General features: G+C 33.7%; 4 protein-coding genes across 10 annotated transcripts; 2 read left to right on the top strand and 2 right to left on the bottom strand.

Moving 5' to 3' along the window:
- Positions 1–6858: 6858 nt before the first annotated feature.
- On the bottom strand, positions 6859–17753 carry LOC143227128 (cysteine and glycine-rich protein 3-like). The gene is made up of 5 exons (XM_076458637.1): positions 17621–17753; positions 14159–14287; positions 12503–12647; positions 10794–10906; positions 6859–7078 (listed from the first exon to the last, which is right to left on the bottom strand). The coding sequence occupies exons 2-3, from the start codon at positions 14253–14255 to the stop codon at positions 12520–12522; spliced, it is 225 nt and encodes a 74-aa protein (XP_076314752.1). The 5' UTR covers positions 14256–14287; positions 17621–17753; the 3' UTR covers positions 6859–7078; positions 10794–10906; positions 12503–12519.
- A 3255-nt stretch (positions 17754–21008) lies between these two features.
- LOC143225387 (chromatin remodeling regulator CECR2-like) lies at positions 21009–54775 on the top strand. 3 transcript variants are annotated; one of them, XM_076454689.1, is made up of 15 exons: positions 21009–21145; positions 23465–23553; positions 29462–29556; positions 30433–30616; positions 33404–33531; positions 34147–34227; positions 34719–34866; positions 35994–36083; positions 39986–40136; positions 40498–40657; positions 43340–43383; positions 45418–45509; positions 46655–46781; positions 49037–49111; positions 51992–54775. In XM_076454689.1, the coding sequence occupies exons 1-15, from the start codon at positions 21130–21132 to the stop codon at positions 52009–52011; spliced, it is 1500 nt and encodes a 499-aa protein (XP_076310804.1). In that variant the 5' UTR covers positions 21009–21129; the 3' UTR covers positions 52012–54775. The 3 variants fall into 3 exon arrangements, with proteins under 3 accessions (XP_076310804.1, XP_076310806.1, XP_076310805.1); XM_076454690.1 differs by having other exon boundaries at positions 21051–21190; XM_076454691.1 differs by lacking the exons at positions 46655–46781; positions 49037–49111; positions 51992–54775 and adding an exon at positions 43721–43786.
- A 4049-nt stretch (positions 54776–58824) lies between these two features.
- On the top strand, positions 58825–82927 carry LOC143225385 (caspase-1-like). 5 transcript variants are annotated; one of them, XM_076454682.1, is made up of 9 exons: positions 59096–59307; positions 62058–62190; positions 62822–63219; positions 73776–73993; positions 75819–75956; positions 76892–77050; positions 78503–78646; positions 81038–81152; positions 82439–82927. In XM_076454682.1, the coding sequence occupies exons 2-9, from the start codon at positions 62185–62187 to the stop codon at positions 82662–82664; spliced, it is 1404 nt and encodes a 467-aa protein (XP_076310797.1). In that variant the 5' UTR covers positions 59096–59307; positions 62058–62184; the 3' UTR covers positions 82665–82927. The 5 variants fall into 5 exon arrangements, with proteins under 5 accessions (XP_076310798.1, XP_076310801.1, XP_076310799.1 ...); XM_076454683.1 differs by lacking the exons at positions 59096–59307; positions 62058–62190 and adding an exon at positions 58825–58972; XM_076454686.1 differs by lacking the exons at positions 59096–59307; positions 62058–62190 and adding an exon at positions 58870–58935.
- A 2136-nt stretch (positions 82928–85063) lies between these two features.
- On the bottom strand, positions 85064–97516 carry LOC143225386 (juvenile hormone acid O-methyltransferase-like). Its single transcript, XM_076454687.1, has 5 exons — positions 97147–97516; positions 94460–94750; positions 93159–93366; positions 88406–88553; positions 85064–85392 (listed from the first exon to the last, which is right to left on the bottom strand). The coding sequence occupies exons 2-5, from the start codon at positions 94744–94746 to the stop codon at positions 85208–85210; spliced, it is 828 nt and encodes a 275-aa protein (XP_076310802.1). The 5' UTR covers positions 94747–94750; positions 97147–97516; the 3' UTR covers positions 85064–85207.
- Positions 97517–101825: the final 4309 nt, after the last annotated feature.

Raw genomic sequence — 101825 nt, 5'->3', positions numbered from 1 at the left:
AAGTGGTTGAACATGAATGCGATCAGTTTCAGGAAAAATGTACTTTTCATTGCATAGCATATCAATTACCGATCAGATCAGTTGATGCCTTGATAAATCTGAATATATTCAAAAAGTGTAGGTGTTTTCTTATAACAACGGCACATCGTACTATCTGCTGAGTCCACCAAGGGGAATCGAACTATTGATTTTAGCGTTGTAACTCCATAGCCTTACCGCTGTACTAACAGGGGACTATTTAAAAAGAGAAAATGTCATATCACGGAATGTCATCATGTTATTCATGTAATTTTATATCTTGCTTATCAAGATTTAGGGTCAAGTAGTCATCGTAACGTAACAGCGTATATATAAGGTGAAAATTTTAACCATGGAAACTTCTTAGAGCTGATTATGTTGCTCTCAAAAGATGCTGCTGCTGCAGTAATTCTGCCATCAAAATTATTTTTCGGTGTTTAAGCAGGATGTAAGCTAGTATTTTCTCAAAACAGTGTAACTTAACGCAAAAGGCTTCAGTGAAAAAGTATTTCATAATTGTGTTTCAATACATAAATGGCACAACATCAACAATACGGTGGTCAGTATTCGCTTTTTTACATCTAAGTAAGACGACTTCAAACGCACACTTTTACGCAATAGAAATGTAATGAAGAAATTCTGTTTCATTATCATTCGACGGTGCTTCTACAATGAGAAGTGATATATTTGATTTGAAATGACTTATTAAAAATGAAGTCCCGGGACATACATTTACATGGCGTTTTATGGATTTACTAAACCTCGTTCTGGTTGACTGTTTTTTGGTTATTGTCACTGCTTTTACATTTTCTCCATTTTTCAAGCTACAGCTCTTTTTTGTTTGTTTTTTGTCGTTGTATTTGTTTTTGAAATCTTCTATGAATGTTGACATACGCGATATTGAAAAAGGGTGACTTTGGGATGGAAAAGTTCAGAAGAATCATCTTACCGGGAACAGTAAGGTAGGAGAGTTATATGAGATTTGTAATAAATATAGTTGTTTAGTACGATGATATATCTGCAAATTGACTGTATTTATGTTTCAGAGAAGTTTTGATTCAAGGCAAAAGATTTGTGAGTAATTAGCCTTCACAGGTGATTTCTATAGTGTTTCATAGCTGTTTTACAGAGGTAGAAAAAATAATTTGTCTTGTGAATTGGATTCTAAAGTAATTGAACCAACCTATGTGGACTTTTGACGAAACAATGTGAGAATTATTTAAAGCTTTTAAACGTTTCACAGTTTAACAGAGATAAGAAGAATAATTTGTCTTATCACAGGGTGTTCTAAAGTAACTGAACCCACCTTTGTGGAGCTTTACAAAAAAGAAGACAATTATTCAAAGACCGAGAGATGAGAGAGGTAACCCACGGGGTAACGTAACTGAATTATTCACAGATATCAGTAGAGAAAAATAATTCGTCTTGTAAATTCTATTATAATATAATAGTTTGTTTCTTTGTTTATTTTTTAATTTCGCGCAAAGCTACTCTAAGGCTATCTACGCTAGCTATCCCTAATTTAGCCGTGTAAAACTAGAGGGAAGGCAGCTAGTCATCACCACCTACCGCCAACTCTTGGGCTACTCTCTTACCAGCGAATAGTGGGATCGACCATAACATTATAACGCCCCCACGACTGAAAGGGCGAACATGTTTCGTGCTACCGGGTAATATAATTGAATCAACCTGAGTAGACTTTGACAAAAAAGAAAAATTATTTAGTTTTAGATATAGCTGTGATATCCTGTAGTGTAAAGAATTTTTCTACATAAGTTTGACTTATTTTGAATATATTATTTTAAAACAAATGGATTGTTTGCTGTCCGTTTATTGTTCAGATTTATAGCGAGCAATTCATAGACACCTACTATAGAAGAATCCTCACCCACATATACATAATTCCTGACAAATGTTAAGAAAATATACAGACAACTGAGTGTTTATAAGACATTTCAAGTCGCAATATTTCTTTTTTTTTAAATAAAGGAATTCTAAGTTATTGCTTAAATTTTCATTTAATATTGATTTCACCCAGTTATGGATATTTTAGTTTGATCCACTTGAAATATCTGAAAATAACAGGTAAAACTAGTAACCTTTCAGGGTTTTAACACGAATGCTCATATTTATGTTAAGAATTTATTTGGACTGTCACCACGTTTTTTTATGCACAAGTTGTCGGGTCAACTACTTAAGCCTTCTACAGGTGCGAGACGTTTAGTAAATGACAGGATGTAATGGAACAATTCGAATCAGAAATCGCTTAGCAACAACTAAAAACAAGAACGTGTCAAAAGTATCTTTGCAACAATAAACTTGAAGCCTAATACGCTAAAATAAAATAATAATACAAAGTCAAGAACACATAGCAAGCTATATTATTATTGTGGTTTGTTAGCATAATACTTGTTGTTGTTGTTTTTGAATTAAGCACAAAGCTACACAATGGGCTATCTGTACTCTGCCCACCACGGGTATCGAAACCCGGATTTTAGCGTTGTAAGTCCGCAGACATACCGCTGAGCCACTGGGGGGCAGCATAATACTAAAAAGATATAATTTACAATACAAATAAATAAATGAAGTTAATCTTCAACAACAATTAAAATTAGGTTACTTTTGTAACAGTGTTATATTCAAGGCATGGTTTGATTTCTTTATTGTAAGGTAATCAGCAAGCATGATTGTTTGTTTATTTGAAGGTAAACACAAAGCTACGCAATGGGGTATCTGCCCACCATGGGTATCGAAACTCAGTTTTTAGGGTTGTTAACCAAGAGACTAAGGGACAGTAAGCATGAAGAAGAATCCATGAACATGACTAATGCTGTAGTAGGACCACAATCATGGGCTGCTATTGCAATGGTTTCTTTAGTTTGTCTCCTTTTGGTATTACAGAACTAATTTGTATAATTTTAGTCAACGTCATGGTTTTCCTCCCTAGCGTGTAATACTGTGGCTGAAGTTTCCACAGAAGGATGTGCGATGTTTCTTTCATGTTATTTCATCCTAACATTAACAGAACGTTTGATCTCTCCGATGTATTATCTTTGACATCCACAGGACACGTTGTAGACAACTTTTGTTGTCTATGAAGTGTAATGTTGCAACTTAATTTTAGTTAAGATATTGTCTAGGTTAGTCTGGTTCTTGAACACAGTTTAAATGTCAAACGTATTCTTCTTCTTTTTTTTAAACCATATCTTGGAAAATAAGATATGACCATCCAATATGTATTTTCCTGTTCAATGAGGCTTTGATTATCTATTTTTTTACCATTTGTTTGATATAGTTATTGTTAATAAAAGCCTGTTGTAGAAGTTAGTTCTTACGTTCTCGTTACTGCATATTCCACATACTCTAGGTGTTAAGGTTTCAGTCATAATGTTTCTAACATTGCGGTGTGGTAGAAGTTAAGATAGTTGTTTATATGGGTTGCTTTTCGTTGATTATATGCTCGTATAGATAAAATCTTAACATGTGGAATACGTAATAACTAACTTTTACAACAGCCCTTTATTAACAAAAACACATTGTAAAGTATGAATTGTATAATGAACATCACTTAATGTCAAAGCTATCGTTTTTATGTGCGCAGCATGACAAAAACTTGTTGTTTGGTATACCATTAATTTACCTTGTAAATGATCGAAAACTTCGATCTTGTGTTTGAGGAAATAGTTCACATTTGTAATTATTTTCTTATGTCTTTCTTGAGGAAAGGGGTGAGAATTTCTGTTTCTTTCTTCTTGATTATCATTGAGCACATGTCATTTTGAAGTGCAATATAATTTTTTTCTTTTCAAAAACAATCCTACTTCTGAGATCAGTGTTTAAATACTTTTCATTGTTGAATGAGATTTGTTTAATTATTTTGTAAAAACGTAATGAAAAGTATTTTATTTCTTCGACAACACGTTTCACACTTACATGATTTCACTAACTAATTACAGGCCTAACTTCACAAATAATGCCAAACAGTCACCTACTTCCTTATATCCTCATCCTACCATACTTCATTGGAAACACAGACTCTGAATTGCAATATGCTACTAACTTAGTAATCAATCAAAACTATCGTCTAATGTAAGTTTCATATTGTTCAAGTGAAACGACTCCTTGTATTTTCAGGAAAATGCTAGGTGTTATGTATACCCAGCGGTTATTACGCCAAAACACCACTAATATTCCTATAGGCCTAATAACGCCATCTTTGTTAAAAGCACGAAGTCCATAAAAGTAATTACAGTGCACTTAATTACATACTTCATAAGATATTAGTATTAGGCTTAATACATTTTTAATACTACAGTCTTTGTTTAGTTCTTTAGGAGTTGTTTTTTCACGAACAAGACAAGTTTAGAGTAGTATTTCAACCACATTATGTCCACCATATCCACTGCCGATAACGAGTTCCGTAAATTATATAATAGGCCTAATATTAATGTTTTATGATGAGAATAATTAATTGTAATATTTTTGCTAGTTTAGAAAAGCCATTCACATCTTAAAAAATGTTGATGTAACAAATGGGTTATATAAACAGTGTTTCGACCACTATTATGTTTGTTAAATCCCAGGTGGCTAAATGTGCTGTTTATTGAAAACGAAAGGTGTCGTCAGAAATAAATATGACAAACATAATGTGGGTGGAATACAATTATAAACTCTTCGTCTTGAAAAACTTTAAGAGAATGGACAAAATATGTTGAATTTATAAATATAATAGGCTTAACACTAATGTCTTGTGGCAAGTATAATTAGTTAGCCTATCATCATAAGATAGGACAACACTAAAACAATGTGATGTGAACTGTATACGATAATGGAAAGATAAAAGAAACTTTGTATATCCGTCTGAGTCAGCCTGCTACAGAAGTCAGTAAAACCATGATATCATTAAAACAGTGACTTAATTTAAATGAAAAGTACACCAGTCTTTCAACCAAAATATACAGGATCAAATTTCTGTTATTAACATCACAGAAACGATCATTTTAAAGACCTCCTAAATAAAGGATATAAACCATTTTGTGATTAGTATCAAGTTAATAGAAATACAAAAAACCCACCACAGAATTAATGATTAAAAGTCCCGGTTTAAATGCTGCAAGCTGGCAAAGCAATAGAAACAAATAGGCCGGAAGTTTGCTTAAAAATTACATAATCTACAGATATCTTTTTTTTTCCTACATCTATCTTGACGTGTTTGTTTCTGTTTCAAAATCACACTTCACATCTTCCCTTTGTCTTCCATAAGTCACCATCCATTAGGGCTTATGTTAATAACAAAACTCATCAGTTCAACCAAACACAAAATATTTTTAAACACTGTTGATGTATATATACAGTGTACTTTAAAAAACACAGTTTAAACTTCCAAAACTGGACAACTAATAGGAATGAGTAATACACCAAGTGCAGTTTACGTGATTTTTGTTACAAACTTTAGCCATATAGGTGATTTATGATGAGACTTGGGTGGTCATCTATGACACTGATTGACATCCAATCGCCACAAGTACCTGACTGTCTATGTATTTAAGGGAAAAGTTTACTGTACAATGCAACAGAAGTCCGGATTAAGTGCCACAGAACCTTTTATTGTGAGCCATGGTCTGGTCGTCAATGGATATTAAAAAGACTTAAACTTTATAACAATTATTAGATGTTTTTGAGTAAGTCCGGCATAGACAGTGTTTAAGGAAATGTACATACCATAAAAACTATCATACATATTTTAACACAATAACCTACAGCCATACTTTTCGATGACTTGTTTGTTTGTTTGTTAGTTTTGGAATTTCGCACAAAGCTACTCGAGGGCTATCTGTGCTAGCCGTCCCTAATTTAGCAGTGTAAGACTAGAGGGAAGGCAGCTAGTCATCACCACCCACCGCCAACTCTTGGGCTACTCTTTTACCAACGAATAGTGGGATTGACCGTCACATTATACACCCCCACGGCTGGGAGGGCGAGCATGTTTAGCGCGACGCGGGCGCGAACCCGCGACCCTCGGATTACGAGTCGCACGCCTTACGCGCTCGGCCATGCCGGGCCATTTCGATGACTATAGTGACCTATATGGTTTGGGTACTGAGTACACTAAATACAGTTATCTATACTGAAATAAATAAAAACGACTCGAAATATATTTTAATAGAGATATTTTCAATTTATAATCTATAGAATGATTAAAATTATGATATCTGCGAACCACACATAAGTATCACTTTATTTTTTATATATTTACCATTTTCTTATACTGGCAGCCATTCTAAAAGCAGCGTACTGAATGCAACAAGGCACATATGAGTTTTTTTTACAATGTCTGATATACTGAATTTAAGCAAAAATTTTCTGTATTTCAAAACAGTACCAGTCTAGTATCCAACCTATACACCATTGTACATTCATGTACAAGACAAAACGTTACAAAAAACAATAGTATTGAACTAATCCAGTAGTGGTTCATTTGGAATAAAATTGTTTGTTTGTTTTAGGAATTTCGCACAAAGCTACTCGAGGGCTATCTGCGATAGCCGTCCCTAATTTAGCAGTGTAAGACTAGAGGGAAGGCAGCTAGTCATCACCACCCACCGCCAACTCTTGGGCTACTCTTTTACCAACGAATAGTGGGATTGACCGTCACATTATACACCCCCACGGCTGGGAGGGCGAGCATGTTTAGCCGCGACCCTCAGATTACGAGTCGCACGCCTTACGCGCTTAGCCATGCCAGGCCTGAAAATAAATAAAACATACACAATCTCATAAAATCCACATTCAGTGAGCTGGAATTTATTAATTACAACCAAACATCATTAATATCACAGGAACCACATTTTGAACATGGCTTTTACTTCATTTCAACACGGAAGTAATTTTTAAAATAAAAAATCAAATGAAATAATTTATTGTCTTAAGTTTATAGGATAAACATTTTTATTCCAAGTTTAAAGCTTAACAAAACTGTCATATAATATTTTTTTGTTATGTAATTTCGTTGAAAATCATTTTGGCTTGGTCGTTTTCATGTTGAAATTTGGGAGAAGACCTATAAAAAAGAATTTTTTTTAATAAAAGAAGTGAATTATAGTCGGTGTTGTTTTATTTCTCCTAACTAAGAGATACCAAAGTTACCGGTATACACGTGAATCACATATTAACAGCTGTAACAAAGATATTTGTATCTCTCACTATCATTTGAAACATTTTTGGCTTTATTTATAATCCAATATAGATGTTACAACATAAGTGTTATCTAATGTTGTTAGTAGTGTGAGTTGAAACGTTATTAACAAACCATTATATCCTAGCTCTCTGTAAACGATACTTCATTATCCGTGAAACATACATAAATACATGTTGATGACTGGAAGTTGATTTATAACTACCAACAATTCACTTGTACTTGGGCTACAAAGCGAGACTAGTACCTAGCACCAGCAGTAGGGCTTGCACTCGGTTAAAAATAACCGATTAATAATCGGTTAAGACTTGTTACTGCTTAACCGTTAATCGATCTCGATAATCGCAAATAATCGGCTCAGCTTGTTTGTATGAGCGATAATGGCAGATCGAGTCACTCGATGGTAAAAAAATTTTTATTGCCCTGCGTTACGTACATAATTATATATTTCTTTCTCGAAGTATTTTCTGGCATTTTATGTGGCATTTTAGTTTACATTGGGAGCATTTGGTGTGCAGTATACCAATTATATCATAAAATATTATTGATAGGGGAAAACTTCGAAAACTACGCTGTTGCTACGTCGTGATTAATTATTCTATTATTTACGTCATAATTACTTCTTTCATAATTATTTCTTTTATAATATTATGGCATTATATTATTAAATATACTCAAGGAATGTTCTAAATTGATAAAAATGGTTGTCACCTTCTGAAAGCATTGTAAAAATGACTTTGAAGTGGGGTTCCAAAGGGGATTATTTTCAGTAAAAGTCGTAAAAATGTGTGAATCAGATAACGTAGATATATTCTTGCGCAAGTAATTCGGCTCGGGTTTAACCGATAAACTTTTATGATATTGCGCATTGTCACCAAATTTTGAACAGACGGAACTAAATAAATAGCGTTTACCACTGAACTATATTTTTTTACCACAAAAATGGGGAAAGGTTCTAAAAAAAGGAAATCTAATGTTTGGGAACACTTCGATAAAAATACTGCTGGTGCTAAATGTAAAATATGTACTAAAGAGTTAAAATGTATTGGTGGGTCAACTTCTTCTTTGTTTTACCATCTACGTGTGATGCATGGTATTGACCCTAACACTGAGGGCACTGTTCAACGACCATTGGATGCTTTCATCAAGAAACCTGACATTGATGAAGAGATTGCGAGGTTAGCTAGTCTGGATGGGCTGAGCTTTAAACAGATTGCATCTAGTCACTTTATACAAGAAAGCCTCAAGAAAAAGAAATATGATAAACCTGTACCAACCAGTGTTTCAGGCGTGAAAAAAATAGTAGTAAATTATGCTTTACAGAATAAGCAAGAATTACGCAGTTATTTTCAAACCCAGGTTGAGTCTGGTGCTAGATATTCCTTGACCCTTGATGAATATACGTCAATTTAAAACAGACGCTACATCAATATCAATGTTCATAGTGATGAAAAGCACTGGTCTCTAGGATTAACAAAAATCTGTGGATCTTTAACAAGTGATAGAACAATAGAAATTGTGTCCAGGAAACTTGAAGATTTTGGTCTCAGACTCAACCATCATATTGTCGGATGTACAACAGATGGGGCTTCAGTCATGGTCAAATTTGGAAATGATATTAGCCCCTTTCACCAGCAATGTGTCGCACACACTATACACTTGGCAGTTTGTGATGTATTATATGCAAAAAGGAAGGAGGTCAAGAAACATGAGGGTGAGAAAGAAGATGAGAATTTAGAAGCTGCAAGTGACAATGAAACAGAGAGTGATAATGAAGATGGTGAAAGCTGTTTTACTTTTGAACAAATAAAGGATATTGATGATTCAGATGGTAAGATTCACGAAAATTTTCAACAAGTGATTGACAAAGTCAGAAAAATATGCAAACTCTTTAGAAAGTCACTATTGAAAAACGAAAAATTGCAGGACTTCATTAAAGGTGAATTTGGAAAAGAACTGAAATTGTCTCTTGATTGTAAAACAAGATGAGACAGTATGTTGATAATGATAGAAAGATTTGTGAAGGTTAAAGCTTGCATACCCAAAGCTCTGAGAGTTATTGGGTTAGTTAAAACTATCACTGATGATGAGTGGAAAACATTAGACAACCTTGTTGATGCTCTGAAACCTGTCCAAATCGTGCTGAAAAATCTTTGCTCTGAAGCAAACAACTTGCTAAAAGCTGAAAATTCAGTTCATTTTTTATTGTCTAAACTCAAAAGCCAAGAAAATCTCGTAGCTGAACAATTGTATAAGCATCTTTTAGACAGATACACTGCCAGGCGACAAAGGGATGCTGTTTCACTTCTTTGTTACCTTCACAACCCTGGGTTAATAAGTCAATCAGGATGTGACTTCGTTTATTGCACAAAAGGAAATATAAAAAAAATTGGAGAGCATACATTTGAAAGATTGCATAACATGCAGGAGAAAAAGGCAGAGGATAAAGACCAGTCAGTTAAGCCTGAAAATGAAGCTAAAAATGAAGAGGACTCAGCTGTCTCACTTTATAAGGAATATATGGAGGCTATGAACACTTTCGACAAGGGACTGGAGGGAGTTGATTCAAAAAAGATAACTATGAAAGATGAGCTGAAATCATATAAAGCAACTGGGACAAGAAGTGAGAATGTCCTTAAGTTATACCATGACATGAAAAGTATACAAGCCACAAGCGTTCAGGCAGAAAGAAGTTTTTCTGCAGCAGGTCTTTTTATTACGAAGATAAGATCAAGTCTCTCCGATGAAACTGTCAATACTTTGTGTTTCCTAAAGGATCTGTTCAAGAATAAATATTGATTTATTGAGTACTGACATGAATCGACACTAAATAGTTTAAGTTTTTTAACAAGTTCTTTTTTAAAAAACTACAAAATTTATTAAATTTAAAACTTGTCAATATGTTGTAAATCTGTAATCCTGTTAATAGTTGGACTTGAAAGTTAGAACTCTTCTTTTGTTCGTTTACTACATGGTCAATATTCATGGGTATTTTTTTGCATCTTTGTAATTTTTGTTTGGTGATATACAGTAAATTTTAATAAAATTCTTATGTTGTAGCTTTGATATATTTATAACACATGCCCATTTTGACTTAAAAATAGTCATGAGCCATTGTTATTATGTCCACAATAACAGCTGATGCAGTAAAAGTCAGAAAAATGTAAACCAGAAAAATTACACCACGATATACTGTAACTGCACTGATTGTTAATGACTTTTTAGATTGTCGACATCCTGAGCTTTACTTTGATATATTATACTTTTCTGTGGGGCATATCTTTCCAGACTTATGATGCAAAACGTGATCCATTACAAGAATCGTAACGGCCGTTTATAAATAATATTGAGAGGTAACAATTAATCGATTATGAAAATTTTTTTCCGATTATTAATCGATTATGACTTTACCGATTATGTGCAAGCCCTAACCAGCAGTTACCCAATGACTTTATCTTCTTTCCTGTCCCATTCCTGGTAGCTCAGCGGTAAGTGTGAAGGTTTATAATGTTAACAACAGCTTGTGCAGCTTTACACTTAACAACAATATATACCGTATTACTTCGAATTTAATACTCACATTTTTACGAACTGAAAACTAGGGTGCGTCTAAAATCTCAGGTATTATTTTTCACTCTTCGAAAGTCTCGAAAACATCATTTTCCTCGAACAACAATAATTTCCGAAATAATCCTGCATAAACAAACAAATTGGACTATATTTTAAAAAGAACTAAGAAAGACTAAAAAAACATGTACAAAACGACAAATTTGCCAATGTCAACGCCTCTAGCGGAGTAGTTGCATATCACCGTCTTCAGTCTTTGTCTGACTTTCCTGTTGTTCATACGGTATTTCATTGGGTTTTTATTTTTATTGCGTCTTTTTATCCGTGAAAAGAGTTTTACGTACGATGTCGAATTTAAAAGAAAAGTTATTTTGTGCGCCGAACAGACTGGGAATCGTGCAGCCGGTAAAAAGTATACAATGACTGAGGCAAATGTACACAGTTGGCATGGTATGAAAACCAAGTTGTTTTCTTGGAAGAAAAGTACAAAGTCATTTTCTGGACCAAGAAAAGGAAGACATCTTGAAATTGATGTTGTCGTTTTAATGTATTTCAGAGAGTAGTGAAATAAAGGAGTGTCTGAAATGAGAAATGTCTTAATGTTAAAAAACAAAAGAATGTTCAGGAAATAGTGGTATTTCTTTCAATGCAAGTCGTGGCTGGTGTGAGAAGTTTATGAAAAGAGATTTATTATTACAGCGAAGGACAGCATTTAATCAAAAACTGAAGTCACATTTTGAAGATGGAACGCAAGCACACGGTTTAACAGGTCACTGGTCTGTGTTCTTCAGGTACGATCCATATTAAACGATACAAGATTTAAATATCGTTACAAAGACACACAGATGTGGTAGAAACGATGTCCTTGTTGTAAGCAACCAGATGTTAAAATCTGTAACCGCCTGGTACCCTAACAACAACATAACTTCTGTAACACACACTTTGTACGATATTTTGTATTAAGATACAGAAGATGTTTATGTTGGTTGATACAATGTGTTTAGTATACGTAGTAGTTGTGCAGTTCGACCATAAAGCGTTATGTGGTTGATGTATAGGGAAATAATGATAAAGCCATGTTCATAAAGGTATCTAGTTTATGTTTAGCAGTGACGTTACCTGTCTCGTAGTTACATTTGTTGGCCATCAAAAATCAGCCTCATGGTACCAGTCTCAAAAAGACACCGTTCCTAATTACGCCCACCAAACAGATAGTTCCTCAGCTACTACATGTGAACAAAGAATGTTACTCGTCTGTAAACACACCTTGGACATTCCTACCTAGATGACCCTAAACTAGAGATTGAGACACATGACAAGTTTTAATCAATCAGTATAGAAATTAGGGTAATTTGTTTGTTACACCAGTTTCTATTATCGTGAACATATACTAGATACTTCAATTCAATAACTCTTTATACATATCAAAATCACTCTATTTTTTCGTTCTGATTATAAATAACATTTCACGTAGACTTTTGATAGGTTTCAGAGTCCATCTCAAGTGTTGTTTTCTGGTACTAAAATAACTTACAGACAGTGATTTATAACAGAGAAACTAAGAGTGCAAAATTCTTTTTTTTTACATACATTTGATTTAAAAATCATTATTTTAAATAACTAAAAGGAATCTGAAAAACAACATATTTAGTCAAAAATGTTTCTAATCCCTAACCCTAGTAATATTTTTATCAATATCACATTTTAACAAGTTGTACACACCAAAGTTTTGATGAAAGTCAAATTTCTGGAACTCCGCTACGAAAACCGGTTACAACAAGCTTGTAGTAGCAGTGCTTACAATAAATTTCATTTTCATGTGTCCTCATGTTTGACGGATCAAGTTGTCTTTTGCAACTTTCGATTGCTTGAAAATTGAACAGAGAGGAATTAAGTTAATAAAACAAAACAAAAATAAAACTAGTGAATAAAGAAGGAAAATTCAACCTAAAGCTCAATCAAATCCAGACAATAAATGTCGTAATTTAGTTTCCACGCACGGTTTTAAACAGTATCTACTTTAAATATTATGGTTAATTTTACCAACGATGTATTATCGTCTTTTATAGCGCAAGGAAAAATCAGTTTTGAGATTTTTAACGGTTGTTTACTTCTAACACTAAAACAGTTTATTTAAATAAGTGATTAACGTTACAACCTTATTCTCACCAATACAAACAAAGAGTACTAAAACGAACCTATAATTTTTAAATTCCTTATTTTGTGAATTTCAGACAACCACCCTTCCTCACCCATGTACAACGGAGGCAGGGTTATTCCCCAATACTTACATTGGTTACCGTATATTTGTTTTTTACTTTTCTCTTACTTATCCCATCTCGGGTTTCAGTCCAGAAAAATATTTGTACCACAGATACTGTATTTCATTGTTTAACCATCAGGGATAGTTCCTGCTTTTATGGTGTAATGTATCATAATGTCACACACATACATGAACATAAAATATATTAAACCCGATGTTAGTTTTATTACTCCTGTGTGTTACAAGACCAATACATATCTGAATTTTAAGTTGCACAATTTACATGTTAAAATATATACCACCGTTTCTACCAGTTTTTAATTGTTGGATATATTTATTGGCTGCCATACAAAGCCACATAACTTGCCATCAGTGCTACGCTCAGCACTGGTTTCGAAACCCAATTTTTAGAGTCATAAGCTGAGCCACTGCGGACATAATTATCAGAAACTTAAAGAATGGTCATAGTGTTTTTAAATCACTGGTAACCTCCAATGAATTTACATTATATATCAAAAGCTGTTGTCTCTCCGTAATATTTCTCTGACATAATGGATAACAGAAAACGATTTTGTTATATTCGTAAACAAGCTAACAAACAGCTACAAATCTTAAGTCTTCACATAATATTGTACCATAGGTTTAAAATTGTTGTGTGAAATATTTACTGCTAGTAGTAAATATAGCACTACGAAAGGTTAAATACAAAGATCCTACCTGCGCTTTGCCCACCACGGGTATTAAAACCCGATACTTAACATTTTAAGCCTGCATACGTTATCGACGGTGCTAAGTGTTCAGTAGTTTATAAGTGTTATTTGTACAAATAACTTATGTTTAAAATATCTGTTCACCAGTTTTGTTTTGCCCACAAGTTATTGTGATGTATGTTTTGTACATTTCATAATAATATCCCCTTTTCATGAAGAAAGAATAGGTGAGATACATTACACGATTCCATTATCCGATAACGTACGTCACAGCTGTGTGCTGTTGAACTGTGGGTCACATACTGGATTTTTTCGCTTTCACTTCTTGAATTGCTTTGTCTTTATGGTCTATGTAAGTCAAATGCTCAGTAGGTGATCCAGTAAGAAAACAAAATAAATACTTACCACATGTGTAGCACGTGTCATGCCACTGCATGTTATTTGCCATTTTAAACTCGTTGAAGTAAACGAGTTCTCCACAGCGGGGACACTTAGAAGGCATGGGTATACCGCTGATGTCACTGGAGTATAAACCTGACAATAAATAAATATAGTTTATTTGATGTTAGATTTAACTTTATAACAATGTGATTAATAACGGATGAAACGCCTTAGGTATTCAGAAATGAAGAAAGCTTGACTGAGTATGTAACTTAGATAATTCTAAGAAATAGAATTTAATCCACCATATGTAAGAATCAAATTATGATGACAAGGTTAAATAGTGCCAATTTTATAAATTAGAATCGTAATATAAACAGTGTTGTAACCACTTTGTTATATTGTAGCCGGCTTGAAAAACTCTGAATTGAGCGAAACACGTCATCCATAATAGGTGTGGCGAATACCGTGTGGTTGGAATAATATTACAATACATTCTTCCAATTCTTGAAAATCCGTAACGGACAAGATAAAGAATTTAGTGTTTAAAAATGTAAAAAGCCTAATACTAATATTTTAATACATAATAATATTGTAATACTCTTTCGCCAGCTTGTAGAAGTCGTACATCGTAATAAAATATTCACGTTTTAAAAAACGTCATCATTTAGCTTCATATTTAACTTTAAATCTTTTATATTAACTTATTTCAACTAGATTACTAGAACAAAAATAGCAGGCAACTATGAAAAGCTGGAGTTGGTTACACATCACTTACGACTCCTGTAAGATTGTTTTACCTAAATGTAATATACAACAACTAATATTACTTCAGGTAATTCGATTTCAAGAATAATTCCTTTAACTTTCCACCATTTTCAGCTGATTTACAATCCAAAAATTAGATGTAATATTTGTAAAATGACACATTTTACGTAACTTATTTGGAACTGAACTTATAACATTATGTTTAAAAAATGCAAAATTACTAATGTTGATGTTTCTCGGGTATCAAATACTTAACAGTAATCACTTTTACTTCGAACTTAATCGACAAAATGTACACAGTTTCCTAATGACTTTTTCTTTCTTTTGTTTAAACAAAAGATTTAAATTTGTTTGATTGTTGACGGATGGCCTGGAGGACTGGCTGTCAGTGCTATAGGCTCATAGATGGATGGCCTAGTCGAAAGAGACATAGTTAACACCAACCACTTCCAACTCTTGGGATACACTATCAGCAGATAATGGACTGGTCATAACATCATAACACCCGCATGACTGAATGGGAGAGCATGTCCAGTGATCATTTCTGCGACCCGCAGTCTTTAAGTCGAACGCTTTAAAAACAAGACAGTACAAGAATGTAGATATCCATTTACGAATGTATCACTAATATCTTGCAAATGTATGAGTACTTTAACTTTATATCATCCTTACCCCAATACCTTGATGGTCACGCCAGGTGGATTACATTATCCCATAAATAGATTCTGTTAAATTTCATTCACATCTTTTGTTACTTGGTATAAAAGGTCCTTCATTATGTTGATGAAATATATGAAAGAAGTTAACTTTATATAATTTCTTCGTCTCAGAATTTCATATACAACTGTCACAAATTCTCCAAGTTTATTTTTGCCGATGGTACCAATGTGAAAATCCACCTATGTTATCTCTCAGCTTTTTAAATATTTTCACCAAATTCGCTTAGCTTTTTCACGATTGCCAGCTTAAGGACTGTTATCAGATGGCCTGTTATTACTTGGTGATTAGAGAACTGAACTCCCAATCAGCGAATCGCGAGTTTGCGTCTCTGTACCGCCAAACATGCTCGCCCTTTCAGTCGTAAGGACGAAATTAAGTGACGGTCAATCCCATCAGTAAAAGAGTTGGCAATAGGTGATAATGACAAGTTGTCTTCCATCTAGTCTTTTATTGCTAAATTAGGGACTACTAACGCAGATAGCTCTTGTGTAGTTTTGCGTGAAATTTAAAACAAAGTAAACCAATCAAACTGTTGCCAGTATCATTTTACAGATATTTTTGAAACGCTTTTTATATATATCGCACTAGAAATTTAAACATTTGTAAGCTAATTACTATAACTTTGTTGTATAACCTCGTATTCAGAATCAGAATAAAAAAACAATAACTTGAGCACTTTGGGAAAATGGACTTCTCTTCGTTCAAATAAAAATAAGAGGGAATCTTCAATTGCCGCATCTTATAAATTAATTTAATCTAATCCTGCCAAAAAGAATTTAAATTTGAGGACTGGCTGGTAGAGGTTAGATGAGTAATAAAATCGAATCTGATATACGCGCCCCCCACGCTTGGTATTTCTGACGCACAGAAATATAGCAAATAAAAAAGAAAATATGGTCTTATACGTTAATTCACAATCATCCTGCATAAAATTATTCCTATTGCAGTGGCTATTAATGATTCCCTCTTGTTTGTACAAGATGTTGAAAACTTCATGGTTGAATTTCTTTAGTTCATTATTATTACATTTTACAATAAAAGGATGGTTTTGGACCATCCTGTAGTTTGGCAATGACGTAATTTCGTCTCAAATATTTATGTCAGTAGTTCACCCCGGTCGCACCAAACATGCTAGCCCTCCCAGCCGTGGGGGCGTTATAATGTTACGGTCAATGCCACTATTTGTTGGTAAAAGAGTAGCCCACGAGTTGGCGGTAGGTGGTGATGACTAGCTGCCTTCCCTCTAGTCTTACACTGCTAAATTAGGGACGGCTAGCGCAGATAGCCCTAGAGCAGCTTTGCGTGAAATTCAAAACAAACGATACCCTGGTAAGGGGGTAAGACGATGAAAAAGGTTAAGAACCACTGATCTAAGCTCAAGAAAGTTACATAAACTGAACTTAGGACGAGTCTTCTAAAGTTGTAAGTAGTTTAGGCCTAAGCTATATTTGTTGCTTAAACGAAATAGGTACAATTTATCGCGACAAAACTTATGGATGTGGAATTATAACTAATGTTATTGTAAGTAATTTGATTGTCCAGAAAGTTAATGACAGATTATTACGTGTAATAAAGTTAGGATTCCAAAATTTAGTCTTATAATTATACAATGGTTAAGTCTAGGGTAATGTTACACGAACTTAATTAATATAGCATTAAAAACGAAAATATGTATTAATAAAACATTAAAGACGTTTTGATCAAACACCTTTCGTCAGCTTAAGTCTTGAAATTTAAGGGTGTTTTTCAATGTCAGTTAGATTATTGTTATAAAAACATTTTTTTTTACAATCTACAAAGAACTAATTAATGTTCACTTTCAATAAAAAGCAATGCGTTTATAATGAAACAGAAAACATTGCAATCAATATAGCTAATTATATATATATTACTATGTTAGGCCTAACTGCACTAAAATTTCCCGATGGTAAATAAATGTTTACTGTATTTTGATAAACTATTAATAACTTTGGACTTTAATAAAGTTTCAAACCTCACCAATAATAAAAATTTCACTTCTAGAAATTTTAACTCAGTTATGTTTAAAAATTTTAACATAAAATTCATGTACGTCAGGCTATATTTGCCGACATTGGTATTCTGAATGCGTTCGAATATTCGTAAGTTGATGTACAGTAATTCTTGAACACCGCGTTCGTGCAATTCGATTTCAGTTCTGAAACATGCTCATTTTATAGCAGTTTAAAAATGTCCTTATGCGGAAATTATGTTATTAATATTTGTATAATCATAGCCAAATTTGAATATTTTCCATGATTAATTTTTTGAAACGATGTTTAATTTGTAAAACAAAAATAACAAAAATATTTCATGTACATTAATTAACGTTTAATCTTCACATATTCTGGTTTTTGTATGAGTATGAAGCAAGTACTATTTTAAAATGTTGCTAAAAGAAAAATATGTCACAGGTGTAAGTAAAAAATAACATGAACAGTATGATTGCACACAAATTCGTGGGTTCAGCTTCTCGTGACATTACAATTTTATTTTTCTATAGAATAGCTTAAATACCCGTTGTTGTTTTTTTCGAGTTGAGTGAGATATTGGTTGAACTGGCAGTATGACTGAAAGCACTATCTTGGTTAACCAACACGCTGTTGGTCTTATTTCCAGAAAAATATACAACTTGATCATGTTGCGCACTGTTGCCATTAGCTTTTGTATTCGTGGATTCTCGCATGTTATTTCATTTTAATTATCACGGTTGAGGTACGAAGTGTTAGATTTTTTGTTTTGTTTTTTTCTGGGTAGTTCTGGCACCTAGTTGGATTTAGATTCCTTTCTCATCCCAACGTCGTTAAGAACAAGGAGCATTTCCGTTTTGGAAATTCTAAACATTCAATTTAAACACACCTTTATGATCTGACTGTATGAATAATAATAACTTTTCATAATAGACTTTAAGTGGCATCACAGTATTTATGAAATGTCAAATTGTATATCTGATAACACTGTTTCATTGCAAGTTTATATGAACTATAACTGTCACATCATTTGCTGATGAGTATGGTCAAATGGCCCGGCTTGGCCAAGCATGTTAAGGCATGCGACTCGTAATCTGAGGGTCGCGGGTTCGCATCCCTATCACGCCAAACATGCTCGCCTTTTCAGCCGTGGGGCGTTATAATGTGACAGTCAATCCCACTATTCGTTGTTAAAGAGTAGCCCAAGAGTTGGCGGTGGGTGGTGATGACTAGCTGCCTTCCCTCTAGTCTTACGCTACTAAATTAGGGACGGTTAGCACAGATAGCCCTCGAGTAGCTTTGTGCGAAATTCGAAAACGAACAAACGAGTATGGTTAAAATCCTTTTAGGATATTGCATTCAACCTTTGTATTACTTGTAAAGTTATGACTGTATTTTTTCGTTTAAGAGTTGCTGAAAGTTAGTTTTTGTCTTTAAAGTGACGTTTTACAACACTCTTTGAGCCATTTTGATAATTGAAATGTAGTTATATATATATATATACAAATTAACGAATTCTATTTTATTTCTAGGATACAATAAAGAACCATTAAGCTAATTTAAGTCATCGAATTATTTACTACCACTTTACTCAGAACTAACATGGGCTCCATTTTCCAATACCCAAACATGAATTTTATTTAAAGATGTGACATGTCTCTGCACCCAATTCAAGCATGGCCAGTTTTGGCATCAGAAAACTATAGAACTGTTTATATCACTGCTTGAGACCTGCAAAAAGGAATCTTAGTACTGAACTAAATCCCATTCAAGAAGGTTTAAATACACATTAATAATTCACAATAATCCCAAATTCTACTTTCCTCGCTAAAAATTGAGTAAAAGACAAAAATCTCAAAGCTATCTATATCGCTGTTTGAGACTTGAAAATAGTATCTTTATATCAAATTATACAAATTTGGTCTAAACCAAGCTATGTATGTGACAAAGACCCTTGAAAGTATCTGTTTATTTAACCTTTGACCTCCAAAGTGACCAAAAATGGGCACATCCCATACTTTAGTATGTACATCTGTGGGACCTGTGGAAAATACATTTGTATCAAATACAATATAAATTGGCCGAAATACGGAAAAATAATTGTCAAAAAACATTAAACTTTTGTTTGTTTTGTGGCATTTTGACCGTCCTACGAATAAAAATGGGCAAGTCCACCATTTTTGTCAATTTGTAAGACGTACAACAAAATATCTTTGTACCAAATCTAATATAAATTGGCCATTATATGGCCAAGTAATTACCTCAAAACCCGAAATAATATCTGAGCATCTTAAAGAGATTCAAAATGTCAAATCCAACTTTTTATACCATTGTGTTGAGCACATGAAAATGTATCTGCTCATTTTCATATTGGTTACTATAAGTATGACCACATAGGAGCCTAAAATTTACATTTTTGGATTGTCTGACTTTTGATCTAATAACATCTTAAAAAAGGTATAAATAAATAATAAAAAAACTGTCTGGGAGCATTGGACCAACGTAAAACCCTACCGAGTTTAAAGTCACTCCGCAGAGAAATGAAGAAATGGTGGTCGATTGAAAAGTATTTGGAAGAGTAATAAAGAAAGAAAGATTAATAAACGATAGAAAAACAGCAAGTTCAAGGTTGTAGCTTCTATCACTCACTGGCCCGGCATGGCCAAGCGCGTAAGGCGCGCCACTCGTAATCCGAGGGTCGCGTGTTCGCGCCCGCGTCGCGCTAAACATGCTCGCCCTCCCAGCCGTGGGGGCGTTATAATGTGACGGTCAATCCCACTTTTCGTTGGTAAAAGAGTAGCCCAAGAGTTGGCGGTGGGTGGTGATGACTAGCTGCCTTCCTTCTAGTCTTACACTGCTAAATTAGGGACGGCTAGCACAGATAGCCCTCGAGTAGCTTTGTGCGAAATTCCAAAACAAACAAACAAACAAATCTATCACTCACATATGATATTATTGCCTTCAATGGTGCTAAAAAATATAAACTGGATTTATGGATTATAAACCGCTAAATACAACTTATACAGCTCAACATTATCCTCCCAGGTCTGTTTCCTTTCCAAAGATTTTCATTAGGTTGTTTAATGTGTTGGGACGAAACTACACTCACACACACACCTAAATATCTAGATGCAGACCAATTCCCTGTAGGCAGATTCCACACTGTTAATCTGAATTATTTTAGAATGTACAAGACAGATACATTTAAGTTGGTTAAAAATTAAATATGACGTGTGTATTTCTATTTTAATTATTATCATTATTGTTGATTTTCTTAAATGGACTTCTGCCATTTTCAATTTTATTGAATTCGTTACATATACCATTGTATGAAGATTATTTCGTATTGTCAATTCAACCTATTTTTCATCTGAAAGAAATACTTCGTTCTTATCTTGACAGGTTGAAACTACTTATTAAATAAAGTAATTTAGAGGGCGCTTTTGTATATTTTGTGAAGGAAGATAAAAAAATAAACGATTCGTAAGTGCTTTCGCCTTTAGGACTAGTTAATATTTAATGGATGTTCGCCGAAGTAAGTGTATCAAGCATTGATGATTTAAATAATTGAAGATGGGAGGTATATATATATATATTTGTTTTGCTAGTTATTTAGTAACTAAAATTTAGGCCTAGCAAAGTAGTATTAAAAGTTTGTTACGTTATTATTATAATTAACTAATTTTTGGCCGCGAGTAACTTGGTTAGTAGGTACCAGTTACTTTTAACTAAAATTTGTACTTTTTAACTTTACTTTTAGAACTTTTGGGTTTTAGTTCATTTTATTTCATAGTTGTACCTTGTGAATGCCAATCTGTCAGCCATATTCCTTGTTGATTGTCTAATGGAGTAGTAGTATTAATTCCCAACTTTTTTGCTCGTGTAGGTTCATTGGTTTAATTTTAAGGCTGTTCTTGTACACCCATTTTTGAGAAGTAAAAGCTTAAATACACCCATCATTTTTCAGAAACTGTAGTTTCCATCTTTAAATTTGTAAAGTGCAGGCCTGTACTAACAGCTGATTATGGCAAGTTAAACCATAATCCTGTTTTCTTGTTTGGGAAGTAATACTGTCTGTACTGGAGACTAGTATGTCTTTTCCAAATCTTAAACTTGTCCCATTGATCTTCCAGTCAATCTTGAAAACTTCAATGAAATCCCCTTCTCTTCATTTCTCAAGATAAAGCAATATATCTTATCCTGATGAAATAATCTTTTGAACTCAGAAATCATCATCCACTGAACCATTTATAAGGAGTCAGTATCATTTAATAAGTAGGAAGACTAAAACTGTACACAGTATTATGAGTGAGGGATTACTACTGATCTGTATATATAAATTAACTCTGTCATTCTACAATCAGTGTTTTTATAAATACACATTAACAGTCTGTTAGCTTTGCTATTAGTAACAAAGCACAACCCCCAGTGGTCAAGATCCTTTTTTCTTTGGTTGTGCTGTTGAATCATTTTTATCTGTGTCACATATGTGATTCAAATTATGATACCCTTGGTGAATGTTTTTGTGATTACATGATTAAAAGTCATTTGCTGTCAAATATTTGTATTAAGAAGCTGATCTAAGTTTCTGTAGTACTCAAACCTTTTAAGTACAGTTAGAAAAACCAAAGATTGTGTTATTTGTGTGTTAGTGGTACACGGATTTCTCACAGGTTAGGTTTAGAACTGACTTGGATGCTGCATGCTGTAGGACCAACTAAAACATGAACTAAATTGGAATGTTGTAATTTTGAGAAAGTACATTACTTCTTAGAGGTACCAGAGAGAATTAGCTACTCTTGTTATGAATGATGCACAACAAACATGGAACATACAGTGCAATGTATTAAATAATTATAAGAGATGTTTTTTTAATATTATGGGTACAAAGAATCATGAGCATCATGAAATAACCTGCAAAGTTTATTCTCTTGGCTGTGTTTGCTGGGAATATTAATTGGTAGTGTATTATACGGGAACATAGAGTGATTGTAAACAACTGTTCTTAACATGTATGATGAGATGTAATGGATGTCACAGTATGTATCACAACAGATGTGTTAGATGTTATAGTATGTATCACAACAGATGTGTTAGATGTTACAGTATGTATGACAAGAGATGCAATAGACATTGCAGTATAGATGTTACGGTAAACTGTATAAAAACCACCTCGGTCTGAGGTACTTGGGATGTAGGGTTGTTCAAGTTTTCAGCATGTTGTTAACTTTCTGTATCTGTCATGGCCCACCTACGACATTTGATTCAGTCCGTCAAACTATGTATGTTATGGTAATTTAACGTACAAAAGTGTATTAAACTAAAGACCTTTATTCTTGTATATTTTTAGGACCTTTATTTATGCTATCTGTATTAAGCACATGATATATATAACCTACTTTTAAAAAAAAATTATAGTTAAAAGTTTTCATTTGTAAATATGCTTCACATCATATGACAAGTACACGTTGTAGTCTGAATAACTGTCCAGAGAAGTGAGAGCACAGATTTGGCTTTGATCATTGATAAGTAATGGAATTCCCTGTATGTAACTTAATGACATGCATTGAATGACTTAGTTTAGTAATTCTTGTAAACATTAGAAAGTTTTTATTTGGTGCTATTAGCTCTTTTGTTCAACTTCAACTTATTGTACAGTAAAATCTTTAAATGTTTTGATATATATTTGAGAGGATTTAAATGGTAAACTTGTGTAATGGTAAATTATTGCCATATTGAGAAGGCAAGATGCAGAGAAGATATTTGATTTCTAGTAACCAGTGCACCCATTTTCTTGTTAGAAATTTGTGTAAGTAGACTGATGTGTTGTATCCATGAATACTGCATCTTTCAGATATTCAGAGCTGGTGGGAAGTCCCTAGTGTAGCCCATTTCTGTCATGGATTTCGTGCAGCATTCAGTTTATTTCCTTTTGAAATTGAGGTAAGAAATGTATCCAAAACAAATCCTTCAGAGTTAGGTTCTTACTAATTAATGAAAGAAGAAGGTGGAGTCAAATTAGTTTCATGTGCACAGATTTAATTTGTGAAACAGCAAGTGTGAGTGTCTTAGCAACAACCTAATCTGTGTTAGATTCCAGAGTTAGTTCCAGAGAATTTGCTATCAGATGCTAGTGATTGCAGTATGTAATTCAATATGAGAGCTGTTTCACAACTTCATTTTCATCTGTAACAAAAATACATGACAGAAGCACTCAGTACATCATACAGGTATCAAATACTTTTATTGTTTTCTTGAACATACACACAATACGTTTTCTACCCTGTACTATTAAATTAGTTTATACTAAACATGGCTCAGTGGTTAGTATGCTAGACTATAGACCTATTTGTCCATTACTTGAGACCTTTCATGACTAAAATAAAAATTGAATTACAATGTTTAGGTCTATTTTTGTAAGTGTCACAGTTGAATTCCATTACATTGTGAGACAAAACTTTGAACTAACTGTCTTCCCTCCAGTATATCAGTTGAATGTTAGGGATTGGTAGCACAGACTGCCTTTTAGTAGCTATGTGCAAATATCAGTCTTTTGCTAGGACATTGGTAAGTCTATGGATTTACAACATTAAAATTAGGTGTTCAGTTCCTTTTGATGAACATAACAGATGGCCAGATGTGGCTTTGCTATAAGAAAAACGCTCGTGCGACCATCAAAAACCAAACAAACAGTTACAATGAAATCCTTCTTAAAGACAAAAAATGACTGTAAATAGTTTCATAAATCTGTTAACAAAATATGCAGCTACACGACAGTTCTTCTGGTTAATTTCTTCTCAAAATTAGGAATTATCACAGTAGGTACAAATATTATATTTCATATGTCACTCACTATACTCATGAGTTGTACATAGGCATGCATAAAGAACTATTGTCTTTAAAACTTCAAAGTGCATGCTACAAGGATTTATGCATTTTGATAATAAAGTTGTGTATTAACCCTGATGAAAGTGGATTTTTGGTTAAAATCAAAAACTTCTTTTACATATATATCTGGAATATAAACGTTTTTTCTTAACTTTTTATCAAAATCTATAAAAGGCTGTTGGACTTAAATAGTGGTAATGGATTAGAGTTTGAACTTACTGGTCCAATTTAACATAAAGGACACCATGTATATTATATAATAATTCACTGATGACCACAAGAAGAAAGCCACCAGCTATCTGACTTGGTCTCATGGTGTTTAATGACCACAAGAAGTAAGCAAACTACCACCTATCAAACCCCTTGGTGTGGATTCCTGTACATGGTGAGGGGACCTCCTAGAGAAGGTTCTCTACTTTCAGTTTACCTCCTCTGCAATCTAAACATCCACCCATGTGTTTGCTGTGTGTGGTGACCCATGAAGGGGAGTAGAGGATCCTTGTGGTTAAGGGGTCCAACCCTAAGACACCACTTTGGCCTTGAATTCCTGTAGATGAGCAGCCTTAAGGTGGACCCCCTTGGGTCAGTTGGCTGGACTGCTTGGGCTAGGGTCAACCAAGTACCAGTGTTGGATGTTCTCAACACATGTTGTGGACACTGTATCTGATGCTGGTGTTTGGGTATAGTGCTCACAAAACCCTGGCATTACTGCAGTGTCCTTGTTTGGCATTGTAGTGTGTCCCCTTGAAAGGCTCCATGGTGGATGGGGTCAGTGGGCACTGAAACTGTCTTTATTATGGATTACCTTTTATCAAATTTAAAAAATAGTGAAAAACAGACCATAGGTAAACAACCACATCTTGCAGATTCTGAGCAACAATCTTCAATATCTTTAACACCTGTTGTACCTCATTTTCAGACAAACCTTTAGGGCAGATATCTCCCTTTTTCATTCAGAAGGGACTAGCGGGACTTGCTGGCTCTCCAAAGACAGTAAAGAAGCTTGCTCTGGTGACATTGGTGAAAACATTCACATCTCAACACAGTGAACTCCTCTTACATTCAAAGGTGATTGGGAATGTACTTGTTGAGGTTATGCTTCATTCTGCTTTAAATTCATAACAAGGAGTTATTGTTGAGAGGGATTTGAAGAACAACCCTGAGTTGGAAATTCTTGCTGGTTTCTCCACCCAAGGAGTTTCTGCAGTGAGGTGTATCTCCACTTGTAAAGATGGAATTATGATGCTGACCAATGTCCTTGTTTTGACACTTGCATCACCAGATCCACCTGTCACCATCAAGGCAGGTTATCTTAATTGCAGGGTACAGCCATACATTCCAAACCTTCTCACATGTTTCTAGTGTTAGCGGTTCAGTCATTCGAAGACTTCATGTCATGGTTTCCTGACTTGTTCTCATTGCAGTGACAAGGACCATAATGCCTATGAGTGTGAAACAGACCCTCATTGTGTGAAATGCAATGGCTCTCACATGTCCTACTTTCATTCTTCCCCAAAATGGTTGGAAGAAAAAGAGGTGCAGTGTTTGAAAACAATTCATAACATTACTTATCCTGAGGCTTGAAAGTTGCTGTTTACCACTTCATCTTTTCTACAGGAACTTGGAGTTCTTCAGGGCAATGTTTTGAGTGTCACACTTTTCAGTATAAGGATTAATGCCATCACTGAACAATTCCCTCTTCCTGTTGTAAACGGGCTCTATGTTAACGACTTTCATATCTCATGTCAGTCGTTGAACATGAGGTATATTAAGCAGCAGCTACAGACTGCCCTCAATCATCTATTGAAGTGGACCACAACAAACAGCTTTAATTTCTTTCTCTCTCTGAAACTGTTTGCATGCACTTTTGCCACCAACAGGGTATTCACCCTGATCCTGAACTCCGTATTGGCTAAGTTGTGCTGCCTGTGGTCCCTGAGACAAAGTTCTTGGGGCTTATCTTTGACCTAAACTGACCTTTATACTACACATCAAGCAGCTATGGGTTAAATGTACAAGAGAACTGAACATTCTCCGTATCTTTTCTTCCATCACTTGGGGAGCAGATCGATGTTCTATGCTAAAGATATATTGTGCTCTTGTTCATTCGAAACTCTACTGTTGCTGGTCTGTTGCTCTGCCAGACCCTTGGCCTCAATGATACTGGATCCCATTCATCATCAAGGCCTTCGGCTTTGCACTGGGGCTTTCTGCACTTCCCCAGTTCGGAGCTTATATATAGAGTATCGTGAACCTCCTTTGCACCTCTGCCATTTGCAACTGTCTTTACCATATGTTTCAAAACTTTGTTCCTTACCAAAGCATCCTACTTGAGGTTGTTTTTTGCTTCCTTGGTGAGCCATACTTTTTCAGAATAGACATTCTGCCATTGCTCCTTTTGACCTTTGTATCCAGACGCAGTTGGATAAATTGGGTCTCTCCTTGGTTAACATTGCTGTATCCACTGGTCAGCTCATCCCTTCATGGTTCTTATAGTCTCCAAATGTTACCTATCTTTAAGTCATCTGAGAAAAGCAGACACTCCTGATTGAAAATACTGTCTGTTATTTGCTGAACATCTTTCAAACCATCCTTCCATTCCTATTTATACAAATGGTTCAAAATCAGGTGACTGTGGGCTCTGCCATGGTTTGTTGTGGTTGTGTGCAGAATCCCTTCTTCGGTTTCTGTGTTCACTGCTGAACTGTACACCATTTCACTTGCTCTGGATCACATAGAAGCTCAGCAGTACTCAAATTGCACTATATATACTGATTCACTTAGTTCTCCACTGGCCTTGGAATTGCCTAGTGTTAGTTCACACCCTGTTCTCGCTGATATTCAAAACCGAATGGCCTATTTTTCTTTAACATCTACTTCTATCCAGATTTTCTGGATACTGGGCCATGTAGGTATTCATGGGAACAAGCTTGCCAATACTGCAGCTAAATCTATCTGCTCTGTCACTTTCACTGCTGTGCTTGTTCCATACATGGACTATGGTCCTGTATTTAAGGCTCAGCTCTGTGCCAGTTTGCAGTAGACTTGGAGTGAGTAACGCGAAAACAAGCTTTTCCGAATAAAACCCTCTATTGGACTTTGGCCGTCTTGCTACCTTAAGGATCAGAAAGAGAAAATTGTTCTAACTAGGCTACGCATTGGTCTCAGTTTTTTAACTTATCATTTTCTTTTATGTGGGACTGATGCACCAATGTGTTAGCTGTGTAACACTCAGGTCACAGTAAGCCACATTTTACTCTCTTGGCATTGTTAAGACTCAACAGTGGCACCATTTTAAATATGTTCTGTCCCAAGGTTTATCTGTAACATTAGGCAGTGTTATTGGTTATGGTGACACTGTCTACCTTGGAAATGTTTTTAGTTTTTTAAAGGCAATTAATCTTTTTAATATTTTAGGTTTTTTAAATTTGTATACTGGACCTTTTTAATGTGATTCCCTTTTAAGAATCAAAGTACATCTAGTTCAATTTGAAATTAGAAAATGGCTGTAACATAAAAAAACACAAAACCAGGACTGGAAAGGCCAACTTCAGGTGACTAATGCTGCTATTTGAACTACCTGCTAGTGAGTTATAATTAAAAGTTTGTTACAAGTCTTTTAAAACTTTTATTACTTTACTTTCTGAAAAGCCCCTCACTGGTACAGTGGTAAGTCTACTGATTTACAATGCTAAAATCAGGGGTTCAATTCCCCTCGGTAGACTCAGCATATAGCCCAATGTGGGTTTGCTGTAAGAAAACACACACACACACACACACATACACACACACACACACACACACTTTCTGAAAATGGCCATAACATCAAATAACTCAGAACCAGGACTAAAAAGGCAAACTTCAGGTGACTAATGGTGGTTTTTGAACTTACCTGTTAGTCTTCCTGGCAAGTTATGATAATTACAGTTATGCCACAGAAAGTCCTTTACAACTTGTATTGCTTTAGATGTAAAAATTGGTTTTAATGCTATTTGTTTTTTTTTTAAGCTTTTTGTTTTACCTTAATTTCTTTTTATGAATTTTACTAATTTTACTTTACTTTTAACTTTTTAATGGATGTTTAGAGCAGATAGTCTAGTTGCTTTGTGCCATAAAACAACCGACCAAGCTATCAGACTTGGTCTCATGGTGTTTAACGACCACAAGAAGTAAGCAAGCTACTAGCTATCAGATTTGGTCTCATGGTGTTTAATGATCACAAGAAGTAACCAAGCTACTAACTATCAGACTTGGTCTCATGGTGTTTAATGATCACAAGAAGTAAGCAAGCTACTAGCTATCAGTCTTGGTCTCATGGTGTTTAACGACCACAAGAAGTAAGCAAGCTACTAGCTATCAGACTTGGTCTCATGGTGTTTAATGATCACAAGAAGTAAGCAAGCTACTAGCTATCAGACTTGGTCTCATGGTGTTTAATGATCACAAGAAGTAAGCAAGCTACTAACTATCAGACTTGGTCTCATGGTGTTTAATGATCACAAGAAGTAAGCAAGCTACTAGCTATCAGACTTGGTCTCATGGTGTTTAATGATCACAAGAAGTAAGCAAGCTACTAACTATCAGACTTGGTCTCATGGTGTTTAATGATCACAAGAAGTAAGCAAGCTACTAGCTATCAGACTTGGTCTCATGGTGTTTAATGATCACAAGAAGTAAGCAAGCTACTAACTATCAGACTTGGTTTCATGGTGTTTAATGATCACAAGAAGTAAGGAAGCTACCCCATTGGTGTAAAGATAGCCGGATCTAGGTTGTCTGTACTTCATAGAAACTGTTTCATACAGTACAGTATCCTTCCCATCAACTAACATTGTTTGCTAAAGAACAGTAAAGTTTATTTTTGTTTTTCTGTGTAAAGTTAACTTGTCTCTTAGGCTTTATAATACTAATTTATGAATTCTAAGAAGTGGTGTTAATTTGTTTTAACAATTTTGTGTTCAAGGAACTAGAACAGGCATTCCTATTGGGTGAAGATGGCTTTCTACAGGACCTGCTTATCAAATTGTTACAGGCTTATTATCAAACAGATGACATAAGGTGAGTCCTCTGAATAGGAGTTTATTATAAAAATTAATATTTTGTTGAAGGAGTAGGGTGCTTGATTGTCATATTGAGTAGTATCAGCCATATGGTTTCACTTGTAAAAGAATGTTTACCCACAATGAAGTGAAATCTCTAATGATTCATACTGGTGAGAGTTGGCAAATATATAAATATAATTCAAAACATTGTAGCTGTTTTCAAATGAACAGTTACTGCCTTAGTCTCTGTGTGTATTTGTTGAAAAATAAACAAAGATGGTCTTAGTTTAAGTATTTGATAAATGTACTAAAGATATTTATATTTTGTCAAGAACAAAATTCTTAGTCCTAGACCAGCACTAGTTTGAACTTGATAGTTATTTTCTTCACATGAACTGTATCTAATCTGATAGCAGAGAAAGATATTACCATTTTACTCAGTTACCTTCTTAAGCCTCATCAAGCTTTGTTGTTGTAATGTTATATTGTATAATTGTTCTTTTACAAATCTCACCTGTTGAATCCATGTTTATACCTAGAAGTTAAAGAAAGTACTACTTGTGTTGTGTTAAATAATTCTCATTGTTTAAATTGGATTTTTCTATTACCATACAGTTAGTCAGGAGCCTTTATGCAAAACCTCATTTTATACAACAATACTAAACTTGATATTGTGTAAGTCACTATTTCACATATGTCTTGCAACAATACTAAACTTGTTATTGTGTAAGTCACTATTTTATATATCTCTTGCAACAATACTAAACTTTATTGTGTAAGTCACTATTTTATGCATCTGTTGCAACAATATTAAAGAAGAAACCGATTAATGTTTTATAAGAAAAATGTTTAAGTGTTATCACTTATTCAGTATTTTGTAATATCATTTTAGCCTTCAGAATTGGGAGCAACAGTTAAGAAACCTTTTTCAACAAAAATGGGTAGTGGAAAAAGGACAGTCTCATCCATTTCCTCATATGTCATTTGATTCACTGTCTCTTCGAACAAAAGTAGAGATTGTTCATGCTTTGTGTGAATATTGTTTAGATGTTGAAGATGTGACAGATGCATTGAAGGTATGTAGTTTTGTTTTGCTACAAAAACAAATGTAGTATGGAACTGTAAATTACAGCTGTTTTTTTAGAATAGAGTTTATACAGTAGTTTTGAATCCTGGTGACTGTTTAATAGTACATGTACCTTTGTTGTGACTTTGGATAATGGTGTGAAATGAGACTAATAAATGTAGATTCTAAATATGTCTACAGATATCGTATACCTAATCTCTATACAACATAGAAGCACTAAAGCTGTTTAATGGTGACAACAAAAAGCAAGGTGGCCTTCCAAACTGTTGCAGGTTCCTCGAAGTTTTTTTAATATTCTGTTGGTGACTTGAGGACTAGTATTGTAGAGTCAGATGGTTCAACAGTCACTGATAAGAAGAACAATACAACAACTATAAAACAGTTGTAACTGAGTTAAGGTAGTGGATGGTTTCATAGTGTATGGTTTGAAGTTGAATTTAGATTGTCTAGCAGATGTCACTGACTGGTAATTTGATGAGTAGCAAATTAATGATGAGGATGAAGTCACAGCAGAGTTAAACCTGCTGACTGGTGATGTATAGAAATGGATGATGAAAACGGACCTGAACCTGTTCAGTGCCGTAGATGAGATAACTCGTCCAAGCCGATCGGTAACACAGTGCCACGGACGAGTTAATTCGTTCTCAATAATACCTAATTTAAACGCTAGATGTTAGCACCATACATGCATTTGACCTACTTACAAATTGTTTCACTTTCAATCCAAAATGGCATCATGAAAAAAGTTACAAAATGAAGAAGCATAGGAGCTGCTGTAGTAGCTGAAATTCTTGGCAGTCAACAGGTTAAACTACTTGAAGTAACATATTTTGTCCTGGTTTGGCTTCTATAATTTACCTCCTACCTTTTAAAAGGTGAATGTGATTACAGAAACAGAGAGAGAGATCTGAAGACCCAAAAAGTATATTGGCAAATAAGGAAAGTATATTTCAAACTTTAGCAAGGAAATGTGCACTTATTCATGAGAAATCTCTTAACTATATTATGTAACGGGAGCAGTGTCTACTGATTCTGTAGAGATTGTAGCCAGTATGGGTTTATCCAAATAAAATGGAAGTCTGGAGCATTCTGGACTTTACATCATTATCTTGACATATTCTGTGACCAAGCAATTTCAGTCATTAAAGTATTACTTGTTTGTTTGACATGTTTTTGGACATTGAACTTGTTTGTTTAGATATCTTTATCACTTCAGTGATTAAACTTGTTTGTTTGTACTTCCAGTTTCATCTTTGTCTATGTAAAGTTTTCTGTTTGTTTTTTATAAAATGCCAGTGAGGTGAAATTAGTATTACTACAGAAAGATTTGGAGAGAATTATTGCATACATCAGTCGTACATTGACAATATGTAGTTGCTAATACTCAGAGACAAAAAATTTCTTGCAACTGTAAAAAATGTCTTTGGAGTGTTAGATGAACCAAGGAAACTATGGTTGCACAGTGGATCAAAACATTGTAGCAATACAACTTCACTATACAGCATTGTCCATGACTATTGATGAGAGCTCATGTGTTTAATGAATATCCACATTATAGACAAATTATAGCTGTAGAGGTCATGGACTTCAAATGACTAATGACAGTAATCACTTTCTGCTGGTCATTAATAATTACTAAGTGTGGCCAGAGGTTATCCCTTAGTTTATGCTTTAGTGCAATTCTTCTCTAGTTTATGATCTGTTTTTGTTTTTATATAGAATGATACAAGAAATTTAACAGTTACCATAACTGCAAGATTGAAATGCCAAAAGGAAGTCGCACCTTTAACTTCCACAAAAGCTGAAAGGATTTGGTGCTCCTAGTCTGTTATCTGGGAATTTCAGTCTAATTATTTTATGTAGTTACTTCAGCTTATGTGACTATTAGAGTTGGATCAGTAACTGTGAAAGGATTGGATGATCCTTACTTTATGAACTAATGAGTCAAACTTCATATTGGAAACATTGCTGACCTTTGTTCCTGTACCAGCTTGAGTAAGCCTGAAATTTGCAATGAATATAGTATCCCTTACTTTCTAAGTTTCTGAGTAGTTTCGTTCACTTGATTATAGTCATCGGTTGAGCCTTACAATCACGGGCCATGACTCTATCTGATTGAGAGCTTTTGTGGAGAATTTCAGAGATGGTATTAGTAGGTGTTTATAGGTGTTAGTAGGAGCAGAGTTTTCTTGTATGTAACTTTCAGTTATATTTACATAAAGATCATATCTTCAGGTCAGAAATGTTTGTACAGTGTTTACAACAAAGAAGTTGTCTTTCAAATAGCATGACCCTTTTACTGCCATTATGAGATAAAGGAGGAAAATATACACTCCATTTAACCCAAAAATATGCTATGTCCATTTACTGGGGAATAATTTTTGATAGTGAAATTATTTCAGTGCTTTGTACTAGTTGTGTTATTACATTAAAATAACAGACTTATATGTGAAGACTGTTTATATCACTAGATACTGAAGCTTTTAATTAAATGTATTTAATGTGTAGGTAACCCTAACTTGGATTATTAGTTGTACAGTTTTCACATTAAAATAAGGATAAAATTTTGTTGTTGGTGTATATGGTATCTTATGAAAGATTTAGTAATCCAGTGATTAAAGGGAAGAACTGTAATTACTAATATTATTCTTATTCATAATTTCTCTCTGCATGCCAGTTATTGCTCTCATACTTTTGTTCTGTGATGTATGTGTATGAGATTATTGTTTACAAATTAGCACAAGTATGGCTTGTTAATTTTTTAAATGTCTTACAGGGTCAGGGGCTAGAAGCTGATCATTTACGTGCACAGTCTTTAGGTCATGATGGTGAAGGAAATGAATATTGGTATTTTTATGGCACTAGGCTGTACAAAGAAACAAAAGCCTTTAAGAAAAAATCCCAGTAAGTTTTCAGTAATGTGTTTTCTGTAAAACACTTACAGCTGCTCGTTAGAGAGTGGTCATATATGCAATATATTTTTTTACACAAAATGTATGAACTCGTAAAAATTGGGAACTGTTTAAAAATCAAATTTAATATACAGCTTGCATACAACTATATTGTGGTGTTGATTAAAAACTTCAACATTTGAAAATATAACAAGTGAGGTAGAGGAACTTGATTAATGAAATACAGCTTATTAACATGTAATCAAAATATTAAAAGAAATTAAGTTATAAGTAAAACATTTTTTTTTAAATTATGAACATCAATTTTGTTTTTTGTAAAACATTTACATTGTAGGAAAAAATGTTTTGATTTATGAAAATAGGTACTACACCACAACTAAGCTGTATTTAAAAAAGGAAAATAAATGAAACATAATATTTCAAATTGAGGTGACAGATCTCAGCATTCACTGCTCTTAATAATTACTATCATATAATGTTTTGAACAAACAGCTTCTGCTAATTTTTTGCACAGTGATTGTATGTATTTTAAATATGTAACAGTTGGCTGTTCTATACCTTATTTTCTCTAGCTGTAATACTAGTTTATGTATTTTTCTTTCTCCAGAAAAAGTGAAGGTTTCAAGGAGATTGCAACTGGTACTAAACATAGATCTAAAAAGAAACAGAATGAAACAGGGACTGAGAGGTGAGGGTTACAAAGTATTGTATGTGTTATCAGTTGTTTTTAATTTACTTTTGACCTATAATAATTTATCTGTTTAAACCTGTGAAATGACAGTGAAATAATGTATCTGTTTACAGCTGTAGAATGACAGCAAAATAATTGAGTTATCATATACTTTCTCTTATTCAGTTTGCATTACATTAATATAAATGTAATATAAATACCTGGGTGGATAGGGTTTATATGAATTATACCTAAATATTTTTGAATTTCCAAAATGTAATGAGGTTAATAGATCCTGATTATTTCTGTTTTTACCTGAAATGTAGTTTAAGTAGGTAACTCAGTGAAATTGTGTGTTTTATGGAAATACCCACTCCAAACACTTTAATATGTGAAAAATTTAATCAAATATTTTTTCTTTCATTTTTTAATGGTAAAAGTTTATTTACAGAGTTTTGATGTTTTGTTTTTGATACTGACAGTATTTGCTTTGAAATATCCCCACCTAGTTCATGGTCATTAGTTTGCTGCACACAAAGTGAGTGGCAAAATTTAGCAAACAAGTTTAAGAGAAGCAAATTAAAGGAAGAAAAGAATCTTGCAAAGAAACTCATAACAGACTTCCTTCCTGTGTTAGAAAAACTTGAAGCTGAAAAGGTAAGTAGTAGAAGAGAAGTTGTGTTGTAACTGTATAGTGAAAAAAGGATTTGGACTATTTTATAAATTTGAAAGTTTTCTTGATCATAAATAATATTTATATCAAAATTACACATCCATTGTTTTATTTATTATGTGTCATGTCTTGCAAGGCATGAAGAGCTGGTGCTTTTGATTTCTGACTTCAGGTAGCACAAGAAGATGAGAAAGCCACATTCATTTGGCAACTGAACAGGATGCCAATTAACTATGATCTGACATGGGTAGACTGTACCGAGTAGAGTAAAGTGTCTTTCTCCAGGAGAGGAAGTCCTAAGTGTGAACCCACACTGTCCCCCTTTCTATATGCAGTGTTGAATAAAGTTTTAAATTTTATTTTTTGATGGTGATTATTGAACTAGTATGATAAATTTCACCACCACTACAGAGTTTCAAGTTATGATTCTGTTGAGCCAGAGAAAACTTAATTTATAAAGGTGACACCAATTTTCTCTGACTGATTTTTCTCACACTGGGTACACTTAACCAAATTACCTAAAACTTAGGGTGAACTTTCAGAATAGTGTCTTAATTTCCACTTAAGAAATTCATATATAATTTGATTTAGTATTTCTATTAACTTCTAAGTCATGAAATTTCTGTGGCATTTTGAAACCTTAAAATTGTTTCTTTCATCAGCTTATGTAACTGTTAAATTGTAAAAAACACATGCTGGTAGTGTATAATATGTGACAAACGTTTTCAATAAACACACTCGGTTCACTTTATTGAATTAGATTGTGTTTTCATAAACCTGTAATTATAACACTAAACTTTGTACCTTACAAATAATTGATAATTCAGAGAAGCCTGGAGAAATATAAGCCTTATCACAGATTAACTACTTGGGTATAAATGAAATATTTCCATTAGAATCTGTGTTTAAATGGTCACTGTGCATTGTGTTAAGACAAATGTATATAAATATGGAATAGAAAACAAACAGTTAGTTATTATTATATACAAAATCACTTCTGCTGAGTGCTTTAAGTTTAATTGATCATGTGAAGAAAGTATTTGTTTCAAATAGAAAGTTTATTATTGTGTAAGATATTTTAGGGTTTGGTTAATTATTTTATTCTTCTTAGGAAAAGACACTGAGAAAACGGTTGCTTGAAATGGCTCCTAGACGTGTCTCTTCAAGAATTGAGAAGAAACGGCACCAACAAGAAGAGGAGGTATTTTAATTTTTATAGTACAAGTACAGTTAAATAATTATTATATACCAGTTGTTGTTGTTTTTAATTCTGTGATAGCTGTGTCCCCAAACTGTAAGGACCTTGCATTGCTATTATTATATTTTGTTCCAAAAATAAAACTGGTGAATGAAATTGTTCAAAATTTGACACAAACTTTTTTGAAAATATTTAATTTTGATTTGTTTGTAATATTTCTAATAAAAATTTGTCTTTTAACATAATTATTTGTACTTGGACACTGAATAGGTCACCTGCAATGTGATTTTGTTCCATTGAAATATTGCATAATATCTAGAACCTCCTAAATGAATATTGTGTTGTATAATATTAACACACACTAGAATGAAGTGTTTACAATTAACAAATGTAAATACATACATACCTTTTAATTTAATACCATAAAATCATCTGTTGGCCTTCTCAGGAGCTGTTGATATCCTACAAGTTCATTAATCCAGTTTTCCTAACTTCTGATATCTGTAATTTTCTGTTTTTATGTTTTCATCTGCAGTTTATTTTTAATTTCCATTTGAACTCAAAACTTTTTATTACTTTTGCTGATATATCAAAAGCTAACCAGGCATTATGAAAGTACAGTACTGTACAAAAGTGTTAGTACAAAAGAATGTTATAATTCTTTCCATTTTTGTGACTAATTCTTCCATACCATTACAGAATATAAATTTTAACACTATGGTAATGTTTCACTGATTCTTGTTGACAACTGAATGAACCAGGGTGAGATTACTTATAATTTTGTAGAATTCCAATGTACTTAGGACATGTCATAAGGGTTCTGTTTGAATGAACATACTGATCAAATTTAGGATCTGAAATAATTGTCATGGTACCCCAGGCAGTGTCTTAACTATATAGAAGAAAGCTAGTAAGGATCTAACATATGGTACTGGAACATGCTAGAAGAAATCAATTTAAAAACACTTCACCAAATAAACAGATCAAAACAGTTTTAACAGTATATATTAAGTTTTGTTATCATGTCACGACCCAAAACATGGTAGAAAATTGTTAGTAGTTTTAGTTTCTTATTTAAAATCAAATATTTAAGTAGATTCACTATTACCACTTTCATATGTCTGTATCCTGCAGTCCTCTGTTTAGACTCTGTTTTGAGGTTTCAGTGTGTCTAACTCATTATAAAGACATGATATTGAAATGCAAGAATATAAAGTGTGAACATTCAATCATCTTGCTTTACTGAGATATCACTGTACTTGTCAGTGACGTGACGTTTCCTTCTGTGTTTGTCTTTCGGTACAGTCTGCGATTTTCTCTACAACATTGCTATCAGACAAGTTTATAGTAACTAATAGAAAGAACATATATTTATTTATATCTGATTTCCTCTATGGGTCTCCTGGTGGGACAAGGGTAAGTTTGTTGCATTAAAATTTGGATTTTGATTTCCTGTGGTGGACACAGCAAATGCCTCATGCAGTTTTGATCTACAAAAACAAACATATCCTTCTAATAGTCAAGTATGCAGATGTGTTCAGCTTTTTGCAGCTAACATAATTTTTAAACCTGTTTGTAGCTTGGGTAGAAAACTAAAATTACAATAATTCTACATCCTATTGTTTTTTGTAGCATACAGTGAATATCTGAACAAATATCAATTGGAAAAACAACACAGTATGAAAAAAGTCATACTGAAATATGTTTTTCAAGTACAAATAGGCCTGTACCTAAATACTAAATTTCTTCTTTTTCAGATTTATTTTATATTCATAGTTACACATTTTTTAAGAAAACTAACTGGAATGAAAATGGTGCTATGTTAGATAAAAGGAACTTAAACAAATTTCTGATGTTTGTCAGCTATATCAAGTAAATTGTGTGTGTGTGTGTAGCTTTACATGACAGTAATTTCATTGTTTGTGTAAACTGAGCTGGTCCGGAAAAGCCTTTGATTTGTACTTACGAAATATCATGTACTTAAAGATTAGCTGAATGATTAGATGCACTATGTGTACATGTGATGATCCATTTATTCAGGTGTTGTGTTATCAGGTACTGTGTTTACACCTAAACAAAGGACTGTCCATAGATCTATAGTGACACTACTATATAACATAGGTCTGATATCATATATAGTTGTTGTTTACACCTAAACAAAGGACTGTCCATTGATCTATAGTGACACTACTATATAACATAGGTCTGATATTATATATAGTTGTTGTTTACACCTAAACAAAGGACTGTCCATTGATCTATAGTGACACTACTATATAACATAGGTCTGATATCATATATAGTTGTTGTTTACACCTAAACAAAGGACTGTCCATTGATCTATAGTGACACTACTATATAACATAGGTCTGATATCATATATAGTTGTTGTTTACACATAAACAAAGAACTGTCCATTGGTTTACTACACTTGTACACAACAGAATAATGCTTCAGGAATTTAAACAAATTGCTTGAGTATAATCTCAGTCTTAAGAACTTGAGGATAACTAAAATATAAAATTTAATATATAAAAGACAACATTGTAGTTACAGGCAACATGCTATATAGAAAAAACATTGTAGTTATCGGCAATATGTGTTATACAAAAGACATTTTGTTACTGGCAACGTGTTAAACAAAGGACGACATTTTGTTACTGGCAACGTGTTATACAAAAGACAACATTTTAGTTACAGGCAAGATATGTAATATAAAGGACAACATTGTAGTTACAGGCAAGATGTGTGATATAAAGGACAACATTGTAGTTGCAGGCAAGATGTGTAATATAAAGGACAACATTGTAGTTGCAGGCAAGATGTGTGATATAAAGGACAACATTGTAGTTGCAGGCAAGATGTGTGATATAAAGGACAACATTGTAGTTGCAAGCAACAAATGATCCAGTGGTTCCCAACCTTTTTTATGCCCTCCACCCCTAAAAAATTTTAATATGTTCTCACACCCCTTAGTTATTTAAGAATAAAGATGAAGGTGGCCAAAACAAATTTTTATAATTAGTTTTTAATTATATATAAACAAAAACGAAACATTTGGAAAATAAAAAATATTACAACAAAGTAAAAGTTGCATAAACCTTACATGGCCTACAAAAAAATAAATTTTCATCCATGCATGAAATGAAATTTCTTTGAATTTGAAATGTTCAAATATTCATAAGCCAGTTTAAATTTAATGACTCTTTTGTTCCTACTTTTTCTTGCACGTTTTTCAAAGCGTGGCACTTTGTTGCTGATAGCAATCCGCAAGTCTGCCTGTGCACTCAAGTGATTTCTAGATTTTGTCTTGATTGACAAAAGGGCACTAAATCCAAACTCACATAAGTGTGTCGTCACGAATGGGATGAGCACATTTAGTGCTTTTTCACAAAGTCTTGGAATCATGTCCATTGCCAAACACCAATATTGTTCCAAAGTTTTGCTTTCAAACTGCATTTCAAGAACTTGATTTGTGTGCAGTTCAATAAGATCTTCCTTCAGTTTTTCATCATCCAACATATTATCCAAATTGAAGGAGTATGGATCTCGCACCCCTGGTTGGGAACCACTGTGTTATACAAAGGACAATAGTTTATTTACAAGCAACATACAATATGTTATATGAAAGGCAACGTTGTAGTTACAGGCAACATATATGTTGTTAGTGTGGGGATGCAATCTTTCTTGATATAGTTTATTAGCACTATTTTATGTTTTAGGAAAGGGTTAATATTTTCAATTTAAAAACAGTGCTTGAAAAATAGACAAGAGTTTTGTAGCTTTAATTCATAGAATTGTGATGGAATTTGTTTTTAAACCAAATAAAGTATGGTTGTAATAAGTATGTTTAGTGATTTGAACAAATCAACCAGTTAGGTCAATATTTAACTTTACTTTTGTAGCAACATCAGGCAGACGTTGCTCTAAAAGAAAAATTAAGAAAACTTGAAATAGAAGAGGAAGAAAGAAAAGAACGTGACGAAAAAGAAAATAAAGAAAGAAAAGCTCTTGAAAGAGCCCAAAGAGCAGAGGAACGGATGAGAGCTATTGAAGGTATTTTTGAATTATACATGTTGTCAATTGCTGTCAAAACCCATTTAAAATTACTTCAATATTAAAGTACTCCATCTATTATTGTTTACTAGGTTTATTTTTAGGTAGCATTGAGTTTGACTAAGAATCCATGTTGACTGAAATTTACAATTTTATAAAAGTTGCTGTAAGTCTTGTTGAATTGGTGGAGCTACTTGTAAGAAAAGTCTTCTGTATTGAGCATATTTCAAAAGCTCTGATAATTGTACTTCATTTATTGTTCTATTCCTATTTTTTATTTTGTCAAGAACTATGGAATTATTATTCATAGTTGTAAAATTAGCAAGTGAGAAACATTACAGGAATTTTTCTTTCTTTTAAGATCGAAAACAGAGAGTAGAGCGAAGAAAAATTACTTCTAAATTACAGCAAGACTACACAGAAAGGAAGTATTTCTGTGAAAATGTATATAAAACTGGACATAATCAAAACTCTAAAGTCCTTGATTATCTTCGTGTCAAATCCACAAATTCCAATTTTAAGTAAGTACAAAAGTTTTAGATGTTAGGTATTAATGATCTGGAGTGTGACATTTGTGTGAAATATTTCTAGAATATTTGCCAACAAATTGTGTTTTAAAATAACTGTCATACATTTATGGCATTTATGTCAGATCTGCTACATTATTTCTCAAGTTTTTACAAGATATGTACCATTAACACTTTCAGTTGAATATAACCGACATTCATCCCTCAAACACTTTCAGTTGAATACAACTGACATTCATCCATCATTGACAACTTCACTTGCACAATAAATCTTCCTTTGATTTGTGAAATAAGAAAAAAATCTTCTATTATCATTCTAATCCTCATATAGCTACTCTGCAGATTTTTATTTATTTACTAGTAATTAACAGATTTACTGACTTTGTGAACTTTAATAAGTTAACTATCATTTTAGAGTATAAACTGCGGTAGGATTTTTCAAGCTGTGGTTATAAGAAGGTCATGAGATCATAAAAAAATAATAGATTATGTACAGTAGTTAGCTATCACTTTGTGTGTGAGTTGTGACAGTTTGAAATAATTTATTTGTGGGTTAAGGGTTCAGCAAAAAGCCTGTTTTACAATCTCTGCAGTACAGAACTACTAGTGGTATCTTGACCTGATTGCAATGGCTATACATGTTTGTTTGTTGTTGTTTTTTTAGCATAATCTAACCTTACTATCCCAAAAAGTTCCTTATTTTTATATTTATGTTACTTTTATGATAATAAAGAATATACATGAAAAGCAAGAAATAAAATACCTGTCTGGGCCTTATTTTTATTATCACCTATTGATAATAACTAACCCTACTTTTTTGTACTAATGGTTGTAGCGTACTAAAGTTTTATTTGATTAACTAATGCATCAATGAACATAGAATAATAACAACAAAAACAGAAAATTTGTTATAGCTATCATAATATTTCTAGCTTTCTAATTATTCCAAAAAATAAAGCCATTATAAACATATCAACAAGATTGGATATATTTCTCACTAGAATGAAGCTTGTATTGATAGAATAATTGATGGTTTTCTGGACAAGAAAACAATGTATTATAATATGTTATATGATACATAGCAATCTTGGTTTTCTATTGGTTATAAATAATATAGTATTAAACATGAGAACATTTAACAAGTCCTGAAAGAGGATGTGAAAGGTTGGTGTGGCAAGAGGGGTCTGATTGTTTATGGTATTAAAATATGAATAACTAGCTACTGTTTTATGCTGTACTAACTGATAGAACAGAAGTACTTTAAATTTTGAATGTAAGCCACAAAAAACCTCTTGACATATGCAGTAAAGGATGGCCGTGCAGAGATGGTTAAGTTTAATGTAAGATTAGCTTTACCCTATTATTACAAGATACAAATAACATTCTCAGGTAAATTGTCAGTGAACATGAAATTTGAAATAACCAAGAGGCGATAATATAAGTTTATGTGATACAACACTCAATGAAGTTCAAACTGTATGCTTAAGCAAAGGGCTTAATTTTCACATAACTTCCTATAAATTACCTACCATCAACAACAAAGAAACTCTACAGAACTCATAGAAACTAACTGAAGTATAATCACATGTAACAAAAATGTGAACTATCAATCTTGCTGAATGAAGCCTAAGCGAAAACTCAAATCCCAATAAACAAAACAGTGAAAAACCTAAATTTAGGTTTTATAACTATTCAAATTAAAATCATATCCAAACCAAAGAGATTCCCATAAGGAAAGTTCATCAAATCACAAAATATTTTAACTTAAGCTTAAAAAACGACTGGCGAGAATTAATGAACTTGTGAACACAGCTCAATCTTCTGGCCAATAAAACTGTAAACATGTTGGTTTAATGAATGAAAATTATGTGGAAGCACGTTAAACACTGGAAATATTTTTATTGAAATGAATGAACATTTAATATTACACTATATTATTTATAGAATAAAACATCTGTACATTAAACACTGGAAATATTTTGAATGAAATGGATGGACATTTAATATTACACAATATATTCTTTATAGAATAAAACATCTGTACATTAAACACTGGAAATATTTTTATTGAAATGAATGAACATTTAATATTACACAATATATTATTTATAGAATAAAATACTTGTAAGTAAATTAAACAGTTCGAACTTTTTTGCATATTTTTCATGCATTTAGTGAAAGTAAAAATTAAAAAAAGCATACTGATTGTGCCTATATATGATTGTTTTTTTTAATTAGAAAAAATGAAAATGAAGTGCACTTCACTCTTTTCTACTGAATATCTAAGTGATTTTTTTTTGTTGTATCTTATGTTATGGTTTTCGCAGAAAAATTTAAAGTACAGAATCTTAAGTAATCTATGCTTTAAAATCCTCTTCATCAACTCTGAGAAAGATCTTTGTTTTAATGTTTAGTTTTTGTGACTCTTTGAATACTAACATTAAATCTCGTTACTTATTCTGTCCGATGGGTCTATTTCTTTGGTTTTAAGACACTTCATTTTATGTTTTTACAATCCCTTTTCTGTTTGTATTTACAGTTAATGTTTAAATGTATAGTTGTTACTGTTTACGTTACAAATAATATGTAAATTTACCGTTGTTGGTGTTTACATTACAAATAATGTTTATATATTCAGATGTTCATGTGTACATTTGTATATAATTATGTTTTCAGTGTTTCCAAAAAAATAGAAGACATTTATTCATCTTTTTCACTAGGTAAGCCTTATCTTTGATTACAACTTATATTTAACCCTTAAATGGCAGCCATCGTCAATTGATGCTGCTACTTACAACATTCCTCTGTTTAAGGATTAATTGATGTTAGAAAATTTTAAAGTACTGTATATTAAAAACATCTTCCTGTCAGGATTTGTTATTAAGGGCTGCTTCTAACATACTGTTCATTCAAGTTCCAACATAATCGTGTGAAAAACAGTTTTTTATGCTCAGTAATAACAAAACTTCTGAGACCCATGTTTTTGTTTTTTGAATTTAATATGTTTTAAGGACAACAAAAATTGGTATGCTGAAACTATTATTATTATTATTATAGGATTTTGTAGTTCATACAAACAAAGAGGTTTGCTGTACTAAAGGAAGGAAGCAGTTACAAACAATGGTATTTTAAAAAACAAAGTGACATATTTTACTGGATGGTATTACATTAATGTTAAGTTATTTTGTTTCTTAACCTTCAGTGAACGGTAGGACTATGATGCTCTAGGCTCTGAAATGTTACTACATCAGTCAATTGTATTGTTAAATCCATCTTGGCTAATCATCATAGGTTTCCTATGTAAAAAGACACTAGTTTTCATGTCTATGAAGGTTTGTGTTAGAACTAATACATAGGGAGAATTGTGTTGTGTGTGTGTGTGTGAATTTTCCATTTTATTGAGTTAATAGATGAATTTGTTCAAATGTTTGTAAAGAATATTCTGAAAATAGAAGTTGATTTATTAGGTTGTATCTTTCTGAATTAAGACAAAATAATGTATTGAAGAAAGATATTTGAAATTTTAAGTGATGTAAGAAATATCAACTCCAAGCAGCAAAGTCTAGAACTGTGGTCTGTTCAGTGGGTGACAAAAATATTTAAATTGGAAAGAAATGAGGTGTTAGATGTTTGTATTTATATGGATTACTAGCTGGAGTATCTGTTTGTTGGATGGTGAAATAAAACCTTTATGTCAAAGGATATGATATTTTGTTTCTTCACATCATAAACATTAAAATTACAATAAAGATACACAAAGATACCGATAGTGAAAAGAAAGATGTACTGTTTTCAAGATTTCTATCAATATGAAATTAGATGAGGGTCCTCTGACACTCCTCATATCATCCTCTATTGTTGTGTCAAGCTGTAATTGTTTCATAGGTTTTTAAAATTAACTATGGAATTAGGTGCGGGGTCAAACCCCTCATGTCATTCCCTGTTACTCTGTTAAGTTGTACTGGTTTCATAGTTGTTGTTTTTTAAATTAACTATAGAAGTAGATGGAAGGATTCAACCCCCCTTCATAACTGTTCTCATGTCACCCTGTATTTCTGTCCCCAAGTTTGCTGATTCATCAAGAAATGCAGAAAAGTATACGAAATAGATTTGAAATGATGGATACATGACTGTGTATTTTTTTTTATATATATAAGACAAATTCTATTATTTAACTGAAGTCATAAAAACATTCTTTGTGGCAGATGTAACTTAGTGCTTGCCTGAATCCAAGGTTACATGTTGTGTACAAAATCAAATGTTTACTATTTGGGGGTGTTATTAGACCATCTGATAATACTTCCCTTTTGGGACTGTGTATGTATTATTAGAGCAACTGACAACACTCGCATTTTGCAGCTGTGGAGGTATTATTAGAGTGACTGATAAGATTCACTATTCCAGTAAGTCCAGTTTTAGAGGTGAATACCATTTCTCTCTTCAATCCGTTATTTGAACATTAGATACAGCTAGAGCTGATAGTCCTCATTTAACTTCTAACAAACATTACAGACATAACTTTATGTATGAAGGTTCTTTGGTCCATGTTGTATTGATAGTCATGTTAGGTGAGACGTAAATATTTTATGTAACTTTATGTATGAAGGTTCTTTGATCCATGTTGTAATCATTGTCATGTTAGGTGAGACGTGTAAAATATTTTAGGTACAAAAAATCATATTTTCTTGTGTAAGTACACGTATATAAAATGTGATTGTTTGAATACAACATTATGTTAATAATATTGTTTTTAGTTCTGTCAGAGATTAGGAATAAGTCTGAGTTGAAACCTTTTCTCAGTTCTGTTGACAACACATTAACCCATGGATATTACTCCATAATCCAGGTAAGAGTTATTATTTATTACTATTTGAAGTTCTTGTAAACATTAATCATGCCATTAAGGAGACAAAGTTTTGTTTTATTTGAAAACTATAAATACTTGAAATTGCTATTTTAAAAATCTATAACCTTTAAATGTATACACCTTGTATTACGAAACCTATGAAAATATGATCTTCTTGGTGTTGAAACCAAATGTTTGCTGTATAAAGACACTTAATTTTGTGATCAACATACTAGTAATGTTCTCTGAAGAATTTGCAAGTTTGAAAGTAGAGTAAAGATTAATTCTGTAATACCATCTCAGTGTAACTGATAGGCTCCATACAGGATTGAATAACTGACACTATTTAAATTGGGCAAATGTGTTGAGAGAAATTTGGTTATTGAAATGTAATTTTATTTGTGCCAAACAATAAAACAAGCATTGGTGTGAAGCCCTGGTTTTGTTTAACTGTTTTTAGCCAAGACTGAAGGACTCATAGAATGACTATGGGTTTGTTTTTCTCTTGTAAAAACTTTTAGCTCATAACTTCATCAAATATTAACTATGTTGAGATCAAATTACAGTTTTGGACTCTGGAGTTCAAACACTTTTTATTGATGTATGTGATCATGTCCAAGATTTTATAGGTTGAATTATTCTAATCCTGCCTGAAAAATGTTAACTTGAGGGTAGTAATTTGAGTAATAAAATTGAAATCTTTGCTGGTGCACAGAAATGCAGCTAAATAAAAAGGGAAACAAAGATATTGTACATTAAATTACTCTAAGACTGCCGAAAGGAATTTGAAGTGCCATGGCTATTGAGGATTCCATTTCTTTTACTGTAAGAATCAGTCTATTATTTTAACTTGTTAATCTTCTAAAAGTGCTTTTGTTTACTGTAAGAAATAATCTTATATTTTAACCTGTTAAGGTGTCAAAAAGGATTTGTTTCCTGTTAGAAGCGATCTATTATTTTAACTTGTTAAGCTATGAAAAGGGACCTTTGTTTAGTGTAAGAATCCATGTTTTTTAACTTGTTAAAGATGTAAAAGAGGATTTCTGTTTACTGTGAGAAGCAGTCCAAAAACAAACCCATTGAGCTGTAGTTAATTGTGTTTTAAACGGATACTGTATTAATAGTATTGTAATCTTCCATCCCAGGATCCCATTGACTTCTCACTGATTGAAAAGAAAATTAAGTGCAAAGAATATTCCAACAAGGAAGAATTCCTTGAGGATTTCCAGAAGACAGTAGATAAGTTTGAACTTTTCAGTAGAACTGGAAGTGGTAAGAAAATTATCATCCTCTTTAATATACTTTCTACTATTAAATAAAACCAATCACATAGTAAGTAACCATGTTAAACATGTCAGGTGACATTAACTGGATAAGTAACCATGCTAAACATGTCGTGTGACACTGGATGGACAAGTGGCCATGTTAAACACGTCGTGTGACGTTGACAGTAAATGTTTACTTATCACCTTTTTGCTGAGTGTGGTATTGCTCAGATGTGGATACAAATGTTTAATGGTCTGTTTGAAAATGATTTATTTTATCCTAAATATTTGTCTGAAACACACAACTGTGTACACAGATATCAAGCTAATAATAACTTTAATGTCTTGTCATAATTTGAAATTAAAAACCTGTCATGAGCATTTAGCTTTAAAATAATCAGTATACACATAAAATATAATTAGTACAAAAACAATTTCAGAAATAAACTATTTGAGATAAGTTACTTTAACTGGAGTTTATCAACTTGTATGTAGTATTTTTTTTAATAAAACAGGTTGGAAAGTAGTTAAAAACCTCACTTTTAAAACAGTTTGAAAAGCTAAGTTTAAAACAAATATTCAAACACCAAAAGATGATAGAAATTTCATGCTTGGGAATTGGATGTCTCGTACAGTACAAAATGCATTTACTAAGTTACTTGTGTATTATATAAAGGGACTAATTTCAATTATGACTTCATATTGATATCACATGAAATATGAATAATAAGATGGGAATTGTGAAACTGAATCTTGTTGGGTGTCAATTTGTTGTTTTAGTTTGAAGTTAGGTTTTATAAATCCAACAGTGTACATAATTACAGAAATGTTTTATATTTTGGTATGAATTGTTTTTAGTTATTTATGTAAGCAAAAGGAAATAAACTTTTGACCCTGTGTGTCTTTCATTCTGCTGGATATTGTTAGGTGGAAAAGGTTTATTAAGCAGATTAATATATCTGGCTTACAGGTTTAACTTATTACCAAAATATAATAATTATTAGATATTTTAGTGGAAAACCTACAATTAAATTACAGTAACATGCACCAAAAACTGATTCACTTAATATTTTAAATATTGTAGTGAACATTATGGTTGCTAAAACAATTTACTTCACAAATGATGATAGCTTGTATTTAATTTAAAGTTAAAAACTAACTATTTTTGTAAACATAAAGATAGCATGATACCATTTACATACAGAAATCACCAAGGTTTTTATATCACAACAATTGATTCAAGTGGCAAGAAACTGACCTCTGGCTAAGGCCATTGCTCTAACTCTGTATTAAAGGAATTTCCATCAAGATTCATATATAAAGTTTCAACTATGAATATAATCCTTATACTACATTTATAACAAGTACCTAACCTAAATCACAGATTTCCAATTATTTATTAAACTTTGTAAGGAAACCATGAAATAGTATTTTTGTTGTGTTGAAATTATTAATATTAGACATCTTTTATGTGAAAGAAACTGTCAGAGAGACTCTGGGACTGAGATTTTTGTTCCAAAAGCCAAAATTTGAGCTATTTTAGTTGAAACCAAAAGTCATTTGGTTGGATATGTTATCTAGGTTGCATGAAATTCACAATTAAAAGTATAAGTAATTCTTTTATATTGATAAATGGATGTAACAACTTCACGTACAAATGACTTTGTGTATATTTTATCTATAAATTCTACACTGAATTACAGAACATTTACACTCTTAATTCTTAACGTAAGACAGTACTAGATGATTTCAGTTAAAGTTTCTTCACACTTAACATTAGACAGTATTAGATAATTTAAAAATTAGGTTTCCTAGTTATACTTTCATTTATTTGATGTTGAAATTTATAATAAAAATTAATTCAGATTCTTACATGAAGGTATTTTGATTTAAGTAAGATTCAAAAATATAATAAAAGTAGGTTTTATGAATGCAATACTTCAGATTTCTCACACGTTTGATAATTTAGTTTTTTTGTATGAGTGTTAATTTTGATGTAATGTTTGAAATTTATGATGTTTTGGCTACGCATAAATAAGAGCTTTAAGTAGTTTTTAATGTAAACAAAATTTATACATAAAATTAAATAAATGCCTAAATTAAGCTATTCACAAGACAGCTCATCAAATGTTTAGTTTATTCTTTCTCAAAATAAAAGATATTCTTGTTGAAAAATTATTAATAAATTAACATTAAATATAGTTAGTGAGACATTAAAATGTAAAAATAATTGTTTTGTTACTTTTGTATATTACACAACAGTACACATATCTATGGCCCAAAAAGTGTTAAAAATGTTATGGCAAGCAGTAGAGAAATACTTTCCAGCTGATCCAGGTGAGTGCATAAGTATTGGCTTTGTCCTTTATCTAAGTGTAAGGTAGTTTAGGTTTTCAGCTTAACCAAGTGAGTGTAACATCCATCAAGTGTTATGAATAATAAAAATATTTGTGATAACAAAGTGAGACATAGCAGTTGATGAAATCTAGAAGTTCAGAAAGGTTTCTTTACAATAGAATAAACTGAATGTGAACAGCAAAGGAAAGATTTGAAAAGTATAAAATTAAGAAACAGTCTTTCTTGAACAAAAAAAATAAAACATGCTAGACTATTTACTATAACACAAGTTAAGGCAGCATTATTAAAATTATGGCTGTTGAGAGAAAAAAGAACTTGTCTTTATAAAGAGAAATAGCAGAATTGTGTATGTGACTTAGTTAAACAAAAGTTCTAGTGTGGTATCCAGTAATGCTAGGTTACCTATATTAGTGATTATTCTCATAGTGCACATTCAAGAGGTAGGTATCTCTCAGTTTATACTAACTTCTACACAACTCCTATACTTGTTATAATCCATACTCCAGAGATGATATATCACATGTCCAAATGTGTATGAGCTCTACGGAATTGTCACTGTAGTGCGTACCTTTAGCCTGGTGCAAGAAATAACTCATCCTTATGGCTACTTGCATCATTCACAGGGGTGTTAGGTAAATGTAGAAATATGAAAACCTGTTCCTGAATATATACAAAGAAAACATTTTATGGCATCGGGACTTGTGGACCTTTTCAAGATGTCATCTTTTGTTGCAACTTGTAGTGGTGATATTGCAAATCGCAAATGAACATAGCTGTTGAAGACATTTTTACTGCTCGTGGTTGGTGTGGCAGTAGTCAACAACAGCTGATACAGTAGTGAGTGCATATGTTGACTGGGATTCTACCCTAATTTTATCAGTTTGTAGCCACATTGTAGAACCAAGGTGAGCAATGACTTTCTGCCACTGACTTCAAGATAAATAGAAGAAGGCTTACATTTTACTAACTAGACAAAGTTAAACTGAACTGTATCTTCAATATCTGTATCATCAACTATGACATCTTATAACAAATCAGGATTAAAAATCCCAAGTCATATCAGCTTCTAACAGGTCAAAAGTCACTCTGCATTTTTACAGTATGTTAGGTCATAATTGAACCTTTTCTAACGAAAAGTCACTAATCTGTTGAAACAAAACACTAACTTGGTCTGGACAATTCTACAATTCTGCCAACGTCCATCATGAACAAAATTGACTGAGAGCTCGGAGAGCAAGGACTATAAAGCCTGTTTGTATACAGTTTTCTTTAACAGTTCAAGCCAACACCATCAACTTTCCAGAAACATGTCCAATTGTTTCACCTGTCCAGGCTGTTACAATGTAATAATGATTATTCCTCCTCAGAAATAGTGTGATTGAGCAATTATCAGATGACATTGCATTGATGTTTTGTGTGATATTTCAGAAAGTGAGGTGTATACTCCCTGTTATTGATTGACTTGTCAATTATCTGCGAGGGCTAATTTCTGTTGAGACAGAAAGTTGAAACCAACATTTCATCCAATCATTGGACAGTCATTTCACTCCTCTGCTGGAGTTTGACTACTCGTGCTGTATTTATGTAACACTGGTTCCTTTATCCTCATCTACCGAGTCAAGCCTGAACAAAAGAGTGCTGTTGATCTTTCTGTGTTTCTTGGAAGGACCAGTTTTGAAGTGATATAGAACTATAGAACTTCACCTTCTTGTTATATTAAGTGCCAATCATACAATTACTGCAGCTCTTTACTAACCCTGTTAAGCTGTTAATGTATAAGATATAAACTTGTCCTTCTAGAATGTACAAGGTTAGGCAGTGCAGGAATGTACTATAACTCACAACTTAATGTTTTGTTGTTACCTGTCTTCTGATGCACAGTTGCTTCATTACAGGTCTCAGTGTACAAATTCATGTGCATCAATTACTGCAGAATGTTATGCCATATTTATGTGTCGATACCGCAATAATTTTATATTCAGCAGATGAGCAAAACTCAGATCCACTGAGACTTCTTGTACAAACATCAGAAAATTTGAGGAACAACATTATTTATTTATTGTTTATTGTGTGGTATACCATCATGAGATGCAGAAGGTACTTACATGAAGGATTGTATCTATACCACAATTTAAAGTCAGACCAAAATCTTAATGTAGTATCCCACAATTCTATATTGCCTACGTCAATGAAAGTTGAAAATATGCAGCTGTATTATTATGGCCCTTGACTTGATCCTAGCCGTACTTTATGGAAATTTGAAATATTATACATTTTCTTATTGTATGATGGTTTACCAAAGCTAGATCTGGCTAGGATAACATAGAGAACTGGTGTCAAGACAGTAACTGACCTAGCTTTCCACTGGCTGGGATTACCTAGAGAACTGATCTCAAGAGAGTAACTGACCTGGCTCACCACTGGCTAGGATAACAGAAAACTGATGCAAAGACAGTAACTGACCTGACTTCTTCACAAGGATTTTGGCAATTAAATACAAATATAAAATAAGTCAACAAATAAATTTTTTTCAATGCACTCTGAGAAAGGGTTATTAATATTTATATAAAAACTTATAGAATCATATAATAAGGATTTCTTCAAAGTTAATTTTATCAGGTATACTGATTGCTATGTTTATTTTTAGTTTCACCCTAAGTACCTAGATTACTCTGATCACAAATGAATATCTAGTTCAAACCATATAGTGTTATATTTTTTTAGGGTTAAGCTGTATTCCGTTTTCTCATTCTTCACATAACATAACTATGTTTAAGATTAATTTTCTTAGTTTTAGTTCACCTTAAATTTTGGACGACAGCTACTTCTAATGTGTAAATAATACTGTTCTCTTTCTAGGCCTGAGTCATCGAAAGTAATTTATGCCATTGTTCCTGGATCGCTATCCATTTGTGATTTTAAGTGCTCTCCTATATAAAAAGTATTACTCATTGAGCTTGATTCACCCATTTTTCACCGAGACCATATACCATTCTTCTCTTCTGAAAACCTAGGGTCTTTGTAATTGCCAGACAATATAAGAAGTATGAACTGTGAAACCATTGTCTTTCAGTATCAGAAACACTCTTGTATGTGTGACTGTATGAACAACTTCCTGCACGAGAAATAAATATCAACCATGAACTCAAGAGTTGTAAACTAAATATTATATTACTTGTGGGGATATTTATTTATTTCAGATAGACGTTCCATACATGGCACTTTGGCCAAGCTTCAAACATCATAATCCACCTCTCTAAATTAAGTGCAAGAAAAAGAACGGCTTTCTGCTACTGTTACAACCTCTGTTAAATCACCATTTACTCCATGCAGTTTAGGAAATCTCTGTTTCAATAGAACTACATTATAAAAGTTATCTTCATTTTAATTTCAAGCAATATAGGAGATCTCTCTTCACATCAAAGGTATCAAATACAAATATTCTTACACTTGAAGTATAACAGCCATCTGTTGATATTACAGACAACACAGAACAACCACCTGTTCATGATGCAAACAACACGGAACAACCATTTGTTTTCTAAAGAATGTTGAAACTGGATGTCTCTCTGTCCACACAGTTATCTCTTTATTCAGTTTTCAATGTTTCATCTCCAGTAAACCACTATCTAAATTGTTGGTCTCTCTTGTCTTTTCCAGTAACTGTTATTGTTCAGACTGTGCTCTGTTCCCAAACATAAACTTTATGATCTACATTTATTCAGAATCTCTCTCTGGTAATGACTGTATTAAAAAACATTTCTGTTCTTCCATTGTTGTCCACTTTCCACTCTGGCCTTTTCTCCTATTGTCTCCGGAATGTGGTTCCATAATCTCCATGTGCTGTCTTTTGTATTTTCTCCTTCTGTTTTTGTTCTGTCTTTTCTTCATTAATTCACCTCCTAGTTTTAATACATGTTCTTAATTTCTATTTATAAGGAAGATGTGTGTGAACAGATACACCAGTTGATTTATTGTATTTTCAGTTAAAAATAAACAACTAAAGCAATATTCTGCAACCATACAGCATGGAAATGACCAAAAGGTTTGAACACTTTCTTGCTAAGATTGTATTAAAATCTGGTTATGGTGAGGCCACAAGATTGTACATCTGTGTTATTTGATTTTTATTCACAGTGTATATGTAAGCATTCAACCTAAACAACATTAGTTGGTTTTATATATAATGTATGTTTATTTTTTTCCTTAGATTATTCTTACACATTTAAAATATTAATTTTAATTGTACGTTTCTTAGAAAAGAAAGTATTTAAATACAGTTTGAAATTTTTGTTTAAAATTCCTAGCAGTGTGGTATCTATCAGTTGCTAGATTAATATGGCAAGTTGTAGTTTAGTCTCTTACCTTGTCAGTCTTGTTGTGATAAACATTATTTAATATAAAGATACTGAATGATGTTTCTCAGGGAATTTCTCATCTGTTTCTGTTTTCATAATTTCTTGGGAATTGTGTAATCTTAGTTGTTGTTTTCCTACCTGTTAAATAAATCAGATCTGGTTTATTGTACAAACATTTAAGAAAAGATGAATTACCAATAATTTTGTTTTATAAATTAAAAAAGACTCAAAGTTCCATAAAAAAATTTGTTTCACTGACTTCTCTAAAATATTATATTATTAATTAATGTTTTATTATTATAATATAAACTTCTGAGTGTAGCTAAGCATACTGTATGAAATAAATCAAAGGTATTTCTTATGAAAAGCTACCATACAAGGTAAAAATAATTCAACATAGATTATATTTTATTATTAAAGCATTAAATTCTTGACCACGAGGCACTTTTCAAACTACTTAGTTGCGGTCTTTTATAAAAGTTGTCTTATGAAAGGTTTATATGGCTATTGTAAAAGTTAAAAATACCTATTTTTGATACCCACTTGTTTAAAAACCGAGAATAGGTTATTCAGCAAAGAGAATTTCAGGTTTAAATGTTTAACAAAGTTATGACGGTTTCTTCAGAAATGCTTCCCAGTAGCATGGTGGTATGTCTGCAGATTCATATTGCTAGAAACTGGGTTTTGATACTTGTGAAGGGCAGAGCACAGATAGCCCATTGTGCAGCTTTGTGCTTAATTCTAAATAAACCAATTCTTCAAAAACACAAGACTCTTATATTTACTCTTTATAGTGTAGACGTAGCTATTTAAAAATATATTTCTTCTAAATACTTAACTGGGAACAAGAGAATATAGTAAGTGAAAGCAATGAAAGTATAACAGAGTATCAGAAACTTGTAGTTACTACCTACAAATTTCAAGACTGTACCAATTAAGTTTTATAAGTTGATGTATGTAAAATGTTTTTGTCATTTGGTTTATGCCTACGGTAAAACAAATAATAAATGATTTTTATATGTATCAATTAGCAATTAAAAGCAGTTTATTTCTGACCAAAAATGTTAGGTAACTTTTATTTAAACTAAATACAATAAATATCTTGTTAATCTTATTACATCTTATCTGAAAGTTTTAGAATAGTTAAACAACTAGTGAATTAAAAAGTAAAACAGTAATTACATCTTACCACCTTGTGTACTTTACTTCTTATCACATTGTGTAGTTTACTTGCTGCCACGTTGTGTACTTTCTTGTGAACAAAATAAAAGACTGATAGGTATCATTGCTGTGTAAAAATTTCTACATTATTATTTTTTCATAGCCCATCTGGAGCTAACTGAACGTATGGCACATTACAAGCCAGCTAACTGGACATATGGCACATTACAAGCCAGCTAACTGGACATATGGCACACCACTTTCTTAAGATGCTTCTAAGAGGAAGAGAACAGTTGTGCATACAAACACCTGATAAACAGATAAAAACTAGAGAATAATACAGTTTCTGATCCTATTTACCATTGGTTATCACTTTGAAATATTTATTCAAGGACAATATGGTAATTTTTAATTTAAAACCGTTGTTACAAAGGTGGAAGTGTTTTGTGGCCCACTGCTAGCACACTTGACACTAGAGTCTAGAGCACACCTTGTTGTAAATTTATTAAAGAGTAACTTGTGTAATTATTAGAAATACAATTATGGTACCTGTAACAAGCAACCTTATAACACTAAGTTTTTTTGTTTTTTTTAGACACCCAATGTTTTGGTTGACACTTGTTTAGAATATTTGTACTATTAGTTCCAGGTTGTGTTTTAATGGAATACACCTGTAGAGGGTGTGAAGCAAAGTTTTGAGTGTCCAAAATACAGAAAAACACATTTGGTGTTATGAAATCATTTATTACTGGTATTAAAACGTCATATACTAAAATGCATGAGAGAAATTAAATAATGACAAATAACATTAGTTTGCGTTTGTGGTAAAACAGGTGGTAATGTTTTGATGCCATACAGTGATTGCAAACGGTTAATTTGATCAGGGTTTTGAACAACATTATTTAGACTGAGAACAATCAAGGGTCGTTATTTTATTATTTTAACAACTACAGTAGGAAAGTTTCAGATATGGGCAATAAATGAGTCGAATTTTTCAAGGGTATCAAAAATCTAAATTATGCGAAATTACTACCTGCCACATTCAATACTATACTTTTTTGTATCCAAATTTCCACATTTTTTTAAAATTTCACGGTAAAGAAATGTAGTGCAGTAAATTCATGATCGTAAGGTATCACATTGGTTAAAAAGTTAAGTGATCTGTGACCTAAGAAATGCGATAACTTAACTTTCTATGGAGACCTACCAAAAACAAAGTAGGGATTGTAACTTAGAATACACATTTCTATACTGTAGAGAAGTAATTCATAATATAGCGACCAGGGGGTGAAGGCACTCGACTCGTAATCTTAAGGTCACAGGTTCGAATCCCTGTTACACCAAACATGATTGCCCCCTTTTAGTCGTGTGGGCGTTATAATGTTACGGTCAATCCCACTATTCGTTGGTAAAAGAGTTGACGATGGGTGGTGATAACTAGCTACTTTCCCTATAGTCTTACACCGCCAAGTTAGGGTCGGCTAACGTATATAGCCCTCGTGTAGCTTTAAAAAACAAACGGGATATAAAGCGACAATAATTGTAGTTTTATGCCATCATTACTTCTGTCAATGAAAATTTAGTGTGTTCATTTAAGATTTAGTTTGTTTATCAGAGTAGAAGAATATAAATTATTGCTTCATACAAGGTAATTACAGGTGTCATGAAACAAGTACGTAACGTGTTTTGTAATAGTAGAGTTCATACAAATATGAAATGGATTATTCGTGAATTATAAAATACACGAGGTAAGACAGAGTGAAGTGCTTGGTAATTGTAAGTTTAATACACACGTGTTGAATACATGATTATTTTGATGTATATTTTGTGAAATCTCGAGGATATAGTAATTCTAAGCGTCATAGCATTGAAGAATGTGAGTTTAATTTACATGTGCGTATTGTTATTTTGTCAGGAGGTATGAATGCATGGATTAACATATGAAATTTTATCAAGTTTAAGAACGATTTGAGCCAGGGTGAAATGAGTTATGCTGGAGTAAGTGCTGACTGTTTATTGAGTGCTACAGTTAACGATTAATCAACATATAGTTTGGTCAGTCTGATGATTTGGGCCAATAATTTCAGTGCTGCGAATTAGACTAAAACTTAAAAATTAAAGAAATAAAACATTTGTTGTCTGTGAATGTACTAGATTCAGCATTCTTCTCTTTACCAAATAATCAGAAAAAGCCCAGTCAACAAACCTGTACAATAGTGGTAATAGGAGGCGTATCATTTTGGTTTTAAAAAATCCAATAACACTTGCTTGAATATTTGCTGGAAATGATTATAAATAGGAAAGAGTCAAAATTAAAAGACGACCAAGATTAAAGTAGAAAATGAAAATTACTTCAGAAGAAAGATATTAACTAATTTTTAAAAATTGGGAACGAAACTACTAAGCGTTAAAAGAAGAGTTTGTTTGTTTGGGAATTTCGCACAAAGCTACTCGAGGGCTATCTGTGCTAGCCGTCCCTAATTTAGCAGTGTAAGACGAGAGGGAAGGCAGCTAGTCATCACCACCCACCGCCAACTCTTGGGTTACTCTTTTACCAACGAATAGTGGGATTGGCCGTCACTTATACACCCCCACGACTGGGAGGGCGAGCATGTTTAGCACTACGCGGGCGCGAACCCGCGACCCTCGGATTATGAGTCGCACGCCTTACGCGCTATAAAAGAAGAGAGTGTAAAAGGAAGCGCAAAATAGATGACTGAAAATAAGATAAAAGCCCAGAAACATTACAGAATGATTAAAATAAGAATGAAGATGCTCAAGAGTACATCAGTGAAGTAGAGAAGGGTTGCATCATCAAGATGAAGGAAGCACATTAATACTAAGAATACCTAGAAATTTAATTAATAATTCAAGACACAAAATAGTCACATATCTCTCTCTATCTGCTCAAGATTTCTGACATCAAATATCATTATCGCCTCCTAATGGCACAGTTGCATGTCTGCAGAATTACAACGCTAAAAACCGAGTTTCAACACCAGTGGTAGGCACAGCACAGATAGCCCATCGCGCAGCTTTGTGCTTAATTCTGATAAATTAGTCTTTGAAATTTTGTGTTTGTTATTGCCGTGAGAAGAGCGTAGATATAACATTGAGTAGCTTCGCGCTTCGTTAGACAAACACAGATGCTTTATTTTCGAATAAAAGATAAACCTAGAAAGTCTGAAACTTTAAAAAGGAAAAATTAATCCAATTTTCCAAGTCCATAACTTTTACTTTTTTAATTGAGTCCTTTTTTAACTTTGTTTTTTATTTTGAATAAAAATGCCTGTTTAAGTTTTGCAACCTGTCGTCGACCACTGTGTTAAAAGAAATAATAATAAGAGCGTTTTTGTTTTTTGCGCAAAGCTACACGAGGGCTATTTGCTCTAGCCGTTCCTAACTTAACAGTGCAAGACTAAAAGAGAAATCAGCTAGTCATCACCATCCACCGCCAACTCTTGGGCTACTCTTTTACCAACGAATAGTGGAATTGACCGTCACTTATAACGACCCCATGGCTGAAAGGGCAAGTATATTTGGTGCGACGGGGATTCGAACCCGCGACCCTCAGATTACGAGTTGAGCGCCTTAACCATCTGGCTATACCATGCTTCTAAATAGAGTGGTCAAAGTGATTGCTTGTACTGCCGATACTTTTTGAGATTGTACGCGTTTATACTGGATATTGCCGCATTTTACATTCGAAAACTCATAAAGTCCTTATTATGTTCGGATCACTTTTTATAGCGCAATGAGGAGTCTCAACTTTAACGTGGCTATAAGATTTGGTACAAATCCGGTCACAATTCACAAACTTATTAATCCAAATCCGCGAAAGTGTCCTGTCACCATTCTGTTCAGGATAAAAGATAAAGAAGAAACATTAAGGCTTATGGAGACTGTAAGCATTAAAAACTTCCAACCGGAAATAAATGCCACGAGTAATTCTTGAACACGAATAAAGAATATCCAATTAAATAGACCTTCAGTTTTACATAAAGTCACAGCATCTACATGGCTTAAATTTCTAAAGTGCAAAGATAAGCCATAATAATCATCTTATTTATACGTACAATGTACAACCAACTTTTGTGGAAGTTAATATTCTGTATATCGACTCTAACAAACCCAAAGAGTGACTCGATTTGAAAGGAAACTATGACCTTTGAAGTTTGATTATTTAGATATATACTGATAACAGACAGCTTGATTTCCTATTGTGGCAGCCACATTTGCAAATCGTAAAATCTGAAAAGCTTATTTTAAAAGGCAAATATACAGGTGAAACGCTATGGAGTTTAATGTTTAGGTGTTAAAGGTATCGATTGTATTATATTTCTTTGAGCTTTTATATTTGAATATGTACAAGTATATACGCTAATATGTAATATTTCGGTTTTTGTTTGTTTGATTTTGAATTTCGTGCAAAGCTACACGAGAGCTATGTGCGTTAGCCGTCCCTAATATTTCGTAACAAATGAACGTGCGAGTTATAGTACTGGAACTGAGCTATTAAAGTACATGGACGAAGATATTATAAATTATAACTTTTTCAGTTATAGTAAATTATGATAAAAAGTGAATTTTTAAACGTTAAGACATATTTAATAGAGTCCAATTGTTAGGATCCCCCACCCCATCACCCTATTTTAGGTGCTAGTTAATGCCACGCTATCACTAATCTGTTATTATGTTAATATCCATATAAGTTGTTCTGAGATACATTAGTGTTAATCTATTATATTTGTAGGGGAGGGACATAAAATTGAAAAGGGCGGATTGGGCGTTTTAGTTAACATTATAGAGTTTAAAGTTATATTTTTGTGTTTGTAACCTTTTGTGACGTACATAAGTTTGAAGATTCACTAGTATATTCTATCATTCCGATCGATAATACTGCCTTACGAATTATCATAATTACAAACGCAATAAATTAAGTTCAATATTTTCTGGCGCAACTGCGTCGTGAGTTCATTCATTAAAACTAAATAGCCTATATTATGCCATTTTTTCAGTTCAACACAGCATCTTTTCCTAAACCTTCTGCCATTATTTAATTTATACATTAAGTTTCTTACGTTTTTTTGCATTCTGTGTTGGAGATACTTAAAAATATCTTTTTTTCTTATTTTTCTTTAAAAAAGTGTTAATATCGAAATTTATAGTTGTTTGAGAGTAGGTTTTATGAGAAAACGATTGATTTATATTTTGAAGGAAACTGAGAAGTGAATGGTTTTAATGTGTATAGTGTAGGGAAAATTGAAAGCTAATCTAAATAAAGTAGAGAAAAGAGTAGCTTTTTTATATATTTTCAAACAGATTTAGATGTACATAATATTAAGAAAAAATTTGGGGGAATCTTGTAAAATGCAATTTTAGGGAGAACTATTTTATTAAAATTAAATGTTTAGAGGCTATAAACCTTGACCTCAGGAGAGAGAATATTTTTTAAACTTGTGTTAGTAGTATGATTAAAACAGAATTATTAACTTAGAGAAGCTTCAGAAAAAGTACTGCTTTGTCTTTGAATGTTTGATATAGTTTTGTAAAATTTGTAACATTGTGTTGTTCAAAGTTTTAACCAAAGTTATTAGAGCCAACTTTTCAAGAGGGTTGGGTTTCTTGGTGTCTGTCTGTTGTGCATTGCACGAGTGTGCCCAACAGCACTCCCCTTCCCCATGAAACTGGTGATAATTTAAAGGAATCTACCAACAACAGATTTCTTTCAGTGAGTGTGTGTAAGTTTTCTTATAGCAGAGCCACATTAGGCTATCTGCTGAGTCCACTGAGGGGAATTGAACCTCTGATTTTAGCATTGTAAATCTGTAGACTTACTGCTGTACCAGTGGGTGACTCTTTGTTTGTAATTAAGCACAAAGCTACACAATGGGCTATCTCTGTTCTGCCCACCATGGGTATTGAAACCTGGATTCTAACATGTATGCTCTGTGCCACTGGGGGCACCAACAAAAGAACAACCATAAAATAAACTGCTGTGTTGCAGAAAAATCTATAGCGATTACATTGTGAATAGCATAGTAACTTGTATGTTACTATTATCTAATTGTGTGAGGGAAAATTTGGGCAGTGTTACTTAGTTTTTGAAGTATTATTGGGTAAAAATGGGGATGATAAGTTTAGTTAGTCATGTAATGATAAAGGCTGCAGAATCTTCTAGTACAATATATATTGTAAACTGCGTATGGTAGCAATAAAATACAGAAGTTTGCTGTGAGACAGTGATTAGCTGAAGTTTTCTAAATGTGTATATCTGATTTGATATTTCAAATAGTTTTAATTAATATGTGAAAAAATAAATAGTGAAATAAAAAAGATGAGTGAACTGATGGGTTAGTTATTTTAGTTGTGAATCTGTTCCTTGTTATTGATTGACTGATTAATTGGCGAGTTAGCCAGTTTTGGGTTTTGTCATGGAAAGAATACATGCTAGTTGAATTTACAGAAGTAGTGGAGAGGCTTGACCAGTTATCTTACTCATTTACTTACCTAATGTTGATATGGATTTGTTGATGAAACTTGAATCAGTTGGAATTGCATAAAAACAAATAAATTTACCATTTAGGAATTATAGACTTAATCAGTAAAGTGGTATGGAAGTGTTAACTTTCTAATAATAAGACCACATAACCCAGTTTGGACCTCTTTGTCCTGCTGTTCTGAATTATTCAGTAAAGTAGTATGGAAGTGTTAACTTTCTAATAATAAGACCACATAACCCAGTTTGGACCTCTTTGTCCTGCTGTCCTGAAAGGATCTTTTGGGATGTGAGAAATGTCTCAATTTTAACTTACCTTATGTTTTTGATTTGTAATTCTTAAAAAAAATAGTAATCTATCTTTTGGCTATTATTATAGGAACTAGAGATAAAAATAGAAAACTTAAACAACAACAGTATAAAGTGTGTTTTTTAAAATGTTTTGAATAATGTAATTAGTATTTTACATATTGTAGTGACATAATTAGTCACATTATCAGTGAGAAATATGACATTTTCACATTACTTTGGGTTATGTTTGGTTTAGAAGAGAGAAACAAAATACTGCAATCTTGATGGAAGTAAGTTTTTAATATAAACTGTTACTGCATGTGTATGAAGTTGGGAAGTGTAACATAAGACCTTGATATAAAAATTACAGTTTCCATTTATTGTATGCATAGGACCTATCACCATTGCAGTAATTTAATTAACTTCAACAAACAAACTCTAAGTTAAAGTAATTAAAAGTTACTCCATAATTCCAGTGTGGTAGTTTGGACAGAATGAGTGATTTTCACTGGTTTAATATTGTCCAGAACCATGCAGTATATTTTACTTATGTATGTGTGCTATGTAATTAAGCCTAATCTGTCAATCAGTCCACTAAATGTATTTGTCTCTATAGAGATGTATGTGTGGATGTATAAATCACTAACAGAGGGGACTAGGAAAATATCAGTTTATAAAGCACTAACAGAGGGGACCAGGAAAGTATGGATGTATAAAGCACTAAAAGAGGAGGCCAGGAAAATATGGAGGTATAAAACACTAAAAGAGGGTGTTAGATAAATATGGGTGTATAAACAGAGGGGACCATAGATGTAAAAAGTACTAAAAGAGGGGGGGCCAGGAAAATATGGTTGTATAAACCACTAAACGATATGGCATTATGTTTTCAAAAATGTTAAATTGACAGTTTGTTAAAAAAAAAAAAAGGAAGAAAAAATCTAGAGAATTGTTGATACATAGATAATTTACTATGTGTTGTATAACATTTATAGAGTTAGACTATCAGACTATAGCATAAGATGCCAAAAAATTCTTGAAATCTTAGTTTAATATAGAACATTGTCTGTAAACACATGGTATATCAGACAGTTTAACTCATGCATACTTAGAAGTAAACCAGAATAATTTATCACATAGAAAGGTAATGAAATATGTTTTAATATTGGTTTATGTGTGGTTATGTATATACATCTAACCTGTTCACTGCAGCTGGGATGTTTTTCCCAGTGCATCATGTACGCCCCAACAACAGTAAAAGGGATAAATATTTAGCACTGAATTTGAATTGATGACCTCTATTAACTTCAGTGTTATAATTCTCTGATTTCTTTATTTCAAGAACCATAATTTTGTTTAATGTATTTGTTTTTTTTACTCTAGATGGCATCTCCACGTCCTGACGTGTTACAGAGTGATGCTGCTCTGATTAGCGGAAGTGACATATCACACTCACTCGTTTCTCACAGTGTTGTTAGTGACCGCTATTATTCTGTCATGAAGAAGATGTATCCATCAGATGTTAAAAAAATGGTATTTCTCTTGTCTGAAGTCTTACACTCTGAATTTGTTAAACAGGTTTTGGAGGATCAGATTGTTTTAACACCAACTGAATTCTGGAATATTCTCCTCAAGAACCCAATAGAAAAGATAAACAAGGAATCGTTAATCCGAGAACTATTATTTCATATTAAAAGATATAATTTGCTTCGAGAAATTGACAGTTGTAAGCACAAAGCCGAGGTGGAATTCCATCATCCGAGTATCATCGGTGAGTTCAAGTGAGTTTTTTGTTTCCACTATTTGTTTGATAGAGGAACAAGTGTCTAAAATAAAGTACATATTTACTCTTTATTACATTTATGCAATAACCTACCTCAACAACATAACCGATTTAATAAAATTAAATTTAGAGTGAATATGTAAAAGTAAGACAAGGATTTAAAATGTAATCAAACCTATAAAATAAGTATTGAGTTTCTGTTCTGACTGTGTGTGGTATCTTTTAGTTTAATAGTACCTTTCTTTAAGACAAATGTAATAAGTGCAGTATCTTTTAGTTTAATAGTACCTTTCTTTAAGACAAATGTAATAAGTGCTGTATCTTTTAGTTTAATAGTACCTTTCTTTAAGACAAATGTAATAAGTGCTGTATCTTTTAGTTTAATAGTACCTTTCTTTAAGACGAATGTAATAAGTGCAGTATCTTTTAGTTTAATAGTACCTTACTTTAAGACGAATGTAATAAGTGCTGTATCTTTTAGTTTAATAGTACCTTTCTTTAAGACAAATGTAATAAGTGCTGTATCTTTTAGTTTAATAGTACCTTTCTTTAAGACAAATGTAATAAGTGCTGTATCTTTTAGTTTAATAGTACCTTTCTTTAAGACAAATGTAATAAGTGCTGTATCTTTTAGTTTAATAGTACCTTTCTTTAAGACGAATGTAATAAGTGCAGTATCTTTTAGTTTAATAGTACCTTACTTTAAGACGAATGTAATAAGTGCTTTTAGTTTAATAGTACCTTTCTTTAAGACAAATGTAATAAGTGCTGTATCTTTAGTTTAATAGTACCTTTCTTTAAGACAAATGTAATAAGTGCTGTATCTTTTAGTTTAATAGTACCTTTCTTTAAGACGAATGTAATAAGTGCAGTATCTTTTAGTTTAATAGTACCTTACTTTAAGACGAATGTAATAAGTGCAGTATCTTTTAGTTTAATAGTACCTTACTTGGCAATTGGGGATATACCTATTGAGGTTACATCTCATGCTACTTTGAATTAATCAAGAGGAGTTATTGTTGAGAGGGATTTGAAGAACATTCCAGAGTTAGAGATTCTTGCTGATTTCTCCACCCAGTGAGTTTCTTCAGTGAGGCATAACTCCACTCGCAAAGATGTAATTATGATGCCAACCAATATCTTCGTTCTGGCACTTACATCACCACATCCACCTGCCACCATCAAGGCAGATTATCTTAATTGCAGGGTGTGGCCATACATTCCAAACCCTCTCTGATGTTTCCAGTATCAGCGGTTCAGTCTCTCAAAGACGTCATGTTGTAGTTCCTTAACGTGTGCTCATTGTGGTGGCAAGGACCATGATGCCTATGAGTGTGAAACAGACCCTCATTGTGTCAGTTGCAATGGCTCTTACACATCCTACTTTCATTCTTGCCCTAGATGGTTTGAAGAAAAAGAGGTACAGCATTTGAAAACGATTCATAACATTACTTATCCTGAGGCTCGAAAGTTGCTGTCCACCACTTCATCTCGAACGTATGCTGCTGTATTTCATTCCACAACTACAGTTGGAGTACAGTCAGATCTCTCTGTGCCTCCAAAAGAATCGTTCTCAAAACAAATGAAAAATCTTTTGACCTCCATGGTTAAAAAAGTTGATGAATCATCTTCAACACCCATCTCTGTCATCTACATAATTCCAACAAGTCCTAAGATCTACTTCCTTTAGTTGCAGGTACAGGCATTTCCTCAGATACATCTTCTTTTCCCACCCCAAGATGCAAAATGATCATTCGTTCGTGTCCTCAACCACTGGAATCCATTTCCAACAGCAAATATCTGCTCAATTGACCTAGGGCAGGATCCATAGAGGTCGATACACCTTCCTCGAATAAGGACAGTAAAGAAAAAAGACGTGGCTATAAACAGAAGTGTTCTTAACCCATTTCGCCTACATGTAAATAAAAGTGGCCACTTTGATACAATGGAACTGTCGAGGTTTAATTCTAATCTGGATGACATAAAAACACTGCTTGCTTCCTACCATCCTGCATATCTTTTCTTACAGGAAACATTTATGAAACCTACTGATACAGTCACCTTTCAGCAGTTTTCTTTATACAGAAATGACAGGTTGTGTGATGGACAAGTGCATGGAGGGGTGGCACTGGTGGTTGATCGGCATGTGCCCACCCTGTCTTTGCCACTCAACACACCCTGTTTGTTCTCTCTACCTGTCATCTGGAGATATACATGATCAGTCAGACCTTGATGCTCTCATTGAACAGTTGCTGTCTCCCTTTTTAATCCTGGTGGACTTTAATTGACATCATCCCTTCTGGGGAAGTGCTGATATTGAGAGGAGGGTTGATATTGATATGCTCTTTAGAGCATATGTTCTCTGATCACAACCTTTCTCTTTTCAATACTGGTTCTTCTACTTATTTTCATGCACCTAGTCAGTCCTTTACTGCTATTGATCTCTCAATTTGCTCCCCTTTATTATTCTCCCATTTTTCATGGAGTGTTGACAATAATCCACGAGGCAGTGATCATTTTCCTGTAATTTTCAGGGAGACTGGTCGTGGTCGATGCCACCTGACCTGCGTGCCCTGGTGGAAACTGGATCAAGCAAACTGGCCCTCTTTCACTGCTCTCACAAAACTGAATCCTGCCATCAATAGATGATTGTGTGACAGCAGTAACTGAGTGTATAAGACAAGCAGCTGTTTATTGTATTCCTCATACCTCAACACGTTTTTCACTATATTCTTGTCTGTGCTGGAATCCTGCCTGCCATATGGCACCAAAAGCTCAAAACAGGCCTGGGATACTTTTTGTAGATATCCCACACTCTTGAAGTGCATCGCTTTCCAGCAGGCTCTCACACATTCTCGGTGGGAAAGACATTAAAACCAGAAGGAATCTTGGATTAAGTTTACATACAGCATGTCTTCTACCACCAGTTCCAAAGTCATATGGAACAAGATTCGAAAGATCAGTGGGCAATATAATTCTGTCTCTCTCTTGTTCTTTTTCTCTGATGGCTAGGAAGTAGCTGATACTCTAGGTGAAAGCTTTTGCCAGGTATCTAGCACTTCTGCTTCTTCTCTACCTTCTTAGCTATCAAGACTCTGGCAGAGTAATTACCTCTTTCCTTTCAAGCTGATTCTCTCTATGATTATAATCGTCCCTTGGTGGAATTCAAACTGGCCCTTCATCGGTCTGGCAGTACATCAGTTGGACCTGATAATGTGCACTATGAAATGCTGCACTATTTATGTCTTGCTATTCTTCTGATTGTTTTTAACCAAATCTGGCAGGAGAATATTATTCCTGATGTCTGGTGCCAGGCTATTATCCTACCTTTCTCTAAGCCTGGGAAGGATCCCAAGATTCTTTCAAACTACCATCCAGTTGCTTTGATGAGCTGTCTCTGTAAGACCTTAGAGAGGATAACAAATGTTCATCTTGTTTGATTCCTCGAATCAAACATCCTCCTACCAGTGTTGGTTCCGATGACAGCTCTCCACCATGGACCATCTGATTCGACTTGAAACGTCAAACAGAGATGCCTTTCTCAAATGACAACATCTTGTATCAATATTCTTTGCAATTGAGAAGGCTTATGATACAACATGAAGGTATGGCATTTTGTAAGACCTCCATATACACTGCTGGCCAAAATCTTAAGGTCAATGAAAATAAAGAAAAAATATGCATTTTGCATTGTTAGACTCAACCACTTATGTGAGTAGAGCTTTGAAAGATGAAAATAAGAAAAGGGAAAAAAAACTTTTTTAGCATTTAATAGGGAAAATGTGAAGGCTATGAAATAAGCCTAAATACTAGCTTGTCAAAAGCTTAAGACCATACCAAAAAGAAGTCCTAAACAGTTTAGGAAATGCCCAACAAGAGGTCTTGGTAGTGAGTGGCACGGCCATCATTGTGAATAACTTCAAACATTCGCTTTGGTATGGTCGATATAAGCGTTTTCAAAAGACTGGTTGGAATGTTATTCCAAGTGGTGAAGATGGCTTCACGAAGATCATGCACTGTTTGGAATTGACATCCATTTCTATAGACTTCCCTTGCCATCCACCCCCAAACATTTTCAATGGGCTTCAGTTTGGGCAAACATGCTGTCTGGTCCAAAAGAATCACATTATTTACCATGAAAAAGTCCTTTGTCCTGTTGGCATTGTGGATTGCAGATTTATCCTGCTGAAAGATCCAGTCATTTCCACATGAGTGAGGGCCTTCAGTCAGTAAGGATTCTCTTTCCAACATGCCAATGTAGCCAGCTGTTGTTTGATGCTGCTGCATACCCTGAAGCTCCATTGTTCCATGGAGGGAGAAAGCACCTCAGATCATGATGGAACCTCTTCCACTGTGTCATGTAGAAAATGTCTCTGATGGGATATCCTTATCATGCCAGTAATGTTGGAAGCCATCTTGACCATCCAGGTTAAATTTTGTCTTGTCAGAGAACAAAACCTTCATCCACTTTTCTATGTCCCACGTTTGGTGCTTCTCAGCAAAGTTTAACGGAGCTGTTTTGTGGTGTGGAAGGAGGCGTGGCCTTTGAAGACGTTTATGGTTTTTAAAGCCTTTCTCTCCTCGATGATGTCTTATTGTTCTTGAGCTGCATTCTGCATACGTAAGGGTCTTAATCTTGTTGGATGTTCAGCTGGTGTCTTGCCAGACAACCCGTTAAATCATCCCGCTTAATGTTGGCGAAATTTTCTTGGATTGACCACTTGAAATTCTTGTTCTGTATCCCACAGGGTCTTTTAAGAAATTTGCAACAGCAGTTTTACTACGCCCAATCTCATCAGTGATGGCATGTTGAGAGAGACCTTGCTTTTGCAGCTCGACAATTCTGCCATGTTCAAACTTTGGACCTTTTTGCCTTTGCCATGTTTTTACCCAACGTAGTACAAGAGATGTTGACAATGCTAATGCTTGAACACAAATGACTAAATTTCATTACGTGTTTCCCGATTAACGCTTCGTTTCAGTATGGTCTTAAACTTTTGACCAGCTTGTATTTAGGCTAATTTCATAGTGTTCACATTTTCCCTACTAGATGCTAATAAAGTTTTTTTATTATTTTCCCTTTTCTTATTTTCATCTTTCGAAGCTCTACTCAAATGTGTGTTTGAGTCTAATAATGCAAAATGCATGTTTTTTCTTTATGTTCATTGGCCTTAATATTTTGGCCAGCAGTGTATATAGGTTACGTGGTCATTTGCCCATTTTTATTAAAATATTTTTAATAGACAGGAAATTCCAAATTCATTTCCTAATTTTGATGTTTACTTCACCATGTCCACCTGCCACCATCAAGGCAGTTTATCTTAATTGCAAGATACGACCATATGTTCCGAACTCTCTCAGATGTTTCCAATGTCAGTGGTTCAGTCACTCAAAGACATCATGTCGTGGTTTCTTGATGTGTGCTCATTGCAGTAGCAAGGACCATGATGCCTACGAGTGTGAACTGGATTCTCATTGCATCAATTATAGTGGCTCTCACCAATCTTACTTTACTTCATGCCTTAGGTGGGGGTAAGAAGAAGAGGTACAGCATTTGCAAATGATTCATAACCTTTCTTACCCCGAGGCTCGAACGTTTCTGTCCACCACTCCACCTTAGATGTATGCTGCTGCACTTCATTCCACTGCAACAGTGGGAGTACAGCCAAATATCTATGTGCCTCTGAAAGAATCCTTCTCAAATTATGTGAAAAGTCTTTTGACCTCCATGGATAAGAAAGTTGATGAATCAATGTGAACACCCATCTCTGTCCCTACCATTCATTCCACCAGATCTCTGGATCCACTGCCTTTGGTTCTGGGTATGAGTGTTTTCTTGGGTCCATTTTCTTCTACCCTGATATGCAGAACAATCATTTGTTCACACCCTCAGTCGCTGAAATCTTCTTCCAACAACAGAGACCTGCCTATTTAGACCAGGGCAGGATCTATGGAGGTCAACAGATCTCCCTTGATTTAAGAAAATAAACAAAAAGTGTGGTTGAAAACAGAAGGGTTCTCCACCCAATTTGCCTACACATAAGTAAAAATGGCCTCTTTGTGTAACTGTTGATGTTTACATTCTAATCTGGATGACATCAAAGCACTGATTGATTCTTAATGTCTTATATGTCTTTCCTTACAGGAAACAGTTCTAGTCACCTTTTGGCAGTTTTCTTTATACAGAAATGATAGGTTGTGTGATGGATGAGTACCTGGAGGGATGGCACTGCTGGTCGAACAAATATGTGCCCACCCTTGGAGGCTGTAGCCATTTGTGTTTCCTTGGGTTGTACCATCACTGTTTGTTCTCTCTACCTGTCTCCTGAAGAGACCTATGATCAATTAGACTTTGATACTTTCATTGAACAGTTGCCATCTCCCTTCTTAATCCTGGGGGACTTTAATGGACATAATCCCCTCTGGGGAAGTGCTGCTATTGATGGGAGGAGTCACTCCATAGATTGTATGCTATCAGATCACAACCTTTCTCTCTTCAATACTGGTTCTTATTTTCCTGCATCTAGTCAGTCTTTCACTGCTATTGATTCTTCTATCTACTCCCCTCACTTTTCTCTTACTTGGTAGGTTTGAGAGTAACCCTTGAGGCAGTGATTATTTTCCTTTCATTTTAAAAGAGATTGGCTGTGGCTGATGCCACCTGACTCATGTGCCCTAGTGGAAGTTGGATCAAGCCAACTAGTCCTCTTTCACTGTTCTTACAGAACTTGATCCTGCTGTCATCTGTAAGCCATTGATATATGACTGTGTGGCAGCAGTGACTGACTGTATTATTCAGTCAGCTGCTCAGTATATTCCTAAAACCTCAACACATTTTCCACAGTATCCTTGTCTGTGGTGGAATCCTGCCTGCCACAAAGCACAGAAAGCTTTAAAACAGACCTGGGATACCTTTCATAGGTATCCCACACTTTTGAACCTCAATACTCTTCAGTAAGCCCATGCACATACTTAGCAGATAAGATGTCAAAGTCAGAAGGAATCTTGGATTAAATTCACAACCAGCATCTCTTCTACCACCAGTTTCAAACTCATATGGGAAAAGATTTGGAAGGTCAATGGGCAGTATAATTATGTCCCCTTTTCAGTCTTGCTCTCTGATTGTCAAGAAGTTGCTGATACCAAGAGCATTGCACATACTTTCAGCAAAAGCTTTTACCAGGCATCTAACATTTCTGCTTCATCCTTCACCTTCTTAGCCATCAAAACTCTGGCAGAGCAATTGTCTCTTTTTCCTTTCAAGCTGATCGTTTCTGTGACTGTAATCTCCACTTTACACTGGTGGAACTCAAGCTGGCTCTTAATCAGTTGGACCTGATGATATACATTACGATATGCTGTGCCATCTCTCTCTTGCTCTTTTACTATTCTTCTGGTTGTTTTTAACCGGATCTGGCAGGAGAATGTTTTTCCTGATGCGTAGTGCCAGGCTGTTGTCCTATCTTTCTCTAAGCCTGGGAAGGATACCAAGATTCCTTCAAACTGCTGTTCAGTTGCTTTGCTTCCTCAAATCAAACAACCTCTTCTCTCCCACTCAATGTGAGTTCTGAAGACAGAATTCCACCTTGGACCAACTGATTTGACTTGAAATGCCGATCAGAGAAGCCTTTCCCAAATGGCAACATTTTATGTCGGTATCCTTTGAAGTTAACAAGGTTTATGATACTTTATAGAGGGATAGCATTTTGCTCTATGTTGATGATTTCCACATTTTATGTTAGTTGTCGAACATGAGGTTTATTGAGTGGCAGCTGCAGACTGCCCTCCATCATTTACTGAAGTGGACCACAGCAAACAGTTTTGACTTTTCTCTCTCTTTGTGCTTCCTGTTGTTCCTGAGGCAAAGTTCTTGGGGATTATCTTTCACTGTAAGCTGATCTTTCTTCCACACATTTAGCAGCTAAGAGTCAAGTGTATGAGGGCACTGAATATCTTTCATGTCCCCTCCTCTACCTCTTGTGGAGTGGATCGATATTCTGTGCTAAAGATATATCATGCTCTTATTCTGTCAAAACTGGGCTATGGGTCTCTAATCTATGGCTCTGCCAGGACCTTGTGCTTGAACATGCTGGACCCTGTTTATCATCAGGGACTTTGCCTCTGCATGGGGCTTCCCACACTTCCCCAGTTCAGAGTTTGTACACAGAGTCTTGTGAAACTCCTCTTCACCTCCACTGTTTGCCAACTGTCTTTACTGTATGCTTCAAAACTTTTGTCCTACCACAGCATCCCCCCTGAGGTTGTGTTTTCCTTTCTCAATGGGCCATGCTTTCTCAGAACAAACAATTTGCCATTGTCCCATTAGGCTTTCAAATCCAGGCACAGTTGGATGAATTGTGTCTGTCATTGGATGACATTGCTATATCCACCGGTTAGCCCATCCCACCATGGCTTATTACCATCCCCAAATGTGACTTTTCTTTGAGTCATCTGAGAAAAGTGGATACTCCTGATTGGAAGTACTGTCTTTCATTTGCTGTACATCTTTCAATCCATTCTTCCATTCCCATTTATACGGATGATTCGAAACATGGTGACTCTGTGGGCTCTGCCATGGTTTGTTGTGGTTTGGTGGTTGCACAAACAATTCCCTCTACAGTTTCTGTATTCAATGCTGAACTGTACACCATTTCTTTTGCCCTGGATCATATTGAAGCTAAGCAGTACTCACATTGTACCATTTATATCTGCTCACTAGTTCTCCACTGACCTAGAATTGCTTCATGTTAGACCTCAACCAGTTCTCACCAATATTCAAAACTGACTGGCCCATTTCTCTTCAAAGTTTGCTTCTATTAGTTCTTCTGGATATCAGGCCAGTCTATCTGCTCTGGTACTATCACTGCTGTGCCTGTTCCATACATGGACTATGGTCATGTATTCAAGGTTTGGCTGTATGTTCGTTGGTTGTCGACTTGGAGTGAGCAATGTAAAAACAAGCTTTTCCAGATAAATTCCTCTGTTGGACTTTGACTATTTTGTTTCTGTGAGGATTGGAAATGAGAAGTTGCCTTAACTAGACTACACATTGACCACAGTTTTTAACTTATAGTTTTCTTTTATTTGGGACTGATGCACCAATGTATGGTCTGTGTGACACTCAGGTCACAATAACCCACATTTTACTGTGATGCCATTGTTATGACTGTCAATGATGGCACCATTATAGACATGTTTTGTCCCAAGGTTTACCTCTAACACTGGACAGTCTCACCATCACCAATGAGACTGTCGACCTTACCTTTAACGTGACACTGTCTGCCTTACCTTTAACCTTTTTACCAATGTTAATAATTTTACTTTACTTTTAATTATTTTACTGGTTTTTTGGTGCAGATAATCTTGTTGCTTTACACCATAAAATGCCAACCAACTTTGTGTCAAAGTAAACAAACTTTTCAAAATTACCAGTAAGTAAGAGATGGACACTTTTCTTCTTTGCCTTCCTCATCTTTTTAATACTTGATCATTTCAACATTACCAACTGACTAAACATAGTCATAGGAAAGGTGGGTCTTCTCAGTGACTATTCTGTTCCAGTCTTGTCTATTGAGATTCTTGATTTAGGTATCACCCCAACATTCAATCTAGTTGTAGTGTCTTCAGATCTGGTGAAAAGTTCTGAATAATGATTCTAAAATCTCCTTTAGAAAAAAGCAAGCTTGATTCATTATCACATTTCTCCAGGTTTCTATTCTTTCATTGTTGTTTTGAGGTAGTTTGGACCATTGTCTCAATTCACTCTTTTACTGGAGACACATCATCAATTGGAATAGATGTTATTTCAAAAACTTCATATTTCTGATTATTGGATGATGTTGATGAATATAAAGGTAGACTAAATCAAATATAATATCTTAATTTGGAAGTATATTTGTATTTAACTTTGCCAGTATTGTTCAAAGTTATGGTAATTTACCAAAATATGACCTATTTTATCCTGGTGTTTTGTAACAGCTAAATACATATAATGTCATTTAAGAATGGGGACTGTGAGTGTTAATGTGTTAAAAACGATTTTCAAAGAGTTTTTTTTTTTAACAGAATTTTTAATTTAGTTTTCCAGTGCTAATGTTTGGATTTTGATAGCTGTGATGGGTAGAGCATAGATAGACCATTATGTAGCTTTCTGTTTGTAATAAATTCTAACTACCTCAGTTCTTTGGAATACCTTGTGGTAATACTGATAAAGATATTATATCATCTTATTTTAAGAAGCATGTATTAGTGGTAAAATTCAGCTTTCAGATTTATCTGTTTTTAATATTTGAGCCATATACATTTACTCCAAGTCCCATTACTAATCAATACCATTTATGAATTTCAGATATAACTTCTTTTATATTATGAAAACTCTGTATTGTATTTGTTGAAAACTGTACTTGTATATACTTGCTACTGTTCGTTTTTGTGTGTGTTTTTCTCTCATATTTTTACATTGATATTTATGACTGTATAGCTGCAAGTTTTGTTTAGAAATTCATTGCATTTCTATACATTAATTTATACTAATTTTAACAATAATTTTTGTAGGAAACTCCTGTTTTCTTTGTGTGAAGACCTACCTAAAGAAGAAGTGATTTCATTGGAGAAACTGTTGAGTGAAGACATAGGAACTCACTCAGCAGAAGAGTTGTTCTTCCAATTGCAATATAAGAATAAAATAAATGACAGTAACTTGAGTCCACTTCAAAAGGCATTTGAAATAATGCATAAACTAGACTTGAAAGAGAGAGTTACAGCATATGCTAGTAAGTACATAATAGTGGAAAATTTAAAGAAAATTAATATTTACAATATTAGGTTACAGTGTATGTTAGTAAGTACATTATATACAAACATTTAAATAAAGTTAATGTGTACAATATAAGGTTACAGTGTATGTTAGTAAGTACATGATATACAAACATTTAAATAAAGTTAATGTGTACAATTTTAGGTTACAGTATATGTTAGTAAGTACATAATATAGGAACATGTAAATAAAGTTAATGTGTACTATATTAGGTTACAGTGTATGTTAGTAAGTACATGATATACAAACATTTAAATAGTTAATGTGTACAATATTAGGTTACAGTATATGTTTGTAAGTAAATAGTACTGGATCATTAAAATAAAGGTAATGTTTACCAAAAAAAATAGATATAACAGGGTCAAAACAGATAGACTTCTCACAACTGCAGAATTTCTGTACTTGTTATAATGTTCTCATCTTTTCAGCAAGATTGTCAGTTTGACATGGGTAAACTTAACCTAGACTTCACTTTCCCATCTCCTATGTTATGTTCATATGATGTCATATATTTTCTTATAGAAAGTTGTGCTGTTACTATGAACTATGGAGTCAGTGTTAACTATTACTGCTATTGTATTTTTTTGTTATTGTAACAATTACAACTTTAACCAAGGTCTACCTTACATAACCTGTGTTTAGCATGCAGGTAGTCTCTCACAGCTGTCTTTTACAGGTGAGATTTCTTTTTTTTTTTTGAGAGGTTAGATTCTCATGATATTCTCTTTTGTGTCAGTTTTTTACACATTCTTTTGTCTCTCCTCTTCAGCTACTCTCATTCTTTGGATGTTTTTATTTTAACCAGTGTTCCTTTCTATAGTTAATGTATGGTTCTTATGTTCCTTTAACACTTATCATATTTCGTTACAAGGTACTCTTACTTTCTTTCCTCCAACTTTTAAGTTGAACTTAAGGAGTTTCCTACATGTAATGAATTTTTAAGAGATTTTCTGTGAAGGTTATGTATATTTTATGGAAAATCACACTTGGATCTTGTTTCAGTGACATTAGCAGATTCACTTGTCAATGAAAACTGTTTGTTAGTAGTGATATGCCATATCATATTCATTGTTCCAAATGGGTCTTAGATTTATTCTTTTATTTTTCCTTAGATTTGTTGATTAGTCACACTAACTGAATGTATCATCAGAAATGATCATTTCCTTTGGTAGTGTCCTTTCCTTTTGTTTGATTAGCCACACTAACTGAATATATCATCAGAACTAATTCTTTCCTTTTGTTTGATCAGTCACAGTAACTGAATATATCATCAGAACTAATTTTTTCCTTTTGTTTGATCAGTCACACTAACTGAATATATCATCAGAACTAATTCTTTACTTTTGTTTGATCAGTCACACAAACTGAATGTATTATCAGAACTGATCCTTTCTTTTGGTAGTGTCCTTACTTTTTGTGTGATATATCACACTTAGTGGATGGATAAAACCCTTCATCCACAAAGTTATGGTGATATCTCTTTTTATTAGTCATGATACATCAGGTTAGCCATCTTTCATTGATTTTTGGCAGAAATTTCCAGTTTTGTTTCTTTGTATTTCCTTCATCTGAAACGTAGTTTCTGTTGCTGACTCATTTTGAAAGAGATCTGACTTGACAGATAAGTATAGGTATTACAGGATAGTTTATAAATAAATGTCCCCTGAGTAACAATTCTTGATTTGCAGTTGTATTATAGATTAGCTACGTATCTATTGGTATATTAGTGTTTTAATTCAGTTTTTACTAATTGTCTTCTAATGGGTTTTTTTTTCTTTCAGGAAATACATGTAGTTCTTTGTATTACCCAATTACAAGAAAACCATGTGGATTAGCTTTCATCATTAACCAAGAAACTTTCTACAAAGATGGGTGTGATCCACCACTGACAGATAGAATAGGTACTCAGGTTGATAAAGGTGAGTAAATAATCAACTGACATGTGATATCATTATTATTATTTGTCATGTAACTTTGGTGATAAAAATTACCACATAATTGACTTGTTGTAATGCATTTTTTTAATCATGAGAATTATATTTGTGGAAATCTTCTACATTTAAACTTTTTCATCAACTGACACTTTCCACTCTGAAGTTCTGATAATTATTGTATAATGTTAGATTTTATTTAAAAAGTAACTATTTTCATCATAGACCAGGAAATATCATGTACAGTTAAAACGTTTACAAAATCTCACAGTACTAGCACAGAGTTTGATATTGTCATGAGCTGTTTTTGCTCTTTCAGTCATGGGGGAATTATATAATGAAAGTCATTTCCACTGGTGAAGAGTAGACCAAGCATTTGTAGTGTTGACCAGTTTAGCAGAAAATTCAACAAGAACAAAAAGATGTTTGTTACTGTGAGGTTTTACTTCTCTGTATTAAGAGTCCGTTTTTAGACCTGCTACAATAACAGACTGGTTATGGAGCTCATGCATGTTGTTTACCTTAATGTTCCTGAACACCTTAGAAGTGAATGTTATGTAATATCACTGATTTTTAGAGATAATTTAGATTCTTTGCATTTAGTGTTGACTATATTTACTTCAGTTTCTTTCCTTATTCATGACTCATAATTCTTGTAGCTTATCTCATACATCTGTAAATTATAGCAGTTTATGTATATGTTTTTTGAGTCTGTTCTGCCATTTGTATGTAAAAGTATGTTTGTTGATTTTTAATGTTTTTAAATTGTGATGGTGTTTTAGGTTTTTAGTACAATCTCAACATGGGTAAGTTAGACTGGCTTGTAAAAGAGATTTAATGGTATTTGTGTCTTGAGTAAATGTATAAACCAAAATACTAACAACACTTTTAAACCTGATGTTTCTTTTTTTGTGCCTTTTTAGATGCACTGATGCAGACATTCAAAAGTTTTTGTTTTAAAGTTGAAGTTTTGGAGAACCTAACCAGTAGTGATATTGAGAAAGAAGTAATAAGGATGGCTACAATGGATCATTCTTCTTTCGATATATTTGTTTTGTGTATTCTGTCTCATGGAGAAAAGGGTATGGAGACAATTAATAAATTGTTTAGAAGTGAAGTTTAGAGCCAGAAACACAAAATTATATAAACAAAAGTTTCATGATTTTAGAAAAACACATTGGTTCAAGAAGTCTTTACAGAAATTAATAAAAGCCCCATAATCCTAGGGCTTTCAGAAAGTAGACCTTTGTTCTTCAGGGGTATACTTGGAATGATGGTGTAATTGAGTGAATGATATATATATAAAGGGAGTTTAGTGACATCATGAAGGTCATCTAGTTTTCCAGGAAATTTTTATTTCACTAGGTACTATTGTAAGGATATCATTTCTGGTATAATGTAGCCAATGGCGAGAGTGTATGTTAAAAGGTATGAGGGATATGTTAATTTAGAAATGGCTAAATATACATATATTTAAAACTATATTTTGGTGTTTAAGTAAAACAAAGGCAACACTTGGAGACTGATTGAAAAAATATACTAATCAACTTATAAAAACAGGTATGAAAAATTATCTTGAACAGTAAGTTTCAGGAAATTCAGCTTTCACATTATATAAAAATAAGCTAAGAATAAAAATATTTTTTCTGACAGAAATGAAACCAGTGAATGTAGATCTCTGATTCCAGTATATAGGTTCATTCAGAAGGGTTGAACAGTGTTTACATAAGATTCCTTGATTTCACTATCTTCTTTAGTTTTTAACTCTGTTTAATGTTAATGAGAGTAACTTCATTAAAGGAATGATTGGGTTCGTTAAAGGGATGAGTAACAGGAAGATCTTGTTTGGTGTTAAAAGAAGATTCATTGTTGCTGTGTAAAGTAAAATATATAAAACTTGTAGATGTTTGTATCATTGTTTAGATGTATATAGTGTGAGCCTTCCATGTAAAGTACACTATAAAACTTGTAGATATTTGTATCATTGTTTTGGAGTATATAGTTTAAGCTTCCTGCATTAAACGTTAATTAACAATCCTATAAATGTTGTTCCAATATTCATGTGTTACAGTAGTCATTTTATTTTTTGATATTAGATCCTTAATGCTGAAATGTTTTTAGGTAACTGGGTGTATAAATGCATTTTATTTTGATATCTGTTGTTAGAAACATTTTAATAAGAGGTATCTGATGTTCAGTTGAAATGTTTGTAACTGAAACCTAAATGACTATGTTAATGTTTGTATGTAATGTAGACAACAGTTACAAATACATTAAGATATAAAATTGTTCTGTGACTATTTTCAATTTCTATGTTTGTGTCACAGAATCTGGTTTTCAGGGATAATTCTGTCTTCGTGTAAGACTTATAGCCATCACTAAAAGCTATACACTAACATCCCACGTAAAGTTTCTCTGAGGGTCAAACATAAAGGCTCAAATATATCCAAACTACATTGTTAGTTTTATTTTAGTATTATAAAAGAAATTTTTTATGATTCACTCTGTTTTTTTGGGTTTTTTTCTTTTGTTAGATCACATATACGGAGTAGACAAGGTGAAAGTTCCAATGAAGAAACTAGTTGATTATTTTGGTAAATATGGACTAGCACAAACGTTGGTAGGAAAGCCAAAACTTTTCTTTTTTCAATCATGTCAAGGAAACTCTTTTCAAACAGGTAAGTTCTGAACAAGCTTAACACTATTTCTGTCCTGTTGGTTTCTTTTTTAAGAAATTGTATGCAAGAGAAATATTGTTTTCAAATAACATGGCTTTATTTCAGAAAAATCTCAAAAGCCTCTCCAAGTTAAGTTTCTCTTATTCTTTCAACATTCATGTAATTCAAAGTTGTGAATGTTCTTGATGCAGTGATGAGAAAGTTTTCTTCTGTAGTTTTATTCAGAGAATGAAAAACTTTACCAGAAAATGAATGGAGACAAAAATTACAAGAAATACTTGCAGCAACAGTCAGTGGATTAGAGGTTTGAAAGTCTGAATGTTTAATTATTGTGAATGGCACTGAAGTGAAAATTATGCATGGTACTGACATGAATGTTATACAGTCATGTGAACAAGTTAGGACACCCTATGAAAGCCTGTGTATTTTTATAACATTTTGGATATATAGATATTTAATCTCAATTTTAACAATACTGAGAGTTTATAGGAATATAATTAAACAATTAAAACTGAAGAAAAAACTTTTCAAGATCTTCTGTAAATGTAATTCTACAAAAATGCATATTCTAACTGAGGCAAAAGTTAGGACAACACCCCCACATTCATTCCCACTTAAAGTGGCTCAACTCACACACAGGTGTATCACACATGATTAGAAGATCGTTACTCAGCATTTTGAATGAGGCTTACCCTATTTAAACCTCAGGCATTTATTTTGGTGTATTCCTGACTGTTGAAGTGAGAGTGAGCACCATGGTGAGAGCAAAAGAGCTGTCTGAGTAGGAAACCTTTGCTCTCTAAGAGAAACATCAAGGCCAGACTGAAGTTTGCCAGAGAGAATCTAGACAAAGACCAGGACTTCTGGAATAATGTTCTTTGGACAGATGAGTCCAAAATTGAATTATTTGGACACCAGCACAGAGGACATTTTTGGCATAAACCAAATACAGCATTCCAGGAAAAGAACCTCATACCAACTGTGAAGCATGGAGATGGAGGTGTCATGGTTTGGGGCTGCTTTGCTGCAGCAGGACCTGGACAGCTCACAATCATAGAATCCACCATGAATTCTACTGTGTATCAGAGGGTGCTTGAGGATCATGTGAGATCATTTGTACGAAAATTAAAGCTTAAGTGGAACTGGACCCTGCAACACGACAATGACCCAAAACATACCAGTAAATCCACCAAGGACTGGCTGAAAACTAAGAAATGGAGAGTCCTGGAATGACCGAGTCAAAGCCCAGATCTTAATCCCATTGAGATGCTGTGGGTGATTTGAAACGGGCTGTACATGCAAGAAACCCCTCGAACATCTCAGAGCTGAAAGAATTCTGCATTGAGGAGTGGGGCAAACTGTCTTCAGACTGATGTCAGAGACTGGTAGATGGCAACAAGAAGCGTCTCACTGCAGTTTTTTCAGCCAAAGGGGGTAGGGTGTCCTAATTTTTTCCTCAGTTAGAATATTCATTTTTGTAGAATTACATTTATAGAAAATCTTGAAAAGTATTTTCTTCAGTTTTATTTGTTTAGTTATATTACTATAATCTATAAGTATTGTTGAAATTGAAATTAAATATTTATATATCCAAAAATGTTACACAAATACACAGGCTTTCATAGGGTGTCCTGACTTTGTCACATGACCATATATGGTACTTATGTCAGTTATTGACATGTACATTTTTGTCATGTTTTAAAAGGTGGGAAAATTAAATAATTTTTGCAAGAGGCTGTATACTGATGGAAAATCACGTACTAGTTATTTAAATACTTCAAATATAGTTGTGTCATCAAATGGTTTAAATGCTAATGTCTTTCAGTGACAAAATAACCCTTTTTTGAGACAGTTTTGTCACATCAGATTAATAGAGAAGTATGAAATCTTCAACCAGTAGAAAGAAATTCACAATAAACTTTTATTGCTTAAAACAGTTATATTCTTTAAAGTTCATCTAGTTTTCTACAAAGAAAAATAAGTTTTTTTTTACTCCCTGCTGTTAACATTGTTAGTGATAGGTTCTGTTACTCGTCAGTGAAACAGTTTTATGTATTAAAGTAATTTGTGTTTATAACATAGTATTGATCTAACAAATCCAGAAATATCAGTTTTTTGTGTGTCTCTCAGTTACATTATTTGTTAAAAACTAAATTATCAAATATAGAAAAGGCTGTTCTACTGATTACAACAATCGACATTCCCCATTGTTTGAACGTTTATGTTTTATCAATACTTAAACATGTAAAAATTACATCAGTGTTTGTTGTTACGTACTCACACATCCAGTATGTTTCGAAATTGGTTAATCCAGTTTGTTGCTGTGTTTTCAGTGTCATTATTCAACATTTATATGTGGTGTAGAGTAAGCATAACTTTGATATTTTCCAGGTTGTCCAACTGTACCAATACAGGAACTTAATATATCCACAGATAGTGCAGCTCAGAGCTCAGACTTGTTACCACTTCACAGTGATATACTTTGTGCTTATGCAACAGTCCCCGAGTAAGTGTGATAGTATCGGACATTGAACTGTTTGTTAATGACTTATGAATATAAAATCAAACTGTTGTGATGTGGATTTAGTCTTTTAGTATGTTCAAGAGAAAAACAGTTCCGTATATATTTGCATAAATATACGTATAGTCTGATGTAAGTACAGAGTCAGTTTATGGATTAGAAGGGGAACTTGACATTTCATACCTACATTGTTATGGGCAGATTTTTTATCAGGTGGATGTTGTACATATTTGTTACACAAATTATGTGTCAAGTATGTGACATGCTGTTAACACCCTAAAATATAAACAGAGTAAGACACAACATTCATAACTATTTCAACCAGTGTTTGTTTATGTAAATGCTTATAATGAGGTCTATGGAATTATAAATCATTTCTCCAGCACTCAGGAAGAGCAGTCTATATGAGCTAAAGTTGTCTAATTCCCAGACTGGTTATTTTGTTACCAGCTGTGTGTTTGTACAGTAAACTAATTGACAAGCTACCACATTTCACTGCATTACATCATCATGAAATTTCATAGTTGCAGTGATATTAAACAATTTAATATATGACTTATGATGTGTAAAACTGTTCTCAGGTAACAAGTACCAATTGGGTTGTAACTTAGTATACAAATGAATATGGTAATATTAGCAGCTGTCCCATTTCAATTTGTGGATAAATTTTATTATTCAAAATTATTTTAAACTTTTCTTTAAATTCTGTATCATGTCTGGGAATGGTGAAAGTTAGAATAAACTGATTGAGTAGGCCTAAACGAGTTAGTTCATTTTCAGGCTTCCATGAAATTTTTTTACACAGTATTGGTTTTCTGTATAGTTAATCGATAGAATTATTTAAAGATCCATACATTTCTAAAACCAGTTTGTGTTCTACCTTTTACAACCAATAGACTTGTTCTCAAAGTGATATGTTGTATTTATAATTATTTTAAATTTATGTAAAGGTTCTCTCGAATGAATCATCTATAAATTATACACAAAACTGTAGTTTATTTTCATATAATATTTTTCCTTATCACAATGCAAGTTTTCACGTTCGGTTGAGTTCTTTATTTTTAAGTGCTGAAACTAGCTGTCCATATTTGTTGTTTTATTAATATAACAACACTGAATGTACATTACTTTCATGCACATTAATAATTTTCGGAACTTGGTTGCTAATTGTAAAACATATTTCATAGAATTTAAATTACAGTGTAATGTATTTAATAATTAAACATGCATCAATCATTTATGTAGGGTAACGTAATGTTTTCATTCAACAGCTATGTGTCCTTCCGCTCAGTGTCAAATGGAAGTTTCTTTATCCAGTGTCTGGTCACTCAGCTGCAGAAGTATGGAGAGAAGGAGGATATTTTATCCATCTTAACTCTTACTAATAATTCTGTTGCTGAACTTAATGCACCAATGACTAATCACGCGTATAAACAAATGTCAGCATGGACAAGTACTTTACGTCGCAAAGTGAAATTTCTGAAAGCTCAGAGTTAAAATGGTAAAAACATTTTTCTTCACTTTTAACTGATGGAAGTTGGAAATACATAATCCTTATTAGCAAAAGTTTTGTCCCCAGTGACAGTATATGCTAATAAATAATGTTCAATCACAAATGAAATATGTAATTTTTACCTTTGTCTATTGTTAGAATGGGACCAAAAATGTGAAAAAAGTAGGTAAAGTAAAGGTTGAACTACTGTCCAAATCATGGTTTGATTTGTAACAGAAATTTCCTTCAATTAAAAGAATTTGGTGTATATGTTTGTGTTGTTTCGTATTGACAAGTACTGTAATCATGCTACACTACTCCAAAAGACAAAATAATCCCAAGTATGTTTGATGGGTGGACATTTCTTCACTGGGAGGAAAATGGATAAATCTTAAGAGCAATCAAGCAGTTACGTTTTTTTTTTTTTTATATGTAGTCTTCATTAATTTTCTTCCTGACATTAGGAATGTTAAAGTTGGATTTAAGACTCAACAAGATTCAAAGGACTGAGTGTAAAGTATCACTTTAGTACAAGGATGTTATATTAAAGAATAAGAGGTAGAAACTGTTTTCACTATGCTTTGAGAAATGTCAACCACAGAAACTAGAAGTGTATAAGAGCACAAATTAACTACAGAACAGGTTAGGTTAAACAATTTATAATAGTAAAAATTCACTCAAAGTGTACTGACCGATTACTTTTGGTGTTCATAACTAGCTTTTAGAATATTCTTTAAAGTTAAATTGAATAAAACATCTGTATAACAGTTAAACAATGTACAGTGATATAGAATTGGCTTGTGTGAGTGTCACATGCTTAAAGTATACTATCCATGTTCCATACTTAGTTCAGATGGAGCCTCAGTTTCATTCTTTTGGGCAATCGCAAGGTGTCACTGTCCTAGCCCAGGAGTAGAGGGGGATCTCAGAAGAAGTGAATGTTCTTGGAAGTCCTGTCACAAAATTCAGCAGAATATCTTCTCACTCACCTACTAACTTTAAATTCAACTCTGCAAGTGTTACACTTCACAGCTGTTCTGCCTAGTACTTGGTCTCATTCTCTTCCAGGTTCTAGTGTTAATGCAGCTGTAAATACCCAGCTTCAGAGTTGAGTTCCATATATTCCATGATACTGAGCACCAGTCCATCTAATTTAAACATATTCCCCATTATTGGATACTGGGTCCAGGAATTCTATCTGGCAAACAACTTTATAGAACACTATCCATTTCAGATTATCACTAAAGGACTAAATATCACCTCTTTCTGGTTGTAGCCAAGGAAGATATCCTTATTAATATCTTTGGAGATGGAACCAATGCAGGAACATCAAATCCTTGCTAGTGGTGTAAATTTTTTTTGTTCTGTCAAATAACCTTCCCTCTGTTCACTTGGATGATGACATCACTGTCCAAGTTCAATTGAATCAGAAACCCACTGTAATAAGGAGATCCACATCATTCAACCATGACTGATTGATTACCCCATCTTTGTGCTTTTCACTGTCTTTCTGGACTTCACTGATTTGTTAGAGAACAAATGATGGTATCAGTGATCATGTGTGGACCAACTTATGGTTAAACATTACAGTATGTAGAAAGTGCGCACAATTCTGTAGCACATTCGTCTCACGATTTCCTTTAATCTATTAGTTTCTTCTCATGTCATTTTCAAATCATAATGATGATCCTCTAATCTGCTGCATGTTTTACCAGTTTGTAAAGATATTTTATAAAGAGGATAACTTTTGTTGAACCCAAAACATTCTGCAATAAGAAGTTCCTGGTATCAAAATTTTGTCTTGACAGAGGAAAGTTGTATTTAAGAATAGACTAATTACAGAGTCAGCTAATATTCACAGATGTAGTATCTGGAAGTGCAAGTATAATGACTTAGTACAAATATCTAAAAACAAACTGATTATCAAGTTTTAGTTTGTTTGAAAACTGTTTCATGTTGTGACAGTCAATAAGGTGGTCTGACTAGTATTAAGCTAGACATTTATAGAAAGTTAACAGGAGGACTACAAATGCAATTTTTAGCTCCTTCAAATCAGAAGTTAATTTTAGCAAAAATGCAGTACCATTCTTTTTGTAGTTGAGGAAATAAAAATCAGTTTATAAATATATGGAACATATGTTAATATCACAGTTATAACACACCCAGTTTCACATTTACAAAGTAATATAGGTTACAGCTTATCCATGAAATAGTTGATAACCTCCTGTTCTTAATGCTGTTACATAACTAACACTGAAAACTTATTCATTCACAGCCCAACCAAATTTAGTGTGTTCGAAACGAGAACTTTTAGTCCAATTATGTGTTGCGCGATGTGATGTATATAGCATATTGGAGTCGGGTTAGTTGATGCGTTTCCTTTAGTCAATGAATTACATAAGGACAGGTTTTGAAACAAGTTTTATTGTTTGAATGTAATAATGACAACTTTTACCTTCACCCAAGTTCAAGAATTTTTTATAGCATGGACATATGCAAACAGTCCAATGTTTTTAGTGTGTTTGATACTGTGAATTACTAACTCTGATCACTTATCTTTTGGTCTTCTTCCATACACAATCAGTAGGTTACTTACATATATGGTCTGGCCATCAGACATTACCTTAATACCATGTTTTGTCACCAGCTTTGAACAGTCATCCAAAAACTCTTCTTGCATGTCCACAGGTATGTCCGACATTATGAATGATGGTAGAACTGATTGAAAGAAAGCTACATACAAAGGTAATAAATTACTGTTAATTGTTAATTAACATCCACATTAAATAACAAGAATCAACAAAAACTATATTTCAAGAGAAAGTCATGAGATCTAGCAAGTTAAAGTCAAGAACATGTAAAACTATCCATACAGTCTTCTAATCCTGAAGGCCCAGCATGACTAGGTGGTTAAGGCACTGGACTCATAATTTGAGGGTCGTGGGTTTGAATTCCTGTCACCCCAAACATGCCCTTTCAGCCATGGGGGCATTGTAATGTCAGTCAAACTCTCTCTTCGTTGGTAAAAGAATAGCCCAAGCATTGGCAGTGATGACTAGCTGCCTTCCCTCTAGTCTTACACTGCTAAATTAGAGATGGCTAGCACAGATAGCCCTCCTGTAGCTTTGCGCGAAATTCAAAAAATAAAGAAACAAATCTCATTCAGTAGCGATGTGACATTTCGCTCAATTCCAGGCCATGAGTGGCTGAAATGCTATTTATATTAATAAATTGTATAATATGAGAAGTCAGGTGTAATTTGTATTAATTTTACAAATCTCAATTATGTGAATGACTAACACGAATTATTTATAATTATTATTGATTAAATTTCACTCGCCAGGTGTATACCTTGAGAGAAAAGGGCTTAGCAAGCCTTCATATAACGAGATATAAAAGTAACGGACCTTTATTTGTGGTTAAGCCATACTGGATCAGCCTATTGTTACATGTTTTCAAACTGTCCACCACTGCTAACAGTTCATGTTACAACTTTCACCAATTGATCTGGAGTTACGAGCCTGAAATACTGATTTGGTTGAGTTATGTTTTTTTTCTTTGAAACCTGATCACACAAGTAACCTTACTTGAAATACAACAGAATTAATAGATTTTTAAGTCTTGGGGAGGGAGGGGGGGGGGGTTGTTATAATCCATACTATAATTTGTGGATTGCGTTAGAATTTACCTCGTGTTCTTACATAGTATTCAACAGATCACAAATATCTGTATTCAACAGTAGCTAGGGACCTGCTCCCTTGCAGTATTACATAAACATCACACTTCAGATACAGATTATTTCCATCCCTGTTTCTTTCTTATATATTGAAATATAGATATATTAGAGTTATGTCTATAATATATAACGCTTCGATATTATATGAATTAAGTTTTATCATTAGCTGAAAGCTCCACGATCTTGGTTATACTGTTATTTTATAATAATATACCTCAAGTTATCGTATGTACCCAGTTTAATAATTAGCTGTTTTGTCCGAGATAAAGATGATAGTGACATCTCCCCTTCTAAATTTATTACTATGTCCTAAAAGTTCGTTAGACTAATATGTATAGCTTGCATTATAAAAGTAATCACAAAAATTAAAAGGAACAAGTACGTTTTCTAATTAATTTATCTCAGGTGTTCCAAATGTGGTAATATTTTTATTTTTTTTTTAATTTGTTTAGGTAATTTGCCTCATTTGAGTTCCATCTGTATCCATTTTTTTAATACGTGATGAACAGTAAAATATGGAGAAATAAAGTTAAAAAATGACCAATATCACCAAAACTGATATTCCATATGAAACAATACTTTAAACAGTTTACATGCATTTATTCAAGAAATGTTTGAAACATTCAATATCTAGTGTGAGCGCCACGGGCTGTGACACACTCCTGACACCGATTTGGCATACTTCGAACCAGTTTATCGAGGTTATCTTGGGGTACGGCAGTCCACTCGTCTACCACGACTTGTCAGAGTTCCTGTACGTTCTGACGAGTGTGCTGGAGTTCACTAACACACATCGACAGCATATTCCAATAATGTTCAATCGGATTTAAATATGGAGATCTGGCAGGGCCACTCAAAAGTCTATTCGTTCCTCTTCAAGGAAGTCCATAAACAGTTTAGCAACGTGGGCTTGCGTGTTAACCTGCATGAGAATGAACCCAACACCGGCAAAAGGCCTCCCAATGGGTTCCAATATTTCTTCTCTATTTCGTAGTGCATTTAGAGCACCCCTGTCGAGTATGAGCAAGTCCTTGCAGCCACCCAAGCATATGCCTGCCCAGACCATTACAGAACCTCCTCAATAAGCAGACTTGCACAATGTTACAGACGGAAAATCACAATCCTCAGCGTCTACACTCTCTCACACGTTCATCATCACGAGACACAGTGAACCTGCTCTCGTCTGTCCACAGCAAGGTGGCCCATTGATGCAGTTCCCAGTCCAGGTGCTGACAAGCAATCTCCAACCTGGCTGAACAGTATCACGCTGTCAGAATAACGCCTCTTACAAGCCGTCTGGCTCTAAGGCATTCTTTGTGCAGACGACTGCGAACTGTTTGAGAAGACATACGAGTTCCAGTGGAATGCTGAAGATCATTTCGCAGTAGCTAACCTGTCCTGCAGAACAGTAGTCACAATGTAGCGGACCTCTCTGGCTGTTGTGCAGCGATGACCGCCTTGACCTGGTCTCCTGCCATAAGGATTCGTCTCCTGGTAGTGTCGCCAAAGTCGATTAATGACATTAGGTCACACATCAACGTGCTGTGCTACCCTCCAGTATCTGGAACACCCTGGCCACCTCATTCTCTGTCAGATGTCGCCTGACTGCATGAGTACACAAGATGAAGGTACTCATTGACAAAACATCCCGCAAGAGATCCATGTTGGTGTTTGTTTCGAGAAATAATGACGAATGCATAGTTTCACGTAACAGCCTTATATAGGGTACCTTTAGCGAGGAGAGTTTCGTACGAGTTGCTTCAAACTTCACTTGCAAGCTTAAAAGGTACACTTGTAGACAAACGGATATGTTTTTCATAGATAAATTTAGTTATGACAAAAATATACTGAAATATGTATTTGTTCTTTTAAACTTTTTGAGCAGTATATTTTCATATACAATTCAAGTATAAGAAATGACCAATATTTCAAAGCAGGAAAAATAACCTTTTTCATTTACAAATATTTTGATTTTTGATGCCAGTTTGATATATTTTTTAAAGTACTTACCCATGTAAGCCTTCATGTCAGGGTAAGGGTTTTCAGAATATTGTAAACGAACACGTATGGGTTCTAGGTTACACTGTTCTGCTAATTTTTTAAATTCTTCACATATGTCGTCCCAGTCTTGGGTTGGAGGAACTCCACTGTCAACATCCTAAAATACACAAAAATAAATCATATTAACATACATCCTTAAAAGTAAAATATTGTCGAAAACAAAGACCTAAAAAACAATGTACACTCAACTAGAAATTTTCATTTATGAAACGGTTTGTAAGCAAACAAATTGCAAACTAATTAGTTGTTGGTTGACTTACCATGTGAGATTACCAGTTAAACAAAATCATGGCTTTTTTTATTCCGTACTATATATTTTGTCAAAATAGGCCGATTAATTTCTTAGCAATTTTCTGTAAAAATTGGCGAATGTGGTATTTTTCCACTGTCTGTTATTTCTCTTTCAAAGTAGTACACTTCTGGTACGTGCTCAAATACACTGCTAAAATTCGCGAGGAAAATCGTTTGTTGTTAAGTTGAAGGCTGTTGGTGGTATGCCCAGAAAAGGTACCGAAACATGTTTTGTTGGCATTATAAGTATTCAGACTTGTCACCAAGTTAATGGCGAAGGGTAGGAAAAGGTATGGGACATTTGTGCTGTAGATATTGCAAGATGTAAAATCGGTTTAATATAGGTAGCATTATATTAATTAATTTATTTATGTTTTGATGTTAGGGCTATGAAAAATTTCTTGAAAGCTTAAGTGAAAAGTATAAATAGCTGCGACCAAATGAGCGGGAACGGAGTAAGAGAAGTTTGGTCAGAGAAAAGTTAGAAAACGTAAAGTCAATGGTTGACATGTTAGAGTGAAATTAATAGTTTAAAATAGAGAAAAGGAGAATAATTTGTCTCGTTAAAGAATGGATGTAAACTAAACGAATTCGACAGTGTGGACTTTGACGAACAGCCAGACAATTATTAGAAGTTCAGAATACAACTGCAGTAAGTCTTGCGACAGCATAAGTGAATTATACACGGATACTACCGCAATAAAAAATATTTTGGCTTTTCAATTGAATACTAAAGCAATTAAGCTGGCCGAAGTGGTCTTTTGGAACTAAAAGACAACTGTATGTTGTTAAGATGTATTTATGATCTCCATAATGTAAATAATTTCGTACAGACGTTTAACTTGGTTAGAATTTATAGAGTTTTAAAAATAAGCGAGGTGCTTACTTTTGTTTATTGTCGAATTTATCGCCAAGTCACAGACCTCAACTCTAAAAGATTTCTTAGCCCAACGCAACTACATTTTTTTTTTTTTATTACTATATATACAAACTAAAAGGGAATTTCTGATAGATGTATTTACAAAAACCTACGACTTCATTAAAATGTACCAAATAATCTAGTTAAATATTCTTCCAACAATAGAATTACAATGAATCAGAATTCGCTGCACTATAAATTTTTTAAAGCGTTGAAATATATTTTTTCTCAAAGAAACTGTTTGGAAAATTTTTTTTTAGTTCAAAAATTAACTAAGTTTAAAATGATGGATGATTTTGCGTTTCATAGTGCGGAATTTATTGTAGCAACGATGAATATTGGTGCTACAACAGTAATGCGTTATTTAAATTTCTACGTAGATGTTTAATACTTGTGCTAGATACGAAAAAGACTGACGATGTTTCCTTTTTGCTACACCGATAATGTTTCAACTATTTTACGTGAGTGGGCGTTTCTTATAGAAATGCCACGTCGGGCTACCTGCTGTGTTCACCGAAGGGAATCGAATACCCGATTTTAGAGTTTCAAATCCATAGACTTACCACTGTCCTAGCAAAAGACCCATTTTAGATTAACATTGAATACAATAGCATCTAACAATATGACTGTATCTACACAAAATGGCGGCCATAATCATTCGTTTAAAATCACCTTTAAAATATCGAAATATTAATGACTATTTCACAGTATTGGTTAAGCAAAACGTAAACTTGTTGTACGTATGTAAAGCAGTCTACACTGCTATATACGTGTTTATGGAATGTATCAGAATCTCACTTCAATTTATTTTCATATAAATGACTTTTCCAGACAAGTTCACAAGAAAAACAGCCGGACTTTATCTCGCTGCTTTCCTCACAGAACTTTTCTGTCTGGGTTGGTACCGAAAAGATACTATATTGTGTGTGTGTGTGTGTGTGTGTGTGTGTGTGTGTGTGTGTGTGTGTAAAATGAAGTAAAAGTTGAATATTAATAATTACATTAATTGTTAACAGGCAGTCAAAATTATTACTATTTTGGCAGAACTCACACTATCAGTAATATTTGTAACTGACATGACTAAGTGTAAAACTGGCGACGTGCTATTTTGGTCATATAATTAAGTTAGATTCGTTGGTAGAAATCCTAATGATTAACAAAACTGAATCGGTTATACGTGCGCTCTACGTTTGGTATTGCTGGCGTCCACAAATAACTAATAAAAAGGAAACAAACGAGTACAATTAAAAGAAAAATTACAAACACAAGTGAGTTACGTGAAAGTTAAAAATATTTATTCCAACTTTATAAAAATATGTACTTACGCTAGGTAGAACAGTTCTTGTGTTAATACTTTTGAGACAGTAAAACATTTCTACATTACTATACGTTATGTATTCATCGATACCGTACTTGTCTTTATAAAATTTGAAAAATTTTCATTATGGTACTTTTTTTAAATTTTAGTCAAATCGAAGCATATAATAAATGGCATGCACTTTACCACATAATGTAATTCTAATACCTCGTTACCACATAATGTAATTCTAATACCTCGTTACCACATAATGTAATTCTAATACCTCGAAATGAGTTATGCCAAAATAGTAATAATTTTGACTGCCTGTTGACAATTAATGTAATTAATCTGAATTCCTTATTTCGCAGTATAGAAATGACGATACTTGTCATTTTACTAAAACAAACTATTGAAAGTTTTGATTGTTAGAAAGTGCATGTTCACTTAACACTGACTCTACATACACGAGACGTTTCATTAAATAATTATGGAAAAGTGTTGTTTATAACAATATCATGATATTTATACAAGTGTTCAGTAATTTTTGAGAATGTGGTATAGTCATGTCATGATGTTATCGAAACTCATGTTTATGAATGGGGATCTCTGTAAACACTGGTGATCAGTAAAACAACACAGAAGAATCGCACTTTGCCCTAAACTATAGACTTGACTTTTCTTTTAACCATCACTACTGAAGTTACCATGATGTGCGTGACGGAGTTTTTTTGTTTATTTTATGACGACCATGTGGTAATCTTACGATAGTGGTGTTAATATGACTGCATGATTTTCTTAATGCAACTACATGGTGATGTTAAGACAGTGATGTGAAGTCCTGGAAGAAATTGATCTCACACAATGAAACTGTGGAGAGGGCAATTCATTATGTAACTACAAAGTGTGAGAAATGCACAGTCAAGTACCACAAAAAACTGCCAGGAGAGATGGTAAACGATGGTGGTCTCACATTGCCAGAGGATTATTTTTTTTTTGTTTTAGAATTTTGCGCAAAGGTACTCGGGGGCTATCTGCGCTAGCCATCCCTAATTTAGCAGTGTACGACTAGAGGGAAGGCTGCTAGTCATCACGACCCACCGCCAACTCTTTGGCTACTCTTTTACCAACGAATAGTGGGATTGACCATCACATTATAACGTTCCCACGACTGAAAGGGCGAGCATGTTTGGTGCGACCGGGATTCGAACCCACGACCCTCAGATTACGATTCGAACGCCTTAACCCACCACCTGGCCATGCTGGGCCTTGTCAGAGGAAGTAAAAGGGCTATGTCTGAATGTTTTGATCAATTTCATTAAGAATTTGATATTCGTTCTAAGGCGATGGATCAAATTCTGTCAATCTTAACTGTTATTCAACCAAACAATTTGGTTGTTGCAACAAAAGAATAACTTGTAAGTGTATTCCAAATATGACACAGATTTTCGATGAATTCACTGATAAAGATATCAGTGTGAAAACTGGATGACTTTAGAGGCATTTGGAAGCTGCCAAAATCAGCGTTGAAGAGACAAAGAAATGGGTAACATTGCAGTTTCTAGAGTTCATTGTGAAGTGGAATTTTTGGGAGTCTCTGCCAAGCTTGTCACTGTGTTCGAGATTCTTAAATGACTGTGTCTATTGCTTCATGTGAAAGAAGTTTTTCCAAATTGAAATTGATAAGAAATTTCTTTCGTTTGGCCACGAGTTAGACAAAATTGACAAATCTAGCTTTAAACTGAACATGAATATGCAAAGAAGGTACATTGTGATGAGCTCATCGATAAATTTGCAGAAATTAAGGCTCGAAAACAAAAACTGAATCATCTCTATTTACCTTTGAAGAATAGGCTTAGCGTTGCGACTGGATTTCCTATGATATTTGTATAAAATAAGATGCAGTACTACTTATTTACAGAGTTTTAATGTTCTGCAATTTTCTTATTTCAAGTTTACTTATAACAGTACTGTACTGTTTAAAAATATACTTAAGCATATTTTTCTGCGTGTTTAGATTTTAAAACTATTTATGGGGACTGCCAAGTAGTTTAGATACGCTCCTGGTCCGTGTTTTCCGATCATTGAGCCAGCATGCGACACTCCATGTTTGTAGTCTTGTAGCGCGAAAATTTGCAATAAATGGAAGAAGAATGTAAAATACTGTTTACAATAATTTTTTTTGTTTAATATACCTTAATATAGGAAGACCATTTTTCTGAAGCTGCGATTTCTCTGTATACTTTGAAGGCAGGATCGGTGGCTACAGAGATGAAACTGAATTCTCCTCCTGGCTGGAGGACGTCGTGGATCCTTGTGAATAACTCCTTAAAGTCTCTCATGTAGTTAAATGCAAAAAAAGAAAACACTTTCCCAAACTTTCCTTTCCATTCGGTGGGAAGGCTGTAAACAAAAACACATGTAATCAGACACTCTCCTTTCTTTACGCTGCCAAGTTTAAATAAAGGTGTTGTAATTATTATTTAATGAAGATTGATGACCAGTCCTGAAGACATGAAACCTGTAATAGTACTTGCTAATTATTTCAATTTGTTTGTAGTTAAGTGTAAAACTACAAAAATAAGCTATCCATGTTGCATCAAAACACAGGTATCGAAACGCGATGTTTAAAATTAAATACCCTTAAACCTACCCATACGTCACATGAGGCTTTTTTTTTTTTAACAATAAACACAGGAGAATAAATAATTGATTCTGCGCTAAAAAAAACAAAAGACTTGTTTTTATAATTCCAAACATCGCCAAGTGGTTTTGGTTTCAATAACAGATTCTCCATAATTCAGTTACGAAAATTTCGAAATAATTTTTTCTTCTAAAAACCTTAATTTTTTTGTTATAAATCGGAAAAGAAATTCTTACTTAGATCAAATTATATCGTTTACCACAATTAACATTTTCTTATTTTGTTCTAAAATGACCGATAACACGTCGAGACTGGTCTAGGTATATCTATAGTCAATGGTTGTCAACATCTTAAACATAATAAAGTATGACCCGATTTCAATAAAAATGAATCACTTAAAAGTAAGTATGATGTTTTGTGAACATCTGTACGGAATGGAGAAAAATGGATATCATTTTCAGATTTAGCATTCAGGAATTACTATAGATCACGTTAAACAGGGCAAAACCATCTTAGACCTGTGTAATCAACCCATAACCCAACAGTCCTGTGTGAAATATCAAATATAAGCTATTTCCATTCTTCTCACATGCTTAAAAGTAGTAATAAGTTAGTACAGTGGTTACATGTAATAAAACCAGATAAAATAACACATATAACCTCTACTTCAGAATGTATCGATCTTTAAAAATTTTATATAGATCAATAACGCGCGCGCACACACACACACACACACATATATATATATATATATAACAAAAACGTTACTGCATTCCTATATACAAAACACGATAAAGTGTCTCAATCTCTTGAAAACATTTTAAGCCTAATTCGGAAAGAAAGGAAACTTACTCGTCCATGAAGTCTTGAACTTTGTACTCAATTCGCTCGTGTGGATAATTTTTATCTCCATATTCCACCATCTCTGCGAAGGCGTCAGTAGCTAAGATTTTTGAATTTTTTTTGCATTTTGGGAGCAATAACTCTCTGGTGGCCCGGCCTTGTCCACAGCCAATGTCCAGAACAATGTCATCAGGCGACCATGACATTAATTCTGTATGCTCTGCAACTGTAGCTTCGATCCAACCATAGTTTCTTCTAGGCTTGAAATCCTCAAAAAGTTGCGCGTCCGGATTCATAACGCTTTGAAACCCGATATTAAACTGGTATCAGCACAGTATAACATATAAACACTATACAGGTTTACGAGATTTAAAACATATTATTTTTCGATTAAACGTAGCATAACCAACATTTAACATAAATTATAGTGTTTTATTGTAAGATGTCTTCCTAAGTCGATTCAAATGAACATCTTTGTTGTCAAATTTTGATATATATTTGATTAAAATCACTATTCTTTTATTATTATTAATATATCGTGTTGGTAGCACTCTAAAACTTTAAATAGCTAAGAAAACCTGACAGATGTTTGCGAAATTATATTTAAAATATTCTATGCTCTGTCTGGCACGATTATTATTCGTCTAGGGTTATTGAATCCCTTTGTTTCAGCATACAGTAACAAATTAATTTAGGCGTGTGAATAATTTTATGATATCGTGTCCAACTTATAATTCAATATCCAGAGGGCCAACGGTTATGTGTGAAAATTTGCCATAAACTTGGGAATTTGTACTAACAAAATCAGCATAATATTGTTATTCAAGTCTACCCGAGGTTGCACGGTAAATATGAGAGCTGCGTACGTACCTATAAATTGCTTTTTTCATACCCGAGTTCCCCACAGCACATTATGTAGCTACAAACTTAATATCAAACTTTAATAACTTTTCACACAATACCTTTATTGTTATGTTTTTGTTTGTTATTGCAGACATTAACGCAACGTGCAATTTAGCGCCATAAAAATAATTAAAACGTTTATTTACTTATTTTTGTTAATTAAAAGCTATAAGGGAAATCACAGTTTTCCGGTATAAAATTTCCAGTGACCTCTAGCATTTCTCTATATTACGACATAGATACATACAACGACCCTTTCATAGTTTATGCTCGCAATTTAACTCAACATTACGTAAAAATTCAAAAAATATTAGGACCACGTCAGAAGCAATAAGTACACTAAAAAGACAGGTGTCTCATGACTGGACGTTACTTTGAATGCTTTTATATGCACAAAATCAATGTAATTTTATATATATCCTTCAGCGTCTGAGCACGTGACCACTGAAAAAAAAAAAGTGTAAATTCAGTCCCTCATACAAAAGTCATTAATTATACGATATCAATGTTCAAAACGTTTCAGATTTTCAGCAAGAGATCAAAGCTGTTAAACCACCAACATCAATAGCCATTTCACAAGATATGGGTTGAACTTCGCGCAACGCTACACTTTAGCAGTGAAAGACAGTAAGTCTACGGTTGGCATTTTTTTTAGTTACTCGTACCAATGAATAGTAGGATTAGCCGTAACAATATAACGTTTCCATGGCTAAAAGAGCGCGTCAGTAACGTTCCTATGGAAGAATATGTTTTCGATTTATGGTAAATAATTTTAAACTCTCGTGATAAGATATCATTAAAAAAACAAAAAAAACTCCAAATTAATGGAATTTCATCAGCACGCTAGTAAGTATAGTAAGTTCTAAAATATTTAAACCTTACAGACATATTTACACAATAAATATTTCAATATAACAATTCCTTAAATAATTAGTCAGTATGGATGCTAACCTTCGAAGTTTTATAAACAAGTTTAATAAATTCCTCCCAAGACAGAATAATTAGCAAATACCTCTGAAACGTTAATTATCACCATCTTAAACTTATGGCCTAGCATTCCCCAAGATACATACTACCCAACTATAAAATGCACCAGGAGAAAGTACATGTACGTTACCTTTATTGGCCAGCTGTAAAAGCAATCCAATTTTGCTTATAATATCAATGATATCACGAAAACAAAAGAATGTTCAAAATGAGTAAAAACACACGTCCAATACAAAACCCTTATATTTATTCGCAACATTTCTAGCAAAAGCTCTTCATCAACTGCCTAGTAGTTTTATACTGTGTTACAGACGGAAGCGATTAAAAAAAAAAAAAAGAATAATTGTTGTTATAGGAGCGTGTTTTTACTTGTTTTGAACACTTCTTTTCAATATTTTTTATAGATTTATCCAGGTCATCCAATACATTGTCCTAAACTCTAAAAAATAAAAAACAACATTTAAAGCCAGCCTTATAATTCAAATATTTATAATGTCCTTCCTAAAATTAACTGTATCTGTCACAACTGAAGATAACACGTTAAAACACCAAACATACTTTCAGTAGGCTTAAGGCAGTCTTATAGTAAGTCACAAACTGAAATAACTAATATTACAGTAATAATTCGTATCTCTATTTCGAAATTACCATACCTACTTGCATGGAACTAACACCAATGATTTATCTTAAGTAAACGAAGAAAACAATTTATAAAATCTTGAAACAAATTTTAAACATATTCTGGAAACGTCTTTCCTTAACAACGTGAAGTAAATTGTAAATATATGATTCATAAGATAACTTACTGCAAGAGTACGATACCATCAACTGCTTCGTAAACAGAACCGAGAGCGAATGCTTTTAGAATTTAGATTCACTCATTTGTACTTGCTGTATAAACTCAAACCACTACCAGATAAACGTCGAAGCTAAGTCACATGCGTTTCCAGTTAAGTTCAGAAGGTCAAACACGTGCCTGACAAGCGGAAGAAGTTCCCGTGAACGTATACAAATTCCACACAACCTTATAAATATTAACAAGAGAATATTTTAAATGTTAAGTTACATTACGGGTTTCATTGATAACAAAAGTTGTAATAACAATGTTCAATATCTAAGTATAAATGAATAGCGAAGGGGAGGAGGAGAGAAAGGAAAACTACTGTCCCACCCTAGTGATATATATTAAAAGTACAGTAAAACTAACGTTCTGTTGGGCCGTCTAAACATGTGTGAGGCTCGTGGTTAATCTCATTGATCTCTCTCACAGTAACGAAACCGTAGTACCGTCAATCTTAGAATAAGTACCAAAGTTAAATAACTAAAATTAGAGTAATAAATCAAATAATTCACCTCTTTATATAGAAAGTACCAAACCTAACTGCACTTTAAGGATTCTCCATCCAAATTTAATACGTATAGTATTATTAGCATACTGGTGTGAGTGAAAAACAAAACAAAAACTAGGCCTATTTGTTTTGTATAGATAGCGTCAATTCACCCCATTATATCTCCCGCTAGTACAGCGGTAAGACAACGGATTTACAACACTAAAATCAGGCGTTCGATTCCCCTCGCTGGGCTCCGCAGATAGCCCAATGTAGCTTTGCTATACAAAAACACAAACACCCCATTATTCAGCGATCTCTTTCTCCTTTCATTCGCTTTTTTGTATTTCGTTTAGAAATAAACTCTGATCTTTCGGCTAGAAAGAGGTCAAATTTACTGGTGAATTTGTTTGTTCCATTTTAATCTATTTTTATTACCCTTCAGTACAGATTGACAAAACGGGCAGTCGGTGAGATTTGTTTGTTTTTTGAATTTCGCACAAAGCTACTCCAGGGCTATCTGTGCTAGCCGTCCCTAATTTAGTAGTGTAAGACTAGAGGGAAGGCAGATAGTCATCACCATCCATCGCCAACTCTTGGGCTACTCTTTTACCAACGAATAGTGGGATTGACCATCACATTATAACCCCCCCACGGCTGAAAGGGCGAGCATGTTTGGCGTGATGGGGATGCGAACCCACAACCCTCAGATAACGAGTCGCATGCCTTAACATGCTTGGCCAAGCCGGGCCCAGTCGGTGAGAATCACACTGCAACAAATGTAATACATTCCCGGGTCGCATACTCACAACATCTGTCATTTTAAAACCGGTGATTTTGTACCTTATTAACCCTTAAACAGCGGGAATGTTGTACACAGCAGCATCAATTGATGATGGCCGCCATTTAAGGGTTAAGAAAGAGACTGGTGTGGGAATAATTCGTAGATTGCCAGGTTGTTACAAAACCTAGGCTAAGTGTTGAGTTTCCGGCCATGTTTTTATCGTCCTTAATATTAAAATCATCGTATAGCATCAAAAGAATTGCTGTGGAAACATAAAAACCACAAGTTAATGTATATATATTTTTTACAATATTCGTTATTGTTAAGAACAGACATCGCACTTATTTGAGTAAGATAATTTGAAACAAATCAATGTTCCAACGTCTTAAAGATTATGTACCCAAGCTTTATCAAATACGTGCCCCTCGCTGGCACAGCATTAAATCTTCGAATTTATAACTCTAAAATCAGGGGTTCGATTCTTCTCGGTGGACACAGCAGATAGCCCGATGTGGCTTTGTTATAAGAAAAACACACATCAAATACGTAAAACATTACAAAAATGTATTAGCATTTTGCTCTTTTCATCGTAGTCGAATCCCTGTCGTACCAAACATGCTTGCCTTTCAGCTGTGGAGGTGTTATAATGTTGAGGTCAATCCCACTACTCATTGAAAAAGGAGTAGCTCAAAAGTTGGCAGTGAGTGGTGGTGACAAGCTGCTTTCCTTCTAGTCTTACACTGCTAAATTAGGGACGACAAGCGCAGATAGCCCTCGCGTAGCTTTGTCCTTAAAACAAACCAACACTCAAAATACATTTTCTGAAATATCTAATATAAGTTAGAGTACAGACGACCTGTGTAATGTAGCAGCTTTACGTGAAATTCAAAACAAACAAACTTCACAGTGGTAAGCACAAGATTTCATGATACACATTCTCATATGCTGATCTTTGATCATATTTTATTAAAAATAATAATAACAATTACATTGAATAACATTTTCTCCTTTGGCTCCTTAATGCACATCACACGCCATCAACATCATCCTAATTAATCACAAAACACTGAAGTATTGTAGGCATGTTGGAAGCTGGTCAGTCACAAAACACTATAGTGTTGTAGGCATACTGGAGGCTAATAGATGACGACTGACCCCTCGTGGTTTTGGACAGCCTGACATACTTCCTGTGTGAACATGTCATGTCTGAGTGTAGATAATTTCCGGGTAATGTTTTTTAGGGTTATGTAGAAATAGTCCTTAAAGTGACTGAACGGAAGTAGGCTTAATTTCAACATATTTGTTGCCTTCACAACATCACCTAATGTCCCGGCTGCTTAACACGATGTTGGATTTTATTTGACTAATTTGCTCTGCAGGTTGTAGCTGGTGTATGTTTCTCATACTCTTTCATACGTCAAGCAGTTTGGATATAAAAAGTTAACATGAATTGATCATGGTTTAAAGGCTTTTCTCGGTACTTGATAGTCACAGAGCAAGGTGAGTGGTATACTTCATTTATACCAATTAGATCGTTATCTCTGACTTGTAATAGCATCTAATCATCCGCGTGCTTTTTGGACTCTCTGTACCCTGCCCACCATGGGTATCGAAACCCAGTTTCCAGCGGTATGAGTCCGCCAATATAACGCTATATCACTGGGGGGTAATGTACAAGAGGGAGAGGGAGAAATGTCATCATCACCCTAGATATAAGTTTCCGTGTGTCTAGGCAATCCAAAGTTTGTTTTCGAAGAGGATACGTGAAAGTGTAAAAACTTGTATATACATTGTAGGTCAGTAGTAATGGATCTAAACTTTATCTATCGGGTTTTGAGCCTTTTTCACCTCACGACACAGTTAGTTTAGGTATATGAATAATGTTATGAGATTTCTCCGAATTCACTATTCATTATTATACAGCAGACCACCTTTAGGGAAAAAGAAAATAACTGTTTAACGTATATGGTTCTAAACTCAGTTTTATATTATTTTACATGGTATTATATATCTACCTACTATTAAAATGGTAACAGTGTTGTTAAAACAGACAGGTAGGAAGTTTGTTTTTTCTGGGTTTGATGTACAGATGAAACTCAAGTTAATGGCCTAATCTGAGGGAATTTAGTTAATAATGATATATCTATAAAATCATTTTTACATTTGTAAACGTTTTATTCTCCACTAGTCAACATTAAACCCACTTACAGAAATTAATAAAAAATACTTCAAGTTATAAGAGATTTGTTGATCTCATATCAGCATTTTTCTTTAAGTATAAACAAAAACAATGTTTTCTAAAATAATTTTGCCTGCATTTCTGATTGCCTAATAACATCATTTGCTTTCTAATACAGAGATAACTGCAGTGGCGGCGCCAAGGTGGGCTTGGGACCTTAAGCTTCCCCAAATGAGCCAAACTCCCCCTCAGCCCCCCCCCAATATTATATTGATACCTACATATATTCATAAAATATGGAAAACACAATCGTCGTTGTTGCTTAACAATTAACATCAAAGAGACATAGATCTGTAGAACTCAACGTCTTCATTAAGACGGAAGTATGTGTCATGCATCCCACAGCAACGTACTGAATGCACTGTATTGCCGCTCCCTGCGTAATGCCATTCTATCTTGAGCTTTGACGAAGATTAGACAACCACGTTGATTTCAAGATATAACAGATCATCAGGGATTTTACTTGTTAAACCAAAGGTTTCACAGGTATTTACCCATTAATTTCATTTATCTTTGAGTATTATTGAATATTATTGAAAAGTAAAACATAGCATGCATGTATAAGTGTATTGTGTATAGGTCAAAACTATGAAGCATTTAGCCGGTGTTGTGTTCTCTGTGAGATCATATTGCATTGTGTATCAGCCATCCAAAATTGTACTGATGATTGTGACATACACTTAAAATTGTGATTTACAATCCAATTAATGTTATACTTATGATTAGATAATAACCTTACATGTTAACTGACCAAATAATATTTCTAGAATGAATTTTGAAATTGCCATTGGTCCTATTTAGAAGTGCCTAGTTTAATGTAATGTAGTAGTTACATTATTGTAACAGGTGCTTGTCACACTTATGACAATAAGAACAATATCACAATCACAGTTTGGCCTGTATGAATAATGTGAACTTATGAAGAAACCAGATTTTCTGTGAAGGTAAACTGATATTTAGACATTTTGTTTTGGCGCTACTACGACCATTCAATATCCTGGCAACGGGTTTGCTTTGTTCGAGCGCGCGATTCCCGCCTCGAACGTTTTAAGCGTATGATCACCGAGACCATGGTGTATGCTCTGCGTACGGCTAACGATCGGCTCAGCCCGATCGAAATCCAGATGCCAGCCG

The sequence above is a fragment of the Tachypleus tridentatus genome, chromosome 9 (genome assembly GCF_004210375.1).
Source record: "Tachypleus tridentatus isolate NWPU-2018 chromosome 9, ASM421037v1, whole genome shotgun sequence".
Lineage (NCBI taxonomy): Eukaryota > Metazoa > Arthropoda > Merostomata > Xiphosura > Limulidae > Tachypleus > Tachypleus tridentatus.
This window is presented reverse-complemented; position numbering and strand designations above follow the sequence as displayed.

Excerpts from the sequence above, each read along its gene's own strand:
- LOC143227128 (XM_076458637.1), bottom strand. The coding sequence starts at position 14,255 with ATGCCTTCTAAGTGTCCCCGCTGTGGAGAACTCGTTTACTTCAACGAG. Across the intron at positions 12,648-14,158 it reads TGACACGTGCTACACATGTG|CAATCGAAAGTTGCAAAAGA; the intron begins GTAAGTATTTAT and ends TCAATTTTCAAG.
- LOC143225387 (XM_076454689.1), top strand. Across the intron at positions 36,084-39,985 it reads GGCACCAACAAGAAGAGGAG|CAACATCAGGCAGACGTTGC; the intron begins GTATTTTAATTT and ends TTACTTTTGTAG. Across the intron at positions 40,137-40,497 it reads ACGGATGAGAGCTATTGAAG|ATCGAAAACAGAGAGTAGAG; the intron begins GTATTTTTGAAT and ends CTTTCTTTTAAG.
- LOC143225385 (XM_076454682.1), top strand. Across the intron at positions 63,220-73,775 it reads AGTATCATCGGTGAGTTCAA|GAAACTCCTGTTTTCTTTGT; the intron begins GTGAGTTTTTTG and ends TAATTTTTGTAG. Across the intron at positions 73,994-75,818 it reads GAGAGTTACAGCATATGCTA|GAAATACATGTAGTTCTTTG; the intron begins GTAAGTACATAA and ends TTTTTCTTTCAG.
- LOC143225386 (XM_076454687.1), bottom strand. The coding sequence starts at position 94,746 with ATGAATCCGGACGCGCAACTTTTTGAGGATTTCAAGCCTAGAAGAAAC. Across the intron at positions 93,367-94,459 it reads GTTCAAGACTTCATGGACGA|CCTTCCCACCGAATGGAAAG; the intron begins GTAAGTTTCCTT and ends TTTTGTTTACAG. Across the intron at positions 88,554-93,158 it reads AATGGTCTTCCTATATTAAG|GATGTTGACAGTGGAGTTCC; the intron begins GTATATTAAACA and ends TGTGTATTTTAG.